The 128781-nt window shown below is 45.6% G+C and overlaps 2 protein-coding genes across 2 annotated transcripts; both read right to left on the bottom strand.

Annotated features, from left to right (window-relative positions):
- Positions 1 to 50151: 50151 nt before the first annotated feature.
- ADHFE1 (alcohol dehydrogenase iron containing 1) lies at positions 50152 to 107641 on the bottom strand. Its single transcript, XM_088469363.1, has 15 exons — positions 107560 to 107641; positions 102925 to 103040; positions 96651 to 96688; positions 93283 to 93320; positions 92035 to 92088; positions 87536 to 87690; positions 84013 to 84209; positions 79528 to 79605; positions 78061 to 78166; positions 77827 to 77979; positions 70528 to 70626; positions 69903 to 69981; positions 66105 to 66201; positions 63424 to 63581; positions 50152 to 51563 (listed from the first exon to the last, which is right to left on the bottom strand). Exons 2-15 carry the CDS (start codon positions 102978 to 102980, stop codon positions 51480 to 51482), a joined length of 1392 nt encoding a protein of 463 aa, XP_088325489.1. The 5' UTR covers positions 102981 to 103040; positions 107560 to 107641; the 3' UTR covers positions 50152 to 51479.
- Positions 107642 to 115064: 7423 nt separating this feature from the next.
- Positions 115065 to 116574, bottom strand: RRS1 (regulator of ribosome synthesis 1). Its single transcript, XM_088469362.1, has one exon. It carries the CDS (start codon positions 116493 to 116495, stop codon positions 115434 to 115436), a length of 1062 nt encoding a protein of 353 aa, XP_088325488.1. The 5' UTR covers positions 116496 to 116574; the 3' UTR covers positions 115065 to 115433.
- Positions 116575 to 128781: the final 12207 nt, after the last annotated feature.

Raw genomic sequence — 128781 nt, 5'->3', positions numbered from 1 at the left:
TTTATATATCATGCTGGCACACTTCTCAGACTGGCTCTATGAATTATGTAGGAAGAGACAGTAAAATGTGAATGTCATCTAATTGTTTAATTATATAGTTAGTTTATGCAAAAGAGGTACAAGAGGACTTTTATAGAATTGTAACATGTATACTATATTTTTTTTATGCACAAGATATTACAAAGGTTTTACTACTTCATATAATAGAGAAAACTTTTAATTACAAATGAATCATCACTTTTGCTAGTTTGCTGATAAAATAATCAGATTGCTGAAAACAACCAGAGGGTTTATTGAAGCAACGGAAAAACTTGTATAGGCCGTGGGTGAAATGTCTCCATAAGATAAGCAAGTTGTTTTTTTTAAACATAAAATAAAAACACAACTAACAATGCAATATATTATATTATAATGCTTATTATTACTATTTTCAGCACAGATGTTGGCCATTTGTTTTAACGTATGTCCCACATATAACCATTATTTTGTAAAGACTAGCAGTTCAGTAAATAAAAAGAGAATTCTGTTTGACAATGGAATTTTTCCATATATAGGAATAATGGGAATTTATACAAGAAAATATTAAGCACAAAAAAACATAACACTGATTTCTAATAATATATATATATATATATATACATACACACACACACACACAGTACGTCGGTGGCACTCTGATATAAAATAATACTAAGGCAGGATCTGATGAAAAGCTTAGATGTTTTATTGCATCGTTTGTATCTTGACAAAGATGCAATAAAGCATCGAAATGTTGATTCATCAGATCCTGCCTTAGTATTATTTTATATCAGAGTGCCACCGACCTGCTGTGTGTATACAGGGAAGCGCCATCTTTACCCACGGAGGGCACCTGGCAATTGTTTAAGGATTCATGTGAGTGCCATCCTGTTGGATTTTATATATTTTACTAGAATAGATCTGTCCAAGAGCACCTGGGTTAAATATTAAAAACTATAAAAGAATGCAATAACATAGAACATTTCACGTTGTTGGGAAGTCACAATAAAGATTTTAGTTTGTCTATTCCTGGATTAGAATGTACAGACAAACTAAAAATAAAACCACGTGTCAGTAAGAGCCCTCATTGCTAATTGTATATGACATACAGTGCCCCACGAAATAATGAATGGCTCATGTTACTTCTGATGCCATTGCTGCTGTGTGAGGCATCTGCAGCTTGCTGTGGATTAATGTAGAAAATTCAATTTATACATCAAAATCATCATTAAAAATGTGTTGAACAGAACTATCTACGTCCATAAAAGTGAATTATTTATGAAGTGCGCTGGTCTGAAATCTGACTCCTTTGTTACATATGAAATCGCACATCTGACAGGAGGTGTGAAATGTGACCCTAAGACTCAATTACAGTGTGATTTATTGAGCCACGCGTCTAGCTTCTGCAGGGCATGTCATTAGCATGAGACTAGCTAGCGTGCTCATCTGCTCCAGGCTTGACTCTCCCCAATCCTAAACACTCTCAGCAGATGGAGAATTGCATGTTCCAGAAAGGAATTGTTTATCCTTCTATTGATGCTCACTCAAGTGATCACAAAAAATCCATTACCCACGCATAAAAAGATCAGTAGCCCATCCATCCAGGCCTGAATAGGACTTGTGTAGTACAGCAGGGATTTAATGCTTTAATAGTCATAAACATAATACCTACTGTCAATAAAATATCTGCAAATTAAGGTATTTTATGTCCCTGTGATAACTTTCAGAAGATGTGAATGAGACATAAACTTACTTGTTAAGCTGCAGCGTTTAATCTTGGAGACATGTTTTGACTACAGAAACATGGCCGCCTAATAACACTTTAATGACATAAAAGGTAAAATTATATCACACACTTTTTACTTCACTCCAAGTAAATTTTACATTGTTCTATTTCGTGAGATTTATTTTAACAATATTACGATTTGACATTCAGGCAAATATTCCTACCCTATTCATTTAAACCACACTTTATTAGCTATTTTCCAGAACAGAGATACAGATATACCTTATTTGCTTAGCTGTACAGAAGAGAAAGATGGACCTTATCTTTTTCTTTTTTGTTATCAATATTATTTATTTTTAAACTTTCAAAAAATTTTGTACTACAATACTATTAGTTCAGTCTGAAAGAGGAAGCCTGTTTCACGCATAATTTATCCTTATTAGCTGTCTTTTCGGTCACTGGTGATTAGTCTCTCTTATGCCAGGCAGTAGATCCGGTCAGTGCTGGGAAGTGCGCATTAGGTCAGTGCTGGGCAGCATGCATTAGGTCAGTGCTAAGAAGTATGCATTAGGTCAGTGCTGGACAGCACGCATTAGGTCAGTGCCGGGCAGCAAGCATTAGGTCAGTGCCGGGCAGCAAGCATTAGGTCAGTGCTGGACAGCACGCATTAGGTCAGTGCCGGGCAGCAAGCATTAGGTCAGTGCTGGACAGCACGCATTAGGTCAGTGCCGGGCAGCAAGCATTAGGTCAGTGCCGGGCAGCATGCATTAGGTCAGTGCCGGGCAGCATGCATTAGGTCAGTGCTGGGCACCATGCATTAGGTCAGTGCCGGGCAGCATGCATTAGGACAGTGCTAAGAAGTATGCATTAGGTCACTGCTGGACAGCATGCATTAGGTCAGTGCAGGGCAGCATGCATTAGGTCAATGCAGGGCAGCATGCATTAGGTCAATGCAGGGCAGCATGCATTAGGAAAGTGCCAAGAAGTATGCATTAGGTCAGTGCAGGGCAGCATGCATTAGGACAGTGCCAAGAAGTATGCATTAGGTCAGTGCAGGGCAGCATGCATTAGGTCAATGCCAGGCAGCATGCATTAGGTCAGTGCCGGGCTGCATCATGCATTAGGTTAGTGCTAAGCAGTATGCATTAGGTCAGTGCCGGACATTATGCAATAGGTCAGTGCCGGGCAGCATGCATTGAGTCAGTGCCAGGCTGCATCATACCTTAGTTCAGTGCTGGGCAGCATGCATTAGGTCAGTGCTGGGCAGTATGCATTAGGTCAGTGCCAAGAAGTATGCATTAGGTCAGTGCTGGGCAGCATGCATTAGGTCAGTGCTGGGCAGCATGCATTAGGTCAGTGCCAAGAAGCATGCATTAGGACAGTGCTAGGAAGTATACATTAGGTCACTGCAGGGCAGCATGAATTAGGTCAGTGCAGGGCAGCATGCATTAGGTCAGCGCAGAGCAGCATGCATTAGGTCAGTGCTGGGCAGCATGCACTAGGACAGTGCTAAGAAGTATGCATTAGGTTAGTGCTGGACAGCATGCATTAGGTCAGTGCAGGGCAGCATGCATTATGTAAGTGCAGGGCAGCATGCATTAGGACAGTGCCAAGAAGTATGCATTAGGTCAGTGCAGGGCAGCATGCATTAGGTCAATGCAGGGCAGCATGCATTATGTAAGTGCAGGGCAGCATGCATTAGGACAGTGCCAAGAAGTATGCATTAGGTCAGTGCAGGGCAGCATGCATTAGGTCAATGCCAGGCAGCATGCATTAGGTCAGTGCCGGGCTGCATCATGCAATAGGTTAGTGCTAAGCAGTATGCATTAGGTCAGTGCCGGACATTATGCAATAGGTCAGTGCCGGGCAGCATGCATTGAGTCAGTGCCAGGCTGCATCATGCATTAGGTCAGTGCTGGGCAGCATGCATTAGGTCAGTGCCAAGAAGCATGCATTAGGTCAGTGCAGGGCAGCATGCATTAGGACAGTGCCAAGAAGTATGCATTAGGTCAGTGCAGGGCAGCATGCATTAGGTAAGTGCTTGAGACCTTGCATTAGGTTAGTGTTGGGCAGCATGCATTAGGTCAGTGCAGGGCAGCATGCATTAGGTCAATGCCAGGCAGCATGCATTAGGTCAGTGCCGGGCAGCATGCATTAGGTCAATGCAGGGCAGCATGCATTAGGTCAATGCAGGGCAGCATGCATTAGGTCAGTGAAGGGCAGCATGCATTAGGTCAGTGCAGGATAGCATGCATTAGGTCAGTGCAGGGCAGCATGCATTAGGTCAGTGCAGGGCAGCATGCATTAGGTCAGTGCAGGACAGCATGCATTAGGTCAGTGCAGGGCAGCATGCATTAGGTCAATGCAGGGCAGCATACATTAGGTCAGTGCAGGGCAGCATGCATTAGGAAAGTGCTAAGAAGTATGCATTAGGTCAGTGCAGGGCAGCATGCATTAGGACAGTGCCAAGAAGTATGCATTAGGTCAGTGCAGGGCAGCATGCATTAGGTCAATGCCAGGCAGCATGCATTAGGTTAGTGCTAAGCAGTATGCATTAGGTCAGTGCCGGACATTATGCAATAGGTCAGTGCCGGGCAGCATGCATTGAGTCAGTGCCAGGCTGCATCATACCTTAGTTCAGTGCTGGGCAGCATGCATTAGGTCAGTGCTGGGCAGCATGCATTAGGTCAGTGCAAAGCAGCATGAATTAGGTCAGTGCTAGGCAGCATGCATTAGGACAGTGCCAAGAAGTATGCATTAGGTCAGTGCCAAGAAGCATGCATTAGGTCAAGGCCGGGCAGCATGCATTAGGTCAAGGCCGGGCAGCATGCATTAGGTCAAGGCTGGGCAGCATGCATTAGGTCAAGGCCGGGCAGCATGCATTAGGTCAAGGCCGGGCAGCATGCATTAGGTCAAGTCCGAGCAGCATGCATTAGGTCAGTGCAGGGCAGCATGCATTAGCTCAGTGCAGGGCAGCATGCATTAGGTCAGTGCAGGGCAGCATGCATTAAGACAGTGCCAAGAAGTATGCATTAGGTCAGTGCTGGGCATCATGCATTAGGTCAGTGCTGGCCAGCATGCATTAGGTCAGTGCTGGGCAGCATGCATTAGGTCAGTGCAGGGCAGCATGCATTAGGTCAGTGCAGGGAAGCATGCATTAGGACAGTGCCAAGAAATATGCATTAGATAAGTGCAGGGCAGCATGCATTAAATCAGTGCTGGGCAGCATGCATTAGGATAGTGCCAAGAAGTATGCATTAGGTCAGTGCTGGGCAGCATGCATTAGGTCAGTGCAGGACAGCATGCATTAGGTCAGTGCAGGGCAGCATGCATTAGGACAGTGCCAAGAAATATGCATTAGATCAGTGCAGGGCAGCATGCATTAGATCAGTGCTGGGCAGCATGCATTAGGACAGTGCCAAGAAGTATGCATTAGGTCAGTGCTGGGCATCATGCATTAGGTCAGTGCTGGGCAGCATGCATTAGGTCAGTGCTGGGCAGCATGCATTAGGTCAGTGCAGGGCAGCATGCATTAGGTCAGTGCAGGGAAGCATGCATTAGGACAGTGCCAAGAAATATGCATTAGATAAGTGCAGGGCAGCATGCATTAAATCAGTGCTGGGCAGCATGCATTAGGACAGTGCCAAGAAGTATGCATTAGGTCAGTGCTGGACAGCATGCATTAGGTCAGTGCTGGACAGCATGCATTAGGTCAGTGCAGGGCAGCATGCATTAGGTCAGTGCAGGGCAGCATGCATTAGGTCAGTGCCAAGAAATATGCATTAGATCAGTGCAGGGCAGTATGCATTAGGACAGTGCCAAGAAGTATGCATTAGGTCAGTGCAGGGCAGCATGCATTAGGACAGTGCCAAGAAGTATGCATTAGGTCAGTGCTGGGCATCATGCATTAGGTCAGTGCTGGACAGCATGCATTAGGTCAGTGCAGGCCAGCATGCATTAGGACAGTGCAGGGCAGCATGCATTAGGACAGTGCAGGGCAGCATGCATTAGGACAGTGTCAAGAAGTATGCATTAGGTCAGTGCCATGAAGTATGCATTAGGTCAGTACAGGGCAGCATGCATTAGGTCAGTGCTGGGTAGCATGCATTAGGACAGTGCAGGGCAGCATGCATTAGGTCAGTGCTGGGCAGTACGCACTAGGACAGTACTAAGAAGTATGTATTAGGTCAGTGCCGGACAGCATGCATTAGGTCAGTGCTGGGCAGTATGCATTAGGACAGTGCCAAGAAGTATGCATTAGGTCAGTGCAGGGCAGCATGCATTAGGACAGTGCCAAGAAGTATGCATTAGGTCAGTGCAGGGCAGCATGCATTAGGTCAATGCCAGGCAGCATGGATTAGGTCAGTGCCGGGCTGCATCATGCATTAGGTTAGTGCTAAGCAGTATGCATTAGGTCAGTGCCGGACATTATGCAATAGGTCAGTGCCGGGCAGCATGCATTGAGTCAGTGCCAGGCTGCATCATACCTTAGTTCAGTGCTGGGCAGCATGCATTAGGTCAGTGCTGGGCAGCATGCATTAGGTCAGTGCCAAGAAGTATGCATTAGGTCAGTGCCAAGAAGCATGCATTAGGTCAGTGCAGGGCAGCATGCATTAGGACAGTGCCAAGAAGTATGCATTAGGTCAGTGCAGGGCAGCATGCATTAGGTAAGTGCTGGAGACCTTGCATTAGGTTAGTGTTGGGCAGCATGCATTAGGTCAGTGCAGGGCAGCATGCATTAGGTCAGTGTTGGGCAGCATGCATTGGGTCAGTGCTGGACAGCATCCATTAGGACAGTGCCCAGAAGAATGCATTAGGTCAGTACAGGGCAGCAGCATTAGGTCAGTGCTGGACAGCATGCATTAGGTCAGTGCTGGGCAGCATGCATTACGTCAGTGCTGGGCATTATGCATTAGTGCAGTGCCGGGCAGCATGCATTAGGTTAATGCTAAGCAGTATGCATTAGGTCACTGCCGGACATTATGCAATAGGTCAGTGACGGGCAGCATGCATTGAGTCAGTGCCAGGCTGCATCATGCATTAGATCAGTGCTGGGCAGCATGAATTAGGTCAGTGCTGGGCAGCATGAATTAGGTCAGTGCTGGGCAGCATCATTAGTTCAGTGCCGGGCAGCATGCATTAGGACAGTGCCAAGAAGTATGCATTAGGTCAGTGGCAAGAAGTATGCATTAGGTCAGTGCAAGGCAGCATGCATTAGGTCAATGCCGGGCAGCATGCATTAACTCAGTGCCGAGCAACATGCATTAGGTCAAGGCCGGGCAGCATGCATTAGGTCATTGCTGGGCAGCATGCATTAGGACAGTGCTAGGAAGTATGCATTAGGTCAGTGCTGGGCATCATGCATTAGGTCAGTGACGGGCATTATGCAATAGGTCAGTGACGGGCATTATGCATTAGGTCAGTGCTGGGCAGCATGCATTAGGTCAGTGATGGGCATTATGCAATAGGTCAGTGCTGGGCAGCATGCATTAGGTCAGTGCTGGGCAGCATGCATTAGGTCAGCGCTGGACAGCATGCATTAGGTCAGGGACGGGCATTATGCAATAGGTCAGTGCCAGGTTGCATCATGCATTAGGTCAGTGACGGGCATTATGCATTAGGTCAGTCCTGGGCATTATGCAATAGGTTAGTGCTGGGCAGTATGCATTATTTCAGTGCTGGGCAGCATCCATTAGGTCAGTGAAGGGCATTATGCAATAGGTCAGTGACGGGTATTATGCAATAGGTCAGTGCCAGGTTGCATCATGCATTAGGTCAGTGCCGGTCAGCATGCATTGAGTCCGTGCCAGGCTGCATCATGCATTAGGTCAGTGCTGGGCATTATGCATTAGGTCAGTGCTGGGGAGCATGCATTAGGTCAGTGCTGGGCAGCATACATTAGGTCAGTGCTGTGCAGCATGCATTAGGTCAGTGCTGGGTAGCATGCATTAGGTCATTGCTGGGCAGCATACATTAGGACAGTGCTGGGCAGTATGCATTACGTCAGTGCAGAGCATTATGCAATAGGTCAGTCCTGGGCATTATGCAATAGGTCAGTGCAGGGCAGCATGCATTGAATCAGTGCCAGGCTGCATCATGTATTAGGTCAGTGCTGGGGAGCATGCATTATGTCAGTGCTGGGCAGCATGCATTAGGTCAGTGATGGGCATTATACAATAGGTCAGTGCTGCGCAGCATGCATTAGGTCAGTGCTGGGCAGCATGCATTTGGTCAGTGCTTGGCAGCATGCATTTGGTCAGTGCTTGGCAGCATGCATTTGGTCAGTGCTTGGCAGCATGCTCCGAGGCTCGCGCGTGCGCACTGGCCAATCATCGACCCGCTTGCAAGTGCTATGCACTTTCGAGCTGGTCTGAATCAGGCCGAGAATTTGAGAAACTCTGCACTACGTACACATAATGTTGTCAATAAATTGGTTCCCGACCCTTAACCACCAGACTATGACTGTTTATAAACGTACATTTGGGTATAGAGGTGCTCAGGGACGTGCAGTCAGGGTAGGCAGAGCCCCCCTGTCATACTCCTTCCCCTATCATACTCCCTGTCACGCTCCAGAGTTTTGATATAACAACTATGTTGTTATACAGGTGTGCCTCCTAGCCATTGACCGCACCGCACGTCACTGGAAGTGCTACAGATTGGTAGTTTATAAAGGATGGTGAAAAAGGATTATCGTCCTCTGTATAACCAGCAGGTTGACCTAACCCAGAGCTGATAACTTGTATTGTCTACAGCAGTGGCTGTCAGCCTGAGGCCGGCTACCCCATTGAGATATGTCTTCATGTTTTACAGTCCAATTGCCTTAATCTGGATACACACCGTAAGACGGTGTGATCCAGAAATGCGGTGAGCGATTACATCATGTGCGCTGTACACACTGCACAATCCACCATATGAAGGCGCAATATATTGTTACATGCTGGCTGCATGTAACTACACTGTGTCATTCATTGAATGACGGCCAGCAATGACAGATCGGGCGCACTATACAATGTGTACGGTTTATCATTCTGATCTGCATTGTGACAATATATTGGATGATGTATAGTTTGGTGTGTACCCAGATTTATTCAGACCAAAATATTTTAGGTTTAAATGGAAAGGAAATGAGACACTAACAGGTAGGGAAAGGCTTAATATTCATAACCAGTCCAGGTCTCCAAAACCTATATTCAATGTATCAAATATCTATCCAGGAACTAGCAGCAGCACTCAGGCATGGGGAACGTCTTTCTTACCCACCATGTATATGGCCACCCAGAGCCGTAACTAGACTTTTTGGTGCCCTGTGCCAGAGAGAGCATTGGCGCCCCCCCATTTTGTAAATAGGGACTAAAGATAGTGCACCTGAAAAAGGGCCATGGCCTCATGGGGAAGGGCCAGAGAAGAGATAGGGGAGGCCAGGAGATGCTGAGGATAAAAGAAGAGGAAGCTACAAGTGAGAATGTTCATAAACAAGAAAATTGACAGGCCCAAACAGCACCCCCTGCCAGAGCAGGCCCTAGGCATAGGCATTCTAAGCAAATGCCTAGGGGCGACTGGAATGCCTAGGGGCATTCCAGGGCTCTGTCGCTGCCCCCCTCCCCAAGGCCCCGCCCACTTAAACCCCAGCTGCGCCCCCCCTGCCTGATAACGCTAGCTAAGAGGTGGACCGTGTCAGTGTGAATGTCCTCCCTCCTCCTCCCACTGTGTCGTGCAGCTAGGTGCCCCGTACCTGCCCTGGATCCTGACAGTGACAGTACCCTCGCTCACTGGCCGCGGTGCAAACTTCAGGCGAAGATGTCATGATGATGGCGCTGCCGTCTGACATCAGCCTGGAGGAGCGGCACGGCACCCGACACTGCAGGGACAAGGGGCTACTTCACCGACAACCGGCAGCAGGACAACCGAGGCGGAAGACTGGTCCCCGCTCCCAGCGTCAGGCTGGTCCCCGCTCCCGGTGTCAGGCTGGTCCCCGCTCCCGGCGTCAGGCTGGTCCCCACAGCCACGGCGGGAGGCAGGCTCTAGCAGCAGAATGGCCCCAGAGGCATGGCAGCCCCGGCACCCAGCGGCAGTCCCCGGCACTAGGCAGGAGGTAGGTGTGAATGTAAATTGGTTAATCTTGAAGGACGTGCACCCCCAGTACTGCCTGCCCTAACCCACTCCTTGCTCCCCAGTACTTCCCCAGCTGCTCCTTACCCCCAGCACTGCCTGCCCCTACCTTCTTCTTGCCCCTAGTATTTCACCAGCTACTATTCACCTTTACCCCCTCTCTACTCCCAGCACTGCCTGCCCCTAACAACCTCCTTGCCCCTAGTACTCCACCAGCTGGTATCTATTCTTACCCCCTCCCTACCCCCTGCACTGCCTGCCCCTAACACCTCTCCTTGCCCCCAGTATTGCACCAGCTGGTATCTACCCTTACCCCCTCCCTATCCCCAGCACTGTCTGCTCTTTCTCCCCTCTACCTCAGGTTGACCCCAATAGCTGCCTGCCCTCAACCCCCAATGATATGCAATGGGACCCAGAAATAGTGGAGTAGTACCCCAATTTTGTTATAGCGAGGACTACTCGGGACTCACAAATATCTCTGTTCTGATCGATCACTATATGTATTTCTATATACATATATATATATATATATATATATATATATATAGTAGTGCAAATGAGACCAGCAGCACACTCTTGGTAGCAGCAACAATGCGGAGTGCAAACACATAATATGATATGTAATAAAGAAAGAAGGAGTCAGCACATCCATATCAATCCATAGAAAATGTATTAATCCAGTATAGAACAAATGTTGAGGTTATTTGAGGGGCTTGTGAGCAAAGTCATAGCAATAGTTCATCATGGCACAAACAGCAGGCAATCATGAAAATACTCATCACAAGTCCTCCCTCCAGAGTGTAGCGCCCGACAGCCGTTTCGGTGTCAATCCGACACCTTCATCAAGGGCATATCATACAAACAACAACCCCTGCCTACATATACACCCAACAATCAAAGTAAAGCATAATCACCTGTACATAAACGCACAGCGGCGGGTCATAGCTCAGACACACGCCGGGTATGCCGGAAGTGACGCTCCTGGACCGGAACTGGTCACTGGTAACCAAGACAACCTAACAACAACGCGAGCACCGGAAGTGACGATCCGAAAAACGGATCGAGTCACTAGTAACCAGGGCAACGCAACTCGATGAGCAGTGTAAACTAAATTAATAATAAATAACTCCTTAGGTAATAGCTCAAATAAACACTGTCTACAAAGAGAGCACCAGTATAAAAGCGCCATGTACTCCAAAAGGTTGGTTACTCCAGCATATTGGTACGTAATGTAACGTAGCGAGCATGATCCACATCATTGGTGGGTGTATAATAGACAAAAAGATTTTTTACAAAAGAAACCCAAAGAAATAAAGGTAGAAAACCATAATACAAAAATAATACAGTGAAAAAAACAACAACAACATTTCCGTTACAGCGAAACCACCAATATAGAGAGACCAAATAAAGTATACAAAATACTATAAAAAACAACTCAATGACAGCCCCTCATTAAGTCCGCGTGGGGTCACAGTGTTAAGTCGACTAATCCAGAAACATTCACGTTGTAAAAGCAATTTATTACGATCTCCTCCTCTCCTTAATGGAGCAATATGGTCAATAGGAAAAAATAAAAAATCTTTCATAGTGTGACCATATGCTGCAAAGTGTCTCGCTACCGGAGGTGTATTGGCATCAACAGCCCGTAAAGCCTTCCTAATGGACGACCGGTGTAAGGCAATCCTCTCCTTAAGGAGCCTTATGGTTTTACCAACATAGAGCAATAGACAGGGGCACCTGTCTATTGCTCTATAGATAACGAAACGGCTGTCACAGTTCAGATGGTATTCAATATCATATGAAATGTTGGTACTTGGATTAATGAATTGTGCTCCAGTCTGAAGAAACGGGCAGTTCACACAACCATGACATTTGAAAACTCCATTCTTTCGTTGCAACCACGTATTGAGCTTCGTGGCTCCAATGTCGGTTTTAGCCACTGCATCTTTAACATTACTGCTACGTTTGTAGCAGAATAGAGGTTTTTCTTTACAGAGATGCCCTATGGTATCATCAGCTTGAATGATATGCCAATGCTGTAACACAGCTTCTCGTATACGCTTAGACGCAATGGAATAAGTGGAAGTGAACACCATACGTGAAATCTGATCACCACGGTTGCTGCTGACCAATGCTTCGTCCTGCGTCAGAGTTGCACAATATGAAATGGCCTCTTGAATCTCACTAATAGGGTAACCCCTGTCTATGAACCTCTTGCCCATCTGTTGTAGTGCTAAGGGAACCTCAGTAATGTCCGAAGTAATCCGAACAACTCTCAGTAGTTGTGATAGAGGAAGTCCTTTTTTAAGTGATAGAGGATGAAAGCTATCAGCCTGTAACAACGTGTTTTTGTCTGTGGATTTCCTGAATAATCTAGTCGACAATCTGCCCCCAGATTTATAGACACAGACATCCAAATAACAAATGGTGGTTTCACTGTAAGATAAAGTAAATCTGATACTGGTATCCAACGTATTGAGTGAATCAATAAAATAAGTGAGTAGGCTCACACTGCCAGTCCACACAAAGAAGAGGTCATCAATATAGCGTACAAAAAAATGTATATATTGAGAGAACTCTTCATGTGCAAAAATATGTTGATTCTCGTACATATGCATGTACAGATTCGCGAATGCCGGGGCCATATTCGACCCCATCGCAGTTCCCGTTAACTGCAAAAAGAAAGAGTTCTCAAAAAGGAAATAGTTCTTTCGTAAAACTATTTCCATAAGTAATAGCAAAAATTCGATATTAGGACCTCCATAATGTGGACTGCCAGTAATGAGACCCCTCACTGCATCTAAACCGTCTCTGTGTCCAATGTTAGTATAGAGGCTAGTAATGTCGAGAGTTACAAGTAAACTGGAGTCAGGGAGCGAACCCAATGCTCTGAGTTTATTAATAAAGTCCGTGGTATCTCTAATATAATATTTAGTATGTTGTACCACTGGTTGAAGCCAAAAAGCAATGTATTGTGACAAGGGTTGGCACAAAGACCCACACGATGAAATTATAGGCCTCCCTGGAGGCTTAACAAGGGTTTTATGCACCTTGGGCAATACATAGATGAAGGGTAGCCTGGGATGCGTTTGTGTAAGGAAATGAGCGGTAGGTTCATCAATATAATCATTAGAGAGGCCTAATGTAATCACTGCATCAATCTCCTTTTTATAAACATAAGTAGGATCATATGTAAGTTTTTTATAGCAGTTAGTATCATTCAACTGCCGCATCATTTCTGACACATACTCATCCCTATTCAACAATACAATACCACCCCCCTTATCGGAGGGGCGGATCACTATATCAGAATTGTCCCTAAGTGTATTAATAGCTATATTTTCTTCCTTAGAGAGATTACAGTAAGAAATCCTTTGATTATCCATAAAAGATAAAGTATCGCGTTTAACTAAATGAATAAAGGTTTCAATTGAGGAATTTGTCCCTGGAGGGTCAAATGTACTCTTGGGTCTGAAATTGCCACCAGCATCGATGGGTAAAGGATGCTTACAGAAAAAATCTTTCAATTTAAGCAATCTGTGGAAACGATATAGCTCAACCCCAAATTTAAAGGAATCCTGTCTAAAGGTCCTAACAAAAGAAAGGCCCCTGGACAAGACCCCCAACTCCGGGGGAGTGGGAATATAGGAAGACAAATTAAAGATAACTACTTCCTCCTGCCCCTTTGATTCGGATTTCTGTTGTTTGTGGTGTCTAGCCCCTCCCCTTCTACAGGGTTTTTTCCTTTTGGACCCTTGAATTTGGGTCGAGTTGCATCTCCCTTTAAAAAAGGCACTTGTACATGAGAATGATCCGAATCACTAGCAGAGGTATGAGTATCGACCTCAGAAAATGACCGATCCACTCTGTTCCTCCGGAACCTACTGCCACCCTTATACCCAGGTTTGAACTCGCCCCCCTGCATCCAGGTATAGACTCGTAAATCCTTATAATCCTCTTTCACACGTTTATATTTACTTTTTTTGAACACAAGGAGATCAGAGTAAAACTGATCAACACAAGTCTCAATTTTAGTCAACCAGTCAGTACCAGTATCAGCTTTCAATATACCAAGACCAGTAGATTCACATACAGAAATTTCTTTGTCCAGTGTCACAATGTCAGAATTAACTTGTTCAATTACCAAAACCATCAACTGAAGAGAACATTCATTCAGAATTTGGCACCATTGCTTGCAAAAGGCCACATTTGATCTCCCTAAGGTGGGTTGATTCTTGATTCTAAAACCCCTAGGAATAATTTTCTCCTTGTAATATTGGGAGAGAGTCAAACCATGAAGATTTAATTCTACTTTTCTCTTTCGTAACTTCAGTAAATCTGAATAAATTTCCAAGGGGGAATCCACATCAAAGGCCAAAGATTCAGTATCAGCAAACAAGATACGAGTAATATCCTTATTTTCAAATCTTTTAACTTTAGTTAACTCATCAAAAGTATTCACTGCAGTGTCCATTGTAAAAAGAAAAAATCAAAAAAATCAAAAAACTCAAGAATAAATTTAAAGCAAAAATGTAAAAAATTACTTTAGAGGTGCTATCCAGCATAAAAAGGGTTAATAGTAGTGCAAATGAGACCAGCAGCACACTCTTGGTAGCAGCAACAATGCGGAGTGCAAACACATAATATGATATGTAATAAAGAAAGAAGGAGTCAGCACATCCATATCAATCCATAGAAAATGTATTAATCCAGTATAGAACAAATGTCGAGGTTATTTGAGGGGCTTGTGAGCAAAGTCATAGCAATAGTTCATCATGGCACAAACAGCAGGCAATCATGAAAATACTCATCACAAGTCCTCCCTCCAGAGTGTAGCGCCCGACAGCCGTTTCGGTGTCAACCCGACACCTTCATCAAGGGCATATCATACAAACAACAACCCCTGCCTACATATACACCCAACAATCAAAGTAAAGCATAATCACCTGTACATAAATGCACAGCGGCGGGTCATGAGACCATAGCTCAGACACACGCCGGGTATGCCGGAAGTGACGCTCCTGGACCGGAACTGGTCACTGGTAACCAAGACAACCTAACAACAACGAGAGCACCGGAAGTGACGATCCGAAAAACGGATCGAGTCACTAGTAACCAGGGCAACGCAACTCGATGAGCAGTGTAAACTAAATTAATCCACAGGATACCTTGGGGATGTCCCAAAGCAGTATCCTTTAAGGGTGGGGATGCTCCTGTGCTGAAAGGAGAATCCGCCGCCCGAAGGAAGCATCCTGAGAGGCAAAGGTGTCAAACGCGTAATACCTCACAAAGGTATGGACCGAGGACCAAGTGGCAGCCTTGCAGAGGCACCACGTCGAGCAGCCCACGAAGGACCCACAGACCTCGTGGAATGAGCCCTCACAGAGGAACCGGAAGGCCTTCATGAAGATAAGCTTCTGAAATGGCCATACGAATCCAGCCTGCCAAAGTCTGCTTTGAAGTAGGCCAACCCTTTTTACGGAAATCATAGAGGACAAACAAGGCGTCCGACTTCCTAAACGAAGAAGAGCGGTCAACATAAATCCTTAAGGCCCGCACAACATCCAAATTGGCCTCACCCTCTGAAATATCAGGTGAGTTAAAAGCCGGCACAACGATTTCCTTGTTGATGTGAAAACTGGAAACAACTTTAGGAAGGAAACCAGGACGAGTGCGTAGCACCGCCCTGTTCCTATGAAAAATCAGAAAAGGGGGTCTACAGGAGAGAGCCCCCAAGTCAGAAACACGTCTGGCCGAAGCAATGGCCAGAAGGAAAATAGTTTTAGCTGTCAGCCATTTGAGGTCCACTGAGCCCAGTGGTTCAAACGGCGGTCCCTGGAGAGCCCTCAGGACCACAGCTAAATCCCAAGGTGCCATCGGTGGAACAAAAGGTGGCTGAATTCTGAGAACACCTTGCATAAAGGTGCGCACATCAGGGATTGCAGCAATCCTACGATGGAACCAGATGGACAGGGCAGACACCTGCACCTTCAGAGAAGCAAGGCGAAGCCCATGGTCCAGTCCCGCCTGTAGGAAAGCTAATATTCAAGACAGACGGAACTCCCGAGGAGCATAACCTCTCGGCCGACACCACTGGAAGAACGTATGCCACACACGATGGTATATCCTTGCAGAGGATGGCTTCCGAGCCCTTAGCATTGTTTGCACTACAGAGCTGGAAAACCCCCTGGACCTTAACATGGCCATCTCAACAGCCACGCCAGCCAAGTCAGGTCCGGATGAAGACAAGGACCCTGTGACAGGAGGTCCGGATGTAACGGCAACCGCAGAGGAATGTCCACGGACAGTCCCTGGAGGTCTGAGAACCAGTGCCTCCGGGGCCATGCGGGAGCTATCAACAGGAGCGTCCCTCCTTCCTGTTTGAATTTCCGGATTACTCGTGGAAGAAGGGAAAACGGAGGAAACAGATAAGCAAACCAGAACGTCCACCGGACGGACAGAGCATCCACCAGAGACGCCTTTTCGTCTCTTGTGCGAGACCCGTACACCGGCAACTTGTTGTTGTGCCGTGACGCCATGAGGTCGATCTCTGGAAGACCCCACCTGTCCACCAGAAGTTGAAAGACGTCCTGGTGCAGAGACCATTCCCCCGGATGAATGTCCTGGCGACTGAGAAAGTCCGCCTCCCAGTTTAGGACTCCCGGGATGAAGACTGCTGATCTGGCCGGGAGATTGCGCTCCGCCCAAACCAGGATTCGGGATACCTCTACGAGAGCCGCCCGACTTCGGGTTCCTCCTTGCCGATTTATGTAGGCCACGGTGGTAGCGTTGTCCGACTGGACCTGCACTGGGTGACCTTGGAGAACCCGATGTGCCTGCTGGAGAGCATTGAATACCACGCGGAGCTCCAAGATGTTTATTGAAAGCTCTGTTTCCGCCCGAGTCCACCTGCCCTGGAACAAGTGTGGACCCGTGACTGCTCCCCAGCCTCGCAGACTGGCGTCCGTTGTCAACAGGACCCAATTCGCCACCCAGAATGGATGACCCCTATTGAGATGGGTCGTCTGCAACCACCAGGCTAGGGACAGGCGAACCTCCGGCGTGAGCACCATCGTCTGGGATTTTAGACTCTGAGGCAGTCCATTCCATTTGGACAGGATCAATTGCTGCAGAGGTCTGGAGTGAAACTGGGCATATTCCACCATGTCGAATACCGACACCATGGAGCCCAGTAACCTCATCGCCGAGTGCAGAGACACCCGGCAATTCTGCAGACAACTGCGCACCCTCAACTGCAAGGCAGAGATCTTTTCCCCCGTCACAAAGATCCTTTGCTGTCCGGAGTTCAATAAGGCTCCGAGGTGCAGAATCCGCTGAGACGGGATCAGGGTGGACTTCTGCCAGTTTATCAACCAGCCGTGCCGTTGCAGTACCGCAATGGACAGGTCCAAGTGACGTAGAAGGAGCTCTGGAGATCCTGCCACCAACAGAAGGTCGTGCAAGTACGGTAACATGCGGACTCCCTGCAGCCGCAGGGAAGCCTCCATGACCGCCATCACCTTGGTGAAAACACGTGGAGCTGTCGCCAGCCCAAAAGGTAATGCCCGGAACTGAAAGTGGTCGTTGCGGATTGCAAACCTGAGGAACTGTTGATGGCGTAAAAGAATAGGAACATGCAGGTATGCGTCCTGTATGTCCAACGACACCATGTAATCCCCAGGTTCCAGCGCCAGAATGATGGACCGCAGGGTGTCCATCCGAAACCTCGGCACCCGCAAAGACTTGTTGAGTGCTTTGAGGTTGAGGATCGGACGAAACGACCCATTGGGTTTCTGCACCAAAAACAGACTGGAATAGAAACCCTGGCCCTTCTGGGAGAATGGAACAGGCACTATAACTCCAGCCTGGAGCATAGTTTGCAACACTTTCCGCATTTCCAAGGCTTTGTTCCGGTCTGATGGAAGACCCGTCGTGAAGAATCGAGATGGGGGCCTGTGCCGAAAGGAGAGGGCGTACCCGTGAGAAACCACCTCGAGAACCCAAGTGTCTGTCGTGGTAACTGACCAACACTGGGCGAACTGCAGCAGGCGGCCTCCCACTTTGGGATCCCCCAAAGGGAGGCCCGGACTGTCAGGCCGCAGGCTTGTCATCTGGTTTAGGGGCCGGACGTCTGGTACTCCGGGCCTGCTTCCGGGGCTTGGCCGATTTTTTGGGGCCAGCCTGTCGGGGAAAGGACTGTGCTTTAGGCCTACCCTGGGCCCTATAAGGCCGAAAGAACGATGTACCTGAACTGGAAGGAACTGCAGCAGACAGGAGACATGCAGATTTGGCTGCCGCCAGCGTGGCTACAATTTTGTCCAGGTCCGGACCAAATAGAACCTCTCCATTAAAAGGCAAAGCTTCCAAGCCCTTTTTGGAATCAGCGTCCGCCTTCCAAGATCGCAACCATAAGGTGCGACGAGCAGATACAGCTGCTGAAGAAATCTGAGACGCCAGGGTACTGATATCCAAGGCCGCTTCATTGATATAAGTGGCCGAGTCCCGGAGATTGCCTATCAACTCGGTCTGCTCAGCCGAACAGTCGGAATCGAAAGACGCCTCCAAAGTATCAGCCCAGCGCTCCATAGCTCTGGCTGCCCAACAAATGGCCATAGCCGGCCTAGCTGCCCCCCCCCCCCCCGCAAGAGAATAAATGGACTTTAGGCAGATCTCCACCTTACGGTCCGTAGCATCCTTCAGGAAAGACATTGAGGGCATGGGTAACGTGGCACTACGGACTAGGCGTGTCACATGAGAATCCACCTGTGGAGGGGATTCCCACTTAGAAAAATAATTATCCGCAAATGGATAAGCCACCGCCAAACATCTCTGCGGCTGATACCGTTTGCCAGGCTGTTTCAACGTTTCCTCTAAATGGTCCACAAACTGACCCGAAAGAGGAAACACTGTGTCCTCACCCTTAATATCCTTAAAAAAGGCATATTTAGATTTGGACACCGGAGGATCTTCGTCCTCAATCACTAAAGCTGTGCGGACTGCCCGAATAAGTCCAGGAATATATACCTTGGACCTAGCGTCCGACTCTTTAGTACGGAGAGGTTCCTGGTCCGAAAGATCCAGAATCTCCCCATCAACAGACGTCACGTTGTCATTCTCATAAGGAGCAGACAGAGACGCCACTGGCCGCTTATGTGGCTGCAACACAGACTCCCCTTGTAACACGTCCGACAAGTGCTGTACTGAATTTGTCAGTGAATTAACCCACGCAGGCTCCTGAGAGACCTGTGGAGGGGAAATAGGGAGACTGTGGGGTACCATCAATTGCCTCGGGAAACCCTGCATGGGTGACGACACCACTGACTGCTGGGACAATCCCATCTGTGAGAACGCAGGCTGCGGAGCTAACTGGCCCACCAGGGTTGTAAGCGTTTTGGCGAAAGAAGCCCAGGGCGGCTCCTTTACCGGTGTCGTGACAGTAATTGGCCGCGCCAATAAATAACACTGCCGACATAGCCCCTCCGCGCTACCCTCCCCCCTCCACTATTGGTAACTTACACGTAGTACACAGAAGCTGGAGAGGAAAGTCACTCTCAGACATGATGGTAAGTATGTGACCCCTCTCACAGATACTTGTTAGTATAGTGTGAGACCACACTGCAAGCACCGCACCGCAAGGGCTTTAGCAGAAAGATCAGAGACAGTGAAATGGCTGACAGAAGAAATTGAAAGAACAGGCAGCAGCGCTAGCAGAAGTCACATACAATGCAAAGAAAATCAATTCCTGCACTAACAGCGCTGATAATCAACTACGCAGACACAGAGCCTGGTATGACACAGCGCTGCATACACAGACCTGACCAAGCGGAGGAGAGGTATGCCGGCGGACCCAGGCCGCGATGCCTCCGTTTCAAGCTTCCAGCAGCGTTCACCATGCGTTGAGAAATATGGCCACCGAGGAGCATAGAGGAGGCTGGCCTGGGGGAGGAGCGCTGCCACAGGGCCAGTCAGCGTGTGCAGAGAGGGCTGTGTGCAGCGGGGGAGGCGCCGGCTGTGAGACAAGGAAGGCACGCTCCCCTGGCATGCATTTAACCCCTGGGACACCGCAGTGCTACCGCTCTGCCGCGGTCCGCTGTCCCAGGGGGGTAGTGGAAGCGCAGGTTAGTACTTGGCTCCACGCTGCAGCCAGTCCCCAGGGAGCCCCCTGCCTGGGGACTCTGGACCATGTTCAGCAGGGTCCCACCGCGGGACCCCGCTGCTTACCTTGTTGTCCCCCTTTGATCCGGCCATGGTCCCAAACATTTTGGGTCACCGCTAGCTGTGACCCCAGATGCTTACCAGCATCCCCGGATCGGTACTGGCGTTCTGGTACCGACGGGGGTGTAGGGAAGACAGCATGGACGTCAGTACTGACTGTCCATGCTGTACTTCCAGATGTGCAGCCACAGCTGCATTGTAGAAAATTTCAGGGGCTCTTCTTAGCCCACCTCTAACAGGTGCATCCGACTCCGGCCGGGCACCAAACGAAACTGAGATGCCTTGGCTCGGGGGCGGGGTATAGGAGGGGGACCCTAGTGCATCCTGGGAGGCTGAAAACTTTAACTCTATGGTGCCCGATGCCTGACGTCATCACATATACCCCAAGGTATCCTGTGGATACCCTATGGACCCTGATGTAGAAATATCTAATTACACCCCTGTATGTGTGTGTGTGTATATATATATATATATATATATATATATATTAGTATTAAAAAAAAAAAAGAATCCAACATTTCAATTCATGATTATATTTGCGTGTCTGCAGTCTTTTTTCTTATACTTAAGTCCTGTGAGTAAATATACAGTGTATGACGATACACACGGAGGGCACCTGGGCACAGATTTTCATATTGTTACGAAGAGTGCCAGCTGACATTTGGATCTATATATATATATATATATATATATATATATATATATATGGTGGTGAATAGAGGCCAAAACATGAAAATTCTGTCAATGTCCCAATATTTATGCACCTGACTGTATATATACACACACACTTAAAATAATTGTGTAAGGCTGTCATGTCTCCTCCATATGGTGTGTGTATATATGTATGTATATATATATATATATATATATATTGTGACACAGTCAGATTAGGAGGTCCCTCTCCTGGGTAGGGGACTCCTTCCTTACACACACACACACAGCAGCAGGGAAGCAGCACACCAGTCTGGATGCGAGTACAAGCTGGTCGGCGCCAGTCTTTATTGTACAAATGTCAGAAATAACATAAAGAAAACATAAACATAAATCCTAGCCCTGTCGGGGCACTAACTTCACAGGTGGTTCCCTCACTACCAGAACCTGGCAGGGCCTAATGCCCTCACCAGCAACAAAAGGCACAGCACAACACTCACAGTTAGGTTTTCAAGTGTCTCTGAGCAAACTCCCTGTCTGCTCTCCCAGGTGAGACAATCAGCCCTAAACACACTAGGCTTATATTGGCCACTCTCAGGTGGAAAACTAACAAGCCTGTTACCAGGCTGCGAGAACCAAAACCTGGAGTGGCCGTGGGTGGAGCCCTCCCTCTCCTCTCACCCACAACCCCCAGGTCCCAAACCGGCTTTTCAAAAAGCCGAAACTCAAGCCTGCTACACTGCAGACTTTCTCCTGGGGGTTTAAAACACAAAAGACAGGAATCTGGGACAAATGTACCTGCCACAGACCACTTTACCTGTGATCCTATCACATATCCCCCCCCTTTGTTTCGACCTGTGGGGCGGAACAACTGAAGCCCCCAAACAATGAACGCATGACAACGCATCAGCATTGGCCAGCTGGCTTCCGGGCCTGTGTTCCACTGAAAATTTAAAAGTTTGTAACGCCAAGAACCATCTTGTAATTCTCGCATTACTGTCCTTATTTTCAGACATCCACTTCAGAGGGGCATGGTCAGTGATCAATTTGAACTTTCTTCCGACCAAGTAGTACCTGAGAGCCTCTAACGCCCACTTTATGGCCAACGCCTCCTTCTCCACTGTGGTATAGTTTCTCTCATGTACATTCAACTTTCTGCTAAGATAGAAAATAGGGTGTTCCTCACCCTCCTTGTTCTGGGACAGGACCGCTCCTATACCTACTTCTGAAGCATCGGTTTGTACTATGAATTTCCTTTCAAAATTAGGAGTCATCAGGACTGGTTGGGAACACAACGCTACTTTCAACTCCTGAAAAGCTTTCTCTGCCTCAGGACTCCATTCTACCATGACTTTTTGTTTGCCTTTGGTCAGGTCAGTCAGTGGGACTGCCATGGTGGCAAAGTTGGGTATAAACCTCCTGTAGTACCCCGTAATTCCCAAGAAGGCTCTCACCTGCTTCTTATTCAGAGGCCGTGGCCAGTTTTGTATGGCATCAACCTTATTGAGCTGAGGCTTTATCAGGCCTCTGCCAATGGTGTATGCCAGATATTTTACTTCCTCCATGCCTAGACAACACTTTTTTGGGTTGGCTGTCAAACCTGCCTTATAGATGGAGTCCAATACTGCTTGTACCCTTGGTAAGTGAGACTGCCAATCAGGACTATGAATGACCATGTCATCCAGATAAGCAGCTGCATACCGTCTATGGGGCCTTAGAATCCTGTCCATCATTCTTTGGAAGGTAGCAGGTGCCCCATGTAGCCCGAAGGGCAACATCTTGTACTGAAACAAGCCCTCTGGCGCTGAAAAAGCTGTCTTTTGTTTGGCGCTCTCGGTTAACGGTACTTGCCAATACCCTTTGGTTAGGTCAAGAGTGGTTAAATACCTTGCCGTCCCTAGTCTCTCAATCAGTTCATCCACTCTTGGCATCGGGTAGGCATCGAATTTTGAAACGCTGTTCAACTTTCGGAAGTCATTGCAGAAACGCACACTCCCGTCGGGCTTTGGAATCAACACAATGGAACTTGACCATTCACTGTGTGATTCTTCAATAACCCCTAACTCTAGCATATTTTTAATTTCTTTCGACACCGATTCTCTTTGTGCTTCTGGTAACCTATAGGGCTTTAGATTAACTTTAACCCCTGGGTCAGTGATGATGTCATGTTTAATGACCGAGGTTTTCCCAGGTACGTCAGAGAACAACACCCTATTTCTATTCAGAAACTCCTTGACCTCTTGTTGTTGAATTGCCGACAGGGTTTTTGCCACGGTCACTTCGGGAACTAAGGGCCCTGGATTTACTGGAGGGGCTTGGTCGGCCAACAGTACCATTCTATCTTTCCAGGGCTTTAACAGATTTATATGGTATATCTGTTCCGGCTTTCTTTTCCCCGGCTGGTAAACTTTGTAATTGACCTGCTCCACTCTTTCTAAGATTTCAAAGGGCCCTTGCCATTTAGCCAAAAGTTTATTTTCCACAGTGGGAACCAATACTAACACTCTGTCCCCAGGAGCAAAGCTGCGTAACCGAGCATTGCGGTTGTATACCCTCTGCTGTGCCTGTGGAGCCTGTTCCAGGTGCTCTCTCACTATCGGCACTACCGCAGCAATTCTCTCCTGCATTTGAGAAACATACTCAATCACCATTTTGTAAGGACTAGACTGCCCCTCCCATGTCTCTTTGGCAATGTCTAGTAACCCCCTTGGGTGTCTCCCATACAACAAGTCGAAGGGTGAAACCCCGGTGGAGGACTGGGGAACTTCTCTTATGGCCAACAATAAATACGGCAATAAGTAATCCCAATCCCTGCCATCCTTGTCAACCACTTTCCTAAGCATGTGTTTTAACGTCTTGTTAAACCTCTCGACCAGCCCATCGGTTTGGGGGTGATAAACCGAAGTTCTTAACTGTTCAATTTTGAACAGGCGACATAATTCTTTCATGACTTTTGACATAAACGGTGTACCCTGGTCAGTTAGTATCTCCTTAGGTATACCCAGCCTGCTAAAGACATGAACTAGCTCTCTGCCAATGGTCTTGGTTGACGTATTGCGCAACGGGATCGCTTCCGGGTACCTGGTAGCGTAATCCATTATGACCAGAATATACTGGTGTTCCCTGGCAGACTTCATCAAGGGTCCAACCAAATCCATCGCTATTCTTTCAAACGGCACCTCTATAATAGGCAATGGAACTAGTGGACCCTTAAAATGTGGCCTGGGAGCATGATACTGACACTCAGGGCAGGATGCGCAAAAGTCAGATACCTCTTTATGCAGCCCGGGCCAGAAAAACCTCTGCATTATTCGCTCAGTGGTCTTCTCTACCCCTAGATGGCCTGCCGTTATATATGACCATGGGCCAGATCCAACACTGTTCTTCTGTAGGCTTTGGGAACTATTAGTTGTTCCACAACATCTTCCCCCTTCTTAGTCACCTGATATAACAAATCCTGCCACATTGCCATGTGTGGATAGGACAAAGGACTATCCGGGTCTACAGGTTTACCATCAACTACTTTTACATTTTCCCTGGCTTTTACCAAAGTAGGGTCATTCAACTGCTCCACGGCAAAGACCTCTCTTCTGACCTCTAAGTCAGGCAGACGATCACCTGGCCCAACAACTCTTCCCACCTCAATGGGAGGCACATCAGTTGGCGGGCCACCGTCACGCTCTGCATTCTCTTGTTCGCCAATCATAGTAGAAAAAGGGAATAACTCTGACTCAGAAGAAACTCCCTCCTCCACTACATTGACAACCTTCTCAAATGGATCGGGGTTGTTCACCTCTGGAACAAAACGGCTTTCCCACAACTTCCAGAAGTGAGCAAAGTCTCTCCCCAATATTGCATCGTACATCAGACCATGCACCAAACCCACAGAAACTATAGCAGAACCACATGGTGTCTCGAAGTTCACCTCGGCAGTAACATAATATCGAGTATCCCCATGTATGCAGGTCACACCAACAGTTTTCCCCTCACGCCGCAAGGGGTTCACCAGCTCAGCTTTTATAAGTGTCACCAAGCTACCAGAGTCTAACAGTGCCTCTACTCGGTTGCCATCTACAGTGAGTACACACATGTGCTTATCAGTCTCAGCCTGCCGGTCAGCCGTACAGGCTATCTGTGCAAATAAAGACCCCTTGCGGTAGACATGAGCAGTATCACATTGCATAGGTTCAGTTGTAAGTGAGCAATTAGCGGCAATATGGCCGAAGCCACCACATCGGAAACACTGAGTCATATTAATGTCTAGTCGTTTACGGGGCAAGAACCTTCCCGGCCTGGCAGGCCTGTCTCCAGGTTCTACACCCTTAGTCTTAGGTACATTCCACCGCCCAGCACCCTTCTCCCCTGGAACAGTCTTACCAGTGTCTGTGGGAGTTCGCCGGTGCGCCATCGGGGCTTGGTGGGGCATACTCATCAGCTCCTCAGCCGCCATGTACCTCTCCACCAGCTCGACCAACTGGTCCGCGGACTTAGGGTCTGCATGGCTCACCCACTTGCGCAGAGTCACAGGTAATGATCGCAGGTACCGGTCCATCATGACCCTTTCCACGATCTGTGGTCCTGTCAGCGTCTCGGGCTTTAGCCATTTTGAGGACAGATGGATGAGGTCATGCATCTGTGAACGTGGAGGCTTATCCATATGGAACTCCCAGCGGTGAACCCGTTGGGCACAAACAAAGGTGGTGACTCCCAAGCGAGTTAGGATCTCCTGTTTTAGTTTTTTATAGTCCTTGGCATCAGCCAGGCATAAGTCGAAATAGGCCTTTTGTGGCTCCCCCGACAGAAAAGGTGCCACCAGACTTGCCCACTGCTCCTTGGGCCAACTCTCCCTTTCGGCCGTTCTTTCAAATGCGGTGAGGTAGGCCTCCACATCATCGCCCGAAGTCATCTTTTGGAGGAAGTGACTGGCTCGTATGGAGTGAGTGGTGGTGGGAGGACCAGTAGTAACATCTCTGGGCTGGGCGACCAGGTGCTGTATCACCTCTCTTATGGCCTGGCTGTTTTCCGCTAAGGCCTGGCGGGTTTCCTCAATGGCGACCTGTTGAAGTCTGTTAGTCTCCTGCTGAACTCTGGTAGATTCCTGCTGAGCTCTGGTAGATTCCTGTTGAAGTTTGTTTGTCTCCTGCTGAGCTGCTGTAGCTTGAAGCAAGGCCTTAATAATGTCCTCCATTTTGACCTGGGGTGTAGGTTGGAAGCTGAACCTTGCCTCTCTGAGCATTGGCTGACGCCTTCTCTATGGGACTCCAAGGACACAGTGTTATTTCCACACTCACCAATTGGGTGTCTGTCCCTTTAATTTTTAAACGGAAATTTTTCCTCTCGCTGCAACTTTAGTGTGTGTGGTTGCCCGCATTCTCCACCATATTGTGACACAGTCAGATTAGGAGGTCCCTCTCCTGGGTAGGGGACTCCTTCCTTACACACACACACAGCAGCAGGGAAGCAGCACACCAGTCTGGATGCGAGTACAAGCTGGTCGGCGCCAGTCTTTATTGTACAAATGTCAGAAATAACATAAAGAAAACATAAACATAAATCCTAGCCCTGTCGAGGCACTAACTTCACAGGTGGTTCCCTCACTACCAGAACCTGGCAGGGCCTAATGCCCTCACCAGCAACAAAAGGCACAGCACAACACTCACAGTTAGGTTTTCAAGTGTCTCTGAGCAAACTCCCTGTCTGCTCTCCCAGGTGAGACAATCAGCCCTAAACACACTAGGCTTATATTGGCCACTCTCAGGTGGAAAACTAACAAGCCTGTTACCAGGCTGCGAGAACCAAAACCTGGAGTGGCCATGGGTGGAGCCCTCCCTCTCCTCTCACCCACAACCCCAGGTCCCAAACCGGCTTTTCAAAAGCCGAAACTCAAGCCTGCTACACTGCAGACTTTCTCCTGGGGGTTTAAAACACAAAAGACAGGAATCTGGGACATATGTACCTGCCACAGACCACTTTACCAGTGATCCTATCACAATATATATACACACACACACACACCATATAGTTTAACTGCCTGTCACCTCAGTCTCTGACAGAACCTCCCCGCCCCACCCTGCTCTACCTTATCTCTAGCTGATCCCACCCCCTCTCTGCTGTCCTCCTTCTCCGTCCCACCCCACATCGCAGCCACGTCCTGACCCCCACCCCATCCTGGCTCCATCTCAACACCCCTTTCACCCCACCACTCCTATACGTACCCTGGTGGACAGTCTTTCTCTCCAAAGGCTGTGCAGTCTCACAGTTGGAACCGATGGGGGTCGCATATTGAGGAGACATGACAGCCTTACACAATTATTTTGTGTGTGTGTATATATACAGTCAGGTGCATAAATATTGGGACATTTACATAATTTTCATATTTTGGCCTCTATTCACCACCAAAATGGCTTTGAAATTAAACAAACAAGATGTGCTTTAAGTGCAGACTTTCAGATTTAATTTGAGGGTAATTACATCCAAATCAGGTGAACGGTGTAGGAATTACAACGGTTTCTATATGTGCCTCCCACTTTTTAAGGGGCCAAAAGTAATGGGACTATCAACTCAATAGCTATTTCATGGACAGGTGTGGGCTATTCCCGCGTTATTTCATTATCAATTAAGCAGGTAAAAGGTCTGGAGTTGATTCTAGGTGTGACATTTGCATTTGGAATCAGTTGCTATCAACTCTCAATATGAGATCCAAAGAGCTGTCACTATCAGTGAAGCAAGCCATCATTAGGCTGAAAAATCAAAACAAACCCATCAGAGAGATAGCAAAAACATTAGGTGTGGCCAAATCAACTGTTTGGAACATTCTTAAAAAGAAAGAACAAACAGGAGAGCTCAGCAACACCAAAATACCCGGAAGACCACGGAAAACAACTGTGGTGGATGACAGATGAATTATTTCCCTGGTGAAGAAAAACCCCCTCGCAACAGTTGGCCAAATCAAGAACACTCTCCAGGAGGTAGGTGTATATGTGTCAAAGTCAACAATCAAGAGAAGACTTCACAAGAGTGAATATAGAGGGTTCACCACAAGATGTAAACCATTGGTGAGCCACAAAAACAGGAAGACCAGATTAGAGTTTGCCAAACAACATCTAAAAAAGCCAATACAGTTCTGGAACAACATCCTATGGACAGTTGAGACAAAGATCAACTTGTACCAGAGTGATGGGAAGAGAAGAGTATGGAGAAGGAAAGGAACTGCTCACGATCCAAAACATACCACCTCATCAGTGAAGCATGGTGGTGGTAGTGTCATGGTGTGGGCATGTATGTCTGCCAATGGAACTGGTTCCCTTGTATTTATTGATGATGTGACTGCTGACAAAAGCAGCAGAATGAATTCTGAAGTGTTTTGGGCAATATTATATGCTCATATTCAGTCAAATGCTTCAGAACTCATTGGATGGTGCTTCACAGTGCAGATGGACAATGACCCGAAGCATACTGCGAAAGCAACCAAAGAGTTTTTTAAGGATAAAAAGTAGAATGTTATGCAATGGCCAAGTCAATCCCCTGACCTTAATCCGATTGAGCATGCATTTTACTTGATGAAGACAAAACTGAAGGGAAAATGCCCCAAGAACAAGCAGGAACTGAAGACATTTGCAGTAGAGGCCTGGCAGAGCATCACCAGGGATGAAACCCAGCGTCTGGTGATGATGTCTATGCGTTCCAGACTTCAGGCTGTAATTGCCTGCAAAGGATTTGCAACAAAGTATTAAAAAGTGAAAGGTAGATTTAGGATTGTTTAGTTTGTCCCATTACTTTTGGCCCCTTAAAATATGGGAGACACATATAGAAACCGTTGTAATTCCTACACCGTTCACCTGATTTGGATATAATTACCCTCAAATTTAATCTGAAAGTCTGCAGTTAAAGCACATCTTGTTTGTTTTATTCAAAGCCATTGTGGTGGTGAATAGAGGCCAAAATATGAAAATTCTGTCAATGTCCCAATATTTATGCACCTGACTGTATATATATATATATATATATATATATATATATATAATGTAGCAGTACAGGCGGCACTCTCAGTAAAAAATTGGATCAAACGGAGGGTCCCAGTCCTCCACATCTATTCAACGTTTCAAATTTATAACAAATTTTTCATCATTCCTGATGAAAAATTTGTTATAAATTTGAAACGTTGAATAGAGGTGGAGGACTGGGACCCTCCGTTTGATCCAATTTTTTACTGAGAGTGCCGCCTGTATTGCTACATTATAACTACAGATCCTATTTGGGAAGGCACCCAGGATAGTTGTGAGATTGTGCTGGAGTGCCGAGCATCGTTGTGGAGTGTGTATATATATATATATATATATATATATGTGTGTGTATGTGTGCAATGTGCATGTATATAGATATATATGTAATGTGTATGTAAGCAGCTGTGCACCCCACTTCTGTGAAGATTGATGATAGGAGTGCACTATACTCAATACCCCGATCGTTGTCAGCGACATCGCTCCTCGGACCTACATGCAGGTCTGATGGGTGACATCGTTAGCAAAGGCTAATGCAGCATGGCCCCCGCTGTCACTTCGTTGTTGCCAGCATCGGCAATTGTTTTTTTTGCATTTGCCGAAGCCGGCACCCCGTCGGGTCTCGTCGTTAACGAGGTCAGTACAATCTAGACATCGTCTAGTGTGTACTGGCCATAAAATAGGTGGTGGGAATTTCTGCTAGGGGGCATCAGTCAAAATTTTGCCTAGGGCACCAAATTGGATAGGGCCGGCTCTGCCCCCTGCCCTGCGGTGTCCTGTGCCATGGCACAGGTTGCACCACCCTAGTTACTGCCCAGTGGCCACTCTCCTGGACACTTAATCTCATGTGACCAATATAAATGACTATACAATTGCCTGCCCAATAGTTTCAATGTGTATAGAAGGACAGCAAATTGTGCTAGGAAGTAGGTTAGGTTTAGTTATACATAATGTTCCCAATCAGAGCATGAAAACTTCATTAGAAGACCTGTGACGGCTGCAATACATGAAGAATAAAATGGAAGTAGCAATTTAATGATTATGATATTGTGAGGGGCTATTAATAACACAACAAAGATGTTCTAGGGTACCTATACATATCATAAATATGAGTGACCAGCACCATAGATGATGTAATACAACCATTTATCAATATCATTATTTTCTCCATTTCCAAGGAAGCTAACATCTGGCAATAAGATGGCTAATAAGGGGGCCCGCTGTTCCACTTTTGTGGTTTAGTATGTCACTAAATCCTAGTAGCAATATGTGCCCTTAATATGCTGTGTGCAGAAGGCTGTATTAATTCTGCATGAAACATAATATAGTATAATAACCAGCTCCATGTGCGCGTTATTGTGTTCTGCGATTGTGGTCTCCTAAGTGCATCGTATTATTCCATTCAGAGGCACATGGGGTATGATTCAATAAGTTCTGCTCAACTATAGGACTGAAAACACTGCTGGCTTCTAAGTGACATAAGAAAAATACAGTATTGATCATGCCAAGCACACAAGATATGTTGTACGTGCATAAGGTATTTCCCAATATAAATACTGATTATATTCCTCATTAGCTTCAAAGAAAAATGTTGTATTAGTTGGAATACAGACCTGATCCATGTAAGTTTTTTCTTATAGGAAATAGATTTGTAAACAAAAAAAACAATAATTATATATACAGTATGTATATATTACAGGTAAACGGATGTTCAGGGTTAAGTGGTACTGGAAAATCAGACTGGCCGTCGGTCAGCAGGTACAGAGGTAGTAAGGAACAAATCAGGAAATCAGGTCAGTAATAGGTAGACAATGTACAAATAGATAGCAGGAAACAAAAGAATGGGGCTGCCATCAAAAGAGGGGACAGATGGTGCGGGTCTATGCAGCAGCGGGAACATGGAGTGAGGATGTGTCTGTATTTATCACCACTGAGGGGCATGTTTCACACAAGATTATAAAATAGCAGCTATTTATCAATATTGCCCAATAAGAAAGTTTTAATATTGCCGCTTAACGCAATAGTACAAAATCTTTTCAGGCCATCTTACCAAATAAATGTATGCTTGCGCAGAGGAGCAATGTTCAGTTCCCCGCAATACTGGCTGGCTTTACCTGTACGCATTTGTGAACTGCACTTAAAGTCCAAACTTCGGCTACAAATTCTCCCCAACCAAAAAAAAAATACATTCTCCATAAGTGATCAGACTCCCCGTCATATCCCTGTCAAGCATTTTTGAAACACATATATTGACCTAACACAGTGCTACGTAAACACAAAAGAAGAGAGAGCCTACAGGCCTTGTGTGGGTGACAAGAACAACCCAGGAATGGTGAGCGTAGGATTCATCGGACAACTGATATTAATCATCTCCTCTGCAATTCCAGAGTCAGGATTGTTAGAGACAATTGGTCTGAGATGTGATGGAAGCAGCAGAAGCATATGGCAAGACTATAGGGGGGATACTAGAGTGCTGCTTCTTACATTTTACATCCATACTTATCATCTCATAAAACACTCTAATCAGACTCACTGGCGTACAGGAGACGAGACCACTCTTCGTGCTCCTTGGCTAGATTCATGCATTGTAGCCCCATATCACACTAAATCTAGGGGTGTCGCCATTCTGTTCAAACATGGTCTACAATTTACTATTTTAAATCAGATTGTTGATAGGCATGGTAGATTTCTTGTACTCAATGTTGAAATTTTGCATTCTCGTTTCACATTGGTTAATATCTACGCTCCGAACACGGATTCCTCATCTTTCTTTAATCAATTAACTAAATTATTACAACAAAGGGAAAATTACCCTTTAATCATAGGTGGAGACCTCAATACAGTGTTAGATCCCCAAACTGACAAGGCTCCCCCACCAGCTAGACCCGTCTCTACCACGTGGAGGGCACTCCCATCTCTATTGACTGTGTTACATCTCTCAGATCCCTGGCATCTATTAAATCCAACTGATCACTCCTATACGCATCTTTCAGCAGCACACAGCTCCATGTCGCGCATAGACTATTTGGCTGACTGGCTAAATAATCAGGAGGTTTACGCCAACACATCCCTTGAATCACAATTCCTCCCTACAATGGTCTTAAAATACTTTCTTCATATTCATGACCAAGAAGTTCCACCAGAAATCCGTGACAATCCCTTATTAATGACTACTAGACGCCTCTGGCACATATTACACCATAAGCTCTCTCTGAATGCTTATAAATCAATCCACCTCCCATTGTTACGCAACTTAGATTTTCAAGAGGGAGAAGCAGCTTATCCTTTTACGATATGGAGGGTGGGGGGTGTTCACAGTAATCTGTTAAACTTAGAATTGAGGCGGTCTCTGATGTTCCATGAGGCAACAGAAAAATGTGAGACTCTGTGGGCTTATCCTTTAGCTTACTTCCAGGCACAGCATTATATAGCCTCCGTAGTACAGACGTTTTCAACAGCTGACTGGCAAAATCCGCTAGACCAATGTTTTTCTAGATCAATACCTACCCATAAGGCCATATCCATCTACTACAAATTTCTCAGTGAAGATCTAGATCAAAATTTGGTTAGTCAAGGAATGCGTCAATGGCTGACGCAATTCCCAACTCTCTCTATTACTGATTTAACACGTGGATTGATGAGATCACGATCACTACTGACTGCTAGTGCATATAATCAGCTTTTCCTAAATATGTATCATAGGACCTATTTGTCCCCTCACAGGCGATATAGAATGGGTCTGTCTGACTGTCACACTTGCCCCAGATGTGTGGGGGAGGAGGCGGACCTCTATCACTGCCTTTGGGAATGTCTAGTAGTTCAGGGCTTTTGGAGACGAGTAAAACGAGATGCTGAGACTCATTTAGTCAACTATGTGCCTTTTACCCCTGAATGGGCTGTCTTGGGCATATTTCCAAGGGGACAAAGACTTACTCAGGGTAGCAGGAAATTATTACTTGCAATAAGCACAGCTGCAAAGAAGGCCATATTACAAGAATGGATACACCCAACTCTAATCAACTTTCCAATATATATATATAAAAGTTGAATTTTATCTTTCAAATGGACTGGGTGGAAACATTCTTTCAGACCCACTCGATAGCACTGTGTGCTCGCAAGCGGCCCAATGGTTTGCGTACGTGCATGCGCACGCTTCGTTCTGCGCGTGCGCAAACTAATCTGTGCGATTGCAGCCCGCTCGCTCGCCTGGCAAAGGCAGCCCAGGGTAATGAGTTACAGGAGACGCCGTTTGTGGGTGATAACAGGGGCAGGACACTAATAACGGGGGTGTGGAGGTCCGAACGCAGGCGTCCTTTGGTGTTTCAACGCCGTTTTTAAGGCGTGCATAATTAACAGGCAGCGCCATAGTACACGTCACTTGCCTGTTTATTTACACTGAAGTCCTCACAGTGCTTGCGGCAGGGTAAGGCAACTACAAGCAGTGTGTTCGCTACCAATGGTGCTCGATGTACCAATGTTTTAATACACTTCCTGGAGATGACGTGCGCTAGTGGGCGTCTCAACAAACGCTTTTGGGTGTCTGCATACACAGAGCGATCGCTCGAACAAGTGGGTGTGCTTATGCCTTGGCGAGCGATCGCTTCCCATGTCGCCACTTTGAAAAATTTCCATACGCTGGATGCGAGCGATCGCATCTAGTGAGCGTCTCTGAATCAGGGCCTATGGGCCTGATTCAGAGCCGCTCGTAAGCGGCCGCTCGTTCGCTCCGAGCGATGTTCGCACATCTGCGCATGCATATGGATTGTAAATAATACGCATGCGCGAACCAGTCGTTGCGGTCGGAAATCGTGTGCTCGCAAAATAGCGAATGCCTGCTAATTTGAGTGACAGGATGAGGCGTTTGTGGTTGGTAACAGGGGAAGGTGCTTGAAAACGGGGAGTGGAGATCCGAACGCAGGCGTGCCAAACGGTCAAAACGGGCGTTTTAAGGGTGTGCATAATTAACAAAGCAGCGTCATAATCCACGTGAGTTGGTTGTCTTTTAGCCTGAACTGCTCGCATGATTGCGGTAGGAAAATGCTACCACAAGAATTGCGAGCAGTTCATACGCCTTTCGATGTACTCGATTAATCTAATAAATAGCGGAGATGACGTAGGATGCGAGCGGCCAAGGGGCGTCTTTACAAAATAGCGAGCGCATGTTTTGGACGCTCGCTCAGACATAGAGGCGTCAACAGACCGCAAAGAGCGAGCGCTCAATTTAAATAGCCAGCCCCTTTTTCTGAACGAGCATCCGCAAATAGCGTCCGGCTCTGAATCAGGCCCCATGTTCGATAAAGAAAACTGCCTCTTTTTTCGACACATGGGGGAGCCTCATAGCTACCTTGCCAGTCTCATCACAATCCCAGATCAACCATAGTATGCGACTGACTCAATGGTATGAGACCCAAGTTTTCTTGGGAGACCCTCCCATAGTGTTGCCTAGCGGATGAGCGCCAGACATTATTCCGCCCTTTTTATTTATATTTTGTATTTTTATTATGTTTCTATCCTTAATAAGTGTCACAGCTGTTCTCTGGATTTCTTATTCTGAAACTACATTTTATTATTATACAAGTGTTTATAATCTAGATCAGATTTTGAAATGTGTGTGTCTTTAATAATAATGTTATCTATGGACATATGCTGTGATGTAACGTAGTGATCATTCTTATGTATGACAATTGTTACGATACTGATCAGTTATGTACATATGACAAATTTGTGTATGTTTTTTTTGCTTCCATAAGTAAATAAATAAATAAAAAAACCACACTATTCATCATAACTATTCAAGTGAATTATGGGAGAAGCAGAGAATAGCAGCCATTATCCTGTAACTATCTTGTAAATGTACCAAGACGAGGCTCTCATCATTTCTCCCATGTCACCTGAAGTTTACTCACCATAAAACCTAGCCATCCCTCCTTTTGGGACTTACATGAGGTAAAAGCGTTATGCATAAGTATTTAAGCTTGTCTTATTAATAAGAGATCAATGATGTAAAATACTGTAAGTGCTGTGAGTTAAAGAGTTCGGGTGGAGGATGATAGAATTGTCAGGGGAAAACTGAGACCGTCGGGTGTCCTAACAAATGGCCGGATTCAGAGATGCAGGCTAATGCCACCGCACCTGTGCAGCTGTGTGATAATATACACATGTAGCAGACGCATAGATTTGTACTGAGACGCCCACCGGCGCCTTCGTATATCCAAGTGTCTGCGTACAAAGATGCAGCATTGGTGGCAGATCGGCCGTCTGAGTAACCGTATAGTCACACAGAATGGCCTCATGTCCTGAGATGCGGGAGCCATTTTTATTGCATATGGGATCACAGACACAGACTGCGACACTCCCTGGAAACAGTCTCGACCCGCCTGCGCTTTTGCCGGCACTCCCCGTTACTCCCCCAAACGCTTCCCGACTGTCAATAGCACTGCCAGCAAATAGTTGCTGCGAGGGATGATGATCATGTACTTGGACGCATGAGCAGTGTGATTTAGATGCAAGCGCAGTTTACCGATAATCGCTGATCTGCATAAATATCGGCATAGCATTCATCTCAGACCCTAAGCCCCTGGATCCTATAAGGCGTCCATAAATTTATTGCAATTAAAAACAATATAACAACTTACAACTAACTTATACTAAAATAAAGACACGGACACAGACTGCTTTGGTAAAATGGTCATAACTCATTTTTATTGAAGGTATGACCCTGAGCTTTTAATTTACCTTTGGGAGGCAAAGAAGGATGCTACAAACACTCAGCTCCAGCCATATGTTACATAACCAATATTAGGGAGCGACTGAAACGCCCCCCCTGTGGTCATTGTATGCTGAGCGTTAATTAACCAATATTAGGGAGCGACTGAAACGCCCCCCCTGTGGTTATTGTAAGCTGAGCTGTGAAGACTCACAACCCCTATAAAAGTGCACAGTATGAGCGTGTCCGCAGAGACGAACGCCCAAAGTCCTCCCGCAGAGGTAGGCCATACTATGACCCTTCAAAGGAAATGTGCTCCACAGCTTTTTCTTACACCTTACGTGGCCGCTGGTTTGTAGCACCTTCCCGCCAACGCCAGGTTCAAAGAACGGCAACCTGCCACCCAAACCAAAACACTAGACCGCATCCAAAAGAAAAAACAGCACCCAAAAACACACCTACCATAACTCTGACAAATGCGCCCCATCAGAGCGGAAAAAATTTGAGTTGTTCCAGCCGCAAACTTGGGTGCCACCAGACCCAGAAGCAAAATGAGAAACAGTCCTATTAAATTTCCGGCGAGCTGTATCCAAGGCCAAAAGGTCTCTAGAAACCGTTCATACATGGTGAGGGACAATATCCGACCACACCAAGCACCCCTCAGGCCACCATGACCGTGGGGCGGCCAAGTCAGCCTTCATCCACAAGTACAACTCCGACTGTCCAATAACATTGCCTCCCAGGTGAACTGCTAACTTTGACGGGCGCCCAAAGCACTCCAATGATAAACAGAAGGTACAAAAGAGCCGACCAATGTATAACTCGGACCCTAAGACCACTGAATCTGACGGCCACCTGAGAGGGCCGTCCTTCTTGCCATCCCATGCTCCTCAGCCCAAGATTAAATGAATGGCCCACAAGCCACACTTGCTCAGAAGACACGGGCAACACTGTAAAAGAACAACCAGCACTAAAACACTGCAGTAATAGAACATATATAAGAAAAGGATAGAGAGGTAATATAGATGGAGAATGTTAGTAGCAATACCCAAGCGAAGGAGAAAATCTAAAAAACCTCCCGGGAGCCGTGGATAATAAGCCAATTGAATTGCGGCCCTTGTTGGAGGAAAAATAAAAAAATCCCTTCACACCCCCAATTTTTGAATGCTAGCCATTCAAAAACTGGCGTGTAAACAACGTTTCTGGGTGGAAATAACACAACTTAAAGCTTATCACATCTAACATATGACTGAAAGATGGATGACCTCCATCTACCAATAGCTTGAATGGCATATGGAGGTAACCCGCTACCCACTGCGCAAGCAGCTGTGCCAATAGGGAAAGCGCGAGTACCGTACTGTGTAACATGAAAACCCAACTGTCCCAAACAGCGCTTACACACAGCAGCAAACTGGAACTTAGCCCTGGGGGAGGAGTCTGCATGCAATAACCATTACGGGCCGGCTGACGGGCGCAGACCCTCATAACCAGCCAAGCACAAAGGGCAAAACTCAGTAATAGGAAAAGGCTCTATGGTAACCAAACGCCCGCGCCCTAACTACTCAGTATTAGAATGGGGTATTTTGCACAGGACAGCCCCGGCCTAAAGTACCACATGCTTAAGTAATAAATTGAAATGCGCTAAAGTATGCCCGCGCAAATGCAAATTAGAACAAAACAAATTCAAAGTCAAAAAAATAAATCAATGAAATCACCCCTACCAGACGTAGCAGGAGTGCCACATCAATGGGGTGGCAAGAATCACCCACCAGGGGGTTTTCTTTAGCCCCTCTTAAGGGCCTTAGACAGCACAAGTGACTGTGGGGATGTGAAAGCCATGGCCGTCTCAGATCGGCCCCTCTAATAATGACCCCACACAAACCCAAATAAGTGCTAATCTAAAGACTTACCAGTAGAAGGATACCTACCAGATAAGTGTCCCAGTCGCGCCATGCTCCCTCGCAAAGCAGACGGAGCCAGGGACCTCCGAGCCGGGCCGACTAACCCGGTTAGACAGTCTGCCATACAGAAGACAGACAAGTCTTCCCAATCGAATTAGCCAAGGAGCCAATATCCGAAATCAATCAAAGTGAAAATGGGGCAGGGAAACCTTATCCCAGTTTCAATGACCGGCATGTGTCGCGCCCTAAAGCCAATAACCGCATGCAAGCACTTCAAAACCAAGAACCTCAACAGACGCAGCACCATAGGAGAAGAAAAATGCAGATTATTAACAGCGTGCACACTCTCAGCTTGCCACACCAAAAATTATATTCCGTTTAGACAATTTATCATCCCACAAATCCACAGCCACTATAACTGGAAAAATCCCAATAACCGCAGGTTGGACCGAAACCACGTGATATCCATGACACAGTCATGGAGCAGCGCACTAGTCCCATCAAAAGAACGCTCCAAAGTCGGTTGAACCAACAGCTTCGGTGAACAAACGTAACTCAGCATTGTCAACCGGCTGCTAGGGCCAAATCAACTCCAAAATTGAAATCCCCCGAAATGAAGCCAAAACCCGAAGTCATTCAGGATTTCCCTGTAAAGTCAGACACAGAAATGCGGATTGAAGACCCCCGCAACAGCACGCTTTATCCTACTGCAAACACCCGCCCCATCGGTATAATCCGGCAAGCAAAATAAATTAACAGAGGACCGCCTGCACCTGATGCAACCTAACCTGCCGTTAAGTCAAACAACACTGAATCTGCACTAGCAACCGCTGCACCTTATCGGCCGGAAACTGACAGCACTAGCAAATGTATCCGCTCTAATTTCAGGTAAGACAAGCAGGAAATCGGGCCTTCCGCCTAGTCCAAGGCAACTGCAACACCAAGCACCCGAAATAAGGGGGCCTGCACAGGAAGCAAAAACCTCACCACAAATTGCGCTATCGGATGAGCCGGCGAACAAAATCGTCCAACTAATGCACTATTCCTGCATGGCCGAACTAAAGTTTTCAAATATATGCACACGAGGTAGCACAGCCCATGAAAAGCACCTGTCAATGGACCGTCCAATTCAAAACCCATAAAACATAGGGACTGAGGGCCCTATAGCAATAGCTCTCAAACTCAGCTCCCAGGACCCCACACAGGTCACGCCCCCCAGGTCATCCCGGAGGCACACAGGTGTGTACATCACTCACTGGCAAAAAGGTTCCACAGGTGGAGCCAATTATCTCAATTGCATTACTGTGAGGAGACCTGAAAAACATGCACTGCTTGGGATTCCGAGGACCGAGTCTGACAACGTCAGCCCTATATCAATGCGAGCGACACATTGAACAACTGGTAGTGAAATTGGCAAAGCAAGTGAGGGATTGCATCGTTCACAGAGCCCCCATGAGGACACGAGAAATGCTGAATCAAATGATATTTACTCTGTACCTGCTTCAGCATGACACCGAGATGGGAAATGTACATGTACGGCAAAGGTGGAACGGTAAAGACCTGGACATACGGCCCAAAGCCATTTCAGCTAAACACTCTCTGTCGTGCCACATGGGGAAGCTCTCTGGCCGAACACAAATTCAGGAGGAGGGGCAACCACATGCAATGCGCTAGCTACCGGTAACGCGCACTAAAAACCCTCCAGCAAACTTGGGGGATCTACCCGCAAAGGATACCAGCCCTACCACTTAGACACCCCAACCAATACCACAAGGAGAATAAACCTTATTTGTCAACTCTGCCCTTTTTAACCGCTCTGCAGGCGCCTTAGCCACATGGATAACTGCTAACCCACCTCAACAGCTCTACAGCCCAGTGGCATAACCAACCGACCGTCCTGCTACCAACAAAACTGCCTGTCATGATCAACTGCAAGCAAAGCCCATGAGTCGCATAAACACATAATGCAACAAATAAATATATCTAATAACATTACTGCATTCCGTAGGGCGGGTTTTGAGGCAGCAGGCCGAAAAACTAGGACGCCACTAAGCCGATGGTGTTAACTGCTGCAAGAATCCTCACCTGCCCCCCAGGTTTCTTGGCCCCTACTAAGGCTATCCACATTTCAACCGCAAGGGACAAAACACGCACAAACATACCCATAAGAAACCGGTCCTTAACTCGCTTACGCAAAACCCCTGTCCAATGCCGTAATAGCACGGTGCACCATACAAGAAAACTCAACTGGTGCCACAATGGCAAAGGGAGCTGACTGACGCTTAGCTGCCATTGCAACCATATTCAACAACTTACGCAGGCTTGGCGGCGACCCTGACGAAGAGCTACTATCGCTAGACACAGAAAAATCGGTATAAACAACAAAGGAGGGACAGCATACTCACCACCAGCCGACCCTGGCATTCCATCACCACCAGCCGCAGGCACCGCAACATCAGGGCCAACGATCACTTCACCTTTGGAAAAAACCGGCCACCGTGCTTCCGCTCGAGATCCCATAACCAGCAAAACATCGTGGGAACACTAGGCGAAACACTACGGTGAGGCACAGACAATGTTACATTACCGGGAACCATAACGGGAGGACCTGTAACCAGAGATGGGTGAAGCGCAGGAATAGGAGAAGGGGCAGCAGGAGCAGGAGGTACAGGAGGAGAGGCAGCGAAGCACATTTTGTGGGGACGGTGAAGGTGGGCTGCAACATGTAGTGAAATGGAAAAACTCCGGCTATGGCCGGAAACCAGAAAGAAAAAACAGGGGCAGCATAATGGGAAAAAGGAATGGATGATGAAAGGAGGAGGGGAAACCAGGGCCAGGAGGGGTTGGTAAAGGAGTGAAAAATTGGGAGGACCAGGTGGGGGAACCGGGGGAAAAGGTGGGGCAGGGATAGGTGGGGAGTACTGGAGACACAGGGAATGCAGGCTGACAGGCAATAGAGGGGCATGGGGTAAACAACCCCCATGGAAAAAGGTAGGGTGTTAAGGATTTCCTCACCGAAGAGGCCCGCAGAGGGGAGGGATGGCTGGTGCGGCACGTAGGTGGGTGGGGCCAGTAAACAAAATGGCCGCCGCAGCTTATGTAGTCCCCGAGGAGGGGGATGGGGCCGTGGCAGGCAGGGCATGGCATTGCATTCCACTTTTTTGGAGGAAGGGGGGGGGCGGCCCTGTGGGGAAAACACCTGAGGGGCCGCATCCCAGCTCGGGCGCCGCCGGCGTCTCCGCGGGAGTAACTCGCGGACACCAGAAGCAATGACTCGTGTAGAGGAGTCAGGTGAGGGTGCGCCAGGCGAGCGGCGGCCACATGAGATGCAGGGGCCGCTCGCATAGTGGGGGGTGAGTCGGCATGGTGGCGCAGACCTCCGCGTATGGGGGCGTGGCCAGGCTCAAGGCCGGAGAGAGACACCGGGCTGGAAAGGAAGCGCTGGGGTCTAGAGCGGCATCAGGCAGGAGGGGGAGGACAGGAGGGGTACCCGATGGAAGGGAGGAGGGAGGAAAAGAGCTTAGGGTGAGGCATGTACAAAGGGGGTGAAGAGTGAAAAAGAGAGGGGGAAAGCACAAGAAACGATTAGAGGAGGAGAGGCTAGGAGGAAAACAGGGAGACAAAGGTTAAAAGAAAAGTGACAGGAAGCACACAAAGTGAGAGTAGAATAAATGTCACCAGTTCTGTCCAGATGTGCACTAGGGACAAACACCGTCCAGAAAGGAAGTTGCTGGGCGTACCCCAGCCTTATAAAGCCCACATATAGCCACTCCCAATATATCACACATGGTCAGAACCAACCAACCAAATTAAAAACCCCAAACTAATCTACCTAGCAACAGTTGACCAAAATTCTACACAATTACAAAAAACTAAGGACTCTTATATAGTCTTAATCCTATTCAGAATGCGTCTCATCTTCATGTAACACTATGGGACATTTTTTTCTTTGGTGATCGATTCTAGATGGAATGTGCATACTCTCAAGCTGGCCGATCCATCCCCTGATCTGGCCCATGCACAACCACAACAGTTTAGGATGATTATCAATCAGTGTTATATGTACATATCTGAAGTTTGGGAGTCTGTGCATGTGCAGAATGGGTGCTGGGTGGTCGCTCGCAGTTCCTCATTAGCTGCAGCACGATTGACATGCTGCAACATTTGGGGGGTAGCGATGGTCATGATGATGATCCAAAGCAGTATCTATGGATGCTGCCCCCGGATCATAGATGCATGCAGGGGGTGCCTATATCCTACAGATACCTCCTGCTGCATTTGCATTATAATTGGATGGTATTACACAGCCGTTTCCTTGTAGCTGTGCAATAACGCCTACATCTGAATCAGGCCCAGTGTTTGTATAGGGATGATAACCTGCCAATGCTGAAAATGTTGGTTGGGATTATTTGATTTGACGATCAAACATGTTTGATCCTACCGACCGTCATTCTGTCGAATCCATTCAGTGATTTGTGCATTGTGATCAGTCAGAACATGTGCTTCATTGTGTAGTCTATGGCAAGCATTAGTCACAATGCCAGACCCAGGACATCATTGCAGCCAGGTATTTTCATCACAATACGATGTTTTTGAATCTGTTTAGAATGGGCAGCAGATACAAAGCAAATATCTGACTATATAGGTTCTACATAGAGCATGGCAACTATTTTATCATATTCTTTTATTTTGGTAACACCAATGGTGCATAATCATTACACTCACAAATAAACTGCTTATTGTGTAAATATAGTCACATACTGAGCCTGTAAAAAACCCCAAATGCGTATGAGTTCCCCTAAGTGTACACAGTGTCCTCGGCTGCGTACGGAGGCGCTGCCATTAGAACCGGTTAAGCAAACACATAGGCGTTCCAGGGAGGTGGCCTGGGTGGTGTGTAATGGTAGTGCCGCAGGCGTGTTGGTGGACACGGCTAAGTTCTCATATGCAGAGCTGCTGTTACATAGGCCATCCATAGCCGGAGTTTAGAAAGAGATACTGTGCCAGCCATGTGCTACTGGCAAGTGTCGATGGTGAACATGATGGTGTGATAATTTACATTGTTGTTGGGTGTCTCAGAGCCTGCATTAGCGCCCACCTCTGACTAAGGCCCGCTATGTACATACAATATAGAATGGAAGTTTAATATGACTTTTTTAAAATACTCCAAAGTCCTTGAAAAAAGAACAATAGATGAAACATTGTGAGTGGAAGAGACCATGATATTTCCTCTTTAAGGTTCTAGGAGTGTGCGATATGTGTCGTCACACACCCCTAATGTGCGGCCCATGTTACTGGCTAGCTGAGTGCCTGGAATGGCACCCTACAGCCAGGATTGCTGCTGCAGTGCCGCCTGTAGCATTGTGACATCATGCGCACTGGGGGCGGGGATGGCACAAGGCGCAGTGCAGAACTGCTCTGCTGCTGGGTCCTGGTATTGTGTTGTACCCAGTATAGTAAATTCTGCTGTATTCTTTCTCAAGTAAATTTAATATGACAGGGGGCATGGCCACGGCTTCTATGGAGTAGCACACGCAGTTGTGAGCTCTCCAATACTTTTATCCTGCATCACCTCCTGCTACAGCGCCCCGGGGACACAGTGCATTGGGTAGCCGTCTGAGGTCCTGGAGCACCTGTCGCGCCGGCTTCGGGAGCATTTTGTACCCTCCTGAGCCTCATAAGAAGCAGTCTCCTCAGCGGGTATAATAGCAGCGGCGAGTCACGTGGGACGCCGGCGGGCTCCGTGTCTCCTCTTGTTGATACTCTACCGGTGGACTCCTCTGCGGCCACTTTGCAGAGTGTACTTGATGCGGTCACGGCCAGTGAAAAAAGGCTCGCTGATAAAATTGGCAAAGTGCAGTCTGACCTATCTATAATTCATCATGATCTGCAGCGTGTCCGGGAGAGAGTGGGAGAGGTGGAAACACGTACTTCTACGCTTGAGGATACAGTATCTCCGTTAAAAGAGAAAGTGGCTGCTTTGGATTCTCAGATGGCTGCGGTGCATAAGAAGATGTCGGATATGGAGGGGCGCCTTCAGCGTAATAACGTCAGATTTGTGGGGCTACCGGAAAAAGAGGAAGGCTCGAGTCCTGAGGAATTTATGGAAAAATGGCGCTGGAAACATATGGCCAGGAGGCCTTTACTTCATACTTTGCAGTAGAGCGGGCTCACCGTGTGCCGACCAGACCGCTTCCTCCTGGAGCACCCCCGCGTACTTTCATTGCCAAATTCCTACACTATCAGGATCGGGATGCTGTGATAAGGCTGACTCGCACTAAAGGTCCTATGGAACGTAATGGCTCTCGGATTTCAGTGTTCCCTGACTTCTCCGTCGAGGTTCAAAAGTAGAGGGCACAGTTTCTTCCAGTCAAGTGTCGCCTGCGGGATCTCAATCTTCCATACGCCATGCTGTTCCCTTCTAAACTACGAGTGGTTGCGGATGGTGAAACAAAATTCTTTTTCACCCCGAGAGAGGCTGCTTTGTGGCTGGATCGCCGTGTCCCGGCCAGGAGACCGTTAGTTAATGACTGAACATGGATCATAGCTCCTGAATTGCGTAGCACGTAACTATTCTATATATGTGACTGCCAACATGGATAAATGTTCTTTTTTTAGGTCTTACTAATATTGATCTAGAAATGTTATTTTAGATGGTATGTGAATTTTGTCACTGTATTCCCTTATTTTTTTCTGAGATTATGTATATGGTTATTTCAATTGCTGTGGGATAGTGCGGTTTGATATAATAATTATTTTCTCCAATATCTGTATAATATCTATGCTCCCTAGCCTAGTAGTATTCTATTTTGGGTCAGGACAGTATTTTGTTTTTATTTTTATTCCCGGGGTGTGAAATATTGGGGGGTTCCCTGTGTTTAGGGGTCATTATATATTTTGTCTCACCCTGTATACGGGATAAATTGTTATTTGCTTATTTGGTAAACTTATTTTTCTATTGTTTACCTGTTGAGGGACGGGAGTGGGAATAGGTATGCCGCAGTTGGGGTTGGGTACACAGGGAGGGGGGACAGAAGGGATAAGGGTTGTAGTTTTATTATTTTACAATTTTTTTTTTTGTTTGATTTTTTTATGTGGTCACAAATTATTATATATTGCAATATTGTGTGTTTAATTCAGGGTGTGCTTGTGTTGTGGGTCTGTGCAGGATTGCCCTCTGGATATATATCTTGGGAGGAGAAGCTGTACTAGCTGGAATATTATGATGCAAGCTAATATTAATGTTCTCACTTGGAACGTACGAGGTCTTAATGACAAAATAAAACGTTCCCTAGTGCTGCGACAACTTAAACATTATGGGGCAGACATAGTCTGCCTTATGGAAACGTACCTGATAGATGGGAAATTGCTCTCCCTTAAAAAGCCGTGGGTGGGTTGGGCTTATCACGCGTCCGCTTCTAGGGGGGTTTCCATTCATGTCCGCAAATCAGTCCCTTTTGTAATGGAGTCGGTGCAGATTGACCCAGGGGGTCGTTATGTTTTTTTTTAAATGTAGGATTAATAATCTGACACTTTTATTGTTGGCATTATATATACCGCCTCCTTATTCTCCTGTAGTTTTAAAGAGAGTGGCAGAGTTTATGACCCTGTCCCCGGGAACGGCTACAATATGTGTTGGGGATTTCAATAATGTTTTGGATCAGGATTTGGATAGAAGGGGTACAACTCAGAAGAGTCCCTCATCACAAGGCAACAGGTTTTCGGCTCATATGTCTGGGCTGGGCTTGGTCGATGCGTGGAGGACGAAAAACCCTACTGCAAGGCAGTTTTCCTGTTTTTCGTATTCTCACCTCACGTTCTACCGGATTGACCTGGCGCTGCTCACGCAGGATATGCTGCCTAGAATTAAGTCTGTACTTTATGAGACCAGTGGAATCTCTGACCATTCTCCATTGACATTTAGCTTAGATCTGGGATGTCAAAGAGGCCAATCGTTATGGAAACTTAATTCATTTTGGTTGACCAGTATGGGGGAGGGCTCTGATTTGGAAGAAATGTGGAAGGAATATTTTGAACTGAACTGTGGTACGGCCCCAGATCAGATAATATGGGACACTTTTATGTCTTTTCTTAGGGGGACTTTGATTAAACGTGTTTCTGATTTAAGGTCTTTTTACAAAAAAAAGGAATTAGAGTTGGAGGCTTCCTGTCAATCATTAGAGCTCACTTACCTTGCTAATGGATTAGAGTTGTCCAGGGTTGCATGGCTGTCTGCACAGAAGGCATGGAACGACTGTTTGACAGATAAGGCTAGATATAAATTGCTATTCAATTCGCACTCTAGATATGCAACATGTGACAGACCTGGTAGCTATTTGGCAAGATTGGAACGTCCTTCAATAACTATAGTAGAGATTGTGGGTCCAGGGGGTATAATTTATGACCAAACACCAGATATTACACAGGAGTTTGTTAGATACTATCAGCGACTATATAGTTCTGGCGTGTCATATAGTATTGAAGAACTGCGCCACTATCTTATGACTATAGTTCTTCCTAAATTCTCCTGTGGGGCTAAAGATTTCCTTGATTCTCCTTTGATTATGGAGGAAATTGATATAGCTATAAGATCCTTCCCAAACAGCAAGGCCCCGGGGTTAGATGGGATCCCCTTGGAGTTGTATAAAAAGCATAGCCAATTTTATGTGCCCCGCCTACTCGAGCTATTCAATCAATTGTACGAATGTAATTCTCTTCCTCAGTCCATGTCAGAAGCCCTTATAGTTGTGTTACCAAAGCCGGGAAAAGACCCTAAACAGACGGAGTCATATCGGCCTATTTCTCTCCTCACTACAGACATTAAAATCCTTGCTAAAGTTCTGTCCATTAGGTTAAATCAGGTGATTGCCCAGTTGATACATCCGGATCAAACTGGATTTATGCCAGGAAAGTCAACCTCGCTTAATCTTCGACGCCTTTTTACCCAATTGCAAATCTCACATGAGGACCCCTCTTCTAAAATAATAGTGTCACTAGATGCCGCTAAGGCGTTTGACTCTGTAGAATGGCCATTTCTATGGGAGACAATGAGTGGCTTTGGGATAGGCCCTGGTTTCATTAAATGGGTTAAATTGCTGTACTCGGCGCCTGTGGCCAGGGTATCGGTCAATGGATATAATTCATCCCCCTTCCCTCTTTCGAGGGGTACATGGCAGGGATGCCCCTTGTCACCCATTTTATTTGCCATGGCCATTGAGCCATTGGCTTGTTTGATTAGGGCTAGTCCTGCTGTTCAGGGATTTTCCATGGGAACTAGATCAGATAAAATAGCATTATATGCTGATGATATCCTGCTCTTTGTCTCAGAGTATGTCACTTCCATGCCTAATGCTCTTGCAATTATTAATTCTTTTGGAAAGTATTCGGGTCTGTCGATAAATTGGGACAAATCATGTGTACTTCCCATTAGAGGAGCGTGTCCTGTTGTTCCACTTATACCACTCCCATTAAAATGGGTAGACTCGTTCACATATTTAGGTGTATGGATAACTAATGATCCTCATAGTTATGTGTCTTTAAATATTAAGCCACAAATAGAATATTTAAGATCCCGGGTAGATACAGTCAGGGACATTGACAGAACTTTCATATTTTGGCCTCTATTCACCACCACAATGGCTTTGAAATGAAACAAACAAGATGTGCTTTAACTGCAGACTTTCAGATTTAATTTGAGGGTAATTACATCCAAATCAGGTGAACGGTGTAGGAATTACAACGGTTTCTATATGTGCCTCCCACTTTTTAAGGGGCCAAAAGTAATGGGACTATCAACTCAAAAGCTATTTCATGGACAGGTGTGGGCTATTCCCTCATTATTTCATTATCAATTAAGCAGGTTAAAGGTCTGGAGTTGATTCTAGGTGTGACATTTGCATTTGGAATCAGTTGCTGTCGACTCTCAAAATGAGATCCAAAGAGCTGTCACTATCAGTGAAGCAAGCCATCATTAGGCTGAAAAATCAAAACAAACCCATCAGAGAGATAGGAAAAAAATTAGGTGTGGCCCCCCTAACTGTGTGGAACATTCTTAAAAAGAAAGAACGCACCGGAGAGCTCAGCAACACCAAAAGACCCGGAAGACCACGGTAAACAACTGTGGTGGATGACAGAAGAATTATTTCCCTGGTGAAGAAAAACCCCTTCACAACAGTTGGCCAAATCAAGAACACTCTCCTGGAGGTAGGTGTATATGTGTCAAAGTCAACAATCAAGAGAAGACTTCACAAGAGTGAATATAGAGGGTTCACCACAAGATGTAAACCATTGGTGAGCCACAAAAACAGGAAGACCAGATTAGAGTTTGCCAAAAAACATCTAAAAAAGCCATTACAGTTCTGGAACAACATCCTATGGACAAATGAGACAAAGATCATCTTGTACCAGAGTGATGGAAGAGAAGAGTATGGAGAAGGAAATGAACTGCTCACGATCCAAAACATACCACCTCAGTGAAGCATGGTGGTGGTAGTGTCATGGCGTGGGCATGTACGGCTGCCAATGGAACTAGTTTCCTTGTATTTATTGATGATGTGACTGCTGACAAAAGCAGCAGAATGAATTCTGAAGTGTTTCTGGCAATATTATATGCTCATATTCAGTCAAATGCTTCAGAACTCATTGGACGGTGCTTCACAGTGCAGATGGACAATGACCCGAAGCATACTGCAAAAGCAACCAAAGAGTTTTTTAAGGCTAAAAAGTGGAATGTTATGCAATGGCCAAGTCAATCCCCTGACCTGAATCCGATTGAGCATGCATTTCACTTGATGAAGACAAAACTGAAGGGAAAATGCCCCAAGAACAAGCAGGAACTGAAGACATTTGCAGTAGAGGCCTGGCAGAGCATCACCGGGGATGAAACCCAGCGTCTGGTGATGTCTATGCGTTCCAGACTTCAGGATTTGCAACAAAGTATTAAAAAGTGAAAGTTAGATTTAGGATTGTTTAGTTTGTCCCATTACTTTTGGCCCCTTAAAAAGTGGGAGGCACACTTTTTAAGAAGAAACAGTTGTAATTCCTACACCGTTCACCTGATTTGGATGTAATTACCCTCAAATTAAATCTGAAAGTCTGCAGATAAAGCACATCTTGTTTGCTTCATTTCAAAGCCATTGTGGTGGTGAATAGAGGCCAAAATATGAAAATTCTGTCAATGTCCCAATATTTATGCACCTGACTGTACATGGGGGAAATTGCCATTAACGCTCACTGGCAGAGTAAATCTTATAAAAATGGTTCTACAACCCAAACTCCTTTATGTGGTGCAACATTCCCCAATTTATCTCCCTCAGAGTGTGTTCAGACAAATAGATGGATTGTTATCCTCCCTGATTTGGGTTAAATGTAAAGCCCGTATTCAATTGAATACACTTACTAGATCACGAGATGCTGGGGGACTGGCACTACCCCATTTTAAGTTTTATTACTATGCGTCACAATTGGCGCAATTGTGGACATGGACACAGGTTTCGGAGGTAGATGAATTATCTGCTCTTCTGGTGGGACAGGAATCTAGGGGACATATTCCACTTCAAATACTACTAGTAGCACCCTGAAGGGTGTTAGAGCTCCATTGGTTAGACAAGCGGTTTTGATTTGGAGACAGGTCATGCAGATTTTTCAGGGACAGGGATGGGATCCTGATACCCCCCTACTTAATACCAGGGGGCTTGAGGAACTTGCTTTGCTGCAGATTAATAAGGCCTGGGGGAAATGGGGGGTGAACGCGTTAGGACAATTATATATGTCTGGGGTGTTTAAGACGTTTGAACAGCTGCAAAGTAAGTTTAATATCCCAAGACAATATTTTTATAGATATCTTCAGCTTCGTTATGCTATAGACGCACAATTTGTGGATGCCCCTCCAGTGTTCCGAGATTCCCCTGTTAAAAGCTTATTACAAGCTGCTGGACCAAGACATTTGGTGTCTGCTATGTATGCAGCCTTAATGAGAGAATATCATGTTACAGATTTACCATTAGGCAAAAATGGGAAGCTGACTTGGACTATTGCCATATGATGTGTGGAAAGGAGCACTAGGTCGTCCAAAAATGGCTACTACAACAATTCAGTTTCAACAAATTCAGTTGTTCCTGTTGCATAGAATATATTTAACACCAGATCGCTTGTTTAAATTCGGTGGTAGATCTGATTCAAAATGTCCAAAATGTAATTCCCCTAATGGTAGTTTTTGCCACTTATTATGGACATGCTCTACTGTCAGTTCCTTTTGGGAAGAGGTTAATTGTATATTGGTGTCCACTGGTGTTCCCCGGGATGTGCTAACTCCAATGGTGTGCACTCTAGCTAGTATTGGAGAAGATACATTAGATAAATATTTTGCACAATATGTTGTTAATTTATGTATGCTTGCCAAGGTTTGCATAGCTAAAACATGGATGGCCCCTGAAGGTCCAACGATAGGACAATGGATAGCACTGGTAAATGAGACCTTGGCGCATGAGAAATTTGTGTATTTAGCTAGAAAGGCTGAAAAGAAATTTCATCTTATTTGGGGTAGATGGCTGGATTCATCATATGTGCGGAGACTGGGTGAGACTAGACAAAACTAGCTGTGCGTAATACTGAGATTCCTTGTATTTAATGTGATGTAGTCGAGGTGATATGTATGTGAACAGGGATATATATTTGCATAAAGAAGTTGTGTAATTGCTTCAATCTCATTATATAATTTATGCTTAGAGTGTACCGTATGTCCTGAATGAGAACCCGCATTGTAGTATGTCCTGTTTGATCTATACTATTGTGTATAATCTATGTAAATGACCACACATAAGACTGTTTACTGTGATGTAAAACAATTTTTTATTTTATTATTGTTTATGTTAATGTTTTTTCTTGAAAACAAATAAAAACTATTAAATAAAAAAAAAATTAATATGACAGAAAAACAAATTTGCTGCATTGCTATAGAAAAACAGTTTATTTATCTTACCCAGTTCCAGCCCTGACCCTACCCAAATCAGAGACTTGGAATGGATATTTAAAAACATATTGGCAGAAACATTTAGTGAGATTTGCTCATTTTCCGCTACAACTTACTGATTATATTAATTTAACTTTGTTCAATTTTAAGATGATGAAACAGAGAATATAATCCACTTTCTGCTTCACAGATCAAGGCCCGTATTCAAATTGATTCACACCCGCAATACTTTTTCGCCTCCCAGACTTTTCGCCTATATCGCTAGTTTTGCAGGCAGAATAGTATTGTGCGTGTCCCCACGTATCCCCTTATTCAATTTGAAAGAACGCGAAAACGGGACCCAGCAAAACTGAAACAGGCGGAACGTCCTGTCAGATTTGGGGAAATCAGTGTGACACCCCCAAAAGATGCACTGACATGGGGGTTCACTTTGGAAACCTCCGATTTGCCCTGCTGAATGTATTTGGGGTTTTTAAATGGTCTCAATAAGTGCTGTTTTGCGTCTTTACATAAGGGGTGAAGAATAGCATTTAGAATTTTTTTTATTGGTGAAAATAACTAGTCCCAGAAAATTTGGGGTACCTGAAAATGGGGGGTAGCATATTTAAAATTTGCTATAGTTTAAAAAACCGTGAAAAATCCACCTGCCGCAAGCACCTGCAATCAAAAAAACACCTGGGGCATACTTGGGGACCCCCCCTGGAGTCTATTTTGCTAGTTTTTAAGTTTTTCCCCCAACTTTCGTTGTTTTCGCCCCCAAAATGAAAGTACTTTTTTGGGGTCTTGTAAAGTCTTTTTGTTTTTTTTTGTTTTTTGCCACAGTTTACCTTTGAGGGACTGTCTTAAGCCTGCACGGGGGTTCCCGCAATGTTGCACCCCAAAACCCCAATTCTGCACTTTTTTCCGCCTGCAATTCATAGGCAAAACTTTTTCGCCCACTAAATTGCATTGACTTTCCGCCTAGGCGGAAAGTCTTTGAAATTGAATACGGCGATACTTTTCCACCTGGCGAAATGACGTCATCAGCAAAACTTTTTGCCCGATCTCGACTTTTCGCTCCAAATTGAATACGGGCCCAAATCTTAAAAAAGATTGCATACATTACACAGTTTATTTAAATGTAATATTATTCAGTAATTAATTGTCTGTACCATAGTTATCTATGCGCTAACAGTAATCTAGATCAATAAAGTTTCATAGAAGCTTCAAACAGCCTTGACAGGTCTTCTTCCGAGTGCAGACGAGGGGATAACTTTGTTACTCTTTCCTGAAATGCAGAAGAAAATATAAATCATTTAGCATGTACACATAACCCGATTTAGAGGTGCACGCCAAGTGGATGCCGCACGCCAGTGGCCGATGTTTTCAGCTTGCAGAGTCGCACTGCGCGTGTACCGATGGTTACCACCAAAAGCCGCAGAGCGAATTTAGACGCAGAGAGATCAATTCCAATGGGCGCTTTTGGGAGGTAACATGGGGGTGGCTAGCTAGACGCGGATGTGTCGTGCTGATTTTGGCGGCCATGTTCAGATGAATATTCTACTCCTTAATAGGGCTAGTGCCATGTTCGATGCTGCAACCAATGTGTGGCCGATGGTGCCTCTTAATATGTACAACAGTGGATTAGCGCAGCAGCCTGTAGGAATCTCTGTAAGAATCCCATCGGCTGTAGCATTAGCATAAAGAAGCAGTCGTGCTGAAGCATACCTCCCAAAATGACCCTCTCCAGAAGGGACACAATGCTCTGATCCTGGACTTCCCTGGTAAGAGGTGGGGCTTCAGCGCAGTTCAAAAGTCAAATAGGGGAGTCACACCAACTGTCATTTCACACACTGCCACACATCACTGGCTGGGACTCACTGGCAGTTGCTGTGACTCCCCTATTTGAATCTTGGACTGTGCTGCAGCCCCACCTCTGGAGCCTCCACCAATCATACATTACCAGGGAAGTCCAGGACCAGAGCATTGTGTCCCTCCTGGAGAGGGTCATGTTGGGAGGTATGCTGAAGCATAACATGCAGTCGCGCCTGCTTTAGCATCTTCCTCTGAATCAGGCCCATGGCAGTTACCCAGTGCTTACAAAAGACAGAAACACAGAACTAAAAAACACATGAAATATTCCAGCATACAATTTTGAGAAACAGATTTCTAAAATGGTGTGTTATAATGACAGAAATCAATCTAACAAGATTGGACACACTAGATCACATGACCGTGCATTACCTCCCAACAACTGCACAATTCCCAGTGTAACCGCACGCCTGAACTACTTCCCTCTGTCGCCATAACCTCATCACTAAGCCACAGCAGTATCACTCCACAAACATCACTCAGAGAAACTACTCAGAGAAAAGCAGCACATCTCTGCCTCACTGATAGAAATACACATTTCTAACAGAAATACTGTATTTAAACTTTTTTATTCACTTCCAATTTTATCCAGTTAAATGTTTAATTTAATTATTCATTAGTAATTAGTAATAAGTAATTCACATTAAACAGCCTATTCTGAACTATTTTCCCTCCTATTCTAGAGCTGCATGATGTCTCGGTGGGATCAGTATGATTTACCGCCGGACTTATCTTTTCTATTTACTAACCTAACCTCCTCCCCCTAACCCTTCCTTTAGGGGTGCCTAACCCTAACCTCCTCCCCCAATTGCCTAACCCTAACCCCCCTCTAAGTTCCTAAACCTAACCCAACCTTCCCCACAGCCTAACCCTAAGTCTCCTGGGGGGGTGCCTAACCCTAACCTCCCTGGGGGGTGCCTAACCCTAAGACCCCCGTGGGAGCCCCTCACCTAACCCTCGCCCCCTCCAGGGCTGTCCGTGCCCGGCTTACCTTCGATCTCTAAGCCGGGTGTCGGGCTCCCGCCGTAGGTCTAATGACAGGCGTCGGGACTTCGATGCCAGTCATTAGACACTTGCCGGAATTAGACAGTCAGGATGCCGATGGTCGGCATTTAGACCGTCGGCATCCCGACTGTATTCTGTCTCGGCAGCCCTGCTTATACTACTATAGCACATGTTCATACCTCCCAACTTTTGGTCACGATGAATAGGGACACTTTGCGCGCCTAAGGCATGCGCGCCCAAAAAGGGGGTGGAGCTTCATGGAAAAGAGGTGGAGCTGCACCGTAACCCCCATTTCTGTCACTATAGGGGGCGTGCCCAGCACTCTCCGAGATGCTGGGCAGCCCCCAGGCTTTCCCTACACTGGTGAACAGATGCTGTGTGCAAGGCATCTGTTCATTCTGCACACCCGCTGCTGCTCTGCAGAGCAGCAGTATGTGCTCTCCCCAACTCCCCCTCACCGCGGGACACTGCGGCCCGTTAATGGGACAGCGGGACAGTCCCAGAAAAACTGGACTGTTCCGCTTAATGCAGGACAGTTGAGAGGTATGCATATAATTTTACAAAGTATAAAACAGAGAAATTGTAGAGCCTGGGGAGACAGTGACTTAACCAAAGCCTTAAGGATCCATCACAATAATCAGTGGCGGCATTTGCAAGTGATTGGCCCAGGTGCAAAAAAAAATGAGACATTGGGTGACTGGGAGAGGTAGAGGGTGGCAGTGGATGGTAGGAGGAGGCAGAGGGTGACGGGGAGAGGCAGTAGGTGACACTGGGAGGCATAAGGAGATGGGTGAAGGCAGAGGGTGACGAGAAGAGGAAGTGGGCAACATAGGGAGGCAGAGGGCGATGAAGAGAGGCAGAGGATGACAGGGAGAGGCAGAGGGTGACTTGGGAGGCAAAGGGTGACAGGAAGAAGCAGTGGGTGATAGGGAGAGGCAGAGTTGCAGGAAGAGGCAGTGGGTGGCAGGGAGAGGCAGAGGGTAACTGAGGAGACAGTGGGTGACAGGGAGAGGCAGAAAGTAACAAAGGGAGGTAGTGGGTGGCAGGAAGGCAGGGATGGCAGAGGGTGACAGGGAGGAGTAGAGTGACAGGGAGAGGCAGTGTGTGACAGGGAGGAGTAGAGAGTGACAGGGAGAGGCAGAGGGTGACGGGAAGTCAGAGGGTGACAGGGAAAGGCAGGTGGTGACTTGGAGAGGCAGTGGGTGACAGTGGGAGGCATGAATTGACAGCGGGATGCAGAGACTGACTGGGGGACATGAACACAGTTCAGCGCGGTGTTGTTGCCATATCTGTTGGAAGGAGCTGACCTAGGGCCTGATTCAGAGCCGGACGCTCTGACCAGAGCACTCGCTCTGAATCAGGGCCCTCCTCCATGAAAATGGAGCGTCCTCCTGGACGCTCGTATAGCTGTGGGTCACCACCCACAGCATATACGAGCGTCCAAAAAGATGGTCTCGATGGTCTTGACCATCGCGACCATCGGACTTGCGACGGAGACCCTGCGGTAGGGTCTCCCTGCCACAAGCCCTGGAGTGCTTTTGGCTCTATCAGAGCCAAAATCACTCCCACTGACATCACTAGTGATGTCAGTGGGGCCGGCTTCAGACGGTAGGCGTTCCCATGGGAACGCCTCCGTCTGGCAGGCACGCCCCCGGCACGCCCACCAAAGGGGGCATGCTGTCAATCAACATCGACAGGACGCCCCCTTTGGTGCGAGACCCAGAGCGATGGGAAGCCCGTCGCTCCCCGGGTCTCGCGCATGCGCACGACGGAGCTCCCTCCGTCGTGCGCATGCGCAGTGGGGAACATCGACCCACTTGCGAGCGTACTGCCGCTCGCGAGTGGATCTGAATGACCCCCCTAGTCTGCAAAATAGTGCTTCTTCGGGAGTCCGGCTGTTGGCCACCAATTGCCAGGGTGGGAATGTCTGTAAGCTCCACTCTCTCTACTCGGCTGACAGAAACGCTGTGGCCACACACACCATACTTTCTGCTCTGGGCCAGTCCGATGTTCCTCAATATGGTCTCGCCCAGGGGAAAACTCATTGCTGGATTGCTGGTCTGGGTAGTCATGAGCCCCTAAATTCCTAAGGGCCCCCTGTGCACCACATGGCTAAACCAATGCTAGTTCCGCCCCTGACAATAAAAATTTAGTTTTCAGAGCTTGGCTCCCAACAGCGAATGCCATCTTTAGATAGTGTTAGCCATTGTAGCCTATAGACTACAGCGCATTTTCTTCAGAGAGGGGTCCTTTGGCTCCCTTTCCAGTAATGACTGCTTGGACATGCACTGTCTGATGACTGTACTAGCACAATTAGCAAGTCAGATACATAATGAAGTGATAGCGCATCCCTGCAACACTATCTTCATACATTGGCCTGATAAATAATTAGCTAGTAGCGTGATATGCGGTAAAACGTGCGGAATATAATATATAAATATACCCCGTAATCAGGGCATGTAATAAAGGCGTTTCACCAGTGGTTTCTAATAATGTGCTCAAGTCACTAATTCAGTACACTGTTTATAATCTCTGCCCATATTCTTAAAAAAAGGCTGTTGTGAACCCCACTGATTTTCAGGTCATGTAATGGTTTTGTCCAGTACTACTCAAATGTAATGAGTGTTTATTTTATTTACACTGCTGAAATGATCAATTGATGAACGCCGACTATTATATTTATAATATATAATTGATTTTGAAAGCCACTCCAAGACATTTTGTTGGAAGGGTGATTATTAGGTAAATAGCAATGGTGCCTACAAACTGAGCAGTGGCTCTCCCATCACCAGTGCTTAAAGTGGTCCTAGAGAAGTGGTGGAACTCGCCCGCCCCCCCTCGATGCTTAATCAATAAAGGGACAGCACGCACGCCAGAAAAAAAGGGCGTGGTCTCAAAAGAAAAGTGCGTGGTCACACAATAGTATTTCAGTAGCACAATCTTATTCACATTACACCGCACATAGGGCCTGATTCAGAGGCGCTCGCTATTTGTGAGCACTCGCTCTGAATCATGGCAGATTTAAAAAAACAAAAATTCCGCCTCCAGGCCGCTCACATAGCTGTGGGTGAGCACCCACAGCTTTTGCGAGCAGCCTGGCGATGGTCGCGATTATCGCGACCATCGGATTGGGACGAGACCCTTGTGGTAGGGTCTCAGTTCCCTCAAGCCCGAGTGAACTTCCTGCTCTAATAGAGCAGGAAGTTCACTACTTACATCACAAATTATGTCAGTAGGGCCGCCCACAAACGTCAGGCGTTCCTTCGGGAATACCTCCGTTTTTGCTGCCATCCCCCCTCCCCGACTACAAAATGGGGCGAGCTGTCGATCAACATCGACAGCAGCCCCGTTTTGTAGCAAGCCCCGGAGCGTGTGAAGTTCTCACTCGCTCCGGGGCTCGCGCGTGCGCACTGGCCGACCATCGACCCACTTGCGAGCGCTATGCGCTCACAAGCGGGTCTGAATCAGCCCCATAGTGCCCCTGATTCACAGTACACCACATAGTAGTATCCCTTATTCATATTATGACACACAGCAGTGCCCTTACGCACAATGGGCCTGATTCAGACCCACTCGCGAGCGGCTGTCCGCTCACAAGTGGGTCGATGTTATGCACTGAGCATGCGCACGACGGAGGGAGCTCCGTCGTGCGCATGCGCCAGACGCGACGAGCGAAGGAAAGTCCTTCGCTCATTGTGTCTGATCAAAGGGGGCGTGCTGTCGATGTTGATTGACAGCACGCCCCCTTTGGTGGGCGTGCCGGGGGCGTGCCTCCCTGACGGGGGCGTTCCCACGGGAACGCCTCCCGTCAGAAGCCGGCCCACTGACATCCCTAGTGATGTCAGTGGGAGTGATTTTGGCTCTGATAGAGCCAAAATCACTCTGGAGCTTGCGGTTGAAAACCTCAACCGCAGGCTCCGGCTCGCAGTTTCGATGGTCGCGATGGTCACGACCATCGCGGCCATCAAACTGCACGCTCGTATAGGCTGTGGGTGGTGACCCACAGCTATACGAGCGTCCAGGAGGACGCTCCATTTTCATGGAGGGCGGCCCTCATTCGGAGCATGCGCTCTGCTCAGAGCGTACAGCTCTGAATGAGGGCCAATGTCCACAGTAGTAGTGCCCCTAATACAAATACTGCCCACAGTTGTAGTGCCCCTTATACAATGCCCACAGCAGTAGTGCCCCTTACACATAATGTCCACAAGCAGTAGTGCCCCGTATGCAATGCCTACTGTAGTGGTGCCCCTCATGCAGTGCCCCCAGTAGTGGTGCCCCTTATGCAGTGCCCACAGTGGTAGTGCCCCTTATGCAGAGTCCACAGTAGTGGTGCCCCTTATGCAGTGCCCCCAGGAGTGGTGACCCTTATGCAGTGCCCCTAAGCAATGCTCCCAGTAGTAATGCCCCCTGCGGTAATGCCCCCTGTAGAAGTAGTGCCCCCTGTAGAAGTAGTGCCTCCTGTAGAAATGTTCCCTGCAGTAATGCCCCCTGTAGTAGTGCCCCCAGTGGTAATGCCCCCTTTAGAAGTAATGCCTCCTGTAAAAGTAGTGCCTCCTGTAGAAATGTCCCCTGCAGTAATGCCCCCTGTAGTAGTGCCCCCAGTGGTAATGCCCCCTTTAGAAGCAATGCCCTCTGTAGTAATGTTCCCAATAGTATGCCGCCAATAGTAATACCCCCTGTAGTAATGACCCTAATAGAAATGTCCCCTGCAGTAATACCTCCTGTAGTATTAGTAGCTGGGCTGAGATGGGCCGGAGGAGGCGGAACTGGTTCCATCTCAAATAGAAGTGATGGAATGCAGTTCTGCCCCATTCCGGCCCATTTTCCATCCCCTGCCCTCCCCACATTAGCAGACGGAAAGCGGCTATACCATCACACACCGGCTTGGAGCAAGTGACCGTGTCATCACACAGTAGCATGCAGAAAACAACAGTCCGATCACACAGCAGCAGGAGGGAAGTGGCTGTGTCATCACACAGTAGCAGGAGGGAAGTGGCTGTGTCATCACACAGTAGCAGGAGGGAAGTGGCTGTGTCATCACACAGTAGCAGGAGGGAAGTGGCTGTGTCATCACACAGTAGCAGGAGGGAAGTGGCTGTGTCATCACACAGTAGCAGGAGGGAAGTGGCTGTGTCATCGCACAGTAGCAGGAGGGAAGTGGCTGTGTCATCGCACAGTAGCAGGAGGGAAGTGGCTGTGTCATCGCACAGTAGCAGGAGGAAAGTGGCTGTGTCATCGCACAGTAGCAGGAGAGAAGGGACTTTGCCATCGCACAGTAGCAGGAGGGAAGTGGCTGTGTCATCACACAGTAGCAGGAGGGAAGTGGCTGTGTCATCACACAGTAGCAGGAGGGAAGTGGCTTTGTCATCGCACAGTAGCAGGAGAGAAGGGGCTTTGTCATCACACAGTAGCAGGAGGAAAGCGGCTGTGTCATCGCACAGTAGCAGGAGAGAAGGGGCTTTGTCATCGCACAGTAGCAGGAGAGAAGGGACTTTGCCATCGCACAGTAGCAGGAGAGAAGGGGCTTTGTCATCACACAGTAGCAGGAGGAAAGCGGCTGTGTCATCGCACAGTAGCAGGAGAGAAGGGACTTTGCCATCGCACAGTAGCAGGAGAGAAGGGACTTTGCCATCGCACAGTAGCAGGAGAGAAGGGACTTTGCCATCGCACAGTAGCAGGAGAGAAGGGACTTTGCCATCGCACAGTAGCAGGAGGAAAGCGGCTCTCCCATCACACAGTAGCAGGAGAGAAGGGGCTTTGTCATCACACAGTAGCAGGAGGAAAACGGCTCTCCCATCACACAGTAGCAGGAGGTAACAGTGAGAATCAGTAAACCCTCTTGTGCAGAAAGAGTGTTTTGTTGTTTGGGTGTGGTATAAAAGATCGAAAATGTCTAGATAGACAGTCAATATTTTGACACCAGATGGTCGACATTCAATAGATCGACAGGTGCAAAGGACGAGAGTTAAAAGGCTGACATGGACTAATGTCGACAGTGTCATATGGTCTACAAGTGTCCAAATTTCTACACAAGAAAGGTTGACATACTTTTTTTTGGTTATTTTAAACCCTAATCTTCACTCTAACCCTCTCCCTGGTGCCTAACCCCTAACCGCCCCTTCCACAGCCTACTCATAAACCACCTTTCCTATCATAAAAAATATTGAAAAAACACGTTTCAACATTGTCTGCACCAATCAATTGTGTCAACATTTTGACACTGTTGACAATTTGACCACGTCAATGTAAGTCCATGTCCACCTTTTAACTGTCAACAATTTGACCCTGCCGATCTATTGTCTGTCGACCATCTAATGTAGACCTATTAACTGTCTATCTAGACACTGTAGATCTTCCATCCGGATAATCTCTCTCTATTCTATTCTAATCTGTCTGTCTATCCATTGTGGCAGTATCACCAGAGATGGCGCTGGTGAGCAGCAGATTCTGTGTGGGGCAGGAGAGATCTGCCCACACAGGGTAGTAATACTAAGTTTTGCCACACCTAGGTGCTGTAGTGAAAGCAGTCAGTCTGCAAGACTCTGCAGTCAGGACAGGCTGGGGTCTGTGTGTCCAGTCCAGGTGGGACTACAGTTGGAGACCAGTGTGCTGGGAAGCCACTTATGGCTAGGGAGCCGGGTTCAGACCTACAGGAGGTAGGGAGAACCCTAAAACTCCGAAAGACTGTTACAATCTGCTTTCAGCAGAGTGAGACTGCAAGCAGGCCAGGAGCCTGAACGTGAGCAGGCCGGAGCCTGTGAATACCTGTCAAGCACAGGAGTGGGACTTTGAGAGACCGTGTTTGCAGATTAGCTGCACAATTATAGTTAGGGGTGAGGAAGTGAGTTAGTTGCCCCGAAAAGGGGCTAGGCATTTATTATTTTGTGTTGCACCCAATTTATGCTGAAAAGTAAAGCACCATTCCATTTATTTACCTGAAAGCTGTGTTACATCCTGATTTAGCACCTAATCACTGCACCACTGACACCCATCTACAGAGCTATTTACCACAAGTTATCACACCATCTATCTATCTCTATAGGGAAGGAGTAAATTAATAATCACACCAGGCACTTTGGGCATTAACAGCAGATGTGCACTATTTTGGAACTTCTCATAAACAATGCAAATCATCATAGATCTAATAAAAACAAACCACAAGCACAGTAACAGCTGTTTCCTACTGAAAGAAGTGCCAGTCAGTTGCTGAATGCTACTGAGCACACACCTACCACACTCTTCATTATCTAGAATAGATTATTCTTAGTCAGGGTGGGTGTTTATTAATGAACGTCTGTATTCAGACCACCCAATGTTACTGTTGTGTACAGTCCAGAATACAGGATATCAGCAGTCAATGACTTATGTGCTATGACGATACCCACTGATCCTCTAGGTGCTGGTAATCAGGATATAAATCACTTTCCCTTTATGTCTTCAATTGCCACCCCTGCCCCATATACTCATATTTGCTGGAACTTGCATGCAAATTTACTTTCTTTTAAAAACATGGACAAACTTTACTGTACGCAGAGAATGTGACTCACTTATAGAAATAAATATGACAAGAATTTTCCATTAGTCTTTTTTTGTGTTTTCTTGTCTTCTCTGCCTGCCATAGACAACAGGACCTGAGTGCACAGCCAAACAACATATGTAAGGATAGTCATAACTGCTGAGCGGCCAAGAGGATACTGATCGATTGGTCGGCAATAAAAAGGTTGACATTCAGAAGGTCGACCCCTCAAGATTGACACATTCTGAATGTTGACAGTAAAAATGTCAACATGGTCATTCTGTAGACATGCATTTAGGTCCACGGAGGTAAATGGTCAACACTTTCAAAAGGTTGACATTTAACATGTCGACACTAAAATAATTTTTATTCATGATTTTTAGGTTTGTGAGTCTTTAGACCCAGCAATCCCAGTCACTGCCTAGGAACACCCGATACATTTCTGAGACTGTATACCCCAATCGCAACTGAGACTTCTGTGCGCACACACCATAGGATGCATAGCCCACAGCAGGCAATAGGTGTTGCACCTTATACTGTATGTGCCAGATCCAGACACACCAAAGTAATTTGCAGCATACGTTCTTTATGCTGTGTAATTGGGATCCACTAAAGGCATGTCCGAGTTACTGCACATTTCATTGTATACATTAAATAGCTCTGATTTATATGTGAAAACTGCCAGACATTCCCCTGCACACAGGGCTGCCACCAGATATTATGGGGCCTGGTACCAATAGGTTTCTCTGGGCCTGGGACTATGGGCCCAGCCTGCACACTTCACACACAAATAGCCTGCGCCAAATATGTACAAATAGACAGCACTTCGTATAGGGAAAGTAACTGGGTCAGAATGACTGGTGGATGACTTCCAGGTGGAATTTATGTTAGTTAAATGGGCAGAAAACTGGGGCATGGAAACAAAGACAGCACAAACAGCACAGTAAATCAGTAAATACACTTGTAATTAGAATTAATTACATCCAAGTCTGCTGAAGTGTAAAACCTGCTGCAGTTTCTCAATGATAGAGGTCTTATCTGCTAACTCCTCTCAAAATGGCTCATTAAAGATCCTCAACCCAGACAATTTGGAAATTGGAGTGTTCTACAGAAAATATATTGCATGTGTGTTGAATTCTTCATGTATAATGGAAAAGTATAATCTTCACTACAGCCCAGTGCCCTTAGCAGGAGCAGCAGCGCCACCTAGATGGATCGTAGTGGCAGCTGCACATAGGCCTTCTTTATTTGCTTCGGGGTCAGAATATTCTCTGTAAATGGTATGTGGGTGTGCGCTGTATAAATAACTGGTAACACTGTACAACAAATTAATACTTTTCATTTGTTTCCTTTGTAAAAATAGTCATACATTACTAATTTCAGGTCAATAAAAACTAAAATGATTTCAGAATGTTTTTACTAGCTCTATTTTTTGTGCTACACTACTTGCACTATTCTGTATGTACATTGGTAATATAGTCATAGTGAAAAGCTATTTTTAAATAATCTGATATTTTCTTGATAGAAAATAAATAACAGTTGTTTTAATTCAAACAATCACAAATAAGAACACAAAACTAAACAAACATACAGCATACGAAACAAACATACAGCATACGAAGCAAACATACAGCATACGAAACAAACATACAGCATACGAAACAAACATACATCATAGGAAAGTACTATCTAATATAGTGGCCTATTCATGGGGGTGCTTTCTCTTTGCTTGTCGCTTGTACTCCTCTTCTGGGGCATCTCTTGTCACTGTCCAATAGTAGTGAATCACCTACCCTGATATCTTTGTTCCATTGCTGAAATGTCTTGGTGGAATCGCTCACTATGCTTGTCACTCAGTGCACCACAGTTATCTTGTGTGGGTAATCCCGTGAATCGCATATATTTGAATAGGGGAGGGGACAAATAACTGATTCATTTAATTGGGTCATTAGGCCCCGCCCCCTCTGCGCAGAACACAGATTACTGGTAAGATTCTCTCCATTCTGCCCACTTCACTAGGAATACCCCTACATCGTTATAAATGGGCTATATCTCGGAACAGAGCTAACTGAGAGTTTTAAATGTCATATTCATTCTTTGCATGCTGAAATCAATTAGAAGTAACTATTTTCACATCGGAAACATTTTCATTGTTGTGCAGTGTAATAGATAAAATAATACCTAAGACATCACAATAACTGAACTTACAGGACTGTGTGTAACATGCATTAGGTAGTAATGCACAGTCTATCAATTTCATACAGTATTTTGCAGAAAACAAAAATAGAGTTTATCAAGGTCTGGGCCCAGGTCTACCACCCAAATGCCTAATATAACCTGTCACTAAATTTGGCCCCTCTAGCCTGATGAATAGGTAACCCTACAGTCTACAAATTTAGTTGAGGTAGTTAGTTAACAATGCGCCCTTATAAAAATGTACAATGGCAAATGACCAGGCTGCCACGGCACTTCGTGGTTATTTGGTAGTTACCATGGTGTTTCCATATCCTATCCTATCTGCTAGTAACTATTTCAATAGGTCTCTATAACCGTGTGTACCGTGGCTTTAACCACTACCAGGAGAATTTGTATCCTGGCCTTTGCTTTATAAATACTGTTTCCCAATAGTGCAGGATCTGGTCATATCTTACATACAGGCTGCAATCATCACCTTCCCAGAGAGTTACCAGTGATGGAGAACAGATCTCAGAGGGAAATGTGTTATATTTTACAGAAATACTTCTGGTTATCTTACCTGAGGCAAAGTTCCCTTCACTAAGGCAGGAATATCTGCTCTACTATATCCCACAGCCGCCAGACCATCGTCAACATTCAGGTCAAATAGCAATTTCCGTAATGTGTCTGCCAAGATAAGCCCAGCGTCTTTGATTTTGGCAGTCCGGATGTCAGCCCCTAAATTAGGACATAAAGCTTTAACTGTATGCTGTAAAGGTGAGGAGAAAGCTTGGTCTGAAATTAAATGAATCCCATTGCAGCCTGTATTTATATTACATTCATAACAGTCGTTTTATACAGGATGAAGGAGACTTCACAAACTGCAAAGAGTACTAGAAACATTCACTCAAAAAGAAAAGCAAATAGTTACAGTAGTGATAATATTCTGTATTTCATTTCATTACAGATTTTTTTCCCATGGTTTTAAAAGACATGTATTAATCTAGGCTGACATCTAGTGGCTAATTTCAGGTAATGACTGCAGCAGGCCACTAACATTTTCATATATGCCGTTTGGGGAGCTAGGAGGTCATTAGCGGAGCACAAAATGTATGATGCGCAGCCGAAAATCACATTAGCTACCATCATGCAGCTTTATTTTAGATTTAGATGTTTCTAATAGGGATAGTTTAACTCAGTATCCAAAGGAATCCTCTAGTGTCTTAGCTCTATAATCCCTTGATCACCCTTATACATTGTTGCCAATTGTAGCAATTATGTATCACAATGTAAGATTAACCTAATGGTAATCCTAGTCAGTGTTATTGGTGGTCACAGGATTTATTATGGGAGGTTAATGTATATAGCTCAGCCCAGCATTAATATCTTATTCAAAGGGAATGAGACCTATGCATAGTGGCAGTGTGTATCGCGTGCCGCATGCCTCCGTCCGGCGCTCAAACCCCGATTGGATTCCTTTGGATACACTTGGATACTGAGTTAAACTATCCCTATTAGAAACATGTGATCTAAGATCAATTGTGTATGTGAGCTAAGCATTGATGCTAATATGTACTAAGTACTAAAATCATACATGGGGTGGAATAATATTGTTATGGCCACATAAATCTACACTTTGATCATAGGAATATTATTATAGGAGTACTTATATATCAATCTTAGTATTCTTATAATAAGTGAATTGCATTTCATGAATTTATAGTGTCGCTATTGCAATCCCTAAATAGTGTAGGGGATTTGTTTATAGGGAGGAATAACAGCTCATTTATTAACATGGGATTGAAGGTTTGAGTGGATTAGTTATCATATCCTTGATAAGAACAATATAGTGTTACTAAGTATACCTACATTAGGATTGATATTACAAACCGATCTGGTGGAATAATTATAAATAATATCACCATATACTGTATCAACCCACTCCCAGGTTATTTTTATTGGGTTTAATTTACACAGTCGCTTCAACCAATAGATGGTATTAATATCATATGTTTATTATATTTGGCCTGAATAGAGGACCCTTTATGAGGTCAATATATGTACTAAACGTACATCATCTTTGGGATGATATAACACCATTGTGGTGAGAACAGAGACAACATTGGAAATTGGAGATTAATAGGACATTTTATTTTATATTTTGTGTGGTTTTTTTGTAAAGATATTTCGCTAGCTATATTTTAAACTTTATATTAAAGGTTATATTTTAATTTATTATTATTTCTTATTTAGTGTAATAGTTTCTGTCTGAATAATCATATTTAATATAGATGAGTCCCCCGTGTAGGAATATTCTTTCTTCTTTTTTCTGTTTCAATCACATTTATTATTCCTGGGAGCACCTCCCTATTATTAGAATTGTAATAAAGACTTGTATCAGGGAAGGATTAATTTACACTGAGAATCTGTGTGGGTATTTTGTTCTGTTTCTGCATCATTTACTTGTCTGTAGTTTTTTGTTATACTGTATGTGATGGTCATAGAGCTGCATTACTGAATATATAGGACATGTATGCTTTCCAGTGTTGGGCAATGCTATGTATTATAATAGCAGGGCTGGGAGCAGCAAGTTAGTTGAACTCTGGGCATGTCCTAAGGAACCGCCGCTGAGCACCTCCATAAACAACACATGTTGGACAAGGGTGCCACAGGGGGCAGGGATGGGGCTGCCAGCTTAGCCCAGGGCAGCAGCACTGGTCGCATATCCCTCCCTATGGCCCTGTGTAATAGAATCAGCACTTGTGATCAATAGTGGCTTATAACACATCATCATTTTAGTATATGTTGGATTGAACGACTGAGACATCAGCACCGTTTCTGGTGTTCTGAAGACGAGACTATGAGCCTCTTTTAGAGTTAGGAGCACAGTAAGCTAAAGGGTGTAATAATGCACCTGGACAAGTCATGCTGCAATGCAAGGGGTGCAAATGTAATAATTTATCTTTGCAATGAGGGAAAATACTGCCAGCATTTCACAGGGAGCACAAAAACACTGACAGCCTTCATATAAAACTGCGATTTATACTAAAACTAGGATGTGCCCCTCCCCCAACTACACATTTTAAAAGTTGCCCCTAGATTGCAATTATTAGATGGATTTACAATTTTTCAAAAAAGTATATACAAACACACACACTATAAATACACACAATGAATAATTTAGACTGAAAAACTGATAATTATCATGAAGAACCATCAAACATGTCAGATGCAATAACTGTATATAAGTGGAAGTCTTACCGAGTATCTCTGCGGCCTCCAGGTGCCGCTCCGGACACATGGCTGCAGTGAAGGAAAACACAGCTGGGGATGTGAGCACCACTGAAAGTCCATGAGGCTGGCAAAAGGCAATGAGAATTGGGCATTTAATATCTAATATAAACATTCAGGGCCTGACTGTGAATCGGATGAAAAAGTGCCAGCACATGAGGACATTGGCTGGCTGCCAGATTTACTACATTATGATAGTGCGAGTCTATGTGAGTATCCATCCATCTATGCGAGTATCCGTCCGTCTATGCGAGTATCCGTCCGTCTATGTGAGTATCCGTCCGTCTATGTGAGTATCCGTCTATGTGAGTGTCCGTCCTTCTATGAGAGTATCTGTTCGTCTATGTAAGTATCCATCCATGTGTGTATCCATCCGTCTATGTCAGTATTCATCCATGTGAATATCCGTCCGTCTATGTGAGTATTCATCCATGTGAGTATTCGTCCTTCTATGTGAGTATCTGTCCTTCTATGTGAGTATCTGTTTGTCTATGTAAGCATCCGTCCGTCTATGTAAGTATCCGTCCATGTGAGTATTCATCCATGTGAGTATTCGTCTGTCTATGTGAGTATCCGTCCTTCTATGTGAGTATCTGTCCTTCTATGTGAGTATCTGTTTGTCTATGTAAGCATCCGTCCGTCTATGTAAGTATCCATCCATGTGAGTATCCGTCCGTTTATGTGAGTATCTTTCCGTCTATAGGAGTATCCGTCCTTCTATGCGAGCATCCTTCCGTCTATGTAAGTATCCAACCATGTGAGTATTTGTCCGTCTATGTGAGTATTCATCCATGCGAGTATCCGTCCGTCTATGTGAGTATCTTTCAGTCTAGGTGAGTATCCATCCTTCTATGTGAGTATCTGTTTGTCTATGTAAGTATCCGTCCGTCTATGTAAGTATCTTTCCGTTTATGTGAGTATCCGTCCTTCTATGTGTGTATCTGTTTGCCTATGTGAGTATCCATCCGTCTATGTGAGAATCCGTCCATGTGAGTATCCATCCGTCTATGTGAGTATTCATCCATGCGAGTATCCATCCGTCTATGTGAGTATCTTTCCGTCTATGTGAGTATCCGTCCTTCTATGTGAGTATCTGTTTGTCTATGTAAGTATCCGTCCCTCTATGTAAGTATCCGTCTGTCTATGTGAGTATCTTTCCGTATATGTGAGTATCCGTCCTTCTATGTGAGTATCTGTTCGCCTATGTGAGTATCTGTCCATCTGAGTATCTTTCCATCTATGGGGCATATTCAAATGAGCGTGAGGTTTAGCGAGAAAAAAAACCTTGCGCCCCTCGCACCCAATTCTGTATTACCACGGGTATGCGTGCTGCCGATACCCGCGGTATACAATTTCAAAAAAGTGGTTTTCAGGGTTTTCAGAGCTGAAAACCCTGCGCCGCGAAAAAATAAATAAATTACACTTACCTGTCCGGGGGTTTCTGGTGTTCTCTGTGGCTCCCGGAGGTCTCCCCTTCATCTTCTCACTGGGGAGGGGATTGCTTGGAGGCTCCAGGGAGGCACAAGGGCTGGTGGGAGATGTAGTTCTCCCAGCACCCAATACGGGGGGCCATACTTATACTGGACACACACACACACACACACACTCATAAACACTCACACACACTGACATACTCACTGCTGCTGCAAGAGACCGGGTCCCGACGCTGGATGCAGAAGACAGCACTTCGGGAATGTGAGTATTACTGACTAATTAAGCTAATTGGAAATTTCCAATTGCTTAGTCATTTGGAGGGGTGCCGCCAGGGTCCCAGAGCATTTACCGACCATTTTTACTAAAATCGTGGATTTTAGGAAAAATTGGTCGTGCTCTGGAGGTGCGCAAAGAAAACCTCCCGACACTCCTAAAAGTCAAAAACTTCGCTCCTAATTGAATAGCAAAAATCCCGCACCTGCAGGCAAAACCCCGCAGGTGTGGGATTTTTGCTATTCTCGCCCCCTAATTGAATATGCCCCAAAGTGAGTATCCGTTTATGTGAGTATCCGTCCGTTCATGTGAGTACCCGTCCGTCTTCATGTGTATGCATTGCTCCACTCACTGTTTTTCCGCCCGCAGCTGCAGCTGTTGTCATTAGTACCGGCATTTGCACCATACTTGCCAACTTTCCCTGAATGTCAGAGAGACTCTCTGAAATAGTAGGAATCTCCCTGACTCCCTGAAGACTCTAATAATCTCCCTGATTGCACCTTTCTCCCATTGTGTAGCTCTTATATACTTAAGAAAAAAAAGAAATCAGAGAAATATACATTCAAATGGTATAATCGGGAAGCAATCGGGAAGCCGACTGCCTAAATACCGGCAGCAGGCTTCCCGACTTTCTTATCCCGGCATGTTATGAAATGCCGGGCGTCTAGATGCATTTCCCCGACGCCGGGAGACCGGCGCCCGGCATCACGATCGTAGTGATGCCTGGCGCCGCAAGCGGACAGCCGCGCGGGGGGGGGAGGGTTAGGTTTAGGGCTCCCGGGGGGACTTAGGGTTAGGCACCCCCCGGGAGGGTTAGGGTTAGGCTAGGGGGAGGGAGGGTTAGGGTTAGGCACCCCCCGGGAGGGTTAGGGTTAGGCTAGGGGGAGGGAGGGTTAGGCACCCCCGGGGGGGACTTAGGGTTAGGCACCCCCCCGGGGGACTTAGGTTTAGGCACTTGGGGGGGAAGTTAGGGTTAGGCACCCCTAAGGAGGGTTAGGGTTAGGAGGGTTAGGTTAGTCTATACTTACCTATCCACGATCGGGATTTCCAGCGCTGTCGGGCTTCCGCTGCTTCTAACTCTGCTCCTGTCGGGCTGCCGCTGACGGGAATCGAACCGGCCGGCGGTATATCATACCCATTCCGTATAATCAGTGCCATTTCCCTGCATTGGTTATAGGGCACAATGATCCCTATGGCTACATGCATTTTAATATACGGTTTCTTTTGGTCACTTATATGGAACCCCTTATAAAACACAATAGATGAGCAAGCCTTGAAAAGTATCAGTGTGTTTTCATTAGCAAAATACTGTAGATCTTACCAATTGCTTTGGGGCTTGTTTACATTTGGATGTAAGGTAATTTTATGGCACGCCTCTCAGGTGTAGCAGTACATGCCCACTTTACCGCCGCGCTCATAGCTCTCCCTGAAATGCTTTCTCAAAAGTAGGCAAGTACAGTATGACTTGCACACGGGAAGCAGTCGGGAAGCCGACGGACGCAATCCCGACCGCCGGCTTCCCGACTGTCTAATCCCGGCAAGGTACAAATGACAGGCGTCAGAATCCCGACTCCTGTCATTTTACCTACGCTGGGAGCCCAACGTCCGGCATCCCGATTGAAGGTAAGCCGGGCGCCGGGCTCGGACAGTCGCGCGCAGCGGGTGTTAGGTTTAGCGCTCCCTGGGGGGTACTTAGGGTTAGGCACACCCCCCCGAGAGGGCTAGGTTTAGGCTAGGGAAAGGGGGGCTTAGGGTTAGGCACCCCCAGGGGGAAGTTAGGGTTAGGCACCCCCTCGGGAGACTTGGGTTTAAGCAGCAGGGAAGGGGGGTGTTAGGGTTAGGCACCCCTAAGGGAGGGTTGGGGGGGGAAGATTAGGGTTACTTACCTTTAGCAGCAGTCGGGATCTTCACCCCTGCTGGGCATGCGCTGTCGGGATACCGATCCCTTGCGCACACCTCATGCTCAGTGCAAAAGATTAGTCTAAAACAGGTGCATCCATTGTTTCATAGAAAGTTGAGTAACTGGCATCTGAGATAAAACTATAGATACTGTATATTTACCACTAATGGGTGGTCCACATTGTAATCTTTTGCTCTGTATTTCTTCACCATGCCTGCAATTGGATAGGACATCCCATGACTAGGAACAAAAGAAAGACATGTTTCATGTTGACATTCAGACACCGTGATGGATTACAGTAGTCTCTGGCTGCAGAAACAAATAGAACATTTTCATTTCAGGATTTCACCTTCATAATTTCTAATATTCAACAAATTCCAAAAACGTAAAGTTTTCAGAGGTTACCTATGAGAAAAAACACCGTAGTCAGATGGCATTTCTTCCCGGAGCTCCACTCCGTCCTGTGGTCCAGGGTTGCGAAGAGGGATCTGAGCGGATCTCTCCACCGCCTCCTCACTGCGCAACCTTTGGCTGTGTGCATGTGTGACCTCATGTCATGCATGTGCTGTCAGCCAGGTAGTCTTTGATAAGTAACACTGCTATTTCTGTAGTAGTGTTTCGGATCACGGAGTCTTTTTCGAAGCAGCTGTCCCCGCACCAGAGCAATGCTGAATTGATCCTCTAATTAAGTATCCACTGCGCAATTTGGATGAGTATGCTCCATAGTGACATAAATATCCCTGTGGCAGGAAGAGGTCATAGTGACATAAAAGTACCGTGACTCACCAGAGGTGTACCCCCGCGTTCCCAAAGCCGATTCCTGCAAATGAACTTGCTAAATGCATAGAGAAACGAGCCTCACGGTCATCTGCATTTCTTATAGCTCTGTCAATGGAATAATTGGAAAAAAAGGGAACTGATAAACAGCACTGCATAAAACACGTCTGCTTAATGAATACTGCATCATACTAATGTCACACATCGGGGTCTTAGCCCAAGTTACCGAGTGAGACGGTGTCATGTCAGTGCCATCTGTGCCCTCCTTGGTCGCTTCTGGCATCCCTGAGACCTGTGCTGACACTGCTGTATGTGTGACTAGCGTTTACCCCCGTCAGTTCCCACTGCGGCAGAGCATGGACGCTGCCATCTTGGATTTTCCTACATAAATACATCTGCCAACAAGATTCCAGCAGCCACAATTACATGACCTGCTCGTCCAATAGGTGCTGGGAGCGTCCTATTTAAACATCTCCTGTGTCTAACTCATTGCCAGAACAACACTGTTCTCCCTGAGAACAGACTCCTGGCTGCAGTGGCTTCCAGCTCGGTTCCAGTTTCTGCATTTGACCCAGCCTTCAGCGTTCATCATTTACATAGTGCATTTGCATCTGACTCAGTCTTCAGTGATCTGCATTCAAGTGCATACCGTATCAGACTCAGGGCCTGATTCAGAGCCGCTCGTAAGCTAACAACTGCGCATGCGTATGGGTTGTAATACGCATGCGCGAACCAGTCATTGCGGTCGGAAATTGTGTGCTCGCAAAATAGCAAATGCCTGCTAATTTGAGTGACAGGATGAGGCGTTAACAGGGGAAGGTGCTTGAAAACGGGGAGTGGAGATCCGAACGCAGGCGTGCCAAACGGTCAAAACGTGCGTTTTAAGTTTGTGCATAATTAACGAAGCAGCGTCATCGACCACGTCACTTGGTTGTCTTTTAGCCTGAACTGCTCGCATGATTGCGGTAGGAAAATGCTACCACAAGCACTGCGAGCAGTTCATACGCCTTTCGATGTACTCGATTAATCTAATAAATAGAGGAGATAACGTAGGATGCGAGTGGCCAGGGGGCATTTTTTTTAAAAAAGCGAGCGCTCTATTTAAATATCCGGCCCCTTTTTCTGAACGAGCGAGCGCAAATAGCGTCCGGCTCTGAATCAGGCCCTCAATCTCCAGCTACCTGTGTATGAGTGCATTCTGCATCCATTCAGTCCACATTCATCTCAAGCATCTACCATCTGGGCTGTATTGCACTTTGCACCCAGTCCAGCAGGTTTCCCACTACACTCTACCTGCAGTCATCTACTTTCAGTACTGTGCAGCACTCCAGTGTCATCATCTCCTGCAGGCTAACACCGGTACTACAGGCACTTCGCTGTGGTCATTTACTGCCTGCCTCTGCTACTATAGTTCTGAATACAGTGAGCCTGATTCACCAAGGAACACACAATAGCAGACGCATGCACCCAGCCGCTGCGAGAATATGCTAATCAATGCATACGCACGGAGACCGCAGCAGAAGAAGCAGACACACAGCAAAACATAAAGCCGCCTACCTATGTCGTAATTGACAGCGTAAACCTTGGAAACATTGAATGCCATGGAAGCTGTGTGTAAGCTAAGGGTAGACCTGACCCTGCCGCAGGACTTGAGAGATTCCTTCACGCAGAGAGGCGCCTGACTGCGTGCGGCTCTGCTGAGATTAATTTATGCACGCCCCTGTAACGGTGTGCGAACGCACAGGCACGCCTGCGTTCGGCCGACCACCCCCCTGTCACCACCCACAAATGACACTTCCTGTCAATCAACATCAAAGGTCTCTGCGGAATTCCAGCGTACTCTGAGAGAGCCCTTACCGTACTCAGCGACCCGTTTGCGCACGCGCAATGCGATGCATACACAGATCACAAACATCGGCTTGCACCGTGCATTCTCTCACTTGCTTTGGTTGCTGAATCAGGCCCAGTGTCATCAAGAGACTCTACCTGTCCTGCAAACGGCACTGTATCAAGTATTCTCCTAAAAGACTGCATTATCTCTGTTTGTTCACAAGCCCCTGCACATATCCTTATAGTAGTGGTCTAGATGAGTAGGAGTTTCATCAAGGCCTCAAGCTACCAATACTAATCCCTCTCATATACAAAGCCAAATCCAAGGGCATGACCTGAGTCTACAAAACCCCAGAAATAATATATTTTATAGTTTAGGGTTTCCTAATCCAAAAATAAAGCAAAAAGAACCAATAGTGTATACGGTGTGAGATAGTTGTTTGTGTAGCTAGTGCTGATATTTACACTAACTTTTTAAGTGTAATAATGGTTGTTTTTTGCACTGGAAAGATGAGTGGATATACCGACTCCATAGCATGGATAGGGAATTGCGGGCTATACGGAGGTGAGCATACTGTATGCAGAGGTCCAGCTGATTTCAGACAGATGTTCTGCACCTAGGATAGGGTTGGTACTAATAATGATAACAGCTGCTCTCACAAGCAGATGTATAGGGGTGAAGCAGTAACATAGATGTGACTGACTGAATACAGGTGGAAATGTATATCTATTTTCAAGCACGCAATGCGACAACAGATGCAGTTGCTTTGCGTGTGAGCTCCACTTTGAGGACTAATGTAAATTCGTAAGTATTCTCTGTAATGTGCAGCAAAACATGTTCATAATTAAAGATTAAAAAAAATATATGCTTCTGACACTGGTGTAAAGAAGTTGCAAAACTATGACCCTTGGAATGACCACAACATTATTCTCCTAGTGACTTTATTGTAAGCTCACTGCTATGGAACAAGTTACACAAAGTGTGCCATTCCCCCTATCCTATTCTATTATTGCTGCTCTAAGTTAGCTAAATAATGAAAAATAAAATAGTAAGAAATATCTCAGCACCATAGACCATGCCAGCCAGTCTGAGAGCCCACCTCCCAGCTTTTGTCCATCTATCAGTGTTATGGTTTTCCTGTACCCCCACCATAAAGACATTTGTACACAGGTGTTTTGCACTTTGTGCAGTTGCAGCATATTTAAAAACAAATAAGTAAATAAATGAACTACTCAATTGAACAAGCTGATAAAAATGTGGGTTATATTTCAAAGTGTTCACGTAATTGCATGAAAGTATGTTGGTGAGAATCACAGCGAAGTGTGTTTTCACATTTTCCTTGGCCACAAATGAAAATAGATGATCACATGACTATGCTACAAAAAGAAACCTTGAAAGATACAATACAAAAAAGGGGCTCATTTATCAACGAGTTTTATCATATGCAACAAGTTTTAAAACTCATTGGCCCTCATTCAGAGCCGGACGCTCTGAGCAGAGCGCACGCTCTGAATGAGGGCCGTCCTCCGTAATTATGGAGTGTCCTCCTGGACGCTCGTATAGCTGTGGGTCACCACCCACAGCCTATACGAGCGTGCAGGTTGATGGCCGCGATGGTCTTGACCATCGCCACTGCGAGCCAGAGCCTGCGGTTGAGTTTCTCAACCGCAAGGCCCGGAGTGATTTTGGCTCTATCAGAGCCAAAATCACTCCCACTGACATCACTAGTGATGTCAGTGGGCCGGCTTCTGACGGTAGGCGTTCCCTTGGGAACGCCCCCGTCTGGGGGGCACACACCCGGCACGCCCACCAAAGGGGGCGTGCTGTCAATCAACATCGACAGCACGCCCCCTTTGATCAGACACAACGAGCGAAGGAAAGTCCTTCGCTCGTCGCGTCTGGTGCATGCGCACGACGGAGCTCCCGCCGTCGTGCGCATGCGCAGTGCACACCATCGACCCACTTGCGAGCGGACAGCCACTTGCGAGTGGGTCTGAATCAGGCCCATTGTGTATGTTAATGATGCTCCAGCCAATTAGCTCCCAACTGTCATCTGTTTTAAAAATGACAGTTGGGAGCTGATTGGCTGGAGCACCATTTATCATATGCATTCAGTTTTAAAAATCCTTGTGTATGATAAAACACATTGATAAATGGACCAAAGTTATGGAACATTGTAATTACACACATTGGCCCCCACAGTAATTACACACATTGTCTGCCACAGTAATTACATACATTGTCCCCACAGTAATTACATACATTGGCCACCACAGCAGGGCCGCAACTAGGGGGGGCTAGAGGTGCACGCGCACCGGGTGCCATATTGCAGGGGGTGAAAAAAGCTTACTCAAGGTGGCTTGGGGGCTGCAGACTCAGAAAACGGCCATCCAAAAATGGCCGCCGTCAAAGAGGAGACAAATGCTAGAGGTCCTTACTGGCCAGGGGGCTTTATGCTCATTGCCAGGGGGTTTATGCCAGCCGTCCGCATGGACGAGCAAGGACAAACTTCAGGTACAGGAAGGGAGGGGGCACAAAATTGCTGCCTTGCACCGGGTGACAGATATCCTAGTTTCGGCCCTGCCCACAGTAATTACACACATTGTCTCCCACAGTAATTACACACATTGTACCCCACAGTAATTACATACATTGGACCCCACAGTAATTACACACATTGTCCCCACAGTAATTACATACATTGGCCCCCACAGTAATTACACACATTGTCCCCCACAGTAATTACATATTGTCCCCACAGTAATTACACACATTGGCCCACACAGTAATTACACACATTGTCCCCACAGTAATTACACACATTGTCCCCCACAGTAATTACACAAACACATTGGCCCCCATTTGGTTAATTAAATATATTTGTGAGTTACTGGAAACAGAGCAATCAGGTGTCCATTTGCAAAAACAGGTATCAGCATTTAATCTCATTAAAGGCTAGACATCGCTTGGACCAATGGATATTCAGTGCATATCACATTGTGGGTATAAGAGGTTTGTTTGACCATTGCAATATTATTCTTTGGAAAAGCTCCCAATAATAGGAGTGAAACCGGTTAGAGGTACCCCCACTTTGATGAACCCCAGGAGACTGTGCTATATTTGTGTGAGAGCTGCCTTTCACAATTACTGGTATTGGAGACGTTCATTCTTAAGAGCCAAAGCAGTGAGACACTTATCCAGCTATACACCAGCACTGTATCAAGGGACAGCAGTCAGCAGCTTGGTGAGAGGCAGCCGGAGGACAAGGCTGCTTACAAGTGGATGTAGCCAGAAAGTGACATATAGGCTACAGAAGAGTGGAGCAGCTGACGAGTGGAACCACTTGGCTGTGAGTGTACAGGAGAGCCGCTGTTAGCAGTGCAGGTTATGGAGTCCTGCTAACAGTGGGCCTGATTCAGAGCCGGACGCTATTTGCGGTCGTTCGTCCAGAAAATAGGGGTGGCTATTCAAATGAACCGTTCGCTCTTTGCGGTCTGTTCACGCCTCTATGTCTGAACGAGCGAACAAAACTTGCGGTAGTTTTTTGAAAAAATACGCCCCCTGGCCGCTCGCATCCTACGTCATGTCCGTTATTTATTAGATTAATCGAGTACATCGACCAGCGTATGAACTGCTCGCTAATCTTGTGGTTGGTTTTTGCTACCACAATCTTGCGAGCAGGTCTGGCTATAAAATAACCCAGTGACGTGGTCAATGAGGCTGCTGTATTAATTATGCACACCCTTAAAACGCCCATTTTGACCTTTAAGCACGCCTGCGTTCGGATCTCCACTCCCCGTTTTCAAGCACCTTCCCCTGTTACCACCCACATACGCCTCATTCTGTCACTCAAAATAGCAGGCATTCGCTATTTAGCGAACAAACGATTTTCGGCCGCACTGACTGGTTCGCGCATGCGTATTACGATCCGTACGCATGCGCAGTTGGGCAAACATCGCTCGGAGCGAACGAGCGGCTCTGAATCAGTCCCAGTGTCCTCTAAACACGAGACAACAGATCCATTGTTTTGCTCCAGTTTATTTATCTGGTGATATTAAGGATTAAACTTGTGGGACTTATAACATACTAATGATCTTATGGAGACACACAGAGTAAAGATCACATTTTAATTACATTGCTTCATTATATTGCTAATTGTCTTGAGGGGCAAGTGAATTGTCTGGCTCAAACTATCCTGGGATTCCAAAATGATTGCTCTGCTTTTCAGCTAATAACAAGCTAGTACTTGTTATATAGATATAAACAGCAACTGGCTGCAGTGTGTATATATTTATGTTTGTATGTGTGTAAAAAATAAAAATTGTAAATATATATATATTATAGAAACTTATTTTGTGTGGTGAATTCACATATTGTTATGTTGTGCAACACGGGGTATGGAAATGAGGAATCCAGACAGGCAGGTACTTGGTAAAACAGTGGCTTTTAATGGCAGCAAACACTGCACCTTAGCATACATGAGCATAGGCCTGGACACACACAGGCACATAACAGATAATAAGCAAACAAACATAAAAGTAAATGTCCCAGCACTCCTTGTGCTTAACAGTCAGCAATTGCAATACCTGTGGACCTTCCAGGTCCTGGCACCCTCATGCTAACCACCACCCCGGCCTATTGCCTTGCCAGCTTGTCCGGCATCAGGAGCAAGGAGCATTAGGTGTGTGAGAGTTTTAAACCCTTCATGTGCTCCAGTGATTATTCCAGCTGGGTCTGTGTAAATGTGAAAACCTGGAATTCCACAACGCCACTACTAATGCAGAACACACAGGTTTCACTGCAACCTCCACTGGAGTGAGCGCTGATCCCACCAAAATGTGGGCAATTCAGGTGAGAGACAACCCCTCTCATCACGGTGGATACAAGTATATGTGTGGTCACATGCACATACTGTATTGTTTTTTTGCAGCTGTGTACTTTGAAGTTGAATACATATATAAATAAACACACACACACATCTTTTTATTGATAAGCACCTAAGACCCTGATTGTATTAGTCTGTTTATTAAGGCAATAAATACCCCAGTATGGAAGGGGTTCATCACACATGCTACTCCAGCACACGCTTCAGTCCATGCATCGCTACTAGATCACACCCTTATCCCAACCTCACAAACCCCCAATAAGACTGTACCTCAGCCAATACTATACACCCATTTATGCAGCCATTCAGAACCTTATTTTGCTTTAATTACTTCCAATAAAGTCTTTATTTGTGTATACAGTAATAACAATATGGACATTGTTACATGATTACGCTTCAAAGAGGGAGACACAGTAGCTGATGCATCTAACTTGTCAAAATGTGGTAGAGGTTATGGCTGGGGCATAATCCATATTATCATTCAGAAAGAAGATTCATTTTCAAATCTATCACCTCTGGCTGACAGTAACAGGGAGGTCTCTATCTTAATATATTGTATTGATTAATTATGTAAAAGGAAAGGTAAACCCACCGTTTCAAGTACTTAGCCACAATCCTCAAGGCATGTTTGGCCCAGACATCACTGATGGGGTTGCTCCCCTGGTAGGCTGGGCGGTCGATTGGGTTGGTAGGGCAGGGGCTGCGCATATTATAGGGGATCGCAGTGTAGGATTCAAGTGAATGGCTGCGGAAAAATATTGCCCGTTATCTCACTTTCAACATACAGCACAATAATGATGACAGTGATATAAACGGAGTTACTCACCACAATACATCAAACCCGCTATTGGCAACTACTCTCTCTGGCATGTGTAATGTGTGCTCTGGGTCAATGAGACCTAGGGTTGGCTTAATGGCTCTAGATGCAATACCTAGGAAAATACACAACAGTGTTACATGTACACATATATAAAGGCTTGCAGGTGAAACAGAGGGAAGGATTAAAAAAACAAAAACCCTTTAGGAGGTAACATTTTTGTAATGATAATGAATGGGGCATATTCAAAACCTTTCGCCCAATTTTGGATTACCGCGGGTATGCGCACTCCCGATACCCGCGGTATCTGATAAAAAAAAAAAAAAAAGGGTTGCGGGGTTTTCAGCTCTGAAAAGCCAGCGCTGTGTAAGAAAAAAAAAGAATTCTGCACTTACCTGGCCGGGGGTCTCCGCTCTATCTTCTGACTGGATAGGGGGCTGCTGGGAGGCTCCAGGGACTGGTGGGAGGGGCAAGGATTGCTGGGGGATTTAGTTCTCCCAGTGCCCATTCCGGGGGGGACACACAGACCGGGGGTCACACACGCACTCATGCACACACACTCACTCATACACACTTACAAACAGTAACAAACACTCACACTCTGACATACTCGCCCTGCTGCAGTAGATCTGGCTCCCGACGCTGGATGCAGAAGACAGCGCTGCAGATGGTAAGTAATTAAGGACTGGTAAAGCCAATTGGAAACTTCCAATTACTTAATTAGTCCTCAGGGGAGGTACAGCCGGGGTGCCAGAGCAAGTCCCGGTGGTTTTTCCTAAAATTAATGTATTTAGGAAAAATCACACTTGCTCTGAAGGTGTGGGAATAAAAACCTCACGGTCCGTAAAAAAAGAAAATAAAACACACCCACTTGAATAGTAATATAACCCGCACCTGCAGGAAAAACTCGCAGGTGCGGGTATTTTGCTATTCTCGCACACAATTGAATATGCCCCCATATGTATCTTAGACTTCCTAGCTGGAAGTCTGTATGATATGAAATAGAGATTCTCCCTTCACATCATATCCCAAAGAGACCACTGCAGGATTGGATTAATGTTGCACAGTTTCATCAAAAGTTAATAATTGTTTAAAGGGAAACTTTAGTTTCAGAAAACAATTTCTGGGTTTGAAGTTTTATGTTTCTCAGAGAATCATGTTATAGCTCCGCCCCCCGTCCATGATGCCACAATTGCATCACAGGGGGTTTTAATGATACAATCGCCCCAGCGCCCTCAAGGGCTACGTGCATCTCACCTCTGGGAATGCAAGTCTGCCTTAATCCTGAATCAGCAATCAGTATCTGGCTGCAACTAGGAATGATCTTATTTTAGTGATACAGAGATTTAGGAATAGGGCTTTGTCTTTATGACACAAAAGAAAAGTTGAGGGAAATGTTATTATGATAAAATAGCAGGTACAGAATAATGGTGTAAAGTCTCCTCCTTTCAATAAAGGGTGGACAGCATACCGTACCTGTTTTGGCTTTAAGTTCTTCATAGTCAAAGATGGCAATCCCTGTGGTTTCACTTCCGGTTCCAGAGGTCGTTGGGACTATGGAATAACACAGATATTAGAATTGGCCAAACGTATTTGTCCCATTTGGTACATAGTGATCATTTCACAAGAAGTCATCATTTCTAACTGCCTTATTGTTATAAATGTCAGAATAGCCCATTATAGGGCAAATGTAATAGGGTGCCAGATGCTGAAACTGCAGAGATTTCAGATAGTTAGCAGACAAATTTTAAGCGGCAATGTTTAGTAAGGCAAAACCAGGTTGGTTGGTTTTGCCTTTTAAATGACTACCGCTTTAAAACATTTAGCAGTGGGGCCGGCCCCAGACGGTAGGCCTTCCCATGGGAACGCCTCGTCTGGGAATCCACGCCCCCGGCCCGCCCACCAAAGGGGGCGTGCTGTCACTCAACATCGACAGCACGCCCCCTTTGGTACGAGACCCAGAGCGACGGATTTCCCGTCACTATCCGGGTCTCGCGCATGCGCACGACGGAGCCGGCTCCGTCGTGCGCATGCGCACTGGGCCACCATCGACCCGCTTGCGAGCACATAGCGCTCACGAGCGGGTCTGAATCAGGCCCTTTGTTCCAACTCCGGGTCAGACCCAGAATTTAGGTGGAAAAGGGGTATAAATCACCTATGCTGATAGTCAGTGTTCTACAACTGCAACAGAGACGGTTCCAAATTGATTAAAGGTCATAAATGATTACTGACAGCACAACCTCCCCAGTCAGCGTCATTGCACAGAAGTGTTTTACTAATTAATACAATCTTGTAGAAAGCACGTAATTAAGGCTATGGAGCACTCATTACTTGCTCATAGAAATCGTTCATTTTAGCTTGGTGTAAAAGCTTGTATTAAGGTGTTATTTGATTTTAAAACCACCATCAATCTAATGTATTTATAAAGCTGCATACACACACACACAACGATTTAGTAAATGAACGATTTTAGTAAACGATTTTCGTTCATTTTTTCAAGGGAAAAATGAACGAAAATCGTTTGCTGAAATCGTTCATTTACTAAATGTAATGAACAATTTTTTTTTTTAACTACAAACAATTTTTGCATATTCCCTTACTGAAAATCGTTCAGTTGGTCAGTCTGACTGAACTACAAACTACAAGCGTGAACGCGCATGAACGATAATCGTTAGTTTTAACTCAGAAAGTGAACTATTTTTTAAACGATTGAACAATATTGTTATCGATAATCGTTCAAAAAATCGTAGTGTGTGTATGCACCTTTAGTCTTTTTAAAAGACTGCAGATGCAAATGCTTTAGAGCAGTGATTCCCAACCTCGGTCCTCAAGGCACTCTAACAGTCCAGGTTTTAGTTATATCCATGGTTGAGCACAGATGGTTAAAGCAAAATAACTGAGGTACTAATTAAGTCACCTGTGCTTAAGTATGGTTATCCTTAAAACTTGGACTGTTAGTGTGCCTTGAGGACCGTGGTTGGGAACCCCTGCTTTAGAGCACAGGTTCTCAAACTCAGTCCTCAGGACCTCAAACAGTGCATGTTTTCCAGGTCTCCTCACAGAATCACAAGTGAAATAATTAGCTCCATCTGTGGATCTTTTAAAATGCATCAGTGAGTAATGAATACACCTGTGCAGCTGCTGCGTGACCTGGAAAACGTGTACTGTGTGGGGTCCTGAGCACAGAGTTTGAGAACCACTGCTTAGAGCAGTGATTCCCAACCTTGGTCCTCAAGGCACTCTAACAGTCCTGGTTTTAGTGATATCCATGGTTGAGCACAGATGGTTAAATCAAAATAACTGAGGTACTAATTAAGTCACCTGTGCTTAAGTATGGTTATCCTTAAAACTGGGACTGTTAGTGTGCCTTGAGGACCGTGGTTGGGAACCCCTGGCTTAGAGGAATCTGTAAGTGTTATTATGCAGACCCTCCAACATGACCCGTTCCACCAGGTACAAATTGCTCTGCTCCTGGAGTTCCCACGTAATTTATGACTGCAGCCACCTGTAGTGAAACAGCTGTCTCATTATTAACTACCACAACAAAATTTGAGCTGGGCGCTAATCAAGAAAAAATCAATACACTAAGGGCTCTATTTACTACAATCCGCATATTGAATGCAGATTGTAGTGTGATATCGGCTGAATTCGCATTGGGAATTCAGGCAATATCACAGGGATTTACGACAAATCCCTTGCAGGGACAGAGCTTGCGAGAAAGCACTGTCCCTGCGAATATCCTCCGCACACTAGTCACGGTATTTTCGCAAAAAATACCTTGACAAAGTGCCTGACCGGCCGCCGCTGCTACCCCCCCGGCGCTAAGTTCCGCCCCCGGTGTTAAGCCCTGCCCCCGGTATCGCGGACCCCCCGTGCAACCTCTCCGTCCCCCCCTCCCTTAATAGCACTTACCTGCATGATCCGGGCCTCCGGTGATGTCCTCCATGCGTCCGGTCAGGTGATATCCCATACTGCACTGGGACCCGATCACTGGGCCGCAGTGCAGTACGGGAAACCAGCTGACCGGAGGGGAGACATCTCCGGAGGCCCGATCACCGGTCCCTGGAGTCAGGAAAGTAAAAAAAAATTTTCACAATTTTTTTTTTACATTAATCAGCTTGCGGTCTATTTAGACCGCACAGCTGATTACTGGGACCGACTCCCGGCTCTGCTCTGCCCATTAGAGCGGAGCAGGAGTCCGGCAACCGAGGGAGACCCTGGATAACACCACCGCCAGGTGGCGTTATTATCACAGGGCCTCCCCAGGTATTTTTTTCACAATTTAGTTTTAGTAACTTTGGCCAGATCACATTTCCCATTACAATTATGGGAAATGCGATCTGATTACTAAAAATAAGTGATACTTAGGGGTTGGAGTAGAATTTTACGAATTCTACTCCAATTGCCCTGTAATAACTATAGGTGATACTACAATAATATGAAAAGGGTGTGAAAACACCCTTTTTCACTTTATTTTAGTAAAAATAATGTTAATAAATAGAGCCCTATATAGCAGCACACACCTGTAGGTTGGTCTAGTGTTTTGTGGCTGCTTTGTGCGATCAAGTGTTGATCAAGCACCTCTATATAGGAATCATACAGAAAATGTGTGTTTTGACCAATCTCACCAATGAAAATCTGCACAAAAAGATGCATTTTAGTATGTGGTTTGAAAAACAGCACTTGGATACACCCCCCTTCTAAATCAGAACTGCACTGGTGGCTATTGATATTTAATATGGGCAGATTATGTATAAGGAACGGTATAATCTTTGGATGATTATATACTAAAATATTTAGTTCAATTTAGGGGCAATATTTACTAAAGAGTTTAATTAATTGAAAATGTCAATTTGCATTTCTTTATTTTTATAATAGTGGTTCTGATATTGTGCATGACTGTCCTTTATGTAAAGCCACTATCCTACAGTATATCGGCAGTCAGATAGCAGATTTCCCTGTAAGGCTTCAGGACAAGAAATTAGTGTTTGTCATTAATAACCCTGCAGGATTATTCTACAGAGGGACCAGGTGACAGCTCATCATACTCCTTACTATAGTTGTCTATCCTCCAACATGACCCCTTCCACCCGGTACAAAATGCTCTGCTCCTGGACTTCCCACCTAATTAATGATTGCAGACAACTGTGTTGAACTAATGAATAGATGAGACAGGTGTTTCAGCACAGGTGCCTGTGATCATCAATTAAGACGGAAGTCCAGGAGCAGAGCAATTTGTACCGGATGGAAGGGGTCATGTTGGAGGGTCTGTAGTTGCATGTTGTCATAACTATCGTAGCTTGGGCCATTTACTTTCACTTGTATTTGCCTGCAGGGAATGGGTATGAAATACCGCAGGCCGCACGGAAGCCCGACAGCGCTGGAAATCCCGATTGTGGATAGGTGAGTATCTACTAACCTAACCTAACCCCCCTAACCCTCCTTAGGGGTGCCTAACCCTAACTTCCCCCCCAAGTGCCTAACCCTAATCCCCCCTCTAAGTGCCTAACCCTAACCACCCCCTTCCCCGCTGCCTAAACCTAAGTCCCCCGGGGGGGTGCCTAACCCTAAGTCCCCCCCGGGGGTGCCTAACCCTAACCCTTCCTCCCCCTAACCTAACCCTAACCCTCCCGGGGGGTTGCCTAACCCTAAATCCCCCCCGGGAGCCCTAAACCTAACCCTCCCCCCCCCGCGGCTGTCCGCTCGCGGCGCCCGGCATGCATCGCTACGATCGGGGAGCCGGGCGCCGGTCTCCCGGCGTCGGGGAAATGCGGGCATCTACATCTAGACGCCCGGCATTTCACCCTTGCCAGGATATGACAGTGGGGAAGCCGGCTGCCGGTATTTAGGCAGTCGGCTTCCCGATTGCTTCCCGCCTGCAGTGTCAAAAGACTCCAGCCTGTGTCTGCCTTTTAGGGAATATATGAAAAAATAATATACTATTAGGAGAAACATTTTTACCTGCAATGAGAGGTTTCAGAGTCACGGTCACTGGTTTTCCCTTTCCAATGGGTGCATTAACATAGTCCAGGAAATCAGCCTCTGGGCTAGAAGCATAGAGGTTAGCAGTCTTACAGGTGTCCATTACAGAGCCACCTCCAACAGCAACATAGGCGTCAAATGAGCCATTCCTGGCAAACTGTATTGCATCCATAAAGCTGTAACACAAGAGAAAAGATAACGCATCTCTAATAACAACATGCAGTATGTACACAGTGGATTGCATTGTGGTATAAGCTGGCATTAAAAAGAAACTACTGCTACTTACAGGAACATTTATCTGCATTTCTGTGATTACCAACACTCCAGAGACAGGAACTAGAGCAGTGCATGAGGGGCAGGAGCAGTTTAAGAGAGGAAGGGGTCTATGGGCCTGATTCAGCACGGATTGCAAGGCTGCGTTCGCACGCACCCAGTCGATGTTTGCGTTCCGCGCATGCATCGCGGTGCGCATGCACGAACTAACCGATTGCGGAAGCAATCACGGAGAGCACGCAGTCCCATCTCACAGTGATTGACAGCATGTGCCGTTTGGGGGTGGTGATGGGGGGGTGGTCGCCGGAATGCAGGCGTGTGTCTGAGTTTGAACGCCGTTACAGGGGCATGCATAATTAAGCGAAGTGCATACGCAGCCAGAGGTCTACATGGCGACAGGAAGCTTTGCAGATTGTGAGTCATGTTACGCTCAACCACAACTCTGCATAGTGGTCCGGTGTTACTTGATGTTACCAATGTTTTCACTGACTTGCGGATGTATGTAATGGGAAGTGGACGGCTTTATACAGTGGTGGGCGTCTTGGTATAGTGCTGCGGTTGCTGTGCGATCGCATTCATTAGCCTATTTTCACAGCGAGCGGGTGCGTCATGCGAACGCAGCCGTGCGATCCCTGCTGAATCAGGCCCTATGTGCAGTCCCCCTGAGGCCTTCCCACTCTCGCTGGCGTATGAGCTAATTAGACTCGGACTCTGGGTGCAGAAGCCATTTTCCTGGTGATTTCTCTACTGTGCACTCGCGGATTTCTGGGAAAATGTTGCCAGTGCCATATACACCTGTACCCGGTGATTTGTGCTACACTGGCGGAAAGTTAAGTATAGTCTATGTGTGCAGGGTGGGTGGTGTGGGCCAGGGGACCATGTGCACTGCACACCTTACATCCATTATAGATAAGCCCAGGGGTTATTGTCTGCCAAGAAACAGGCACCGGTGCTCTGCCAATGGTTACCAACCCAACTGCCTAGAGCCGGGTATAGGTACTGTACATGTAACTACTCACTTCTGGGCACATTTCCGTTATCATTAGCACAGGGGCTATATCCATGAAAATACATTCCCACGAACAACTACTATTGTTATTTCACTACCTTACTTATCAAGTGTCTCTTCCACCTCTTAGCTTGTAAACTTGTTTGGACAGTGTCATTGTTACCTTCTGTTTCATGTCATTATATGCTATTTGTTTGTATCACTATTGCCTTAATATACAGTATACATGCTGACACTTATATATTTACTATACTATATATATTTTTTTAATATCTCTCATGGAATATTGAGCCCTTGAAACTGGCCAAGTACATTCTGCCTTACATACTTAAATGTTTTCTCCCGTTCATATGAGTTTATTTGTATTTATGTTGCTGGCTTTCTTATGCTCCTTTTAAACCATGTCTTTGGGGTCAATCCTATTCCGTGCAAAGGGTGCATTGCGCCATTGCAACAGCGTTAAAACGATGGCAATGGACCGGCACATTGCAGCCTTCGCAGCCCGACTCGACCCTGAATTTGCCAAACTTTGCTCGCTGCCCTATGGGGCTGCTAGCAAAATTTGGCGAATCCGGGCTGCCGCACTGGCGCACTGTGTGGTCACTGCCGCACTGGCGAGATCATCGAACGGAATAAGATTGACCTCTTTGTATCTCCAGGCAGATGTATTTATTTTCCTTGCACTCATAGGCACCGGAACAGGGGAGGAGCAAGGGGGCGGTCCCCCCCAAACATTTGAGAGGCGCCACTATGGAGTGGCAGCCGCAGACGGTCAGAGGCTGTGCTTTATAGCAATAGGCTGCATGGCTCCTGTACTACACGGAGGAGAAGGTGTAATGTGCGATCTTTTAGTTAAAACACCGCACATAGCACCTTCTCCTCCAAGCAGTGCAGGGGCTGTGCAGCCTGTTGCTATAATGCACAGCCCCTGACTGCCCGTGACCGCCGCTCCAGTCCCTGCCTCCTACTGCTCCACCACCCAGCAACAGGTACGTTGGAAGGAGGGAAGGAGGGGGTGAGGGATGTTGAACGCCACCAAAATTAAGTTATATAATGCCCCCCCCCCAACATAAAATAATTCCGACATCCCTGCTTGCACTGCATTAATAGGCATATTACTAGGTATACTGATGAGTTTTTACTTCTGATGAGTGATGAGTACTGTATATTAATGTGATATTGCTAAAAGTGCTGGGCATATTACTGATACAGTTCTACTTACAAACCTAATGCTGAGCATTACTATTGACAGGCATATTACTACTCATTGGCATATTGCTGATATCTAAAACTTAGTAGATTACATGTAACTACATTGTGCCTGTATAATAAATAGGATAATGTGTGGGCTATTGTGGTTGTATAATATGGGGTTCATTATGACCAGTTTAATATAAGGAAATGACAATATTTTGCTTTCTTTTTCCTTTTGCAATAGCTGGGATACCCGGCGTTGCCCGGGTTGAAGAATGGACCTTGAAGTACATCTGCAGCCTTCATTTTTTACATTGCAGACCAACATTGGAGACCATGGCATATGAAAATGTGCTTGGAGGACGTTAGCAACTGTCAGTGCAGGTGCAGTGTGACAGTTGATCTTCCAACTCACTGCTCTTCCGTTGGAGCTCTGCCTATGCGCTCGCAAGTGGGTCGATGTTTACCCCCGCGCATCCGCCACCTCTGGGCGCTCCGTCACTACGGGTCTCGCACCAAAAAGGGGCGGCTGTCGATTGTGATTGACAGCTCGCCCCGTTTTGGAGGCGGGCAGGGGGGGGTGGCTGGACAAACGGAGACGTTCCTGAGGGAACGCCTTCCATTTGTGGGCGGCCCTACTGACATCACTAGTGATGTCAGTAGGTGGACTTCCTGCTCTAGTAGAGCAGGAAGTCCACTGGGGCTTGCGATGGACGAGACCCTACTACAAGGGTCTCGTCGCAAGCGCGATGGTCGCAAGCATCACCTTGCAGCTCGCAAAAGCTGTGGGTGGGCACCCACAGCTTAGCGAGCGGCCAGGAGGCCGGCTCAAAAAAAAAAAATGCCGCCCTGATTCAGAGCGAGCGTTCTGAAAGAGCGCCCGGCTCTGAATCAGGGCCTGTGTGTGTTAACAAATGGAACAATGGTCCTTTCACATGGCGATCACAAGGACAGGCAGGATCGACCTTTGTGTGTCTGGCTGAGTCTCTGCATTGGATCCATCTACTGGTTTGGTCTGCACTGTACCTCTTATCTGTAGGCTCCACTTTAACATTGTCATATAAGCAGAAGTTGATGCCATTCGTTGCAAGTGAATTAATCACAGCTTTGACTGGTGGAAGATGTGCCAGGTTCTTGTCAGTCATCACACACACATTCCTCGCTAACATATTCTGCAAATCCTTTAAAGAAAACAAATAAAATTACTTTTCAGAGACACAGCTGTAGTATTATAAGTATATAATATACAGTAAATTTCATACTAATGCCGGGCATACATTGCCAGATAAAATGCCTGTCAGACCTACAGACATTTTGTCTGGCAGCCTGTCAGCCTGCAGATATTGCGGGCATACACTGTGAGATATCTCACAGTGTATTAGCCCCAATATCTGCGCTCCGCCCCCGGGGGGAGGAGACATTTCCCCGTTCCTTCCATGGGAACAAACAGGGAAAATGTCTGGCTTTTGGCCGCGGCGGGGCATACTCTCCCCGATGCGGCTGACATTTTACCTTGCAGATATCGCATCAGACGGGCATGCTGGACGAACCGGCATGACCGATCGATAATTAACCCACAGTCGGCCACACACACACTACAATTATCAGGGCGATCCGCGGATGTCAGGCAGATCGGCCCGATAATTGTAGAGTGTATGCCCAGCAATAGCAATGAGCGTGACACAGGTTTCTCATGGGATTTATTTAGCCTCATTAATGCAGAGCAGGTAGTCCTGGTCAGCAGTGTTAAGAGCTGGAGCATCCCAACTAGAAGGATTAGTACTAATAGGAAGACTTTTAGGTCAAGCTTCGCAGAAAAATTACCATTTACATACCAGCAGCCGTGCAAATCACTGATAAGTCCACTGGGCTATTATTACAGCTTAACATAGGAAAAATACCTCCCAACATTTAGGGAGCATTATGGCACGGTGTACAGAAGTTGTGTACTGTGCACAAATCCTGTATATATGGTAGGCTTAATAAGTGCAGTTTAATACACACCCATATAGGGCTGCAAACTAACATGCATAATACAGGTGATTTAGGGTGAGGGGAGATGCAGGATTCTGTTGTCTGTGCTTCGCTCCTAATTGAATTGGCCCCTTAGAAAGGCGAAATTGTAACAAAATAAACCCCATCCTAGATCTGGCCACCCTCATCCATCATTCTGCTCCCCTATCTGACAATTAGGGCTAAATTTACTAAAGTGAGAGTTTTTAGAAGTCAGTTTTAAAAGTAATGTTGCCCATAGCAACCAACCAGATTCTAGCTATCATCTTCTAGAAGGTGCTATTTAAATGTTAAGTAGAATCTGAATGGTTGCTATGGGCAACATCACTTTTAAAACTCACTTCTGAAAACTCTCACTTTAGTAAATTTACCCCTAAAAGTCAACTTTTGGTCAAAAAAAGCCCAAAAACCTATTGAGGTCAGCAAGTCAGGGAGGTGCCACCAATTCCGAGACAGATGGGAGGCATGAGAAATTTACTCTAATCAAATAATCTTGAAGGGTTAAAATCTAGGGGAATTGCATGTCTACATGTCATTTAATCTAGTGTAAGAGTGAAATTATTGTAAATGTTAAATATTTCCATATTGAAACACTATGCAGAGACGGTCACAAAATGAGCTGAAATCTCTATTTAAAAAAAAGCACAAATTAGCCTATGTCAGCCCATGTACAGCGCCGTACACATCTGTGCCAAGTCATCATTAACGTGTATTGGCTCCTGTCCCATAGCAGGTACAAAGGATATGTGTCCTAATAGAGTACATGCATGTTTCTGTAGGACTGCATGAGTGGGATTGGCGCGGACACATCCTTACTGCATTTGCACGCCCCTTCCTTCCTGTACGTACTCTTGTGGGAATGCAAAGCACAAATTAACACAATTAACGCAATATAAACAGATATAAAATCGATGTCAGCATGTGTGTGCACTAAGGGCCTGATTCAGCAAGGATCACACGGCTGTGTATGCATCGCAGTGCGCGTGCACAAACCGGCCGCTGCAATCGGGAATTGACCGCAGTGAGCACATAGAGCCCTCACAGAGTGATTGACAGGAACTGTCTGTTTGGGGGAGGTGACAGGGGGTGGTCAGAGAAACGCAGGAGTGCCTGTGCGTTTAAACGCTGTTACAGGGGCGTGTATAATTAAGCCCCTGCGATTGTATACACTGGCAGAGGTCTAGATGGCGACAGGAAGTTAGCAGGCCAACCACAACTGTGCGAAAGGTTCCGATGTTACCGATGTTTTCGCTGACTTGTGGATGCATGTCATGGAAAGTGGGCAGCTTTATGAAGTGATGGGCGTCTTGGTATAGTGCTGCGGTTGCTGTGCGATTGCATTCATTACCATAGGGACACCCACTTTACCTTACACACATCCGTAATGTTTAGTAAGACTCCAAAACCATCGGTACCATCGCAGCCTCACGCACACTTGCACAAGCTCTGACCTTACTCAGAAATTGCTAACTTCATCGGAAGTCCTCAGGCTGCGTAAGGCAGAGATTCTCAACCGTTTTCACTACACAAGCTTTTAAAATTGCCGAGGTACACCATCCTTTTTTTTTGTTACCTAATATAATAAAACAACTATTCCACACTGCTCCCCACAGAATACAACTATGCCACATTGCTTCCAACAGAATTGCTCCCCACAGAAAACAACTGCCACATTCCTCCCCACAGAACCCCCCCCCCATGGCTGGCCCCCGCAGAAACAAAGAAAACTCCCACAGAAACAAAACAAAACAAAAAAAACACATTGCTCCCCACTAAAAAATAAAACATGGCTGGTCCTCACTAAAAAACAAAACATGGCTGGTCCTCACTAAAAAATAAAACATGGCTGGTCCTCACTAAAAAATAAAACATGGCTGGTCTCCACTAAGGAAAAAAAATATGGCTGGTCCCCACTAAGAAAAAAAAAACATGACTGGACTACACCGACACACTCACATTGCTCCCCACCTTGTCACTCACACACTGCAGCAGGCGAGTGTGCAGGCAGGCTGCCGGACGGGAGGTAAACAGCGTGAGAGAGAGCGCGGGCTGGCTGATTGGCGCAGGGAGCTGGCTGGCAGAGTGGGCGGGAGGGCAGCAGCCAAAGCGGCGTGCATGACCTGTGATGTCACGCCGCCGCGTCTTTGCAGGTCACGCCCAGGCTGCTGCAGTACTGTAAAATGTGCCCGGCGGCACTGGCCGCCACGGCACACCACAACCGGCCATGGTACACCAGTGTGCCGCTGCACAGCTGTTGAAAACCGCTGGCGTAAGGCATCGCAGTGGCTAATTTATGCAACAGCGTTCAAATGCCCTGGCACGCCTGCTTTTCGCTGACCACTAACCCGTCACCTCCCACAATCACTCTGGGATAGGTCTGCGTAGTCACTGCAATCACAGTCCTGATCACAGTGGCCGTTTTGCTGCAATGCATACGCAGAACGCCACAATTGGCTGATTGCTTGCGCAATCGCAGTTGCGATCGGTAGTGAATCAGGCCCACTGTTACAACTTTTGTAAAACAAGTTACCAAATGCAAGAAAAAATGGCTCCAGGCCCTATAGTAGTCCTTGCCCCCCCTCCCCTTGACATTACATTATTGGGAATGAATCAGAAATACTCTTCTCTGCAACATGAAGGCACAAAACTGTAGGGCTAGACAAGCTCTGAGATGGGACAAAACGTAAGATCTCTTTGTAATGGGAAATGCTGTGAGCCCTTCATAAAGGAAATAACACCCCTACCATTGTGCCCACTACGCCCCTTTTATCCAATTATAATAAACTCCCTATGCAAAACAAAATTGCATTTCTATGATGCTATTCAAACTTGGCTCAGCGGTATCTATACAACACACAAGGAATGTAGCATTGAGATTTTATCCTGTGTCTTCCTGTTGTGTCTGACGAACGTTTCACTTGATTTTTGGAACCAATATAAGATTTTGCTTTAGGATACCCTTAAGTACAGTCTTCCTTTTCTCATCTGTGTCTTAGTAGAATCAGCACTTTGGAGGAGCAACATACCGGATATTAAAACATAACATGGAAAAGAAATCCTAAAAAATCCTATTAGCATATCCTGATAAAATGTTTTTGGAAAGATGCCACCCTATTGGTCTTTTGATGGCTTTGCAGGTAAAACTAATAATTATGGGCCTCATTTACTAACGAGTTTTATCACCAAAACGAGTGATAAATTTCACTGTGTATGATAATTGGTGCTCCAGCCAATCAGCTCCCAACTGTTAGAAAAATTACAGTTGGGAGCTGATTGGCTGAAGCACCATTTATCATACACAGTGAAATTTATCACTCGTTTTGGTGATGACACTCGTTATTTAATGGGGGCCTATGAACGATATCAATACAAAAGTAGGGACATTATGATGAAGAAGAAAGCACGTCTCAGACATAGGTTTACGCTAAAGAGTACTCATTAAGGAGACATCTACAAAATGCGTTAGACTTCGTATAATTATGCGTATTATTACTGGAGTATTTTGTCCTTACCATGCCCACTTCTTTGGTAACACCTTCTCCATATCTGATATTAGAAACAGCCATCTACAAAAACAGGAAGACAATAAATAAATGTAAATTACAAATTTTCATAATTCTTAGGGCGGTATTCAATTGTTATAGTGCACCTGATCTCCCATCTAAAGTGACGGGAGATTGCGGAGCGCTATGCAATTGTTGCTGTTCTTCACTCTGATCGCGCCCAAAGTGGTCAGGTTAGCTGCGTAAAAGGCTACCCCTGACCAAAGTGCTGGACGCGATTGCGAAAAAAGTGCTGTTTGGGCACCCAAACAGGTCACTTTTCGCCCATTTTAGCTCGCAGCCCCATGGAAGTGAAATGGCGCGCTGGTAACTGATCGCGCAATTACAATGTTGGAACTGGGATATTCCACGTCCCACTAAATACCTGCACTATGACCACCACATTGACTGGTAAGATCAGAGCGTGAAGACACAAGTTCACTATCTAATATGGCAATATACATGTATGGCCAATCGAACAAGACCCAACTGTTATGCTCGGTACACATGTAAAGATTTTCTGTCCAACCATCCAACTAGTTGATTGGTTGGAATGAAAATCTGGTAACGTATGGGAGTAACTGATGATCAGCAATTTTCTCCTAAATGCCAGAAAACAGATGAAAATGGTCGTTAGACAAGTTTGGTAAATGTTTGATCTAAACAATTTGTTCAAACAACAGTTTTTGTCCATTTTCCGGCGTTTGGGAGCAAATTGCTGATTGTCATTTGCTGTCATACCTTACCAGATTTTCATTCCAACCAATCAACTAGTTGGATGGTTGGACAGAAATCTTTACGTGTGTATGCAGCTTTATACATTTCTGTCAGAAATGTGTCTGATACTGTGGGTGGAAGATGACCACAGACAAAACTGGAATGTTATCAGGCATTGGGATCATTTTGGTTACCATAGCAGCATGTGTGGCTAGAATTAAGGATTTCACAGAGGACGACTACTGTATATATCACAAGTTACCTATATTGCAGGCAGAACATTTCCTAGCTCCCTATAGAAGCTGGGGCCAGTTGTGATTGTTATTTTAGGAAAGCCATTACTTCAGACATTTGCACTTTGCATCAACAAACTGAGCTATCAGTCTGTGAACCAGTCTTTAAATAATACAAATAATTAAGAATAGCAAGAAATGACTACATATAAATTATATATGACATACGTAACTTTTGATGAAAGTTTTATAACTTTCACATACTTACCTCAAATGCATAGTCTGTAGTAATCTGAGATGATGGAGCTAAAAAGAAAGTGTGAACAAATGAATGTATTTTTCTAAAGTAAACATTTTGAGCAGGTTCAGAAACTGCACTTTCTGCAAATGAGCTGAGACACAGGATAGAGGTGGTACCTGGAGGAGATAAGTGGTCTGCTACAAAGTGCTTAGTGGTGTCACCGGGTATTGGCGTTCTTATTAATATTGGTCTGTTCACTGAGGGCCTGATTCAGAGCCAGACGCTCTGACCAGACAAGTGATGTCAGTGGGGCCGGCTTCAGATGGTAGGCGTTCCCATGGGAACGCCTCCGTCTGGCCACCACGCCCCCAGCACGCCCACCAAAGGGGGCGTGCTGTCAATCAACATCGACAGCACGCCCCCTTTGGTGCGAGACCCGGAGCGATGGAAAGCCCGTCGCTCCCCGGGTCTCGCGCATGTGCAGTGGGGAACATCGACCCACTTGCGAGCGTACTGCCGCTCGCGGGTGGGTCTGAATGACCCCCTGAGTGTAGGGGACAGGTGCACTTTAACAGTTACCAGGTGCAACTAATCAGTGTATTGTTCAGATCAGTCATGAATTTACTATGAGCATGTTTTTGTGTTAAGAACTCACAATTCGGAGGTTTAATCAAAATAAGCAGAAAAATATCTAAAGTCTGTGGGGACTATGAGGTCTATGTACCAAACTGCAGTTTCTACATCATTTTATAAGAAAAAGGCTTCTGTATCATTTTATGAATTGTTGCTATGTACTAATAGTACAATGCAGGAGATTTCGCAGAAATATCCGCCAATTAGCACTGCAGATTGCAGTCCCCATCATGATCTCTGCCCTATGTACCAAACTCCAAAAAGCAAAGCTTTTCGTAGTTTGGCCCCGGTAGTTTATTCCATCTTCAGATGGTGTAAACTGCTGGAAGCCTATAGAGGCTTAAGGAGAGGAGAGGGAGGAGAGAGATGTTGCGATCTCTCTGCCCCGCAGTCTCCAGCCAGCGGCAGAAGCTGACACTGTGAGCATGTGCAGTGTCAGCTTCAAAAGAAAAAATCTTTCACAAACACAAAGGGCCATATTCAATTAGGCTGCGAAAAGCCGTCCTCGGCGAAACTTTTTCGCCATTGACGTAATTTTCGCATTTCTCACTTATCCCCTTATTCAACTGTAGCGTCTTTTTGCTGGTGCGAAAACGCAATGCTATGTAATAGGCGAAAAAGTTTCCCCTATGAATACCCAGGGGAAAAAAATGCAGAATTGCGGATTTGGGGTGCAGAGGTGCGGAAACCACTCTGCACCCTTTGTACGCCCCCCTTGACGCTAACTACGTCAAAAAAATCTTAAAAACCCCCACAAAGGACACCCCAAAAAGTACTTTGAAAATGAGGGCGAAAAAAGTTCAAAGTGGGGATACAAATTCAAAAACTAGCGAAATAGCCTTTGGGGGGGGGTCTGCAAGTATGCGGGATGTGTTTTTTTGATTGCAGGTGTTTGCTGAAGGTCCGTTTTTTTGCGCTTTTTAATGCTTGACTTTAGCGATTTTTAAATATGCTTGCACCCATTTTCATGTATCCCAAATTTGATGGGACTACTTATTTTTCCAAAGAACAGTGGTAAATGCTATTCTTCACCACTTTCTCAAAGACGCTAAAAAGCAGCTATTGAGAACATTTAAAGACCCCAAATACCTTCAGCGGGGCTTTTCGATGGTACCCATAGTGAACCCCAATGTCAGAGCATCTTTAGGGGGGTGTGAGGCTGATTTCCCCAAAAAAGACAGGACTTTTAGACGATTTTGTTTACGCCGGGTCCCATTTTCGCCGATTTGGAATTGAATACTGGGATGAGCGCGATAATTTTTCGAACCCGAAACCTGCGTTGACGGCGAAAAGTCAGGGAACTGACTTTTCATTCCACATTGAATATGCCCCAAAGACTTCTACAATATCCCTGGGATATAACTTGCAGGGACAGCAGTTACACTTGGTATTGATCGGGGATTATTTTCATTAAAAATTAATATATCTACCGCGATACGGAACCTGAATAATTACAGCCGTTCCGAGATAGTTAATATATTGGCCCCTTAGAAGCGAAATTCCTCAATATCTTGCAACAAAATAAATCCTAAAATAGGCAAAGGAGTTATAGCATTGATTATCCATGACTTGGAGGAGACTCCAGCCAGAAGACTGGTCCTGAATAAGAGTTGTCTCTAATAGCTCGATCTGTATGTGTATCAAAGAAAATGCTTATAAACTCATATTTTGATGGTATTTGGCTCCATCCCAATTGCAAACCATTTACAGCCATTCAGAATCTTAGCTGGTAAGAGCACATCTGGTGGTTCAGTCCAAGATAGAGAAATCCTGGCAGAATTGTGTGAAAATTTAATTAACAAAATAAAATAAACACAATAACCACATACACCTCTTAATTAATCTCTTATTTTCTCCACTAATGCCCTGTCCAATATGTGTGTAGTGTATCACCCCTCCCCCTCTATCTGTTTCACTTTATCAAGTTCAGTCTAATGGAGCATACACACGGTCAGATTTGTCAGATGAACGATTTGAACAATTTGAACGATTTGAACGATTTTACCAAAGTTTTGAACGACTTGAACGATTTTTGACTGCATTAAAATGAATGGAATCGTCCAAGTCTGACTGCAAACACATCAGATGTCAGATATCGTTATCTGACAAACGGGAACGCGCATCGTTCATCGTCCATCGTTCAGGCATGTCAGATATGAACGACTGAACGATTTTGAAATCGTTATCGTTCAGATCTGAAGGAAAAATCTGACCATGTGTATGCACCATAACAAATGATAGGTAGGAGCTGACTGGTTGCTATGGGCAACTTCTCCACTGGTCCGTTTCTCCACGCTTTTCACAGCTTGATACATAAACCCCTGAGATTGAAGGTAGTAAGTGAGGGGATAGAATGAGCCGTGTCTGCTACAAAGTTGAAAGCTCACAGGAAGTGTCTGAGAACACAATGCAGGAATTGAGTATAGTATGGACCTTTGAACCCCACAATGTCTTACACTTTGTAAAAAGCCAATTACCGTGTGCTATGTGTACGTGTTGCCATGTCACTTTGTCATTACAATGAAGAACTTGTCACTGATCATGACATGCAAATATAATGTGCAGCGTGTCTGAGGCACTTAAAAACTATCATGTTTCCTACCATTATTCTAAAGCATTGCAGGTCTATTTATCCATGTTACATTTTTTTAATATACCTATGTATGTATTCTAAAGCAGTTTCATTACCTTTATCACCATTTTTACATAACACAACTCTGTTTTACTGTACAACATAATACCGGTTTTCATGCAGTACCTACCTTGAGAATATGTATGAGAATGGGCTGGACACTTGCATCTAAAGTAAAAACAAAAATAAGTTGGTTGCACATATCCTGTTTGTCTATACTTTACTAATACAGTATACCTTGATTATATTTTAACTCAGATGGCGTATAGTAGTTTCCATATACAGTAAATTCTCCTCTCTATCTTGCTTGAGAAGACTGCTTCTATACTATTGCAATCAAACAGTTACAATGTGTATTTGGCAGTCAGATAATGAAATACTAATAATATTAATCTATACATAATGTTCTCAGTATAATTTCATATTAAAGTCCATGTCTATAGAGTAATAAATAAATATTGCTACATACGCTCCAATTTTGACCACTTTTAGATTGAAATGGCTACAAATAACAGCAAAAAATACTTTTCCCAAATTATATCTGCCTGTGAATGTCTAGTTTAACATTAGCAAGAGTCATAAAAAATATAAAGTATACATATAAAGTAGTAGTCATCAATTATATGTTTCTAATGCTTTAAACTTACATGTATTTATATTTAGACAATTATAGTAATAGTGAGAGTGGAGTACATTTAATTTAGATACTGTAGTAGATGAGGACTACATCCACCCTAGACAGAACATGCTGCACTGTAACAGAGAGATAGCTGTCAGTCTTATAGACAAGGCTGCCAGTCTAATCACCAAAGATGCCAATCTATCAGTAAGAGCTGCACAATTGCCATACCAAGAGGGGAGTCTGCAACAGCCAGAGAAAAAGCAGTCTGGGGTCCTGTACAAGCTGCCTGATAAGCATATGGAGTCCAGTTCCAGACCAGAGGAACAGTGGGATTCCAGGTCTACTGCAGAGGAACAGATGGAGTTTAGGTCTATGTCAGATCAACAAAGGGGCACAGGTCTACCCTAGAGGGACACAAGGTGTCCAGGTCTACCCCAGAGGCACAAAAGGAATCCAGGTCTACCCCAGCGGAACAAAGGGAGACCAGGAAATGGTCTACTCCAGATCAACAAAGAGAGTCTAGGTCTACCCCAGAGGAACAAAAGAAGTCCAGGTCTACCCCAGAGGGACACACAGAGTCCAGGTCTACCCCAGAGGAACAAAAGGAATCCAGGTCTACCCCAGAGGAACAAAGGGAGTACAGGTCTACCACAGAGAAACAGAGGGAGTTTAGGTCTACTCCAGATCAACAATTGGAGTCCAGGTCTACCCCAGAGGAGCAAAAGGAGTCCCGGTCTACCTCAGAGGGACAAAAGGAGTCCAAGTCTACCCCAGAGGGACAAAAGGAGTCCAGATCTACTCCAGAGGAACAAAGGGAGCCCATGTCTAGTCCAGAGATCCACGGACTGTGTATAGGTGTTCCAGTTGTCTACTGCTTGTCCTGTTTCTTTGGCATTGTTCTATGTTCCTGCTGCTGATATTGTAGCTACCCCATTCATATTGGCCTATGGTTAGGAGAGTCTGGGGTTATTAAAATCCTTTTATGTGCATTTAATGCACATTCCAGGTTTCCAGAACTAGTCAGCGTCTGCGATATGTGTGAGTTGCCTACCTGACAGAACACTGCACCACACCCGGAGCCTTTTCACTGTGCTACAGACAATTTTAGGCAGAGCGAGGTACAGTCTTGTGCTTCTCTACACTGCTGGGACTATGCCTCCCCTGTTCTTCTAAATTTAATAGTGCATAATACCTAAATGATTACTCTGCTGTTTTTGCTTTTTGGGAAAACTATTTTTCAGTAACCACATTATGTAGTACTCCAGTTCCATAAGCTACCTCCTAGTACAGTAGGCCTATGTCCAGTCTTTAGTCTTTAACAAAATGAGAGATGTTTAAGATGCTGATTTACATATCTAGCTGAAGAAACCTTGGGCACATTCCATCCACCAGGTTGCTGCTGATAATATCAAATGAGGTTTTACCTTCATAAGAGGTGAAATAATTTTTGCTTTCAGGTTGTGCACTCCTCGGATAGCTACAGCAGATATGTAAGCCAGGTATTTCAGTATCTTTTCACACTCCATCAATGGCTTTGATTTTACACCTTTTTATGTTTGAAATATACTATTGTATTGTCTAAATATAATTATGATAGGTAATTATTGTTAGCTATCATCGTGGCGATGAGATTCTGGTGAGGCCAGCTGAGTTTGGCAGACTTAGACTAGAGGCGCGGAGTCTATTGAGGATCAGTTGTTCACCAGGCACCGCTGCAAGTAGGTTTAGATTTCACTGCTGACACCCTGCAGGTCGTGGCCCTCCATGTAAGCACCGAGAGTGACAGGTTAGAATTGGGCAGGAAACCAGGATATCAAAATTAACAGAAGTTCAGGTAACATAAGCAAGATCCAGTGACAGGCAGGTAGCAAACAGAACAGTCAGGTCACAGTCCAGGTTCGAGGCAGGCATTAGACAGAATTATATCTAGGAAATAAACCACGATCAGGAAGCCAGAAGGTAACGAGTATGGTATGACTCGTCGACATTCAGAAGTCAACATTCAGAATGTCGACATGTTCTGAATGCCGACAGAAGGTCGACATGGTCATTAGGTCGACAATCACTATCTAGATATGTATTTAGATTGACATGGTTACAATGTTGACTTCTTTGTTATTTTAGCCTAAACGTAAACCTAAAAATCTACAAAAAAACATCTTGACTTTTGGTGTCGACATGTTAAATGTCGATATTCTGAACGTGTTGACATTTGAACAATGTCAACCTAAATGTATGTCTACTTATTGATTGTCAACCTAATGATCATGTCAACATTCTGACTGTCGAAATTCAGAACTTGTCGACATTCAGAACATGTCGACCTTCTGAATGTCGACCGGATACCAAGGCAACAATTGAAAGAACTGACTGAGTCATTGACAATAATCAGGAGACAGAATAGTAGCTGGTTCGGCACAATCCCGGCAGATAGGTATTATAACCAGCACTGTTAACTTCCTGTGGAAGATGTACTAAGCTTGAGAGAGTGATAAAGTGTAGAGAGATAAACTACCAGCCAATCAGCTCCTAATTGCCATGTTACAGACTGTGTTTGAAAAATTACAGTTAGGAGCTGATTGAATTGTAGTTTATCTCTCTACACTTTAGCACTCTCCAAGCCTCAGTACGTCTGCCCCACTGTCTTAAATCCCCACAGCCTGCAGGGTTTTGGCTGTGACCAGGAAGTGGGCACAGAGCAAAGACATTTAGGAGATACAAGATTAATGGAACAAAAAGTAAACTAAGTGGAAGCTGCTGTTGCTGAACTGGCATATCTACTGTTCTCAAGACCACAAAGTCCAGGGATCAAAACCAATGGGGCACAACAGTGCTTTTTGTTATGGGACTGTGGCGCTACGCCTCTAACACGGAAGAGCTTTGACTGCAGATTTTGAATTTCCCCACCCAAAATTATTTCAGAGAACTCCTCTGTTTTTTTTTATGCCAGGGTGTTCTGTGTACCGAGCATCACAACGTCATATTGTTCTCTCATTAAGCTGGTGTCTACACTCTGCCTCTTGTTGACCTATTGATAAGTGTTTTGTGATTCACTCCGACAGCTCCTCTTTCATAATTTATTCTATATGATCTTCTTTGAAAAGTGCCAGGAGATTTTATACTATGATTACAAAATGTAGCTGTTTACTTGGCTATAAGAGCAACAGGCAGAAATAATTTTTCTATAGGGACCTATTGGCCACAGTGGAAAGGGCCAGCATCTTGGAATCCAATTGCAGAGCGTCTAAGGAGAGATTACAACGAAAATCTGCAGCCAACTGCATCATCAGTATCACAGCGGAGCCATCTCTATGCACTCACTCATCAATATCATGCCGCCGGAGATGATTTGCATAGACTGTGGCTGTAGAGTATGTCCTAGCAGCATCAGCTCTTTTATACAAAGGAACACTTGTTATAGTGGAGCTATCAATACAGGGAAACAATGATGATCTGGGCAACTTTGCTTCTTCCACAGTTACCTTCAGCTGCTGTTCCCAGGCTATAATATCCATAGGAATAACCTTGCAAACCAATTTAAATCTCTTCACAAATCAACGGTCTTGCCTGTAATTTTCCACTTAGGGCTCTATTTATTATCATTATTTTTACTAAAATAAAGTGAAAAAGGGTGTTTTCATACCCTTTTCACATTATTTTAGTTTCACCTAAAGTTACTACAGGGCAATTGGAGTAGAATTCGTAAAATTCTACTCCAACCCCTAAGTATCACTTATTTTTAGTAAGCAGATCGCATTTCCCATAATTGTAAGGGGTAATGCGATCTGTGTTCAACTTACTAAAAATAAATTGTGAAAAAAATACCTGGGGAGGCCCTGTGATAATAACGCCACCTGGAGGTGGCGTTATCCAGGGTCTCCCCCGGTTACCGGACTCCTGCTCTGCTCTAACATGCAAAGCAGAGCCTGGAGCCGGCCCCAGTGATCAGCTGTGTAATCTAAACAGACCACACGCTGATATATAGGGAGCGGAGTTCGGGGCTCCGGTGAGGTCCTCCCCCCCGATCAGCTGGTCTCCCATACTGTACTGTGGCCCGGTCATCTGGTGACCTGGTCCCAATGCAGTATGGGATGTCAGCTGACCAGAGTCATGGAGGACATCACCGGAGCCCGGATCATGCAGGCAAGTGCAATTAAGGTAGGGGGAGTTGCGGTGGGGAGGTGGTAGCAGCGGCAGCCGGTCAGCGCATGCGCGGGCACTTGTCACAGTATTTTTTGCGAAAATACCGCAACAAGGCTGCAGAGGGGATTCGCAAGCTCTGTCCCTGCAAGGGATTTTTAGTAAATCCCTGTGATATTGCCTGAATTTGCAATGCAAATTCAGTCGTTAATATCACACTACAATCTGCCATCCCAATGCGGATTGTAGTAAATAGAGCCCTTACTCTTTACAATGACTTTTAACAATAGTTTTGGAAGAAAAAAAACCTTAACTTTTCCTTGATGAACACAGAGGGCCTGATTCTCACCCGGTCGCAAGCGCTGTGCGCTCTCAACCGGGTCGTTGGTGGGCCAGTGCGCATGCGCACGATGGAGCCGGCTCCGTCGTGCGCATGTGCGAGACCCGGATAGCGACGGGCACTCCGTCGCTTCGGGTCTCGCAAAGGGGGCGAGCTGTCGATGTTGAGTGACAGCTCGCCCCCTTTGGTGGGCGGGCCAGGGGAGTGGCTGCCCAAACGGAGGCGTTCCCATGTGAACACCTCCGTTTGAGGGCAGCCCCACTGACATCACGAGTGATGTCAGTGGGAGAGATTTCGGCTCTGTTAGAGACGAAATCTCTCTGGGGCTTGCGGCAACGAGACCCCACCAAAAGGGTCTTGTCTCAAGCCGGAGGGTCGCGATGGTCTTGACCATCGCGACCATCTTCCTGGCTGCTCGCCACAGCTATGCGAGCGGCCAGGAGGCCGTTCTAAAAAAATTAAAAATAGCCGGGCCCTGATTCAGAGCGAGCGCTCTGTCAGAGCGTCCGGCTCTGAATCAGGGCCAGAGTTTGTTTCCTGATTTATCCTTCTGGCCAGACATCTCTGTGGCTTTGTATGATATGTTAGGGAAAATAAACCTCTTGTGATAAGGTATCACAACTCGTGATAATGGGCACAGGCAGGAGCACCACCGAAGCTTGCACCAGCCCGGATGGCCGATGGCAGGTGCAGTTTCTCAGTCTGAGCATGGCATACTGGGTTAGCAGTTGTGCGTCTTTAGACGCAGTCACCTCCCTCCAAGGAGTGCCCACTAAAAACCACACTCCTTGCATCCAAATTTGTTCGCCTATCCGTGCGTAACAACCGGGACATATTCGCAGTGCGACTCGGATGCATGCGCAGTACTTAAAACCTCGACCAAGTGCGACTCCAGATCAGGCGCAAAGTGTCACATGCTAGTATTCCATACACATCTATAGTATTCTAGCTTGTGACACCTTATCAAGACTACTGAAATCTAATCACAAAATGTTTTTTTATTTCACTAGCTTATTACTCAAATCGGTCAGCTCTGTCCGGTCAGTAGGAAAAATAAGGACATATCTGTAGTTCCATTCAATATTCCTTTTATTACATATGATATCTATATATGTATATTATACTCGTATATATTGAATAATACATTGCTAGGAGCCCCAAAGCCCTTTATAAGAATAGGAGTACGGCAAGTATAAAAGTGAAAACAGAACAAGTTTTTTTAATATATAGTTAGCTATCTGTATATCTAAATCTACATCTATATCTACTTTTGAAAGTGAATAGTTGGTGTAAGACACTTACGATGCTCTCTGCAGTTGCCTTAGCAGGTGAATCACTTTATCCCGTCCAGCAGCCATTAGAAATCACAGAAAATACTGATTCAAATGTAATATCCAGGGGCAGTGCTCATCTGTAACCTTGAATACAAAAGATTTATGGGGAAAAAGTGTATATTGTTTTTCAGACAAATGTTCATCAGTTATAAAACAAAATTATATATATATATATTTTTTACAATGTAATCTATTTTTTTTTGTAATATATTAGATACATTAAAGATATCTTTATTAGGAAATTATTATTTAGGGGAAACTGAGATAACAACCCTATTAATATGTGACCAGCAGGTCACTACATAGCTGCTGCCTTGGCCACTGGTCTAGGATAGGGCGCGGAGCCAGCGCCTGGTGCCGGTCAGAGAGCAGGGAAGTATTCAGCTTCCTTGCTCTTTTCGTCTCGCAGTACAGATTACGCCATCCAGAGATGGCGTAATCTGTGCACTGCAGAGGAAAGGAAAGCAGTTCTTCTATGAATCGCTCTCCCCATACTACTGTATGGGGAAGCGATCCAGGCACAGAGCAGGGGCACTGCTAGAGAAGTAATGAACTTCTCCATGGTAACCCCCTTCCTGAATAGAATAAATCAGTGAAAACTCCTGTTTTCAGTTAAACAGGGCTTTTCACTACTTCATGAATAGACCCCAAAGTACCAACCAATCAGCTCCTGTCAATTTTCAAACACAGCCTGTAAAGTGACAGTTAGGAGCTGATTCTTGGTACTTTATCTCTCTGCAGGTCTTATGCTGAGTACACACTTATTTATTTACTCGATTTATGGACGTTCAATTGTGGGCACATCGGCAGGTGTTATCCAGCAATAGGTAAGTGAACAACATTGTTCACCGAGATATCGCGTCGGCTGTGCAGCACAGCCGTTGGCCGATCCATCGTCCTAGTGTGTACCCAGCTTTAGTACATCTCTCCCAAAGTCTTGATGGAATATGTTCATCAGTGAAGTTGTGGATTCTAACATTAGGCCTGATTCAGCACGGATCACAATTGCATCCGTGTACGCAGATTTGCCCATTTTTGCGTACTGCGCATGCACCGCACTTGCATAGCAATTTCACTGCGATTACTCATGCAGACAGGAATCCATCGCAGAGTGAGTGGTGGTGACGGAGGACGCGTGCATAAATTAGCCACTGTGATTGCTTATGCAGCCTGAGTACTCACTGCGTGCGACGAGACTTGTAATTTCTGCGATGGGTCAGAGCAGCTGTAATTGTGCATGACGGGCCGATGTGCTTCGATGTCACCGATGTATACGCAGGACCTCGAGGTATTACGGATGTGAGAAAGCAGTAGTGGGCGATGCTGGCTGAGTGGTGGCAGACATTAGCATATTTTCGCAGCAACCTTGCGGGCGATTACGCAGCTGCGATCCGTGCTGAATCAGGAGCATTCATTGTTTTTTGTTTGGAGTTTAATTTTGGTGTCTGGTACAGTAGATTTGTAGCTGATTATCCATTAGGCAACACAAAGTGGGCGTGCAAAGGCTGTATTACTGTAGCCCATAGGGTCCCAAACTTGGCCTACAAGGAAACCTACTGGTCCACGTTTTAAGGATAACCATGGTTGAGTACAGATGTCTAAATCAAAAGACTGAGGTACTAATTAAGTCACATGTGCCCAAGCATAGTTATCCTTAAAATCTGGAGCGTTAGGGTGCCTTAAGAACTGAACCTCTACTATAACCCTGTCTTTTTCAGGCCGTGCGCATACTGCACGAATGACTGCATCTGTAACATAGCTAGGTGTCTGTCTACATATCAGTGGCACCTAAAATATGATTTGTAATAGTAATATTTGGAGAAATCTGCAGTATAATATCTTGTTGAATAAACAAATTACTGGACATTATAGAAATTAAGTAAATAGTAATGGGGATGATTTCCGTGCTTCATACAGATGGTATCACTTGTATGGTTATCAAAGTTGGGGGAATTTTGGTGATCTTTTATATTCCAACTCGACTTACATTTTTATGACCGTGTAAGATAAAGTAACGAAAGTAGCTAGAAACACAACAACTGGTCTGCTCTGTGTTCTGTAGAACCTTTCCAGAGCACTCCATGATAAAATTTAGAGCACATTTAATTTAAAGGGGCCATCTACTTTTGTTAAAATGCCCAATTTTAGGTAATACCACTTTACCTGATCATTGGAGCCTGAATGATCAAACTGGCAGAGGGCGCAGTACCGAGCTCTCTGAAGATGCCTGAATGAGAGTTCCAAATTTGTCATTTTTGGATTGAGGAAGTCAACAAGGCACCTAATTGGACAGGAACTGTGGCTTTACAATCAGGTGCTACATTATGCCTAACCACTACTGTACACTGTAGCTACAGCAGCACTCTCTTTGGTAAAGAATGCTTTTGGGACTCGGGAATCTGATATCAGGGAAAGTGATCGTCCTGCAGGATCAGTCTCAAAGGGGGGAATTCAATTCAGTGCGATGTAGAATAGCCGCGGGAGGGAGCTCCCGCAGCTATTCAATACACAGCGCTGTTTGGGCAGCTAAAGGATTTCTTTGCGCACCCCCCTGGGGATGCGAGGAGAATTCCGACAAAAGTGTCAGGCGTCCAGCTATTTGTCGGCTTAACGCAGCGCTAACAGCCGCGCGCCAGACACATTAGTCTGAGAATTTCAGTTACCGCGACGTAACACCCAGGTTAAGTCGGGAGATCCGGCATTCTCCGATTTTCTTGCTTCCCGACAAGGCACACAGCGCATTGAATTGAATGGGATGCCTTGAAAAAGCAGCCAGGCGAAACGCGCGTTGGCGTTTCTTTTCATATACCGTCTGGCTGTACTTTACGGTTATATGTTGATGTTTTGATGTTTATACCTGCAGCAGCACTAAGGAGTATTTTGCACGCAATACTCCCATATAGATAGGTGACTGTGTGATTAATAGAACGGAGCAGATTACTGTGATATAAGTCAGTTAACCCAGACACAAGAGCAACACTGTTGTGTGAATAAGTCTACTGCAGGAATTCATGTGAAATGTTACTTTAGTAGCCAATTGAGATTGCTACTTCTCAACAGTTGCACCTGTCATTTACTTGCACAAAATTTGATACAATATAGCTGCTGCCGACATTTATTTGTCCACGATTATATCACTGACTGAAAAATAAAGGACATAGACTGTGTAAATCTATACTAATCCATATATAACTACATCCTTACAGTGATATTGGGAAAACAGCATCAATTCTAATATAAAATTTGATTATACACAGCCAGCGACATATATGAATTTCTTTTAAAATACACTTAATTTCAATCTTTCATGCACATTTTCTATTCTGTTGAACGATAAGTTCATTTTAGTATACTTCGCCAGTGGTAATAACCCCTATATGGTAACATTTTAATTGATTGAATAAAGATTAATATGTTTTAATAAAAGATAGATTAGTATGTAACTATGTACTGACAATATAGTGCACTGCAACAATAGCTCTACCTTTTCTTTCTCTTTTTCTGGAACTAATGCATATACAGCTTGCGGTAGCACATCAATAATAAGGATTAACAATTACTAAATTATTTTAGTTGATTATTACGTCTTCCTATTATTGTGTCAGCAGCATATTGTAATCATAAACACTACATAACTAGTGCGGGATCAGAAACCCTTTTTTGTGTGCAAAGTGATCGTCCTGCAGGATCAGTCTCAAAGGGGGGAATTCAATTCAGTGCGATGTAGAATAGCCGCGGGAGGGAGCTCCCGCAGCTATTCAATACACAGTGCTGTTTGGGCAGCTAAAGGATTTCTTTGCGCACCCCCCTGGGGATGCGAGGAGAATTCCGACAAAAGTGTCAGGCGTCCAGCTATTTGTCGGCTTAACGCAGCGCTAACAGCCGCGCGCCAGACACATTAGTCTGAGAATTTCAGTTACCGCGACGTAACACCCAGGTTAAGTCGGGAGATCCGGCATTCTCTGATTTTCTTGCTTCCCGACAAGGCACACAGCGCATTGAATTGAATATCTGCCGGAGCACCCTCCTGCGGCTATTCATCATCGCGCTAAATTGAATTCCCCCTAAAGTAACAACCTCTTATGAATTTGGTGCATTAAAGTATAAAACATACATTACAGTAACTCACCATCAGTTCAGCGTGAAAACAGAAAAATAAATAGTAACTTGACAGCTTCTATAGGGCCACAAAGTTGCCATATTGTCAAAAGGCTGAGCCACTAGCTGGACTAATATAAAATATGGCATAATATTCCAAACCATATGGAAGTTTGGTATTGTATTTACATTTCCTGCACAATAAAAAGCCAGTTATGCAGGAATTCAGTACTATGGGACTATGCATCAACATTAGGGACAGTTCTCAAGTATGGTCTTAATACAGTATATCTACTACCGGAACTAGTTCATATACTTAGAAGCAATCATTATTTCCTGTGCTTATACACTATGTTTGTTCTGCATTGTCCTTGGGGTAAGTCACACACCAGCTTGCGCACAACCCTAGATTCATTACACATTAGCTAGTGGATTTCAGTGACTCCATACTGCAGTACGTGTCAGTGAACATGAGATATAATGTTGGTAGTAGAGTAATGAGTACCTGTCCCAAAGATGTATTATGTATGCAGTACAGACAGAATGGGGAAATCCTGTGTCACAGCCGCCCAGTCCCGATGTCTGTAGGACTGGTTTGGGAATAGGAATGTGCTTTATTTTTTTTCTCCCAGCATTCAGTGGTGTGTGTTACTTTCTGGTAATGTGAGAGTCTCATAGTCCCTCCCTCTCCGTCACTGCTCAGTCTGCACAGAGGTTTAAACTAAAGGTGGCTATAGACTGCATTAAAGCTATAGACTGCATTAAAGTGCAGCCGACCAGGACGAGGGCAGGAGCGACCAGCCACTGCCTATACAGATGTGTCCTAATACACTGTTGCTCAAGTCGCGCCAAACAGCCCCTCTCGACCACGCCAAGCATCTTTCTTGCTCAAAATGTGCGTCTTATTTGCATAAATTAACTGGGAGCAACAAAACTATATTCCTACTGTGCAAGAAGTGCTGCGATGCAGTGGCTGCGGCTTTTTCTCACGCCAAGTTCCATTGTGCTTCATGTGCGACTCTGTACGTTTTAAAACAAATTCCTGTGAGGTTAAAATCACAGCCCAGCTTCTTTAGTACATTGTGAGCAGTGTTTTGCTGCATGTGCTGTGAATGAGATGTAAAATTTAAACAAAAGTACGATACCTTACACCTCTCGGAGCATCTGTCACACCAGGGGTCTTGTGCCATGTGGCATCAAGAAGCTAGGGGAGGGGAATCCAATTGCGGGCAGAAACTTAAAAAACCCTGCGGCGCGTCCTTCATTACTCACCTTCCGAATCGTTGTCTTCTGCATCCACTGTCATGGAGCTAGATCTTCTGCAGCAGGGTATGTGTTTGACCCCTCCCCATGTGAGTGTATTCCCCACTGTAGCCGATGCCGGGAGAACTAGATCTCGCAGCAGCCCCCTCCCAAGTGACAAGATGGAGGGAAGGCCACCAGGAGCCACGGAGAGTACCTGAGACCTCTGGACAGGTAAGTACAGTATAATTTCTTTTTACGCACCGCAGGGATTTATAAAAACCATGTGACCACTTTTTTTTTTTCTTAATCGGATACAGCGGGTATAGGGAGCACGCATGCACACGGTAATACAAAATTGGGCGCTCCCGATTGAATCACCCCTGCGGGGTATGAGGACACATTTTTATCAGTCCGGCCCATACAATGAACGATAATCGTTCAAACCAGGTGTTTATTACCAGCAATGTAATGTCTGTTCATATTACTGCAACATTTATCAGAATAATGGGGATTCATAATCTCAATGTGAAATACTAATGGCTCAAAATCAGGGACAGAAGATAATCAGTGGCAAGGAAAAGGTTGAAAAAGTAATTTTATTAAATCCTTTTAAAAAAAATAATAAAATCCAGGTTTCAACCATTGCATCAGTCTCAGCATCATTGTCAGGATTACTATTACACTGAATTAACACCAATAGTAATGCTGAGCAACAAATATATGCTCACGAATAAAAAAAAAAAACATTCATAAATTTGGTGCAATTAAAAAAGATAATACTTACATAAACATTTTGGTGCGTTTACCATACATTTTTAAAGGTAAGCTAATAGTGTAAGTAAAAAGGATGTAAAAATATGGATCTACTAATCAGACCACATATTTAAATTTCTAGCTGCAGTATGTGGGCAGCACAGTGGTTAGCATTACTGCCTCACTGCCTTATCTGTGTGGAGTTTGTATGTTCTCCATTAGTTTGCAGATCTCACACATGCCCAGTGGAGCCGGCTGGGAAGGGAGAGAAAGAGCATGAGCACTAGGCTGATGCTCTGTGTGCTCTGGCAGGGATCGCCGGAGGGGGTAGTTTTCACTCACCTACTCCGGCAAATTAGATTTTAATACATCTCAATGGTAGTGCTTCCTGCTTCACCTCTGCAAAGCAGGGTTAAAGCAGCACGATGCAGGTCTTTATAATACTTCTACCCCATGGTCAGATAACAGTCATTCTACTGTAATGAGCTCTATTTGAGCTATAGGGCCGTGTTCAATTAGAAGCAAAAAGCCATTTTTGCATGGTGTTTAGCGATGTCACCTTTTTTTTTTTTTTACTCGGTGTTCAATTCCATCCCATTTTTGCCTATGCGGAAAGTCAATGCACTGAAATAGGCGATATTTTTTTACTGCTATTCTGTACAGAAAAAAGTACAAAATCTATATTTTGTGGTGCAGATGTTGGGAAACCACTCAGAACCCTTGGTACACCCCCAAAAAGGACCAAAAAACGCCTTTGAAATTTGGGGCAAAAAATTAAAAAGTGTGGGGGGGGGGGTACAACTTCAACAACTAGCGAAATAAGATTCTGGGGGTGCTCTAAGAAAGGGCCAAGTGTTTTTGGGATTGCAAATGCTTGGATACATGAGGAATTTCACTTTTACTAAAACTTCACTTTAGAGACATTAAAACATGATAGTACCCATTTTCAAGCACCCCAAATTTGAAGAACTACTTATTTTCTCAAAAAACAACCGCCTTATGCCATTCTTCACCACTTTTACCAAGATGCTAATAGCAAGCAATTACCACCACTTAAGTACCCTAACTAGTTCAATTAGGGCTAATATTAAAACTACCATAAGGTTTTCCGAAGTCAGCCCATCTCTTTCTGGGGTACAGAGTGATTCCCCCAATTCTGACAGTACTTTCCGCCTGTTCTGCATTCATCTCTTGCAGTTTTCACCCATTTTGGAACACGGCGAATAGCGGGGACGCGCACGATAAGTTTCTGCATCCAAAACACGCGATGCAGGCAAAAAGTCGGATACAGAACTAATTTAATACGGCCCATAGACTTTCAAACAGCAGTAAATGGATTATCCATTCTCATGGATGTGTGGTAATCTTGTAAAAGGTAAAAACATTGTTCAGTGTTAAATTGACATTCCACTGAAGGTATATTAAAGAGTAAAGTATTACCTCTAGTTACGAAAAGTCATACATGAACTGGGGAAGTGAAAGAGTTCGTAAACACAAAATCACGTGTTTTATAGAAAAATTAATTAAAAGCCCCCCCAATAATCTCACTTTTATAATTAATCCTGCCACCATTTAGCTAAAGAGCCGACACTCTTAGGAAGTTTTCAGTTAATCCCCAAAGTGCAATCACAGTAATCATTGGTACTGTAAACCAAGCAATTCCATGCATAAATGAAGCTGTATAAAGAGTGCCATAAGAATTTCTTGAGCAGAAGACAAGATTATTAAATTGTATTTAATATGACAAATACACCATAAAAATAGTTAAAAGAATAATATTTACAAAATCATTAATCTCATACAATAGAAATGAAACAAAGAAAACAGCTTATTTTCGCTTACACCTCTATAGGTAATTAGCAAAAATAAGTGATGTTCTACTACCATAATGTCATGCAAAGTGTCATCAGGAAACTGACTATATAAGAATCCACATAACCCTAGACATATAATTTCCTTATTGTTTCTTTGGGGGAGGAATTCAATTCAATGCGATGACGAATAGCCATGGGAGGGAGCTCCCGAAGATATTCAATTCAACACAATGTTTGGGCGTGCTAAAGGATTTCTTCTCGCACTCCCATGGATGCGCATCCGGCACTTTAGTCGAATGCCGGTTCTCGCGACTAAACACCCAGGTTAAGACGTGAGAACCGGCATTCTCTGACCAATTTTGAAGGTCCATTGGCTAATAACATTTTAAAAAAAAAAGGATTACTTGCCGTTTTATGATAACCGGAGTCAAAATGTGACAGAAATAAGGCCTCTGATGTAGATCTGTTTCATTTGTCAAAATACATTAGACCCTTACCTGCTCCAACACAGTGAGCGGCTGCAAAACATTTTGACTAAAGCAACTTCTAAGGATAAGATTTATGGTGCATACACGTAAAATTTTTTTTTTAACAATTTGTCGTTAACGTCGTTATCATTAAGTCGTTCAATAAAATCGTTCAGTTTTAAGCAGCAAACGATGAACGATAACTACCAATGCACGCTCCCGTTTGTAGTTTGTCTTCTTCTGACCGAGATAGCTACCATTATGATAATTTATTCATATATATATATATATATATATATATATATATATATATATATATATATATATAGAAGGAGGTAAGGCACGTATTGGTTCACGCAATCGATCTTTTTATATAGACAAGGAGGCAGATGTGCTAAGCTCTACAAAGTGATAAATTGGAGAGTGATAAACTACCAACCAATCAGCTCCTGACATTTTTCAAGCACATCCTGTAACATGGCAGTTCGGAGCAGAGTGGCTGGTAGTTTATTACTTTCCAATTTATCACTTTCCAGAGCTTAGTACATCTCCCCCAAGATGAGATAATGCATTTACTAATGGTAATTTTTGTAAACCAAAACCCACCCAAACAATAGGCCTGCCTGTGGCAGGCGAGTTTGGGAGAAACACTGCTCAGATCATCATCATTGCAGGCTTCCTTACTATAAACAATAGCCTAAATTTTATTTTTAAAAATTTGCGTGCGTTCAACCACAAAATCAATAACTAGCCCTGGACCTCTCAGCCTGGGCTGGTATGGGAAAATAGGTGGAAAAATAACATGGGGTAGCCCTATTTTCCTATTACCAGCACCGGGCTGAACCAATTGCAGGAATACCATAGGAACCTCTAATTTCAGATTTGCAATGTACAGTATATAAAGTGTGCCTGGTTTTCGGTTTGTTTTCTAAAGATCTATGGATGTTTACATGGACCGAAGGAGGCAACCCAAGGGGTTGGCAAGTATGAATTTAAAAAAATAAAACCTACGGTGTTGAGTCCTGTGTTTATTTAAATGTCTTCTTTGCAGAAAGACTACAGGTGCCGACGGGCCCTAAATGTCTGAGCCTGTTGGCACTTGTTGTTCCACAAGTGCTGGCATGCTGGGACAGGCTGCCTGAACTTGTAGTCCACCTGTAACAAATAACATTACTGTTTTTATTATTATTAACCCCACACCCACTGTCACCAGGAGTGCAGGGTATAGCCCTGGATTTTCAGCCTAAGACCGGTAGTTCCTTGGGAGGGTGGCTTCATTTTATATTTGAGGTTCCCACTTTCCAAGGAATTCCAGCCCTGGGCTGTCCAGTTTGGGGCTGGCTAATACGATTATCGGAGTGCTTTAAAAAAAAATCTGACATCAATCGGTTCTGGTTTAGACCCAAAACCGTCCTTTAGCAAGTTTACCCCTTAGTGTGCTGTTGTCATTATTATCCCATTATACGAGTGCTGGACGGCGTGCGGTAATCTGAGCCTTCACCAGCACCTCATTGCCTATTTTACTGCCAGATCCGCTTCTCAGTACATGTAACACTTATTTAAAATGCCCACCGATTTATTACAGATAGGCAACTATATTCAATTACATGTCTTAATTTTTCTATAACTATTACAAAGATTAAGGCTATGCTGCCCCCAAACTGTATCAGGTTGCCTTTAATGAAAAGGGAGATTAAATTAACCATGGGTTGAGTTGCGTGGTCTGTTCACCTTAAAGTGCTTGGAGCCATTTAATTGTAGACCTTTGAACAGCCCCAAAGCAGCAGTTCACTAATTTTTGCTTGTACCTCTGGTGGGGGGTAGGAGCAGAAATAAGCATTAACTGTTGCCACAGGGCTACTTGCAGGCCTATAAATGAATAGCTCTAGGACTTTACCAAGGGGAACAGACCACACAACTCAAATCAGCTGCCAATTGAATTTGCCCCTAAACTGACATTCTAAGCAAATTTTACATTTTGGGCGCAGCTCTTCAGTAAATAAAGATTTAGAAAATGACTGCAAATATGTGACAGCTTTCAGGACCACTTTCCACCATCCTATATCAAGAGTTAACACCTTTTTAGCTGAGACAAGTTTTTACTGTACTGCTGCCATAACACTAAAAGGACTTAAGAGAAATACTGCAGAAGTACAGTCATACTCCATGCTGTCCTATAATCATAGATTATAAGCAATGCCTCCTTTGTCTGCTATCACACTGTCAAGTGTATAACAGTTTGTGCCCAGTAGTAAAGTACTGCAGAATACACTGACACCCCTATTCTACTGCCAAAAAAACCCTAGTATTGCCAGATCTACCCGGGTCAGGCTGCAGTGGAAACTGCTCCTAAAAATATAACTCAGGTCAATTTATCTGGCAAACACAGGTATGACCTGGGTTACATGACAGTGGAAACTGACCCTACCAGCGTTAGATGACCCAGGTAACACTTCTAAACGGAAATTGGAGCTTCCCAGACCTTTTGTGACATCATCTTTTTCAAGTTTAATTACATCTATAGGGTTTTACAGGGCTTTGACTGGGAATAACCCAGGTCAAAGTGTAGTGGAAACAGTGTCTGAAGTCAGGTCCGACCAGTGTTCAAAATCCTGTGTTCAACCAGGGATTTTGATGGAAAAGCAGTATAAATAAAAAAAAGGTAATAAACAGAAGGGACAGGTATTGTAACCTGTCAGCTGAGCAAACACACCTATATGCCAGACCCAAGATGAGGTCACTCTTACTATTGATATCCTGCACAGCAATAGAGAAAGTATGGAATAATTAACATTGTGTTCCTATAATGTAGTGAAGCGCTAGTACAGTCCATTTGTTTACTTGGAAATAACAGACATGAGTGCACACTTAGGAGTCTATTTACTAAGCCTTGGAGCTGTATTCAATTACTGGCAAAGTCTGCCTATCTTCACCAAAATAAATGGCGAAAATGACAAACAGGCAAACATGGAGGAGGGGAAAAGAAAAAAAAAAAAAAAAAACTCTGTAGATAAGCTCTCTCCAGACCAGGAGGAAAAAAAAATAAAAAATGATACAAACCCCTATTTTTGGCTAAAAATGTGGGGATCTTTCAAAACCTTTTGAAATGTCTATATTGGGGCACTCTTTAGTATAATATAGTGATAATGTAGTAAATGAAATAACAAAATAAAACTTAACTTTTAATCATGAATCTTAAAAAAGGGATAGGGAAAAGGGGCTCGAAATCCACTGGGTACAATAGTTGACGATTAACAGATCATAACGATCATTGAAATGTGCAACATAGAATAATTGACATATCCATAGCAAAAAAATACTAATCAAACCACTGAGAACAGTGATGTGATTTTCCCTATCCCTTTTTTTAAGGTTCATGATTAAAAGTTAAGTTTTATTTTGGCTATTATTTCATTTACTACATTATCACTATATTATACAAAAGAGTGCCCCAGTATAGACATGATTTGTCTTTCCCCCTGACTTTGCCTAGAGCAAAGGTATTTTTTTTCTATGAACCACAGATCAGACCATCTGGTTATTTTGGTGTGGGGTAGGAATGGGCAAACATCCCCAACAAGTAAAACAAAGATATCTTCTCATAGTGAATACAATCTAAAAGTACACTTGCAGCTTTCAGTTCAGTTGTTATTTTAACAACATTTTACATAAATACACTGTCAGGATGAAATAAGTCATTTTGGAAACCGGCTACAAAGCTATACACAAAGTAGCAGTAAGTGAGCTTTATTTGTGCCACAGCACTCAATGCATATTCCTGGCAGATGGGCATTAATGCCAGTCTATTCCAATTCATGTCATGTATAGTTCTTATTTTGAAGTAAAAAAAAAAAAAAAGTTATCTTCAAATGATTAATTTTTCAGGAACTAACATATAAACAGTAACATGTGCAACTTAATCCTCTGCCAATCTAGGAATAGCCATTTATGGAGGGACAACGTGATGATGTACAGGTCCCACCAACATTACATACAGCAGCATCGCCGCAATAGGGCACTAATAAGAAGTCACACAGGCATGATCATAGATGGCAGCCACAATCCATAGGTGCCACTACCCATAGGGTAACTGTCCATAATTATTTTTGTCTTCTCTTACCACCGAACCCTTTCCAAGCAGACCCTTTGCCCCCTCTGGCCGGTCCCTTCCCTCCCCTGGCCGGCCCTTTGCCTTTCCCCTTCTTAGTGCCAGCTCCAGGTTTGCCCCCTCTGCCCTTTTTGAAGCCCTTTCTCCTCCTCTTGGCAGCCTCCTCCGCGTCCTCCTCCCGCATCTGCTTGTTGACCGCCTTGGTGACATCCAGGGCCGGCTTCTTGCTGCCCAAGACCTGCAGGATCTCCAGCTGCCGGCTCTTCTCCGCCCCGAAGTCTCCTAGCAGCGGCTGAAACTTCCTCCTCTTGCCGGCGTTCCGGGGCTCCTTCTCCCTGGGCAGCTTAGCCTGGAACATACCCATAGAGGCGGTGGAGCGCTTGGCCACATGCATGGCCTTGCCCAGCTCATCCTGGGACGGCTGGGCGGTGGGGGCGAGGCCCACCCCGGGCACTTTTCCCTTGTGCCCCCGGGCCAGGTTCCGCAGGCGGTTCAGCTCGTTCTTGGCCACCCGCTCCTTCTTGGCGGCCAGCCTCTTAGCGAACTGGTCCTCGCCGGGGTCAGCGGTGTGCGGCACCTCGATCAGCCAGTCCTTGGTGTCATCCTTTGCCCTCTTGTAGCCCCAGCGCCGACGCCATTCCTTGTGCACCTCGTCCCAGACCAGGTTGGTTTTCTTCTTCTTCTGGATACCCTTCAGCCGGGCGAACTCCTCCCAGCGGGTGGGGGCCCGGGGCTTGGGCACCGGCTTCTCACGGGGCAGGCGGGTGCTGGGCTCCGGGAGCTCGGCCACCACCGTCTCCTGCGCCCGGTGGGTGGGCAGTGTCCAGAGCCGGTTGATGAGAAGCTGCGTGTTGTCCCGGGCCAGGGAGCGCAGGAACTCGGCTCGTTTGTGCTGCCGGAACGACTTGGTGTCCGGGGGATTGGGATCTATGGCCAGCAGGTTCCCCGGGTCATACTGCAGCTCCAGCTCCTTGTGCACGGTGATGAGCTGCAGCCTCTCCGCCTCGTCCCTCTCTGCCTTGGCCAGCACATGCTCTATGATCGGGGCCGCCATGTCTGCCAGCGCCGCAGGAAACACGTGCGGGGAACCAGGAAGAGCGTACAGGCTACACCGAGGCTTATTTCCGGGGGGGGGGACTCAGCAGCAGGAAGCAGCTCATTGGTCGGTGATGACAGACATGGCTCTACGATGCTTTGCTGGGGATGTATAAGAGGCGGGACTTGTCCTTTACTGCAGACAGACTAGGCATAGCCATCGGTATGGGGCCATCGATGGTAACAAAATATGCAATGGATGGCCATCGATGGTTTCACCAACCGATGGTCATCCCTGTTCTATGCCTGACTGGCCCGTGGGCCAATCAGAACCGAGGGCGTGGCTTCGCGGATGTGGGGGGTGGAGCTATGCTAGTACCGGCACCTTGTACAAAAATAAAATAAAACCTGTTCGGTTATCGCAGGGTGTCTTCAACCTTTGGCCCTCCAGCTGCTGTGGAACTACAGATCTCTGGATGCCCTGCCACAGTTTTAGCATGCTGTTATATCATAACGGTTGCAAGGCATGCTGGGATGTGTAGTTCCACAGCAGTTGGAGGGCCAAAGTTTGAAGACCCATGGGTTATGCTCTTCCATCGATGAAGGGAAACCATCTGGTTCTCCCCCATCGATGGGAAAAACATTTGACATCGGCCATAAACCATCAATGATTATGAATCATCTATGGTCGATGGCTATTCCTAATGCTGCATACACACGGTACAAGTGTAATGAACGATATGAACTATAATGATATTGTTCATCGTTATATCGTTTATTTTTATGCTGCCAACGATGCGCGTTCCCGCATGGACGATAACGATATCGAACATAATAGTTCATGCATGCAGGCCAACCTGGATGATATCTATGGGCACGATTCTATGAAACGCGATGTAAATAGCGCCGGAAGATAGCTCCCGGAGCTATTCGATTCATCGCAATGTTAGGTCGGGGAAGGCTCGTTCTCACGCCTTAAACAGGATGTTTAGGCGCGATAACGGGCATTCTCCGACCTAACTTCCCGGCGCGAGGCTATTTTCCAGGCGCGAAGGGCAGAAAACAGCCTCGCGCCGGGACTTTTGTCGGATTTCTTCTCTCATCCCCGGAGGGATGAGAGAAGATATCATTAGTCGGACTTGGCAGCGCGGTGTATTGAATAGCTCCGGGAGCTATTCAGTGGGAGTGATGTCAGTGGGAGAGATTTCGGCTCTGTTAGAGCTGAAATCTCTCTGGGGCTTGCGGCAACGAGACTCTACCACAAGGGTCTCGTCGCAAGCCCGATGGTCGCGATGGTCTTGACCATCGCGACCATCTTCCTGGCCGCTCGCTATAGCCGTGGGTGGTCACCCACAGCTATGCGAGCGGCCAGGAGGCCGTTCTAAAAATAAAAAAAGAACGGCCCTGATTCAGAGCGACCGGCTCTGAATCAGGCCCTTAAAACCGAATGTTAGACGAGAACCCACAAAAAAACTGTTGCTGATTCCGCCAATTGCTCTCTGTTATCATTGGCCTGAAAACACCAGACCCCCACACCCAATAGGAAATAAATTGACTATCAGTCTCAAACCATAGATCTCGACAGCTGATGGCCAACACTAAATGAGGACAGCACTTTGAGAGACGTTTCTGAAACCTGTAGTCAGAGTACATAATATCCCTAGGGCTACTATAGGTGCAGGAAGTGCAGCTGCAATGGGACCACAGCTGAGATGACCCGCCTTCCCTGTCAAAGTCCCATATGTGAGTTTTTCACCATTGGATGGTACATGGGACCCTATATATGCTAAAAGCCACAAATGTATAGTTACGTCCCTGTATGTTAGTGGATGTATAAGTCTATGCAAGCCTGACTGGAGGCTCAGCTGTACAGTATGGTAGTGGATGTGGAAGCCTTTGAAAGCATGACTGGAGGCCCACCTGTATGGCAGCGGATGTGAAAGCCTTTGCAAGCCAGAATTGGAGACCCAGCTGTATGGTAGCAGATGTGGAAGCCTCTGCAAACCTGACCAGAGGCCCATTTGTATGGTAGCAGGTGTGAAAACTTTGCAGCCCCGAATGGAGGCCCAGCTGTATGGTAGCGGGTGTGAAAGACTTTGCAAGCCTAACCGGAGGCCCACCTGTATGGTAGCGATGTGAAAATCTTTGCAAGCCTGACCGGTGGCCCAGCTGTATGGTAGTGGTGTGAAAACTTCGCAACCCTGACTGGAGGCCCGGCTGTATGGTAGCGGGTGTGAAAGACTTTGCAAGCCCGAATGGAGGCCCAGCTGTATGGTAGCGGGTGTGAAAGCCTTTGCAAGCCTAACCGGAGGCCCAGCTGTATGGTAGTGGTGTGAAAACCTTTTTCTAGTCTGACTGGAGGCCCAGCTGACATTGTTCGAAATAACTGCTGACTTAACTAACGCCTCTAATGTTAGTATTTTTTCAACACCATAAACTTTGACATTTGTTGGTTCTCTGTTATGTATTACCCTGAGCAGAGACGTTGTCGCTTTTCCATTACTAATATGCGCTTTAATCCTGCTGCTAAGTTTGTCATATGTATTGCTATTTATAATGCTTTTAAATATTTTTTTCAGTTATTTCAGTTAGAAGGTTAGAAAGAGGCGGATGCATAGCAAATATATGTCTGCACATGTGCAAATGGGTACACATATTGAGATGCATACACCTACATATTGGCAGCATATATACAGTCAGGTGCATAAATATTGGGACATTGACAGAATTTTCATATTTTGGCCTCTATTCACCACCACAATGGCTTTGAAATGAAACAAACAAGATGTGCTTTAACTGCAGACTTTCAGATTTAATTTGAGGGTAATTACATCCAAATCAGGTGAACGGTGTAGGAATTACAACGGTTTCTATATGTGCCTCCCACTTTTTAAGGGGCCAAAAGTAATGGGACAAACTAAACAATCCTAAATCTAACTTTCACTTTTTAATACTTTGTTGCAAATCCTTTGCAGGCAATTACAGCCTGAAGTCTGGAACGCATAGACATCACCAGACGCTGGGTTTCATCCCTAGTGATGCTCTGCCAGGCCTCTACTGAAAATGTCTTCAGTTCCTGCTTGTTCTTGGGGCATTTTCCCTTCAGTTTTGTCTTCATCAAGTGAAATGCATGCTCAATCGGATTCAGGTCAGGGGATTGACTTGGCCATTGCATAACATTCTACTTTTTAGCCTTAAAAAACTTTTTAGTTGCTTTTGCAGTATGCTTCGGGTCATTGTCCATCTGCACTGTGAAGCGCCGTCCAATGAGTTCTGAAGCATTTGACTGAATATGAGCATATAATATTGCCCGAAACACTTCAGAATTCATTCTGCTGCTTTTGTCAGCAGTCACATCAACAATAAATACAAGGGAACCAGTTCCATTGGCAGCCATACATGCCCACACCATGACACTACCACCACCATGCTTCACTGATGAGGTGGTATGTTTTGGATCGTGAGCAGTTCCTTTCCTTCTCCATACTCTTCTCTTCCCATCACTCTGGTACAAGTTGATGTTTGTCTCATCTGTCCATAGGATGTTGTTCCAGAACTGTAATGGCTTTTTTAGATGTTGTTTGGCAAACTCTAATCTGGTATTCCTGTTTTTGTGGCTCACCAATGGTTTACATCTTGTGGTGAACCCTCTATATTCACTCTTGTGAAGTCTTCTCTTGATTGTTGACTTTGACACATATACACCTACCTCCTGGAGAGTGTTCTTGATTTGGCCAACTGTTGTGAAGGGGTTTTTCTTCACCAGGGAAATAATTCTTCTGTCATCCACCACAGTTGTTTACCGTGGTCTTCCGGGTCTTTTGGTGTTGCTGAGCTCTCCGATGCGTTCTTGCTTTTTAATAATGTTCCAAACAGTTCATTTGGCCACACCTAATGTTTTTGCTATCTCTCTGATGGGTTTGTTTTGATTTTTCAGCCTAATGATGGCTTGCTTCACTGATAGTGACAACTCTTTGGATCTCATATTGAGAGTCAACAGCAACTGATTCCAAATGCAAATGTCACACCTAGAATCAACTCCAGACCTTTTACCTGCTTAATGGATAATGAAATAACGAGGGAATAGCCCACACCTGTTCATGAAATAGCTTTTGAGTTGATAGTCCCATTACTTTTGGCCCCTTAAAAAGTGGGAGGCACATATAGAAACCGTTGTAATTCCTACACCGTTCACCCGATTTGGATGTAATTACCCTGCAGTCTGCAGTTAAAGCACATCTTGTTTGTTTCATTTCAAAGCCATTGTGGTGGTGAATAGAGGCCAAAATATGAAAATTCTGTCAATGTACCAATATTTATGCACCTAACTGTACGCATGGGCAGCACGGTTAATGTAATGGTTAGCATTAATGCTTCACAGCACTGAGGTCTTGGGTTCGATTTCCCCTACTGCCCTAACATTATGGCGTCTGTATATTCTCCCCATTGCTGCGTGGGTATACTCTAGTTTCCTCCTACACTCCAAAAATATACTGGTAGGTTAATTGGCTCCTGACAGTCTGCTCTGCAGTTTGTGGGCGGGAAGGGGGTGGCGATGGAGGCGTGTTGTCGCCATTGAGGGGAAGTGGAGAGGCCAGGATCTCTGTTGGCTGACAGAGATCTCCTGGCCTCTTTTACTCATCTGCGGCGGCTGGCTTGCGTGACTCCATGGTCACAATGGTAGCGCAGATTATCCAATGCTGCGTCCAAGAATGCAGCTTGGATCAGTAATGCATGCTGCCTCCTGCTACCATTACCTTATTAGTGCTGTCGCAGCTGCTGCCATGTTAGCAGCTGTGATAGCCTCTGCATCTGCAGCTGAATCATCATCACCCCCTAAGCTCTTAATGAACCTGTTTAACAAGCCGTCCCCCACAAACCCTGACATCACTAACTCTGCGGACAATTCTGCAACATTAAGTTTGTCAGCAATACAGTGAAAATGTAATGCTTTCACTAAATAACACTTGTTGCTTATATTGTGCTAACATTGGCTTTCACACTAATTATCCTAGTGCCAGCTGGATGCCCTGTGGTCTGACCAGCTTTAAGGAGCTTGAAAACACACACTGGGCCAAATGTAATAGGGTGAGAGTTTACAAAATGTGAGAGTTTAGCAGTAAACTCTCACATTGGCCGAGTTTTGTCAGTCCTAACATTACCTGATTTATTTACCATTAGTATTGCCTGGGTATTTTTATTAAAATATATAATTTTTTATATTCTTCCTGGATCCATTGTTATTATATTGACTGAATTTTTTGTATTTATTAATATTATTGCCTTATACCAGCGCTCCCTCCAATTTTTTGTTCTGTTGTTAATTTTTTTGTTGGAGTCAGCACCCCACGTTTGAGGTGAGTGGCAGATGTGAGTATATATTTTAGTCTTATCAAGATTGGACACAATGCACATTAGCTCCTGGTATACTCTTTTATCTTTCTGTACTTGCCTTCACCCTGTAGTAGGTACAAAGGATATGCCACCGATGTGTATAATTACTGTGAACAGGCCCTTACTGAACTCTGGAGCTGATTCAGACACGCTCGCTAAGAAGCGATCGCTTGTAGCTGGCCGATATTTGCAATCTGCGCATGCGTATGTATCGCAATTAGGGGTGAGCGGGTTCGGATTTCTGAAATCCGAACCCCCCCGAGCCCCCCCGATCCGAGTCCGATCCGAGTCAGGCTCGACTTTTCCCGCCTGACTCGGATCTGAAATCGAGGCAAAACGTCATCATCCCGCCTTCCGAGTCTCGCGGGTTTTGGATCCTATATAAGGTACACACGTCGGCGCCATTTTCTCACTCGGCTGTGGACAGTGAAGAGGGAGGGTGGGAGTTAGGGCTGTGTAGTGTAGTGTAGTGTAGTGCTGCTGTTGTCCACTACTTCAAAGTCCATAGGGGCTGGCTGTGTTGTGCTGTGCTGCTGTTGTTAATAGGGGCTGTGTCCACTACTTCAAAGTCCATAGGGGCTGGCTGGACTGTGTTGTGCAGTCAGTTCTCCATAGGGGCTGTGTCCACTCCAAAGTCCTGTGCAGTGTCCCAGTCCTAAAGGAGTGCTGTAGTGTTGTCCAGGGGGTGCTCTGTCCATCAGGGGTGCTCCCCCCAAGTGCTAAAAAAATAATATATTTTCTGTGTTTGTGAATTGTGTGCGCAGTAGCCGCACGTGCATCAACAAAGTAGTGCCAAGCGTGCGCCTGTGTCATAAGTAAAGGGCCGGCTGGCTTGACCGTTAAGGGTGCTGTAACCCCCGAAAGTACACTCCAGTCCAAACCAAAAAAAAAATTATTTTCTGTGTTTGTGAATTGTGTGCGCAGTAGCCGCACGTGCATCAACAAAGTAGTGCCAAGCGTGCGCCTGTGTCATAAGTAAAGGGCCGGCTGGCTTGACCGTTAAGGGTGCTGTAACCCCCGAAAGTACACTCCAGTCCAAACCCAAAAAAAAATTATTTTCTGTGTTTGTGAATTGTGTGCGCAGTAGCCGCACGTGCATCAACAAAGTAGTGCCAAGCGTGCGCCTGTGTCATAAGTAAAGGGCCGGCTGGCTTGACCGTTAAGGGTGCTGTAACCCCCGAAAGTACACTCCAGTCCAAACCAAAAAAAATATTATTTTCTGTGTTTGTGAATTGTGTGCGCAGTAGTCGCACGTGCATCAACAAAGTAGTGCCAAGCGTGCGCCTGTGTCATAAGTAAAGGGCCGGCTGGCTTGACCGTTAAAGGGTGCTGTAACCCCCAAAGTACACTCCAGTCCAAACCAAAAAAAAAATTATTTTCTGTGTTTGTGAATTGTGTGCGCAGTAGCCGCACGTGCATCAACAAAGTAGTGCCAAGCGTGCGCCTGTGTCATAAGTAAAGGGCCGGCTGGCTTGACCGTTAAGGGTGCTGTAACCCCCCGAAAGTACACTCCAGTCCAAACCAAAAAAAAAATTATTTTCTGTGTTTGTGAATTGTGTGCGCAGTAGCCGCACGTGCATCAACAAAGTAGTGCCAAGCGTGCGCCTGTGTCATAAGTAAAGGGCCGGCTGGCTTGACCGTTAAGGGTGCTGTAACCCCCGAAAGTACACTCCAGTCCAAACCAAAAAAAAAATTATTTTCTGTGTTTGTGAATTGTGTGCGCAGTAGCCGCACGTGCATCAACAAAGTAGTGCCAAGCGTGCGCCTGTGTCATAAGTAAAGGGCCGGCTGGCTTGACCGTTAAGGGTGCTGTAACCCCTAAAAGTACACTCCAGTCCAAACCAAAAAAAAAATTATTTTCTGTGTTTGTGAATTGTGTGCGCAGTAGCCACACGTGCATCAACAAAGTAGTGCCAAGCGTGCGCCTGTGTCATAAGTAAAGGGCCGGCTGGCTTGACCGTTAAGGGTGCTGTAACCCCCGAAAGTACACTCCAGTCCAAACCAAAAAAAAAATTATTTTCTGTGTTTGTGAATTGTGTGCGCAGTAGCCGCACGTGCATCAACAAAGTAGTGCCAAGCGTGCGCCTGTGTCATAAGTAAAGGGCCGGCTGGCTTGACCGTTAAGGGTGCTGTAACCCCCGAAAGTACACTCCAGTCCAAACCAAAAAAAAAATTATTTTCTGTGTTTGTGAATTGTGTGCGCAGTAGCCACACGTGCATCAACAAAGTAGTGCCAAGCGTGCGCCTGTGTCATAAGTAAAGGGCCGGCTGGCTTGACCGTTAAGGGTGCTGTAACCCCCGAAAGTACACTCCAGTCCAAACCAAAAAAAAAATTATTTTCTGTGTTTGTGAATTGTGTGCGCAGTAGCCGCACGTGCATCAACAAAGTAGTGCCAAGCGTGCGCCTGTGTCATAAGTAAAGGGCCGGCTGGCTTGACCGTTAAAGGGTGCTGTAACCCCCAAAGTACACTCCAGTCCAAACCAAAAAAAAATTATTTTCTGTGTTTGTGAATTGTGTGCGCAGTAGCCGCACGTGCTTCAACAAAGTAGTGCCAAGCGTGCGCCTGTGTCATAAGTAAAGGGCCGGCTGGCTTGACCGTTAAGGGTGCTGTAACCCCCGAAAGTACACTCCAGTCCAAACCAAAAAAAAAATTATTTTCTGTGTTTGTGAATTGTGTGCGCAGTAGCCGCACGTGCATCAACAAAGTAGTGCCAAGCGTGCGCCTGTGTCATAAGTAAAGGGCCGGCTGGCTTGACCGTTAAGGGTGCTGTAACCCCCGAAAGTACACTCCAGTCCAAACCAAAAAAAAAATTATTTTCTGTGTTTGTGAATTGTGTGCGCAGTAGCCACACGTGCATCAACAAAGTAGTGCCAAGCGTGCGCCTGTGTCATAAGTAAAGGGCCGGCTGGCTTGACCGTTAAGGGTGCTGTAACCCCCGAAAGTACACTCCAGTCCAAACCAAAAAAAAAATTATTTTCTGTGTTTGTGAATTGTGTGCGCAGTAGCCGCACGTGCATCAACAAAGTAGTGCCAAGCGTGCGCCTGTGTCATAAGTAAAGGGCCGGCTGGCTTGACCGTTAAGGGTGCTGTAACCCCCGAAAGTACACTCCAGTCCAAACCAAAAAAAAAATTATTTTCTGTGTTTGTGAATTGTGTGCGCAGTAGCCACACGTGCATCAACAAAGTAGTGCCAAGCGTGCGCCTGTGTCATAAGTAAAGGGCCGGCTGGCTTGACCGTTAAGGGTGCTGTAACCCCCGAAAGTACACTCCAGTCCAAACCAAAAAAAAAATTATTTTCTGTGTTTGTGAATTGTGTGCGCAGTAGCCGCACGTGCATCAACAAAGTAGTGCCAAGCGTGCGCCTGTGTCATAAGTAAAGGGCCGGCTGGCTTGACCGTTAAGGGTGCTGTAACCCCCGAAAGTACACTCCAGTCCAAACCAAAAAAAAAATTATTTTCTGTGTTTGTGAATTGTGTGCGCAGTAGCCACACGTGCATCAACAAAGTAGTGCCAAGCGTGCGCCTGTGTCATAAGTAAAGGGCCGGCTGGCTTGACCGTTAAGGGTGCTGTAACCCCCGAAAGTACACTCCAGTCCAAACCAAAAAAAAAATTATTTTCTGTGTTTGTGAATTGTGTGCGCAGTAGCCGCACGTGCATCAACAAAGTAGTGCCAAGCGTGCGTCTGTGTCATAAGTAAAGGGCCGGCTGGCTTGACCGTTAAGGGTGCTGTAACCCCCGAAAGTACACTCCAGTCCAAACCAAAAAAAAAATTATTTTCTGTGTTTGTGAATTGTGTGCGCAGTAGCCACACGTGCATCAACAAAGTAGTGCCAAGCGTGCGCCTGTGTCATAAGTAAAGGGCCGGCTGGCTTGACCGTTAAAGGGTGCTGTAACCCCCGAAAGTACACTCCAGTCCAAACCAAAAAAAAATTATTTTCTGTGTTTGTGAATTGTGTGCGCAGTAGCCGCACGTGCATCAACAAAGTAGTGCCAAGAGTGCGCCTGTGTCATAAGTAAAGGGCCGGCTGGCTTGACCGTTAAAGGGTGCTGTAACCCACAAAGTACACTCCAGTCCAAACCAAAAAAAAAATTATTTTCTGTGTTTAGCCGCACGTATATATCAAATCGATATAACATAAATGGAGGACCAAACTTTCTCCGATAAAAATAAAATAGAGAAAGATCAAGAACCACTTCCTCCTAGTGCTGAAGCTGCTGCCACTAGTCATGACATAGACGATAACATGCCATCAACGTCGTCTGCCAAGGCCGATGCCCAATGTCATAGTAGAGGGCACATACAATCCCAAATGGCAAAGTTCAGGAAAATGACCTTGAAAAAGACATTTAAATCAGCTGAAGAGAAACGTAAACTTGCCAATATGCCATTTACGACACGGAGTGGCAAGGAACGGCTAAGGTCGATCCCTAGTATGTTCATGACTAGTGGTTCAGCTTCACATGACGATGGAAGCACTCCTCCCACTAAAAAAATCAAAAGAGTTAAGCTGGCAAAAGCACAGCGAAGAACTGTGCTTTCTAAGAAGATATCACAAATCCCCAAAGAGAGTCCAAGTGTGGTGGTGGTTGCGATGCCTGACCTTCCCAGCACTGGACGGGAAGAGGTGGCTCTTTCCACCATTTGCACGCCCCCTGCAAGTGCTGAAAGGAGCACCCACAGTCCACTTGCTGATATGCAAATTGAAGATGTCACTGTTGAAGTACAACAGGATGAGGATACTGGTGTAGCTGGCGCTGAGGAGGAAGTTGGCGAGGAGGATTCTGATGGTGATGTGGTTTGTTTAAATCAGGCTCCGGGGGAGACAGTTGTTGTCCGTGGGATGAAAAAGCCCATCACGGTCATGCCTGGGCAGAAGACCAAACATTCCACCTCTTTGGTCTGGCAATATTTCTATCCAAATCCGGACAACAACTGTCTTGCCATATGTACCATATGTAAAGGTGAAATAAGTAGGGGTAGGGACGTCAACCACCTAGGAACATCCTCCCTTATACGGCACCTGCAGCGCGTTCATAAAAAGTTACTGTCAAGTTCAGAAACTTTGGCTCAGACCGTAAGCAGTCCAGGGACACCTAAATCCCGTTGTCCTGTTGTATCCAAGCGCCTGCAAACCACACCGTCAACTCCCTCCTCGTCAATTTCCTCCTTAGTCAGGATCGGAAGTAGTCCTGCAGGCCATATCACTGGCATGACTGACTCTCCTATCCGGGATTCCTCCGGAGGATCCTGCATTGCTACGCCTACTGCTGCCGCTGCTGCTGTTGCTGCTGCTGCTGGGAGTCGTTCATCATCCCAGAGAGGAAGTAGGAACACCACTACTTTTACTAAACAATTGACCCTCCAACAGTCCTTAGCGAGGAGGATGAAGTACGACAGCAGTCATCCTGAAGCAAAACGTATAACTGAGGCCTTGACTGCTATGTTGGTGTTAGACGTGCGTCCGGTATCCGCCATTAGTGCAGTGGGATTTAGACAATTGATGGAGGTAGTGTGTCCCCGGTTCCAAATCCCGTCTAGATTCCACTTCACTAGGCAGGCGATACCGAGACTGTACAGAAACGTCAGAAAAAGTGTCCTCAGTGTCCTGAAAAATGCCGTTGTACACAATGTCCACTTAACCACGGACATGTGGACAAGTGGAACAGGGCAGACTAAGGACTATATGACTGTGACAGCCCACTGGGTAGATGTATCACCTTACGCAGCAACAGCAGCAGCGTCACCAGTAGCAGCATCTCAGAAACGCCAGCTCGTTACAAGGCAGGCTACGCTGTGTATCACCGGTTTCAGTAAGAGGCACACCGCCGACAACCTCTTAGAGAAACTGAGGGAAATCATCGCCCAGTGGCTTACCCCACTTAGACTCTCCTGGGGATTTGTGATATCTGACAACGCCACCAATATTGTGCGGGCATTACATCTGGGCAAATTCCAGCACGTCCCATGTTTTGCTCACACAATAAACTTGGTGGTGCAGAATTTTCTGAAAAGCGACAGGGGCGTGCAGGAGACGCTTTGGGTGGCCCGAAAAATTTCTGGCCACTTTCGCCATTCAGCGACTGCGTGCCGAAGACTGGAGCGCCAGCAAACACTCTTGAACCTGCCCCGCCATCACCTGAAGCAAGAGGTTGTGACGCGGTGGAACTCAACCCTCTATATGCTTCAGAGGATGGAGGAGCAGCAAAAGGCCATACAAGCCTATACATCCACCTATGACATAGGCAAAGGAGGGGGTATGCACCTGACTCAAGCGCAGTGGAGAATGATTTCCGTGTTGTGCAAGGTTCTTCAGCCCTTCGAACTTGCCACACGTGAAGTCAGTTCAGACACTGCCAGCTTGAGTCAGGTCATTCCCCTCATCAGGCTTTTGCAGAAGCAGCTGGAGAAAGTGAAGGAGGAGCTAAGACGGAGCGATTCCGCTCGGCATGTGGGACTTGTGGATGAAGCCCTTCATTCGCTTTGCCAGGATTCCAGGGTGGTCAATCTGTTGAAATCAGACCACTACATTTTGGCCACCGTGCTCGATCCTAGGTTTAAAGCCTATGTGGTGTCTCTCTTTCCGGCCGACACAAGCCTGCAGAGGTGCAAAGACCTGCTGGTGAACACACTGTCAGCTGAAGCGGAACGTGACACGTCAACGGCTCCTTCTTCATTTTCTCCCGCAACTGGGGCTGCCAGGAAAAAACTTAGGTATCCTAAGCAACCCGCTGGCGGTGATGCAGGGCAGGCAGGACCAAGTTTGGACATCTGGTCCGGACTGAAGGACCTGGCAACAATTTCTGACATGTCTACTGTCACTGCATATGATACTGTCACCATTGACAGAATGGTGGAGGATTACATCGGTGACAGCATCCAAGTAGGCATGTCAGACAGTCCGTACCTGT

This window comes from Taudactylus pleione, unplaced genomic scaffold (genome assembly GCF_031769625.1).
Source record: "Taudactylus pleione unplaced genomic scaffold, aTauple2 ptg000090l, whole genome shotgun sequence".
Classification (NCBI taxonomy): Eukaryota; Metazoa; Chordata; class Amphibia; order Anura; family Myobatrachidae; genus Taudactylus; species Taudactylus pleione.
This window is presented reverse-complemented; position numbering and strand designations above follow the sequence as displayed.

Coding starts and splice junctions, on each gene's coding strand:
- ADHFE1 (XM_088469363.1), bottom strand. CDS start 102,980: ATGGCTGCTGGACGGGATAAAGTGATTCACCTGCTAAGGCAACTGCAG. Junction 93,321..96,650: donor TTCTCATACATATTCTCAAG/GTAGGTACTGCA, acceptor CTTTCTTTTTAG/CTCCATCATCTCAGATTACT. Junction 78,167..79,527: donor AGAACTTAAAGCCAAAACAG/GTACGGTATGCT, acceptor GTATTTTCCTAG/GTATTGCATCTAGAGCCATT.
- RRS1 (XM_088469362.1), bottom strand. CDS start 116,495: ATGGCGGCCCCGATCATAGAGCATGTGCTGGCCAAGGCAGAGAGGGAC.